The sequence below is a fragment of the Neoarius graeffei genome, chromosome 7 (genome assembly GCF_027579695.1).
Source record: "Neoarius graeffei isolate fNeoGra1 chromosome 7, fNeoGra1.pri, whole genome shotgun sequence".
In the NCBI taxonomy this organism is placed as follows: domain Eukaryota; kingdom Metazoa; phylum Chordata; class Actinopteri; order Siluriformes; family Ariidae; genus Neoarius; species Neoarius graeffei.
Window position 1 is genome coordinate 3,021,645 of NC_083575.1, and position 144,179 is coordinate 3,165,823.

General features: G+C 44.5%; 5 protein-coding genes across 11 annotated transcripts in view; 3 read left to right on the forward strand and 2 right to left on the reverse strand.

The window, feature by feature from the left end:
* rtn1a (reticulon 1a) overlaps positions 1 to 26,423 on the reverse strand; it is a 49,058-nt gene extending 22,635 nt beyond the window's left edge. The window contains exons 1-3 of one of the 2 annotated variants that reach the window (XM_060925137.1): positions 26,192 to 26,423; positions 11,653 to 12,333; positions 10,834 to 11,568 (exon numbers count right to left, since the gene is read on the reverse strand). In XM_060925137.1, coding sequence (XP_060781120.1) covers positions 10,834 to 11,568; positions 11,653 to 12,333; positions 26,192 to 26,363 — 1,588 coding nt within the window. In that variant the 5' untranslated portion in view covers positions 26,364 to 26,423. Of the gene's footprint in view, positions 1 to 8,476; positions 8,680 to 10,833; positions 11,569 to 11,652; positions 12,334 to 26,191 lie in introns of those variants that run through there. The other variant, XM_060925138.1, reaches the window with a different exon arrangement.
* A 13,508-nt stretch (positions 26,424 to 39,931) lies between these two features.
* lrrc9 (leucine rich repeat containing 9) lies at positions 39,932 to 94,518 on the forward strand. Its single transcript, XM_060924566.1, has 31 exons — positions 39,932 to 39,985; positions 48,894 to 49,112; positions 49,592 to 49,732; positions 49,920 to 49,983; positions 52,311 to 52,381; positions 52,604 to 52,786; positions 52,887 to 53,042; positions 53,130 to 53,302; positions 53,391 to 53,522; positions 54,664 to 54,843; positions 56,372 to 56,501; positions 57,252 to 57,387; positions 61,752 to 61,904; positions 62,082 to 62,200; positions 62,408 to 62,620; positions 75,317 to 75,436; positions 75,650 to 75,841; positions 75,952 to 76,080; positions 76,164 to 76,304; positions 76,422 to 76,599; positions 76,765 to 76,985; positions 83,075 to 83,197; positions 84,564 to 84,694; positions 84,774 to 84,882; positions 85,105 to 85,241; positions 87,507 to 87,646; positions 93,418 to 93,632; positions 93,722 to 93,790; positions 93,877 to 93,996; positions 94,135 to 94,421; positions 94,473 to 94,518. The coding sequence occupies exons 1-31, from the start codon at positions 39,932 to 39,934 to the stop codon at positions 94,516 to 94,518; spliced, it is 4,482 nt and encodes a 1,493-aa protein (XP_060780549.1).
* A 619-nt stretch (positions 94,519 to 95,137) lies between these two features.
* mnat1 (MNAT1 component of CDK activating kinase) lies at positions 95,138 to 119,402 on the reverse strand. 2 transcript variants are annotated; one of them, XM_060924567.1, is made up of 8 exons: positions 119,208 to 119,402; positions 113,966 to 114,118; positions 112,897 to 112,970; positions 112,639 to 112,742; positions 112,421 to 112,561; positions 112,046 to 112,177; positions 106,091 to 106,212; positions 95,138 to 95,397 (listed from the first exon to the last, which is right to left on the reverse strand). In XM_060924567.1, exons 1-8 carry the CDS (start codon positions 119,294 to 119,296, stop codon positions 95,280 to 95,282), a joined length of 933 nt encoding a protein of 310 aa, XP_060780550.1. In that variant the 5' UTR covers positions 119,297 to 119,402; the 3' UTR covers positions 95,138 to 95,279. The 2 variants fall into 2 exon arrangements, with proteins under 2 accessions (XP_060780550.1, XP_060780551.1); XM_060924568.1 differs by lacking the exon at positions 113,966 to 114,118.
* A 1,905-nt stretch (positions 119,403 to 121,307) lies between these two features.
* LOC132889026 (homeobox protein SIX4-like) lies at positions 121,308 to 128,823 on the forward strand. 4 transcript variants are annotated; one of them, XM_060925146.1, is made up of 3 exons: positions 121,308 to 122,119; positions 125,692 to 126,314; positions 127,782 to 128,823. In XM_060925146.1, exons 1-3 carry the CDS (start codon positions 121,410 to 121,412, stop codon positions 128,072 to 128,074), a joined length of 1,626 nt encoding a protein of 541 aa, XP_060781129.1. In that variant the 5' UTR covers positions 121,308 to 121,409; the 3' UTR covers positions 128,075 to 128,823. The 4 variants fall into 4 exon arrangements, with proteins under 4 accessions (XP_060781129.1, XP_060781131.1, XP_060781130.1 ...); XM_060925148.1 differs by lacking the exon at positions 127,782 to 128,823 and having other exon boundaries at positions 121,308 to 122,139; positions 125,692 to 125,778; XM_060925147.1 differs by lacking the exons at positions 125,692 to 126,314; positions 127,782 to 128,823 and adding an exon at positions 123,848 to 123,956.
* Positions 128,824 to 131,609: 2,786 nt separating this feature from the next.
* LOC132889035 (homeobox protein SIX1-like) lies at positions 131,610 to 133,069 on the forward strand. 2 transcript variants are annotated; one of them, XM_060925161.1, is made up of 2 exons: positions 131,610 to 132,166; positions 132,838 to 133,069. In XM_060925161.1, the coding sequence occupies exons 1-2, from the start codon at positions 131,610 to 131,612 to the stop codon at positions 133,031 to 133,033; spliced, it is 753 nt and encodes a 250-aa protein (XP_060781144.1). In that variant the 3' UTR covers positions 133,034 to 133,069. The 2 variants fall into 2 exon arrangements, with proteins under 2 accessions (XP_060781144.1, XP_060781145.1); XM_060925162.1 differs by having other exon boundaries at positions 132,883 to 133,069.
* The last annotated feature ends 11,110 nt before the right edge of the window (positions 133,070 to 144,179 follow it).

A 144,179-nucleotide genomic window follows, 5' to 3' on the forward strand; every position in this document is an offset into this window, starting at 1 on the left:
GGTTTGACTTGGGAGACATTGAAAGTTGGGTGAATACGGCGCATGGTAATGGGCAGAGACAGTTTTACAGAGCAGGGATTAATTACCTTGGAGACGGGGAAAGGTCCTATGAACCTGGGAGCCATTTTACGGGAGACCATCTTGAGGGGTGAGTGGAGTGTATTACTCGCTGCCCCACCCGATAGATGGGAGCTGCCAAGTGATGTTTGTCGGCTTGTTCTTTAAACATCTTGACAGAACGTAGGAGCTTTTTCCTGGTCAATGCCCATGTTCTCCTGTAGCAGCGCACAAACATCTGGGCAGAGGGCATGGTGACTACTTCTTGAATGGGGAAGAGTGGTGGCTGGTAACCCAGAGAGGACTGGAAGGGGGAAAGACCTGTAGCAGAGGTGGGTAAGGAGTTGTGAGCGTACTCTATCCAAGGAAGGGTCTTGCTCCAGGAGGCAGCATCCTTGGACACCATGCACCTGAGAGCCACTTCCAGCTCCTGGTTGGCCTGTTCCATCTGTCCATTGGTCTGAGGGTGAAAACCTGAAGACAGACTGCGAGAAGCACCAATGAGTTTACAGAAAGCCTTCCAGAATTTGGCAGAGAACTGGGGTCCACAGTCTGATACGATGTCTGAGGGGAGTCCGTGTAGATGGAAAACATGGAGTATCAGCAATTCAGTGGTCATCTTGGCAGTGGGAAGCTTGGGCAGAGGGATAAAATGAACAGCTTTAGAAAAACGGTTGACAACAGTGAGGATACAAGTATTGCCACCTGAATTGGGGAGTCCTGTGATGAAATCCAGGGCTATGTGTGACCAGGGCCGGTGGGGAACAGGAAGGGGTCTCAGCAGGCCGGCAGAGGGTCTGTTGCCAGTCTTGTTCCTGGCGTAGATGTCGCAAGCTGCCACAAACCTCTGGACATCCTCCTTGATTGATGGCCACCAAAAACATTGTTGGATGAGTGCCAGAGTCCGAGCTGCTCCTGGGTGGCACGCCATTCTGGAGCCATGACTCCACTGCAACACCTGTGCCCGCACAAACAGGAACAAAAAGATGGTTAGGAGGTGCATTACTGGGCCCTGGGTCCTGCTCATGGGCCTTCTGGACCAGGATTTTCACCTCTAACAGAGCAGCCCCCACCAGGCACCGTGGAGATGCCTGGAATGGGGATCTGGAATGGATCTGGAATGGGGAGTATAGGTGCTGACGTGAACCTTCGTTTGAGCTTGGCAAACGCCTTCTCAGCCCCTTCCTCCCAGCTGAAAGGGACCTTGGTGGAAATTAGAGTCATGAGGGGCCCAGCCACCATACTAAAGTTCCTGATGAATCGCCTGTAGAAATTTGCAAACCCAAGAAACCGCTGGAGTTCTCGCCGAGAGGACGGGGTAGGCCAGTCAGCAACTGCCTTGAGTTTCAGGGGGTCCATCTGAATCTGTGCGGGGGAGATAATGAAAGCTTTCTTGTTTTTGGCAGCCAATTTTGATTTAGTTTTAGTCTTAGTCTTTTGGATGAAATGCTTATTAGTTTTAGTCACATTTTAGTCAATTCCATCCTTGATAGTTTTGGTCTAGTTTTAGTTGACGAAAACTAAAAGGATTTTAGTCCAGTTTTAGTCATTCATTTTAGTCAAAAAAATAATTACTTTAAAACATTAAATTAGGCCAATACAGAGATAGGAAATTGTAATCGAGGTTGACAGGTTGTGCATAACATACTGTCTACATAAACGCTGTCTAGTGTGCATGCTCTCTACATAAACGCTGTCTAGTGTGCATGCTCTCTACATAAACGCTGTCTGGTGTGCATGCTCTCTACATAAACGCTGTCTGGTGTGCATGCTCTCTACATAAACGCTGTCTAGTGCACATGCTTTCTACATAAACGCTATCTAGTGCAGACATTCCAAGTCTCCCGGAAGTTCTGGGAGTCTCCCGCATATTGATAGTGGCTCCCTGATGCCCGCAAATTGGATAATATCTCCCGGAATCTAGAGCAAGCGAGCAAGAGCGTGCACGCGAAACATTAATGTCTGCATCGCGCATATGACGGAGTGCGCGAGGGAGCGTGAGAGAGACTGCGTGTGTGCCTATTCATGTAGCGCATGCTAGACAAAGAGCATCCTGATTGGTTTACAGACATCCAAACTCATTTCAGGGAGGTGTCGTGACACCCCCCCACCCCCCCACCCCCCGATGGGGAAAAAAGTCATGCGTCACGACACCTCTCTGAAATGAATTTCTGCAGGTTGGGATGTCTGCTAGTGTGTATACTCCATTGTTCACAGACTCGTGTTTCTGCCTCCATTTAACATGTCGCAATGTGCTGACAGAGCATACACGTCATGATGAACACACAACTAGAAGATGACCACGCTGTCCGTTAATGTAAATATGATGGCTAAACATGCTGCTAACGTTAGAGTAGCCAGGTATGCTGCTGCTCATTTAGACATATTAAGGCACAGCAACAGGTCTGAAAAGCTACATTTCCCCCCATATGTTTCACAGTAATTCAAATATGGGTCAATATATGACAAAGCATTCAGTTGCTGTCCCACCAAAAATCCCTGCAGGATAAGTTTTACTCATGACATGTTAATTGAATTTAAGTTAGCTTAACCAAGCCAACTTTAGCATGAAGCTAGCGGTCCCATTCATTTTCGCCAGGTCATGGTGTTTTGGAAAACTTCATAGGAAATTCATTACAGACCAATTGTTGAGTGACATTAACCAAAGCTAGCAAACGTATACATGATCTGTTAACAGGACTTCTTGTAACGTTAACTTACCGTCGCAGAAATAGCAGCATGGTGAGCCTTTAGATGCCTCTTGAGGTCGGTCATATTCTTGCCACGTAGTTTATAGCCACAGCGTGTACCTCTGTCTCCCACTACAAGGTATTCCGTTTTATTTTCTGCTGGATTATGTGTAAAGTATGTCCATAAATCATCACGTCTTTTCTGCCCACCAAGCCCTTGTGCTGGCGTTGCCAATGGTCCATGAACTGTGTGGCTGCCCCGGTGTGCACTGTGCCCGGACATGCCTGGTGGTGGGCGTGGCCAAACAAGGACAGGATGCAGGTGCATTGCTGATATTTTCAGCATTTGGCAGACAGGTTGCACGCGCCGTTGGAGGAAATGCAATGCATTTTGATAGTCCTATAGCCAACCCACTAACATTTTTGTCTCGGCTCGTCAACGAAAACAACAGATACGTCTCATCATATTTTCGTGATCAAAGAGTTATGTTTAGCTAGTCACTGTCTCGTTTTAGTCATGAACAAAAGGTGCGTTAATCATTTCGTCGTCGTCAGCATTAACGAAAACACTGAATGAAACCCAGAAAGGCGACAGAACTTCTATGGAACTCATTTCTCGGCCTTAACAAAGAGTTTATTTTCCAGGAGTCGCTGAAGGACCTGCCTGACGTGGATGCGGTGTTCATAAGGGGAGCAGGGAAAAAAATCTATATATCGTCCAGATAAACAAAAATATTAAGGTAGTCCCTCAGGACATCATTAACGAGGGCCTGGAAAACCGCGGGAGCATTAGTCAGGCCGAACGGAACCACAAGATATTCATAGTGGCCCGTGGGGGTGTTGAACACCATCTTTCATTCGTCCCCTTCCCTGATCCTCACGAGGTGGTAAGCAATACACAGGTCTAGCTTGGTGAAAATCTGGGCTCCCTGGAGTAACTCAAATGCCGTAGACATGAGAGGTATGGGGTAACGGTTCTTGATGGTGATGTCATTTAGCCTACGGTAATCAACGCAAGGACGCAAGGATTTGTCCTTCTCCACAAAAAATAATCCTTCCCCTGCAGGAGAAGAGGAGGGATGAATAATTCCAGCTGCTAAGGACTCGATGCATTTATTCATGGCTTGCCTTTCAGAAGGAGAGAGAGAGAGAGAGTAAAGTCACCCCTTAGGTGGTGCAGTCCCAGGGAGAAGGTCAATTCCACAGTCATAGGGCCTATGGTTTTAAGTCATTATACTTGGGAGGCATGTTAGAGAGGTCAGGATATTCACCAGTGGTGGGCTGGAGCAGCTCGGTGTGAGGGAGGGCAGATCTCAGGCATGACGATAAACAGAATTGACTCCATCCTAAAATGTTGTTGTTAGTTCAGCTGACATGGGAGTTATGTAGTGTTAGCCAGGGCAGACCAAGAACTATGGGCACAGGGCGATTACTCATGACAAAAAACTGGATGGATTCAGAGTGGTTGCCAGAAATTCTTAAGGTGACTGGGGCTGTTCTATGGGTGATAGTGGTCAGACCAGTACCGTTAAGGGTCAGGACAGTGAGGGATGGGTTCAGAGCCAGTAGTGGAATCCCCAGGCACTTGGTGGTGGTCGAGCAGATCAGGTTTCTGTCAGCCCCTGAATCAGTGAGTGCCTGGAGGTCGTGGGGCTGATTGCCATGGATAATGACTACTGGGAGTAGCGGTCGATCAGTAGGGGGCTGATTTTGGACATTGCCCCTAAACTCACTGGTGGGCTCTTCCTTTTAAAGGGCAAGGTTGGCAGAAATGCCCTAGCCATCCGCAATAAAAACATGCCCTCATATCCCGATGGCATTGTCATTCCTCAGGTGAGATGCGGACTTGGTCTACCTGTATTGGCTCAGCAGAAGGAATGGGAGGCTGAGGGGGAACAAGACTAGTCCGAGTTCTCTCTTTCACCCGCTGTCTGATCCGGGAGTCAATACAACTGGCGAGGTCCATGAGACTGGGGAGATCAGGTGGCAGTTCTCGTGAGGCCAGCTCATCCTTGATGGAGTCTGACAGCCCGTTCAAAAATGCATCAAACAAGGCACTCATTCCAGCCACAAGATGCCGCCAAAGAGCAAAACTCAATCACATAGTCAAAAGCGGACCGGGCACCCTGCCGCAGCCCCATGATTTCTCTTGCTGCCTCTCTGCCAGACAGAGAGCGATCAAAGGTTCGCCTCATCTCCTCTGTGAAATCCTTGAAGCTGGTGCAGCATGGTGCATTGGCATCCCACATAGCTGTTCCCCACTCCCTAGCTTTGCCAGTGAGGAGAGTGATGGTGTAGGCCACTCAGGAACGCTCTGTAGGGAAGGCCAGTGGTTGAAGCTCAAGGGTTAGTGAGCATTGAGATAAAAATGATCTGCAGGTACCTGGTTCTCCATGGTATGGCTGTGGAGCAGGAAGTCTCGGCTCTCTGGAGAAGGCTGGAGCAGGAGCTGGAGGAGCGGTAGGTGAGGGGGGTTGTGTAGGAGCAGACGTTACTTGAAGCTGTTGTAGCTGAGTGGCAAGAAGATTGAGAGTGTCAGAGATTGCGGCAAGGTTTTGATTCACCTGTTGGATGTCCTGTTGGTGGATCCCAAGGAGAGCTCCCTGTTTCTGCACCGCTGCTCTTAGCTGGGCGAAATCTGCTGGGTCCATGTTGGCCAGATTGTGCTGTCAGGAGTGGTGAGCTGAGGTGAAATGAGGACCCAAGAGCAGACTCAGAAAACAGGCAGTGTAAAGAGAAAACTTCTTTAATGAAGTAGATGGCAGAAAGGCAAAAGGTACTGTAGGGCTCAGGCAAAAATCGGTAGTCAAAAAACAGGCCAGGAGGTCAAAAACACAGAGGAGCAGGTAGACACGATCAGGGACAAAAAACAGGACAGAAAAATCTTCACAAAAACTGATGAACACAGGGACAAGGGAAATCCAGGCAGAGGTAGCAAAAGACACAATTCAAAAGAACAGGCAGGCAAAAACAGGGACAAAAAACTGGACAGAAAAACTTGACAAAAAACCAAGGAGAAATTCAGGCAGGGGGAATCAAGAAGACACAATACCAATGAGCTGTAGCGAGGCGAGGAAAGTCTACAAAAGACATTCTGGCAAATGGAGTAGCTCCAAACAGTTCTTAAAAAGCCCTGGCTGATGGGAGAGGAGTGGTAGCAGGTGTAAGAGCGCTGCTTCAGGAAACGGCCTTCAGCAAATGGCCTTCAGCAAGGCAGGACTGAATTCCTGTCCTGGATCCGGCCTGGAGCCAGCATGGAAGTCCCACAATCTAAGGCATGGATGGACTGGACTGGACTGTGACAGCCTTGTCCCTGTACGGAAGAAGCCACATCCTAGTGGCCTCAAAGATTACAGGCCCGTGGCACTGACGTCACACATCATGAAGACCCTAGAGAGAGACATCCTGGAGCAACTCCGGCCTATGGTCTAACCACTTCTTGACCCCCTTCAGTTCGCCTACCAGCCCCATCTTGGAGTAAAGGACGCAATCATCTACCTGGTCAACCAAGTCTACGGCCACCTGGACAAGCCAGCCAGCACTGTGAGGATCATGTTTTTTGATTTCTCCAGTGCTTTTGACACCATCCAGCTGGCTCTGGTGGGTGAGAAGTTGACAGCGATGCAGGTGGATGCCCCACTGGTGTCCTGGATTGTGGATTATTTGACTGGTAGACTACAGTACGTGTGCTTGCAGTGCTGTGTGTCGGACAGAGTGATCAGCAACACTGGGGCTCTGCAAGGGACTGTCCTTTCTCCTTTCCTTTTCACTCTCTACACCACTGATTTCAGCTACTACACTGAGACCTGCTACCTCCAGAAATTTTCTGATGACTCTGCAGTGGTTGGACGTATTACTGGTGGTGATGAGAGTGAGTACAGGACGGTGGTGGACAACTTTGTCATGTGGAGTAGGAACAACCACCTACAGCTCAATGTGTCGAAGACGAAAGAACTGGTGGCTGATCTGAAGAGCATCAGGGCTCCGGTGAGCTCTGTTAACATCCAAGGGGTCAGTGTGGAAATGGTGGAGGAATATAAGTACCTGGACAATAAATTGGACTGGCCCAAAAACGTGGACACGGCATATAGAAAGGGCCAGAGCCGTCTCTATTTTCTGAGACGGCTGAGGTCCTTCAACATTTGCCGAACGATGCTGCGGATGTTCTATGAGTCTGTGGTGGCCAGTGCCATCCTATACACTGTTGTCTGCTGGGACAGCGGCTTGAGGGTGAAGGACACTAACAGACTCAGTAAGATCATCAGGAAGGCCGGCCATGCTATAGGCGAGGAATTGGACTCTCTGACAGTGGTGTTGGAGAAGAGGACACTGTCCAAAATAAAGACAATCTTGGACTGTCCTTCCTGCCCTCTACATGAGGAGCTGATCAGCCACAGGAGCACGTTCAGTAAATGGCTGATTCTTCCATGCTGCACAACTGAGAGACCCAGGAAATCATTCCTACTTGTTGCAGTCAAGCTGGACAATGCCACTGTATAACTGTGAAACACTGTCTTACCATGTATACTTAACTCGGGTGCAATATATGTATGAATCATGTATATAGAATCACTTCCTTTTGCTTTTATTTGAACTTTATTTTATTTTTATTCTTTTTTTAGACGATTTCATCTTCTATTTTCAGACATGTTTACATCTTCTCTGATTCAGGAGCTTTGTAGCAAATTTGAATTTCCCTCCGGGGATTAATAAAGTGATTCTGATAACACAGCATCGCTCACCTCCATACACACCCCTAACACAGTGTAGCTTATCTCCATACACACCCCAAACACAGCGTCGCTCACCTCCAAGAAGACCCCAAACACAGCGTCGTTCACCTCCAAACACACCCCTAACACAGCGTCGCTCACCTCCTAACACACCCCTAACACAGCGTCGCTCACCTCCTAACACACCCCTAACACAGCGTCGCTCACCTCCTAACACACCCCTAACACAGCGTCGCTCACCTCCTAACACACCCCTAACACAGCGTCGCTCACCTCCTAACACACCCCTAACACAGCGTCGCTCACCTCCTAACACACCCCTAACACAGCGTCGCTCACCTCCTAACACACCCCTAACACAGCGTCGCTCACCTCCAAACACACCCCTAACACAGCGTCGCTCACCTCCTAACACACCCCTAACACAGCGTCGCTCACCTCCTAACACACCCCTAACACAGCGTCGCTCACCTCCTAACACACCCCTAACACAGCGTCGCTCACCTCCTAACACACCCCTAACACAGCGTCGCTCACCTCCTAACACACCCCTAACACAGCGTCGCTCACCTCCTAACACACCCCTAACACAGTGTCGCTCACCTCCAAACACACCCCACATGCAGCGTCGCTTGCCTCCAAACACACCCCACATGCAGCGTGGCTCGCCTCCAAACACACCCCACACAGCTTCTCTCACCTCCAAACACACCCCACACGCAGCATTGCTCGCCTCCAAACACACCCCACACAGCTTCTCTCACCTCCAAACACACCCCACACGCAGCGTGGCTTGCCTCCAAACACACCCCACACGCAGCATCGCTCGCCTCCATACACACCCCTAACACAAACACGGCATCGCTCACTGATAAATTCACAAACTCAATGTACAAAAAAGGCTAATGAAGTTTTCCATCACAGCAGTATGGTGCTGAATGTAGCATAAAAGTACTCATACATCATAGCATATAGCTAACACACACGCAGCAGTACCGTGGCCTTTCCAGCTGCTCCATGGACACTCCTTTTTCCCACAATCCATGTTTACTGCTTTCCTCTCTCTTGTTCCTGATTTCTTTTTCTTTGTGTTTTCTCACCGTGTCTGATGCTGAACAGCATGAATAGGCAGAAAGAGTGAACAGAGGGAGGGGTGGAGGAGAGAGAAAGAGGGAGGGAGGGAGGATGGGAGGAGAATCGAATGCGATATGCTACTGACTGTGGAGTGACGATCAGGGGCTTCAGCAAATAGACAGAAAGGGAAAGAGACAGACAGAAGTGGGAGCAATCACATGCTGAACACTGCACTTAAAGTTGCACCTCTTCTGAACCTTATTTTCCATTTTGTGAAATATTTTTTTCAAAAATATGAAAGATATTAATAACAAATTGAACCATATTCATAAAAATAAATGAATGTAAATGTTTATAAATGAAATGTACTGAGAATAAAGAGCTTCATCCTGAGGAGCTCAGTGGTGCGGCTTTATCACCTCAACCCAACCCAACTCATAATGGTTTGATGTGGTAGAGGAACGCCGATACTTTTTCACAGAGTATGGTGTTTTGTTATATTTGCTCGCTCTGTGTGTGTGTGTGTGTGTGTGTGTGTGTGTGTGTGTGTGTGTGGTATGCTACATTAACCATCTAATGACAGTACAATGTTAAATAAATGGACATTTCTGTTGTAATTTAATAAATGTAATTTAGCTTAAATAAAATTCTGTTTATCACATCCCATCTAAATCATCTTTAGAATCTGTCACTGTTGATCTCAGCATCCTTCCCTCCTCCCTACACCCTCTCGCCACAGCAACAGCCAATCACGCCACACGATATCAGCCTCAGCCCCCACCCTTACTGCATCACCATGGCAACTGCAGGACCTGTGTGTGTGTGTGTGTGTGAGAGAGAGAGATGCAGGCAAGAATCTCCAGAATCCTCCTGAAACTGTTATAAAATATGAATAATATAAACCATAATTTTATTATTTTATGATGATAGTGTGTGTGTGTGTGTGTGTGTGTGTGTGTGTGTGTGTGTGAGAGAGAGAGAGAGAGAGAGTGTGAGATGGAGAGAGAGAATTCTCCACACAGTCTTATATATTGCATATTATGTTAGAAAGCAGAACCTAATTATTTCATGATGATGGATCGTGTGTGTGTGTGTATGTGTTATTGCCCTCTGCAGGCAAAAATGGCAGCAAAGAGACAGCAACCTCCTTTTTTTGCATTCTAGAATTTTCTGTTTGTGTGCACCTTGCCCCAGTTTACAATGAGCTTACATAAAATCACGGTTTACAGCATTAGTGCTTTCATATACCAGCATCTTACCTGAAAAAGCTTCTCTCTCACACACACACACACACAGTTCTGAGAAAGTTGACTGTCATCTCGTTAATTTTCCAATATGCAAATATTATGCATTTAAAAAAAAAAATATATATATATATATAGCCGCTTTATCCTTCTACAGGGTCACAGGCAAGCTGGAGCCCATCCCAGCTGACTACGGGTGAAAGGCGGGGTACACCCTGGACAAGTCGCCAGGTCATCACAGGGCTGACACATAGACACAGACAACCATTCACACTCACATTCACACCTACGCTCAATTTAGAGTCACCAGTTAACCTAACCTGCATGTCTTTGGACTGTGGGGGAAACCGGAGCACCCGGAGGAAACCCACGCGGACACGGGGAGAACATGCAAACTCCGCACAGAAAGGCCCTCGCCGGCCCCGGGGCTCGAACCCAGGACCTTCTTGCTGTGAGGCGACAGCGCTAACCACTACACCACCGTGCCGCCCATATATATATATATATATATATATATATATATATATATATATATATATACTATGTGCTGATTTTTATGTAATGGGAGTATTTTGTGTAATTCCTCCTAAACCCACAGGTCAGCAGTACAGACAAAACAAATCAAATATCACGATATATAGATATGATGTCCTCATGTCCATAAAAGCAACTGACCAATGAGCACCTTCTCCTTTAAACTAACTCCACTTCTAACTGCAAAGGGTAACATGTTAACGTAAGCACCATCGTGTCCCATTTGGATCACAAATACTTCTTTAAAGCCTATACAAACTCCACCCACCTATGTTAAAGCTAAAACTAACTCCATCCGTGTCTGAAATCTTAAACTAACTCCGCCCACATTGGTTCAAGCATAAATAACTCCACCCATATCTGTTAAAGCCTAAGCTAACCCCACCCACATCCGTTAAAACCTAAATGAACTACACTTTCATTTGTTAAAGCTGAAACTAGCCCCGCCCACCAATGCTTCACTCCTCTCCTATTTTTGACTGCAAAACTCTATTTCCTTACCCTTCTGTTTATTGAAATTGCGCAGGAAGAGCAGCAGCTCCACCTCTTTAGCATTCCCTTTTTCTTCAGCACGAGTCACCGTGCTTTTATTCCCTCCATCCTCCAGAGGCCGCTGTTCAAAAGACACCATGATTTCAGGCTTGGCTTCAGTGAACATTTGCTCTTCCTGTTGTTGTGGCTGAGGTTTTATTTCCTCTCTCAGTGCTGCACTGGGCTTTTCCTTTTTTTCTTCCTTTACTTTCTGTTCTTTCTCTTTCAGAGGTGGTGACGGAGCGCTGCTCACAGGTGGAGGTGATCTCAGAGGGGAGCTGGGTTTTAGGGTGTACTTCACTACCTGCTCCCTCTTCGGGCTCTCCTCAGAAGCCGACTCGATGAGCAGTTCGCTGTCTAGCTCCGCCTCCCTTTCCTCTCGCAGCAGGCTGTAAAGCGGAGGGTTGCCTTGTTGCACAGTTTCCCCCTTCATGTTCACGGAAACCTTGAATGAATTGTTAGATCTTCCCTTGTTGCCTTGATTCATCTCCACGCCTGATGCTATCGGTTCAAACAGGTTGCCAGGTCTGTCTTTAGTGCTGAACTGCTTTTCACGTTTTGGGGATTCAGGCTCGATTTCGGAGTCTCCGGATTCTCCAGTGTCACAGGGTTTTGTAGGGCCCTTGGTGTCCTGGTAGAGGGCACTGTTGTTCACACACTTCATCCCTACAGGCTGGAACAAGATGTCTGAGGGTGACTCTCTTGCTGCGAGGAGACAGAAACAGTGTGAGAAACAGGACGTTTATGAGGGAAGGTGTGTGCTGCGTGATGTAAGTGGGTGTGGTTTACCTGTAGGGGAGTGGTTAGGGGAATGATTGACAGATGAAGCAGCGCTGTCATCCTCTGGTTCGGACAGTGTTACTGTGGGAACACCTTCTTTCCCCAAACTCAGCACGCTTTCCCTTTCAGACACACCACCTCTTGCTTGCTCGGTTGCTAGGATACAGGAATCTGTTGTTACTGTGATCTTCACTGGACTGGCAGGGCATGGTCTGTTCTCCAGTAACTCATCGTCTGATTGATCCTCCACATACGGGAAGGTGTTTCCCAAGTCTCCCTTCACTGCCAGGTTTTCAGGATTCTTCTCCAGGAAGCTGCCCAAATTGAACACCTCCTTCTCCATCTTCACCTTCAAATCCATGGATCCATCATCATCATCCATGTGGTTCCTTGTTGGCTGCTTTTTTGACCCAGTGTTACTCTGGTTACCAAGGTCACAAAGGTTGTCACTTATATCCATGTAGTTATAGGACTCGCTTTTTTGGGTGTGGAGGTCACAGGAGTCACCAGGGGTCATCCCAATTCCAGAGTCGCTCCCCAGAGGAGCGAGAGGAGAACGATCATCCTGGGAGGAGAAGAGAGGAATGCTGGTGTTGAATGGGTTTGAGGAGGAGAAGTTGGAGGAGAGGAGGGAGGTGTAGAGGTCACTCTGCTCAAAGGAAGAGTTCAGGAACGGATCAGGCACAGAGTCTGAGAGAGAGAGAAAGAGAGAGAGAGAGAGAGAGAGTGAGTATCAATGTGTATATCAGTATCAGAGCAGATACAAGGCTGTGTTTCAACATGTGCCTGTCTACTTCCCCTAGTTCCCTCATGAAAGATGGGATGTGAGCAGATTTAAAAAAGCACACATCACTCTTATAAAACTAGCATCCTGCTTTTTTTTAATCAAGGGTCACTCGTGCACCACAACGCAACCTTTAAAACGTAATAAACACATCACACTTTCACTTTTTTTTTAACCCTTTGGTGACTGACCCCTTGAAAATCGTTCCTCCAGGAACGATGACGTTTCAGTTGTCAAGACAACGGAAAAACTAAAACTAAAGTTACAACGTTTATCAACAAAACAAGTTACAACAAAATCTTTCTGTTTTGTATTTTAGTTTTTCCGTTGTCTTGACAACTGAAACGTCATCGTTCCTGGAGGAACGATTTTCAAGGGGTCAGTCACCAAAGGGTTTTAAACCAGTGAATGCATCCAGAATGAATACATCAGTATGGTTGCTTTAATAATTTGGTTTCCAGAATAAATTAGAAGTAAATTAACGATTACTTTAATGACACTCTTCCAGAGATTTATGAACAAATTAATCCATTACACAATTACAGAAGAGCAATCGATCATTATAATGGATGATTTTTGAGGAACTAACTCAACACAAATGTCTGCTCATCGAACACACTTCCCTCCAGATGATAGTAGAAAGAAGCTCTTCATAGAACCGTGAAGAACTGGAGATGCACAGGAAAAGCAGAAATGGGTACACAAATCCCACCCACTCCCAGCCAGGCCCCGCCCACTCAGCAGCATTTATCCTCAGTCCTCAGTGAACTGTTGTGTAACCATGCAGCACTTCTTCATTCCCACAGTCTGAGAGACAGCGTGGGCCACCTGCTATAAATAGACACCTATCCTGTGTGTGTGTGTGTGTGTCAGAGGAAAAGGACTTAAAACTCCAACTCGTGTAGAAACACTGTGGTATTCTGCCAGATTGTTTCTGTCTTACGTCTAGCCAACACACACACACACACACACACACACACACACACACACACAGATAGAGTGATGATTATTTCTAATCTCAGGTGATGTTAATTCCATTAATGTTTATGTATACAGCACTTCTAACTGGACACTTTGTCACAGTGTGTCAGTTCTGCGCGCTGTGGTGCGTGTACCTGAAAGCGCACCTCCTGCGTGCGCGCCGCTAACAAGGCGCACCTGAACTCTATTAGAGAACTAAGGGTTGGCCTATTTAAGGACTGCGCTGATGCTAAGACATTGCAAAGTATTACACTATGGTCAGTGCGCATTACCGAGCCTTTTTTCCCGCGTTTGTGGTTTTCTTGGCTTCTTGACTCCTATTCCTGTTTCTAGTTCTCATTCTCGTTTTGCCTCCGACATCCTGTTCACGCCTCGACCGACCCTTTGCCTGTTTTCTTGTTTATGGCCTTGCCTGCCGAATTGGACCGTTTGCTGTTGTGTGTTTTTCATGCACTTTACGTATAGATCGCACTTTATTCAAATAAACGCTTCTGCACTTATATCCGCCTCTCTTGCACACTTGACACAGTGCAGCGGTACAGACCGATTTTGATCCGAATGAGTCAGAGATGACAGTGATGAGGGGGGGAAAAAAAATTCCTGAGAGAACATGAAAAAGAAAATTCTCGATAGGAACCAAATGGTGGGTCGGTCTGGAGCAAAATGCCAGAGCTGATTTTGGTCACAGACCAGCTGTGGGTTGAATGCAGTGTAAGAGTCCTGGGATGAGCAACAGGAGAGTGTTTCTGATTCCAGCAGCAGCTGTTTGACACACATCTACAGAATCCAGGTGAAATTAAGACTCAGGAACAGGTGAGGGGGAAGCCATGGCCAGATGGTTAGAGAAACAGCTTTGGGACCAAAAGGTCACTGGTTTGATTCCCTGAACCAGCAGGACTGGCTCAAGTGCCCTTGAACAAGGCACCTAACCCTCAACTGCTTCGACAAGAGTGGTGGTGTACCTGGTGTCTGATTAGCCAGAGAAAAACTGATGTGATTATCAATTTGGGCAAAAACCTGGCCGTAACTAACTAATTAACAAACAGGTGAGAGTTGAACATGAACTTTCCATGATAACACTGATTGACCGTGTTTGGGTTCGAGTGTGCTTTTTATTTCTGACTCATCTGTTCCTAACTGTGGACTCTTCATGTAATATATACTAGTAAGGCAAGGCAAGTTTATTTATATAGCACATTTCATACACAGTGGCAGTTCAATGTGCTTTACAGAAGTAAAAGCAAAACAGTAAACAATAGAGAATAAAATAAATGGGGAAGAAGAGAGAAAATAAGAATTAAACAATAGTAGAAATAAAATGAAGTAAAAGTTCAGTAAAAAAAACCCCAGCAGAATAAAAGAATAAAAGTTAAGTAAAGTTTAAAACATGCAGAGACTGTAAAAGTTAAGTAAAGTTTAAAACGTAAAGATGACAATATTAATCAGTTAGCAGAAAGCATCTGAGAACAGCTTGGTCTTTAGTCTAGATTTGAAGCTGCCAACAGCAGGAGCATTTTTAATGTCCTCTGGCAGTTGGTTCCATAGCTGTACTGCATAGTAGCTAAAAGCTGCTTCACCACACTTTGTTTTAACAACAGGTTTTACCAGTAAATTTTGCTGCTGCGATCTGGTAGATCTGATTGGGTTAGGCCGCTGCAACATATCAGAGAGGGAATTGGGCCCTGTACCATTTAGACATTTGTACACCAGCAGCAATGCTTTAAAGTGCTGATGACACGAACATGACTCTATGCAATTTCTTAAATAAACTATACAACATGGCAAACATGTTAGATTTCTGTTATAATTACGTGAAAAGAAGCTGTTGTTACGCAAATATCCAACTTTTAATTGCACAGCGCAAGAAAACTGGGTCCGTGGCTCGTGGCCATGTTGTGACGTCAGCGGAAGAACACACTGCGGTTCACTGGCTGTTCTACTCTGGTTCTACTCAATGGAAATGGCGCATGAAAACCCCGGTGAACTCTCTAGTGCTAGCTCTTCCTCTTCTGAGAGTCTAGAATTGTGTTGATCTCTTCCGAATAGAATCTATGATAGTCTACCCTCTTTACCCTTTGCCTCTCGTTGCTAGGCGGCAGTTACATGAAAGCCGCAAGCTTTCACAAGCAAATACATGACTGATATCATGCCGACTTTATGATTACATTTATGATTATCATGTAGAATCTATAGCTCTACGTACCTTTATCTTATGTCATTTCACAACACATGTTCTGACAGGAGGACTGTCTTTGGATCCGGCATAGCTACTAGTAGACCCCCTCCGGAATACTGGCAGTGTTGCCAGATTGGGAGGTTTCCCGCCCAGTTGGGCAGTTTCAAGTGCATTTTGGTGGGTTTTGAACATATTTTGGGCTGGAAAACGTCAGCAGTATCTGTTGCCAGCCCAAAATATGTTCAAAACCCACCAAAAAGCACTTGAAACCGCCCAACTGGGCGGGAAACCTCCCAATCTGGCAACACTGTGTAGGCACTGCTGATGGTAGTAACACACGTTTGTGCTGAACTGAACACCCAAGAGATTCTTTTAAGCTGGGAAGGGTGTCAAAACAATCCAAATCGAAGTGTTCAGAGCACAGGACAGATGTTGGTGAGGGCTCCCACTTGTCACGAGTGCACCTGACTTGCTTCACCCACTTCGCATGCAGCTCGGGATCTCTGGGAAACCTGAATAAACTTACCCCATCCTTGTGGGTTTTGGAGCAAAAGCCGGCAACACAACGCAAAGGCATAATAACTATATATATAATAATGTCTAATAAAAATACTAATAATGATAAACTGAACACCTGTCGCATCAACAACAAACTGGTAAGTTAGGAGGAAGGTTCTTTCGCTGACGTCATATAGCTCCTCCTCCTCCTTCGTCTCCTGGGTGCTGCAGCCCCGTCAAATTTGCCCAAATAGCCGCGTTTATCATCATAACTTGTAAAATAGGCGCCTTCGTGAATTAATATATGGATCATCGGGAATTACTTTTTATGTTATAAAACATCGCCAAAGATGTCAAAAACGTGTCATCAGCACTTTAAAGTCAATTCTGTAGCTTACTGGAAGCCAGTGAAGGGACCTTAGAATTGGAGTAATGTGCTCTGTTCTTTTTGTTCATGTGAGAACCTTCGCCGCTGCATTTTGAATCACCTGAAGTCGTTTGATGGTCTTTTTTGGCAGGCCTGTGAAAAGGCCATTGCAGTAATCAACCCTACTAGAGATGAAGGCATGTATAAGTTTTTCCAGATCATTTTTTGACATAAGTCCTCTTAGTTTGGAAATGTTTTTTAGGTGATAAAATGCCGATTTAGTGATTGCTTTCATGTGACTGTCAAAGTTTAGCTCGCTGTCAATGAAAACACCAAGATTTTTAACCATATCTTTTGTTTTAATCCCCTTTGTGTCAAGAATAGTGGTAATCCTGAGTCTTTCATCTTTTTTCCCAAATAGAATTACTTCTGTTTTATCTGAGTTCAGCTGAAGAAAATTTTGTGACATCCAGTTGTTGATTTGGTCGATACACTGGTAGAGACATTCAAGGGGGGCATAATCATTAGGTGATAGAGCAAAATAAATTTGGGTGTCATCTGCATAGCAGTGATATAAAATTGAGTTGTTCCTGATAATTTGTCCAAGTGGGAGCATATAAAGGTTGAATAGTAATGGTCCAAGGATCGACCCCTGGGGGACACCACAGGTCAAGGGCATTGACGTTGAGGTACAATTTCCCATGGTAACAAAGAAGCTTCTAAGTATGATTTTAACCAATTGATAACTTTACCAGTCAACCCAACCCAGTGTTCAAGTCGATATAGCAGTATGTTGTGATCAATAGTATCAAAAGCTGCACTGAGGTCCAGTAACACCAGGACCGATGTTTTGCCTGCATCAGTATTAAGACGTATGTCATTTATAACTTTAATCAGTGCTGTTTCAGTGCTATGATTGGCACAAAATCCTGACTGAAAGTTATCAAAACAGCTGTTTGATATCAAGAAAGCAGTTAATTGATTGAAGACAATTTTTTCAAGGATTTTCCCGATGAATGGTAGATTTGATATTGGCCTGTAGTTGTTTAATACTGAAGCATCCAGATTATTCTTTTTAAGTAGGGGCTTTACAACGGCTTTTTTCAGGGACACAGGAACAATGCCAGTCTCTAGAGATGTATTTATGATCTGAAGCACATCTGTAATTATGAGGTGAAGAACAGACTTAAAAAGTTGGTGGGCAGAATGTACAATTCAGATGTTGAAGAACTGAGATTTTGTACAGTTTTTTTCAAGAGTCTCGTAATCAATCAAACAAAATTCTGACATTGTGTTGAAATTGTCTGTCTGTGTCACTGGTGATTGCAGCTTTTCAGTTATTTGCAACTGAGATATATTATGAGCAATATTCTACCGTATTTTATCAATTTTACCTTTGAAGAAAGATGCAAACTCATTGCATTTATTAACTGAGAGAAGTTCAGGTGCTAATTGTGGTGGGGGATTAGTTAGCTTCTCTACTGTTGAAAATAGCACACGGGCATTGTTCATATTCCTGTTGATGATGTTAGAGAAGAAAGACTGTCTTGCTTTACGAATTTCATAATTATATTTACAAAGCATCTCTTTATGGATTTGATAATGGATGTGAAGTTTAGATTTGCGTCATTTTCTTTCAGTCTTTCTACATTCTCTCTTTAGCAGTTTAACAGCTGGGCATTGCTTCCATGGTGCTTTCTGCTTGTCATTGACTCTTATGATTTTGAATGGAGCAATATCATCCATAATTTGGGTCATATTTAAATAAAAAATTTCCAGTAAATCATCTACAGAGTCTGACATTTTAGTTGAGATCCAAGAGAGAGCTTGCTCAAAGAGAACACGTGTTGTCATTTATGACTCTCCTGCCTATAGTCGTTGAGCTATTCTGAATGTGAGGAGACATAGAAACATCAGAGAAAACACAGAAATGATCAGATAAGGCCAGGTCAACAACAGTAGTAGAAACAGTAAGACCCTTTGTGATGACGAGGTCAAGGGTATGACCACGAGAGTGGGTCGGCCCCTGTACATGTTGTACTAGGTTGAAGTTGTCAACAAGTGCAAGTAGTTCTCTGGCATAAGTGTTTGCAGGATTATCTACATGCAAGTTAAAATCCCCAGATATAATAAGACAGTCAAACTCTAAGCAAATGACTGACAACAGTTCACCAAATTCTTCCAGAAAAGCTTTGGCTGAATGTCTCGGAGGCTTGTAAATAGTTAATAACAATATGTTAGGAGAGCATGTAACAAGTGCACATAAGTGTTCAAAGGATGTAAAATCACCAAGTGAGGATTGTTTACATTGAAAAGAGGCTTTGAATATATTTGCGATCCCTCCACCTTTCCCCTGTCGGGTAGCACTCATGAAATTAAAATTTGGGGGAGTTGCTTCAATAAGGGTGGTAGCACTATTTGCTTGATCCAGCCATGTTTCAGTTAGAAGCAAAAAATCAAGATTATGTTTGCAAATAAGATCATTAATTAAAAAATGACTTGTTTGAAAGTGATCTAACGTTCAGAAGAGCTAGCTTTACAGAAAGTCTAGAAGTAATATCCGCTTGGGCACTCTGATGTTGTTTTGAAACAGGAAGGAGACTAGACTGGTTTACCCCCTGGGTTAAATATGCTCTATGTTTTCTATTTCTTATCAACACAGGAATAGAGAATGGCATAGGCATACTGGGTCCCAGCTTGTTTTCAAAACTACACCCAATGCAGGGACCCCCAGCACATCATACAAGACTGTATGTTCCATGAGGTTGGGAGGGGGAAGAATTGGAGATGTCATGTATTTTTTTAGATGGTAAAAAAGATTGGTAGCCAGCTGAAAGTCCTGGGCGAACACAATTCAGTCTGTTGGTTGATTTTCGATGAACTGGGTACACTGCTTGTCGCGAATGATTTGGGCTGGAAAAAGAGAGTGCAGCCATTGGCAGCAGTCTTTGCATACTTTTAGGGAAATCCATGCAGGGGGGAGACGGAGATGGTACAACAAAGTCAGAAGAGCGAGACTGAGATTGGGACTTTGGTGAGGTCTTTGTGAATGTCTCCATGACTCTCTGTGGTGACTGTCTCCCTGACAGTCTCTGTGATACTTGCATGGGGTCAAGATGTGGATGATGCAGCCTTGGCATGATTGTCTTTGGTCAGGTCCTCAATCTGGATGGAATCGCAGGATGGAATCGCATGCTCACATTCTCCATGTGATTGTTGATGTCCTTGGCAGTCTGCCCCAGATGGTTCTTGGCAGTCTGCCCCAGATGGCTGTGTGTCCTTGGTGAAGCATCTATGCTGTACTTGCATGGATGATTGTTTTGACTTTGCAGAGGTATTGTTGGTATTTGTAACTGGGTCAGTCTGCGATATCTTATCAGCAGTTTTGCTCAATGTTGGCTGAGAGAAAAATGCATGTTGGAGAGAGAGGCTGTAGTGATCAGCTAAAACTTTGGTCCCAATCTGTCTGAGTTCAGCGCTATTTGGCTTGAAGAATTCTCTGCGATTCCAGAAAAGGTTAAAATTGTCTATGAAGTTCATACCAAATAACAAACAAGTTTTTCCAAGCCAGGTGTTAAGACTGAAGAGTCTAGTAAATGCAAAGCTTCCCCTTGCAGGGAGTGGGCCACTGATAAAAGATTGTATTCCAGTCTTATAGAGATCAGAAAAAAGTTTTCTGAAATCATCTTGGACAAACAGCTGTTCTCTGAAAACATCATTTGCTCCCACATGCACAACAGTACGTTTGATAGTTTTATGCTCGGACATGAGTTTCAAAATGCTGTCTTTGGTGTCAGAGATGGATGCATTTGGAAGGCAGCAAATAATCATCCCATGTCCTTTTAAATGTCTTACAGTGGAATCACCAAGAACAAGGGTTGTGGGATCGGGTGGTGTTACGAGCTGCTTTTTGCCTCTTCCCACAGCTCTTCAGTTGTGGTGCGATCTCTTTCTATGATGTGCTTGTCCGCCTGAAAATTCCGCTTCCATATCCCTGAGGCATTCAAATTTGTTCTGAAGCCTTATGGGCTGTGGATTTTCCATAGGATTGTAAATCCTATTGTAGTTTGTAGACCTGGCTCTATTTCTAATAGCATGGCTGTGGAGCATGGATTGCATAGTATTAGAACGAACTGGTGTTGAGGTAATTACTCTTCTGTTTTTATTTTTGGGCCTGCCACCCATCGTGTGCCAGTTTTCTGTACTCACATTTTGCCCTGTTAGATCGATGAATTCATCCACTCGATCTGCAATGCCATCGGCCTGTCGGGGTGCAATCTCTGCATTCTCAGCCACTGTTTCTGTACTCCTTTTGTGAGATATCGCTCTTAATTCGTCCGTCTTTGGCAGGGCATCAATCTTTGATTCCAGGATAGAAATCCTCTGTTCTAGTTCTGTGCATTTTCTGCAGGATCTCCTGGATTTTTTGCCCCCTGGCATTTTGTTTTAAAAGCTAACTTATCTTATAAAGATGAAAAATTAAATGAAGAAATAGTGGAAATTAAGTGAGAAAGTAAAGTAAAATAAAGCTCAAGCAGGAGCAAAGCAAAGAAGCATCCTACTCACTTGAGTAGGCGGAGCAAAAAAAGTTTAGTATATGAGGGCTTCACAAGCAGTTTGTGACCCCATGGGGAGATTATTAATTTCCCATCAGCCTTGAACACCCAACATTTGTTTCATTCCAGATGAAAGATAGCACAAAAGATACCACTTCTTCCTTTCCATACCAAGTACTGAAACCTTCAGTGTCATTTATATTATATTATATGCCTTTATGCTCGATAGCGACAAACACAGTAAAACAAACAGTTGACAGTTTGTAAAGCTTTGAGTTTGAATCTGTCTGTTATGGCACTTTGCATGTGGTCTTTCTTAGTCTTCCTTTCTTTTGATGTCAATGTTATGACAGATGTTGAAGGTAAGGGTTCTCCACTTGCTGCAATCATTAACCCTAGAACTCCATTCTGCCATCGCCTCCCTCCGCTTGAGAGCACTCTTACAAGTGTCTTTGTAATGAAGTACCAACTTTTCTTGTCCATCAGTCAACTCACTATATGGTAAGGCCTTGGCTGGTCTATCATCGTCTATACAGCAAACATGCCCCATCCAACGGAGACAATTTCTTACCAATTTGATCTCTGTCTTCTGCATTAGCTTTTTCTAGGATTTCCTCGTTCATGACAAAATGATCCCATTTGATTTGCAGTATGGACCTTATGTGACATTGCTGAATGGTTCTTAAAGCGAGACAACCTTTTGATTTCATAAAATCGGTGAAATTTAGTTCCCTCTGTAATGTGGTCATTGTGATATATGGTTATTTCTGTAATATCTCACAAAATATCAGGCCATTCTGTGGCTGGGAAGTTATTTAATTTGAGGGGATTAAAGCCAATAATGTGCATGAAATCGCTCGCTTCGCACAGTCAAGCATCAGAGGAAGTCTGTGTGCACGTGTGCAGGTTTACCTTCTTCTTTTGGGTTTTATGGCAGCTGGCATCCACAGTGTTGCATTACTGCCATCTACAGGTTTCCCTTTGAGCGTGCACTGACAGTTCCATCATTCTGTTGCTAAATGAACAGCTGATCACACCGAGGTGCTCGCTGAGCACCCATATTTATTAGTTTGGTCCTGCATTTCCTTTCCTTCATACATAACATAACATCTTTTCTTTTTGCTTTCCGTTACTGTAGTCAGTCTTTCACATTTCATTCACACACTCACGTCCTCCATTTTTCTCTCCTGTTTCAAATTTGTATCCCACAATGCCTTGCGCGAATGGGGAAAGCCCACCACATGATGCATGATGTAGTGTCTTGAATTGGGTCATGGTGAAGCAGGAAAAAATAATGGAGAATTTAGGGTCACGTGGATCTAAATTCATTAATTGTTCTATTTTTTAAAAAAAAACCTAATAAAATTTGAAGCATGTGATTCGAATTCAGTAGCTTTTGGTCCACTAAAGAAAAATAATTGGGTGTCAGGAAAATTCTTTTGATGACCTACACTTGAAAAATCTGAAAGGCAGTACAGCTTTAACTGCTTCACATGTTTTTGGTGAAGTGTCCATGTTCCGTTGCCATTACAAAAGAAGAGGGTAACAGACTGGTCCCAGATTGTTTTATTTAAAAACTACAAGTAATAAAATGATTTTTTAAACTGAAGCATTGAAAAAAATACAAGAAAAAATGCACAGCTAAAAACACAGGTTCAAATGTGTTCCAGGTTCAGATCAAATACATTCTTTTTTTTCCCCTCAGATCCTACAGCTTTTGTGCTCAGTACCGATACTGAGTATCGAATCGATGCGGTCTCTTTTCCAGATGTATAATTTAAGACTTGGAAATCCATATCCAGGACATTTTTTTCATATTTCCACTTTCATTTTCTTGAATTTTGTTCTTCCACAGAGTCACTGGATGTTGTTGAAGAAGCAGATGTGACTTGATGGACAGAGAACTTTGTCCAGTTTTATTGCTGAGCTCCGACACCATTGACTATATTTTCCATGACAACAAGGGAGCGGCCATCTTTGTTTGCTATATTTTGGAACTTCTGGTGTGATGGCTGATCCACTGATTCAGAATCAGACCACAGCAATAATACACATACAATATAATATGCTCAGTTAGAGGGCGTCACAATAACTGGAAGGAGTCTTTCACTTGAACAGAAGTGTTATGAACACAGCACTAATAGATTGGAGTGTTCTGGGCACCGTACAACTTACATCCACCACTTTCTAAAGAAGAGGACCTGTTGTAAATGCTAAATTTAAATCATCCATCCAAACATCACCCATACGTCTGCTCTTACCATTTTGTAGAGGGGAGACCAACACCAGAAGATTCTGACCCAGAGAAATGGCTTGGTTATGAGGCTCTGGTGAAGCGGACACGTCGGGTGCTTGTGAGGCCGTCAGGTAAGACTAATACTTGAAGTTAAGAGCTCGCAGGTTGGCTAGCTAACATTAAATGGCTTGTTTGTTTAGTTAGCAGAGTTGCTTTACAATCAGTGTCCACAACTTCAGACTTTGTTGATGAGCTAGCTTTTAAGTTAATGTCGTAGTCTGACCCGACAGCTTCACAAACGTCTGACGTGTCCGCTTCACCACTTTGGAAGGTGATGGATATGAGCCCACAACACTCTCATCGTTGTGTTGAGTTTGTAAGACATCTGTTCAAGCAAAATACTCCTCTCGTTCCAATTAATGTTACCCCCCCAAACTGAGCATATGATACTGTGGTCTTCATCTGAATTGTGGATCAGCTGCCCCTCTGGAAGTCCAACACAAAGGAGGGGGACACAAACTCTTGAAACTGGGAGCAGAGACTGATTGTTGGCGCGCCCGCGTCTAAGACACACTGTTTCGAATAATGAACGCATTGTCGAGAGGGGCAGGGGCCAATATGGACGCGAGCATTTTATACCCTATTTGGAACGTTTCGTGGCGTATTACAGACCCTCCAGGATTTCGCGATGTTGCGATTTGCAACTTCAACGCAAACTCAACCAGTCCCCGCGAATTCAGGGCGGTGTTGCAATTATATCCAATCACCGCAACTTTCCCGCAAATTTGACCAATCGTTGGCGTCGTCTTGAGGTGACAAACTACCTTCCGCCTTACTTCCAGTGTTGCCAGATTGGGCAGTTTCAAGTGCATTTTGGCGGGTTTTGAACATATTTTGGGCTGGAAAATGTCAGCAGTATCTGGCAACGCTGCTTACTTCCATGTATACGTTCAAGAGAAGCAGCATGTGCGAGTCAGTGTTTATGTAGGCTTAAATTCTGTTACTGAAAGTGTTTTGTTTACAGTGAAGGACTGTGTGCACGTTACATTATTTTTTACTTAATACAAGAAATTAATGGATGCCAACATTTTTGCCAAAATGGTATTTTATTTTCCATTGTTTAGGCAGCTTCAGCATCATACTGTGAGATTCTGTTCCAATTGTTTTTTTTTTCTTCTATGAAGCCTGAGCCATTTATTTTATTAGTTTATAATTATTGTTTAATTTAGTCTTCAGGAGAGACTGCCTGCACACAGTACTAGTATTAATAGTTTTTTTTCTTACATGAAAGCTGAGGCATTTATTTTATATTTTAAGGTAACTTCATGTTGTGCTGTGAGGTTCTCTGCACTTTAACTTTTGAACCAACAGGTGCATTTGGATAAGTAAAGCCTATTTTTCTGCATTTTTGTAGTCCTGGTAATCTTTTATATTGGTAAAGTTGTTTATAGGACCATTTCTTAGTGTCTTTGTTTTTTTAATCAATAGTTTTTCAGTAATAACTTAATATTTAACATATCGCTCAATTTTAATCACAAAAAGAGAAAATCGCAACAATTTCTCACAACTTTCACTTCCTCCCGCAATGTAATCGTAACAAAAACCTAAAAAACACCGCAACTTTCATCGCAATTTTTTGGAAAACCCCCGTAACATCAGACATTTTAGCCTGCAACAATCACAAAAAAGGCCCGCGGAATCCTGGGGGGACTGGTATTACTTGACTTCATGGTCTCAATATCGAAAATCTTGCTCAAATATGCAACTTCCAACATAATTATCTGGATATTCAACAGATTTCAGCATCGGATGAATTTGTTTTGACCGCTGGCATATTGAATATACGTTGGATCCATTCGTGTATTTACGCCGCCCTGTTTGTAGCATCCCAAGCGAGTAAAACCTGATCCAAGTCTTTCGCTAGGTGGTGTCTTACGGTCTATGTACGAATATTCGAAAGAGACAAGAAAACATGGAAAAAAAGAAAAATACATCTATTTTGTCATTCTTCGGCAGAAAGAGAGTACATTCACCTGAAAAAAATGATACCCAAGGTAATTAGTCATACTAGATTTACAACAACTACTGCAACATCAACTACTACAACAGCAACCACTACTACTGCCACTACCACTGGTGACGACTACTACTACTACTATAGACCTACACCAAACTGAAAACAAGTTAATAAAATAAATTATAATTTATAAGGAGGAGATAATATAGATGTGATATATAGTGGCCTGTGGTTGAATTCCAAAATATTGCCACTGATTAAGCAATATCTCAATATATTTGGTTGAAGCATTGATTTTTGTCATCTACATTGCTTCATATGGCTTCTAATACCAAAAAAAAAAAAAAAACAGAATTGAGAAGAAAAAAACAGCCCCTGGGCTGCCCCAGCTGTTCATTGGGCTCGCTTTGCTCACTAGGTTTGCTTCAACTGAAGGATAATCACTGGGCCCCCCATTGTAGAAATGGGCCCCTGTTTTTTCCCAGGAGGGGCCCCCCTTGACCTGCAAAACAATCTGAGTCTCTGTGGGTGTGGAGGAATATGGTGAAGAGGAAAAGCAGAGTGTCAGGACCAGTGTGAACACGCTTCATTTACAAGTGGCTTTGAATGCGGATATATAACATTTCTGAACTTTCCTCCTTTGTCATTGTTCTGTGATTTGTACAATAAATAACCGAAATAAAACACAACAGGAGACTGAGGTCCTGCATCGCAAATGAGCTCACACACCTAAGAGGTGTGTGTGTGTGAGAGAGAGAGAGAAGTTTACAAGTTCTGCTCTTCTGTCGGAATAAATCAGTCACGTGATCATGAGGTTATAACGCGTTTATAAGCTTTCCGAGACCTTTCCTAGACGTTTATAAAGCAGTAAACTGACACAAGTCCACACACTTTTTACACACAGTTTTTGACGTGATGTAAACCATGTATTACCTGAGGAGGCAGTTTCCATAGCAACGCCGGTTCCTCCACGCGCCTCATCACCCGGACAGCTCGGTTTCAGTTCCTTCATCTTTTCCTCCTCTTCCTCCTCCTCGCGCATCCGACCGACACATGATCCGGGCCGCTCGCGCTCCTCACCGTACGGTTCACCGGTGTCGGACATCTCTCTCTCTCTCTCTCTCTCTCTCTCTCTCTCTCTCTCAGATCGGGTCGGAAATGTGAGACAGCGCGAGCAGCGTCTTTAAATCACAAATAAATATCCTAGATCTCACACAGGGGGTTGATTCATCTGACCGGAAGTGTTCGAGGTTTCCGCCGCGCTCAACACTGAAGCGCCGACTGAGGCTGGATGCGTGTGTTTGGTTCGGAGTGTGACGTCAGTGTGTATGTGTGTGTGTGTGTGTGTGTGTGTGTGCGCCAGTGCAGTAGTCAGCTCTCAGCATTCTCAGCTGTGATTTAAAATGAAGTGTTCAATCAGAACATGTTGACAGGTGATAAAGTGCACAGGAGGAAGCCAGAAATTCCTCATGACATTAATCAACCTCTTTGATCCCAACACAGTTTTATCCCATCACCGCTTTTTTCTGTGTCAGTGTGATTGGTGTAACGATAAAAGACGTCACAGACTCTGGCTGGAGTCTCATCACATCGCTCCTGTGGAGGACGGCCCCATGTGGACAGTTGAAAGTCATACCTGGAGGACGCTCTGGACTCTTACAGTAATGCTTTTATGGCTGAGGACTACAGTTGACTTGTTAACTTTAGGACTGCAGTTGTCATGAACAGTTTTGCACTCAAGTTTCCATCAGTGAAGAGTTTATAACATCAACGAAACTGACTTCATGTTAAAACTGTTAATGTTATAGTCATGTTGTCTGTTGTTGCCCAAATGAGGATGGGTTCCCTTTTGAGTCTGGTTCCTCTCGAGGTTTCTTCCTCATGTCGTCTGAGGGAGTTTTTCCTTGCCACCGTTGCCACAGGCTTCATCATTGGGGATAGTTTAGGGATAAAATTAGCTCATGTTTAAGTTGTTCAAGTTCTGTAAAGCTGCTTTGCGACAATGTTTATTGTTAAAAGCGCTTGTGGCAGTGGGGGCGTGGCCAAGCAGCAGTCTGTGAATGGAGGGCGGGGTCGGGGAAGGTAAGTGGCTAAGCTGTCAATTAATGTGTGTGTGTGTGTGTGTGTGTGTGTTACAGGGATGGAGCATAAAAGGAGAGAGAGAGCAGAGAAAAGGGAGCTCTCTCCCCGACCACAACACAGGTGTGTGTGTGTGTGTGTGTGTGTGTGTGTGTGTGTGTGTGTGTGTGTGTGAGTGAAAGCAGGAAAGCTGAAAAGCTGAATAAAGTGCTTTGCTTTAAACTTGAACTATCGCCTGCCATGCTTCTGTGCTCCACCCACATCAGGAAGTGCTACAGTGGTGCCGAAACCCGGGAGCACAGAAAGGAACCACCCCATGGAGTCCCCGCCACTCGAAGAGCTCATCCTTGCCCTCGCTACCACCCAGCAGAACCAGCATCAAGCGCTGATCACCCTCCGAAAGGAGCAGGAGCAATGCTTTGAAGCCTTAATGCTGGCCCAGCAGGAAGCTCGCCAGGCGTTCCGGCACCTGCAGGGGCGTCGACCACCGCTGCTGCCACCCTCACGAAGATGGGACCGCAGGACGATCCGGAAGTGTTCCTAGCTCTCTTCGAGCAAGCAGCCGAGGCTTGGGGGTGGCCGCAGGAGCAGCACGCGGCGTGCCTCCTCCCACTACTGACTGGCTAGGTGCAGCTCGCAGCACAGCAGCTCCCTGCTGACAGCCGGCTGGTCTACGCAGACCTAAGGAAAGCCGTTCTCCAGCGGCTCGGCCGCTCCCCGGAGCAACATCACCAGCGCTTCCGGACGCTGGCATTGGAGGAGTTCGGCCGGCCGTTTGCATTTGGCCAGCAACTCCGGGATGCCTGCCGGTGGTGGCTGAGGGTGGAAGACCGCGATGCCAATGAGATCGTCGATCTGGTGGCACTGGAGCAGTTTGTCTCTTGACTTCCGGAAGGAATGGCGGAATGGGTCCAGTGTCATCACCTGGTGTCACTGGAGCGAGCCATTGAGCTGGCGGAGGACCATCTGGAGGCGGCTCTGACGGCAGGCAGACGAGGCATCTCCCCTCACTTCTCTCTCTCTTTTCTCCCCGTCTCTCATCCCCCTCTCCACCCTGTTCTCCTGCCACGGAGGCGGCGGCTGGCTCCTCCCCAGCCGGCCAGTCGCACCCGTGTCCTCCCCTCTCCCTCTCCTGTGTCTATGTTGTCTCCCCCTCAGGTGAGTGACACCCATAACACCAGTGCAGAGGGAAAGCCCGGGCCGGTGTGCTGGCGTGGTGGGGAATCGGCACATCTCCAGGGTCAGAGCTCCGCAAGGGAGGTGGATGCTGTAATCCAAATCCCCAATGCGCCAGAAACCGCCCCCGATCGGGCTGGAGCGTATTGCATACCGGTGAGTATTCAAGGGGATACGTATCACGCTTTGGTGGATTCCGGTTGTAATCAGACCTCAATTCACCAACGCCTGGTGCAAGGTGAGGCATTGGGGGGAGCACAAGTGGTGAAAGTGTTGTGTGTGCACAGGGATGTTCACCATTACCCTCTAGTGTCTGTCTATATTCTATTCCAGGGCCAAAAGCATAGAGTAAAGGCAGCGGTTAGTCCTCGTCTCACCTACTCATTGATTTTGGGTACTGATTGGCCAGGGTTTGAAAAACTAATGGAATATTTAACACGTAGTGGGTCCTGTACTAGTAGGTTACGGGAAGATCCCGGTGTGGCATTGGCTGGAGAAGCTGTCACAGAGCCGTCTATGTCAACACCGCGTTAGAGCGTGGAGCAGCCCGCTCCTCCTCCCTCTCTCGGGGATTCCCTTGGTGATTTCCCATTAGAGCAGTCGTGAGATGAGACTCTGCAGCATGCATTTGACCAAGTGAGAGTAATCAATGGTCAAACTCTTCAGCAAAGCACGGCACCGAGCTTCCCATATTTTGCTATTATGAAAGATAGATTGTACCGAGTGATGCAGGACACTCAAACTAATGAACGAGTAACCCAGTTGTTAATCCCAAAGAGCCATAGGGAACTCGTATTCCATGCAGCTTACTTTAATCCCATGGCTGGACACTTGGGGCAAGATAAAACACTAGCCCGAATAATGGCCCGATTCTATTGGCCAGGGATTCGCGGGGCTGTCCGTTGGTGGTGTGCGGCATGCTGCAAATGCCAATTAATAAATCCCGTGGCCACACCAAAAGTGCCTTTACACCCTCTTCCTCTAATCAAGACCCCGTTTGAGTGAATTGGGATGGATCTCGTCGGGCCATTAGATCGGTCAGCACGGGGATATCACTTTATTTTAGTTCTAGTGGACTATGCAACATGATATCCGGAAGCAGTGCCTCTCCACAACATCTCAGCACGCAGTATTGCGGAAGCGCTCTTCCGCTTTATCTCCCGGGTCGGGATTCCGAAAGAAATCCTGACAGACCAAGGCACTACGTTAATGTCACACACACTGCGCGAACTGTATGGGTTACTGGGGATTAAGTCTATCCGCGCCAGTGTCTATCACCCACAAATGGATGGCTTAGTAGAGCTATTTAACCAAACACTCAAAAACATAATCTGTAAATTCGTAAGTGAAGATGCGCGTAATTGGGATAAGTGGCTTGAGCCCCTGTTATTCACAGTACGAGAGGTCCCGCAAGTCTCCATGGGGTTTTCTCCCTTTCAATTATAATATGGGCGTAAGCCGCGTGGCATTCTGGACGTGCTATGGGAAAATTGGGAGGAGGGACCTTCACCGAGTAAAAATGAAATCCAGTACGTTCTTGACCTGCGTGCAAAACTCCACACCCTCACGCACCTAACCCAGGAGAATTTGCAGCAGGCAAAAGAACATCAAAGCCGGCTGTATGACAGGGGCATGCGCCTTAGAGAGTTCACGCTGGGAGACAAAGTGCTCGTATTATTGCCCATGTCGAGCTCTAAATTAGTCGCCAAGTGGCAAGGGCTATTGAGGTCACACGGCGAGTCGGGGACGTTGACTATGAGGTGAAGCGAACGGATGGGGTGGGGCACTGCAAATCTACCACCTCAACCTTTTAATACGCTGGAATGAGGGGGTCCCCATGGTGTTGGCATCGGTAGTCCCAGAGAAGGCAGAGCTGGGGCCAGAGGTAAAAAAGATAACATCTCCGCCCATTCCAGTCCCTTGTGGAGACCACCTCTCACCAGCCCAACTCACGGAGGTAGCCAAGTTGCAGAAGGAATTTTCCGACATGTTCTCGCCCCTTTCTGGTCGTACCCACCTCATAGAACACCACATCGAAACGACCCCGGGGGTGGTAGTGCATAGCCGCCTTTACCGATTGCCCAAACACAAGAAAAAGGTGGTTCGGGATGAACTCAAGGCCATGCTCGAAATGGGCATAATCGAGGAGTCCCACAGTGACTGGAGCAGCCCAGTGGTCCTGGTTCCCAAGACTGACAGGTCAGTCTGGTTCTGTGTGGACTATAGAAAGGTCAACGTGGTGTCTAAATTTGACGCATACCCAATGCCTCGCATTGATGAGTTGCTTGATCGGTTAGGCGCTGCTCACTTTTATTCAACACTGGATCTAACAAAGGGATATTGGCAGATCCCCTTGACTCCTCTATCCCGAGAAAAAAATGGCCTTTTCCACACCGTTTGGATTACATTAATTTGTCATGCTCCCTTTTGGGTTGTTTGGGGTGCCCGCTATGTTCCAGTGGCTTATGGACAGGGTCCTCCGCCCTCACGCTGCCTACACGGCTGCCTATCTAGATTACATTATAATTTACAGTAATGATTGGCCACAGCACCTGGAACACCTGAGGGCTGTTCTAAAGTCGCTGAGGCGAGTGGGCCTCACAGCTAACCCAAAAAAGTGTGTGATTGGGCAGGTGGAAGTACAGTATCTCGGGTTCCACTTGGGCCATGGGCAAGTGCGTCCCCAAATTAACAAAACCGCAGCGATTGCGGCCTGCCCAAGGCCTAAGACCAAAAAGGAGGTGAGATGGTTCTTGGGGCTGGCCAGCTATTATTGTAGGTTTATACCTAATTATTCGGACGTCACCAGCCCGCGAACCGATCTCACTAAAAAGGGGGCTCCAGATCCGGTTCAGTGGACGGAGCAGTGCCAACAGGCCTTCTCTGAGGTAAAAGCTGCACTGTGTGGGGGGGCCACTTTTACACTCCCCTGACTTCTCTCTCCCCTTTATTTTGCAGACTGATGCATCGGACTGAGCTGGGGGCTGTTTTGTCCCAGGAGGTGGAGGACGAGGAGCGCCCCGTGCTGTACATCAGCCGGAAACTCTCGATGCGTGAAAGTAGGTCCAGCACAATTGAGAAGGAGTGTCTCGCCATCAAGTGGGCAGTCCTAGCCCTTCGATACTACCTGCTGGGGCACCCTTTCACTCTCTGTTTGGACCACGCGCCCCTCCAGTGGCTCCACCGCATGAAGGATGCCAATGCATGGATCACCCGTTGGTATCTCGCCCTCCAGCCATTTAAGTTCGAGATGATCCACAGGCCGGGGGCACAGATGGTGGTGGTGGACTTCCTGTCCTGTCGGGGGGGAGTCAGCTTCAGGCCGGACGGCTCCCCGGCCTGAGTCGGGCGGTGGGGGTATGTGGCAGTGAGGGCGTGGCCAAGCAGCGGTCTGTGAATGGAGGGCGGGGTCGGGGAAGGTAAGTGGCTAAGTCATTCCACCTGCTGTCAATTAATGTGTGTGTGTGTGTTTGTTTGTTACAGGGATGGAGCATAAAAGGAGAGAGCGAGCAGAGAAAAGGGAGCTCTCTCCCCAACCACAACACATGTGTGAGTGAGTGAGTGAGTGTGTGAGTGAGTGAAAGCAGGAAAGCTGAAAAGCTGAATAAAGTGCTTTGCTTTAAACTTGAACTCTCGCCTGCTGTGCTTCTGTGCTCCACCCACATCAGGAAGTGCTACAGTGCTATACAAATAAACTTGACTTGACTCTCACAAACTTTCACAGACTCTGACAATCACAGACTCTGACAGACACTGACAGACAATCACAGACTGTCATGCTCCGCCCTGGACATCCACTCCGGAGATTACGGATCTCTCACGCCAACGCCAATCCGGATCCGGGACAGGAATTCCTTCTCCCCTGAACTTACTTCCTGGTTTTCACTACTGCTTATTTAAAGGCCATTCTCAGACTTTGTTTTTGCCAGAACGTCTCGTTTGCTTATCTAGCCGTTTCTGTGCCTTTCTTGCTCCTCATGGGTTTTCTCTCTAGCTATTTTCTCTTGTCCATGGTTTTTGCACTAGTGTTTTTATGGTTCTTGTTTTTTTGTGCTAAGGGTTATTTCTGGTTCATGGTTTCTTGCACAAAGGGTCTTTTTCTTATTTATGTTTTTTTTGTGCTAGTGTTTTTGTCTTTGCCTGTCTCATGTTTTTGTCAAGTTGGTTGTTCTCATTTTGCCCTGACTATTTTTGCTATTTGTTTTTCATCCTGTTTGTTTATCTTTTGCCACACCCTTTCTTCCCTGTATTAAATCATCCTATTTATTGGATTACTGTCTGTGTTTGGTTTTTGGATCCTAACTTCACCATACCTCCACCAGACCTAACACAGACTCTGACAGACGTTTTCAGACTCTGACAGACATTCACAGACTTTCACATACTCCCCACTCTGACAGCCATTCACAGACTATGACAGACTTTCACTGACTCTCAGAGTCTCACAGACATTCACAGACTCTGACAGACATTCAGAGAACTTGATAGACCCTTACAGACCCTGTCAGACCCTTACAGACCTTGGCAGACCCTTACAGACTTCGACAGACCCTGACAGACCTTGACAGACCCTGATAGACCTAGACAGACCTCAACAGACCCTGACAGATGCTGACTGAGGTCGAAATAATTTGACAGACCCTGACAGACCTCGATAGACTTCGACAGATGCTGACAGACCTTGACAGATCCTGACGGACCTCAACAGACCTCGACAGACCCTGACAGACTTCGATAGAACCTGACAGACCTCAAAAAGTATTTGATAGACCCGGACAGACCTTGACGGACCTCGACAGACCCTGACAGACCTCGATAGACTTCGACAGACCATGATAGACATCGACAGACTTCACCAAACCCTGACAGACTTTGACAGAACCTGACAGACCTCAACAGACCCTGACAGACCTCAACGAATACTGACAGACCTTGACAGACTTCAACAGACCTCAACAGAATTCGCCAGACCCTGACAGACTTCGCCAGACCCTGACAGAACCTGACAGACCTCAACAAACACTGACAGACCTCGATAGACTTCGACAGACCATAACAGACACTGATAGAGCGGTGATAAAGTGCACAGAAGGAAGCCAGAAATTCCTCATTACATTAATAAATCTTTTTCATCCCAACACGGTTTGATCCCATCACCGCTTTTTTCTGTGTCAATGTGATTGGTGTAATGATAAAAAACTCTCATAGACTCTCACAAACTTTCACAGACTCTGACAGATATTGACTGACAATCACAGACTCTGACAGACATTGACAATCACAGACATTCACAGACTCTCACAGACATTCCCAGAATTTCACATACTCCTCACTCTGACAGACATTCACAGACTCTGACAGACATTCTCAGACTCTGACAGACATTCACAGACTTTCACATACTCCTCACTCTGACAGACATTCACAGACTCTGACAGACATTCTCAGACTCTGACAGACATTCACAGACTATGACAGACATTCACAGACTACAACAGCCATTCACAGACTTTCACGGACTTTCACAGACATTCACAGACTCCCCACTTTGACAGCTCTTGAGAGACTTTGACAGAACTTGATAGACCTTCACAGATCTTCACAGACCTTGACAGACTCTGAGAGACCTCAACAGACTCTGACAGACCCAGACAGACCGCAACAGACCCAGACAGACCTCAACAGACCCAGACAGAACTCAACAGACCCTGTTAGAACTTGACAGATTTCAACAGACCCTAACAGACCTCGACAAACTTCGAAAGACCTTGAAAGACATCGCAAACTTTGACAGTCCCTGACAGACCTCAACAGAGCCTGACAGATGCTGACTGAGGTCGAAATAATTTGACAGGCCCTGACAGACCTTGATAGACCTCGACAGTCCTCAAAAGACCCTGAAAGACCTTGACAGATGCTGACAGATGCTGACTTAGGTTGAAATAATTTGACAGACCCTGACAGACCTTGATAGACCTCGACAGATCCTGACGGACCTCGACAGACTTCAACAGACCCTGTCAGACCTCGAGAGATTTTGACAGACCCTCACAGATGTTGACAGACTTCAACAGACTGTGACAGACCTCGACAAACTTCAACAGACATCACAGACTTCGACAGTCCCTGACAGACCTCGACAGACCCTGACAGATACTGACTAACATCGAAATAATTCGACAGACCCTGACAGATGCTGACTGACATCGAAATAATTTGACAGACCCTGAAAGAGGCAACACATCGTCCATGATGTTCAATAGTTTGTCCATAGACCTCTTCTCTGCCACAGTCACCAGATAGTCCAGCTTCATGCTGACCACAGAGCCGGCCTGCCCGATCAGTTTGTCCAGCCTGGATGTGTCCTCCTTGGATGTGCTGCCCCCCCCAACACACCACGGTGTAAAACAGGACACTGGCGACCACAGACTGATAGAACATCCACAGGAAATTTTCCTGCAGATGTGAAAGGACCACAGCCTCCTAAGGAAGTATAGCCTGCTCTGTCCCTTCCTGTATAAGTGATTGGTGTTGCAAGTCCAGTCCAGCTTGCTGTCCAGCCACAGCCCTTGTAGGAATCCACAGCCTCCACCTCGATTCCCTCGATCAGAACTGGTCGTGACCTTGGTCTGGACCTCCCAAAGTCAATGACCAGTTCCTTGGTCTTCGAGGTGTTGAGATGCAGATGGTTCCTGTTGCACCACACAGCAAAGTCCCTCACCAGGCTCCTATACTCCTCCTCTCTGTCGTCACTGATACACCCAATGATGGCTGTGTCATCGGCAAACTTCTGAATGTGACACAGCTCCAAGTTGTAGCAGAAGTCCGCGGTGTACAGGGTGAAGAGAAGAGGGGCCAGCACCGTGCCCTGGGGTGCTCCAGTGCTGCTAATCACAGTGTCAGACGTGATGTCCTTCAGCCTGATGTACTGCGGCCTGTCAGTGAGGTAGCTGGAGATCCAGGTGATCAGGCAGGGGTCCACTCCCATCCTGTTCAGTTTGTCCTGAAGCAATAGGGGCTGGATGGTGTTGAAGGCACTCGAGAAGTCCAAGAAGAGGATCCTCACTGTGCCATTTCCCTTATCCAGATGCGAGTGGGCTCTGTGTAGCAGGTAGAGGATGGCATCTTCCACACCAACACCTGCCCGGTACGCAAACTGCAGACAGTCCTGGGCATGTTGTACCTGGGGTCTGAGGAGGCTGAGGAAGAGCCGCTCCAACGTCTTCATCAGATGTGAAGTGAGTGCCACCAGTCGGAAGTTGTTCAGCTCGCTGGGCCGATTCTTTTCGGGAACTGGAACGATACATGAAGTCTTCCAGAGGGTTGGCACTCTCCCCAGCTGCAGGCTGAGGTTGAAGATGCATTGGAGTGGTTCACCCAGTTCAGCAGCGCAGATCTTCAGTAATCGTGGACACACCTTGTCCGGGCCTGCTGCTTTCCTGGGGTGAAGCTTCCTCAGTTGACCTCTGACCTGGTCTGCAGTAACGCATAGAGGAGTCTGTGTTGAGGTGGGGGAGGAAGGGGAGGAGGGGGCTGCTGTGATAACTGGGGAGAGGTGTGTTGAGGGAAGAAGGAGAGATGGCTGCAGTGAGGGAGAGGGTGGGGGGGACGTGGGCTGGTTGAACCAATTGAAGAAGTCATTCAACTCGTTCGCCCTCTCCACTGTCCTCTCAATGACTCTGGTCTTTGTATTGTGGCCTGTGATGGTTTTCACACCTTCCCAGACCTCCCTCATGCTGTTCTCCTTCAGCTTCTGCTCCATCTTTCTCCTGTAACTGTCCTTAGCTTCCCTCATGCAGTGTTTCACCTCCTGCTGTGCTGCTTTCATCACCTCCCTATCCCTGCTCCTGAAGGCGGCCTTCTTCCTGTTGAGGACAGCTTTTACTTCCTGTGTTACCCATGGCTTGTTATTGGGGGTGAGACCACGTCTGCACAGAAGCTGAGGTAATCTGTCAGACAATGTGGCAGCCCCTCTACAGTGGGGCAAAAAAGTATTTAGTCAGTCACCAATTGTGCAAGTTCTCCCACTTAAAAAGATGAGAGAGGCCTGTAATTTTCATCATAGGTATGCCTCAACTATGAGAGACAGAATGAGAAAAAAAATCCAGAAAATCACATTGTCTGATTTTTAAAGAATTTATTTGCAAATTATGGTGGAAAATAAGTATTTGGTCAATAACAAAAGTTCATCTCAATACTTTGTTATATACCCTTTGTTGGCAATGACAGAGGTCAAACATTTTCTGTAAGTCTTCACAAGATTTTCACACACTGTTGCTGGTATTTTGGCCCATTCCTCCATGCAGATCTCCTCTAGAGCAGTGATGTTTTGGGGCTGTCACTGGGCAACACGGACTTTCAACTCCCTCCAAAGATTTTCTATGGGGTTGAGATCTGGAGACTGGCTAGGCCACTCCAAGACCTTGAAATGCTTCTTACGAAGCCACTCCTTCATTGCCCGGGCGGTGTGTTTGGGATCATTGTCATGCTGAAAGACCCAGCCATGTTTCATCTTCAATGCCCTTGCTGATGGAAGGAGGTTTTCACTCAAAATCTCACGATACATGGCCCCATTCATTCTTTCCTTTACACGGATCAGTCGTCCTGGTCCCTTTGCAGAAAAACAGCCCCAAAGCATGATGTTTCCACCCCCATGCTTCACAGTAGGTATGGTGTTCTTTGGATGCAACTCAGCATTCTTTCTCCTCCAAACACAAGTTGAGTTTTTACCAAAAAGTTCTATTTTGGTTTCATCTGACCATATGACATTCTCCCAATCCTCTTCTGGATCATCCAAATGCTCTCTAGCAAACTTCAGACGGGCCTGGACATGTATTGGCTTAAGCAGGGGGACACGTCTGGCACTGCAGGATTTGAGTTCCTGGCGGCGTAGTGTGTTACTGGTGGTAGCCTTTGTTACTTTGGTCCCAGCTCTCTGCAGGTCATTCACTAGGTCCCCCCGTGTGGTTCTGGGATTTTTGCTCACCGTTCTTGTGATCATTTTGACCCCACGGGGTGAGATCTTGCATGGAGCCCCAGATCAAGGGAGATTATCAGTGGTCTTTTATGTCTTCCATTTTCTAATAATTGCTCCCACAGTTGATTTCTTCACACCAAGCTGCTTACCTATTGCAGATTCAGTCTTCCCAGCCTGGTGCAGGTCTACAATTTTGTTTCTGGTGTCCTTTGACAGCTCTTTGGTCTTGGCCATAGTGGAGTTTGGAGTGTGACTGTTTGAGGTTGTGGACAGGTGTCTTTTATACTGATAACGAGTTCAAACAGGTGCCATTAATACAGGTAACGAGTGGAGGACAGAGGAGCCTCTTAAAGAAGAAGTTACAGGTCTGTGAGAGCCAGAAATCTTGCTTGTTTGTAGGTGACCAAATACTTATATTACTGAGGAATTTACCAATTAATTCATTAAAAATCCTACAATGTGATTTCCTGGATTCTTTCCCCCCATTCTGTCTCTCATAGTTGAAGTGTACCTATGATGAAAATTACAGGCCTCTCTCATCTTTTTAAGTGGGAGAACTTGCACAATTGGTGGCTGACTAAATACTTTTTTGCCCCACTGTATGTCCTCACAGTGTGGGCTAAGCAGCACATCCCAGTCCATGATGTCATAGCAGTCTCTGAGGGCATCTTCCATTTCAGGGGACCACCTCCTGATGGAGCTCATTGTTGCAGGCTGCCTTTGAACCATGGGGGTGTACTTCGGCTCTAGAAGAACCAGGTTGTGGTCAGACTTCCCTAGTGGGGGGAGGGGTGTGACTCTGTATGCATCCCTCACATTAGCATACAGCAAGTCAATTGTCCTGTTGTTCCTTGTTGGACAATCCACAGCCTGGTAAAAAGCAGCCAAAGTAGAGTCCAAAGTAGTGTGATTAAAGTCCCCAGAAATGATCATAAATGCCTCAGGGTGCTGTGTCTGCAGCCTTGCTGTGACAGAGTGAATCCTCTCACATGCAGCGGCTGCGTCTGCCCTCGGAGGGATGTAAACACAGATGGTGATCACAAGACTCCTCAGCAGATAATATGGCCGCAGGCTAACGGCTAGCAGCTCCAAGTCCGGGCAACATAAAACTGTCTTTATGGAGATATGTCCCGGGTTACACCAGCGGTTGTTAACATAAATGATGAGTCCCCCACCTTTTCTTTTCCCGCATGTGTTAGTGTCTCTGTCAGCTCTCACAGCAGTGAATCCCCGCAGGTCCACATTATCATCCGGTACAAGGTGTGTTAGCCATGTCTCCGTAAAGATAAATAAGCTGCTCTCCTGGTAAATCCGCTGGTTGTTCAGAGCGGAAAGCTCGTCGACTTTATTCAGCAGCGAGTTCACATTCCCCATGATAATGGAGGGAATGGATGGTTTGTAGCGCCGCTGGTTGTCTGCTAGCCTGGCCTTTAGCTTAGCTCCAGCTTTGCAGCCCCTGGGTTTCCTCCTCAGCTCGGCCGGGATGGGGTGTTGTATCCCGGCTCGTCCCATTGTTTTCAGGGCCAGCAGCTCCTCTCTCGAATAAGTGAGAAAACTGGCTCCTGGTTGCATGTTAAAGTTAAATATATCCATGTTATATAGTAAAACACACTATGTCTTCGTAAAAAAAAAGTGGAAAAAAGAGGTTTAAAGAGCTAAAAACTACAGAGCTACTGGAGAGGCAGCCGTCTCCCACAGCGCCCAAACACAATTTTCACAAATTGAATATTGTAGAAAGTATTCAATTTCAAGTTGTGACAAATCAGGTCGCTTCTGCAGTAGTTTGTGAACTTATATTATTATCTGTGGAGTATAAAACGTCGGGTACAAAGCTGACATGAAGCTGAAATAATATTACAAACAATAAAAGGAAGAAGGCTGAAGATGTGACATGAGTGAAATTTACAGTTCTATCAGCCCCCTCTGCTGGCCGAATGTGAGATTACTTTTAAAATTCCAATATGGCGCCGAATTCCAAAATGGCACCGTAGCAACCGAGCCGCAGTTGCGCTTAGCAACCGGTCGAAGTAAACATCTCACAGAGGCAGAAACTCCTGTGTGGGAGCCGAGAGATGCATTTTGGGAACAAGTAAGAAAATATTTATATTTTCAGTCGACTGAGTCACTTATTTAAGTGGAAAAATTTCATATTAAACACCTGCTGTGAGACACTAAACTAACCTGGAGCTAATGATGAATGACTAACTGACCTGTAAAGGAATTTGCATTAACCAGCTGAGTTTAGCCTAGATCTACGGCTCGGTTTAGCTCCTAATACATTTGGATGAAGTATCTATCTATCTATCTATCTATCTATCTATCTATCTATCTATCTATCTATCTATCTATCTATCTACTGTATCTATCTATCTATTTATTTTGTGTGTGTGTGTGTGTGTGAGAGAGAGAGAGAGAGAGAGAACGCCGGTTTTAAGGAAATCATGACTCACAATGAAAAAGTGGGACAGAATGATGAAGAAATTATCAGAGAGCTGGTAAGAGCTAAAAGTTGACATTCTAGAGTTTATTACGTCATAAAATTATGATTTCTTATTTTTGGCCAAGTTATGCATCAGTGAAATTGTAAATTTTCAGGGAAAATGCTTAATTTTAGACAAATGTACTTATTATTATTTTATGATTTTTGTTCCTTAACTAATATTCAGAGGTGGACAAAGAACCCAACTTCATTACTTAAAGGAGATGCGCAGAGCCATGGCCTCACTTTCATTTATAGATGCCTTGAGACCTCAAGAATGGCACAGGAACAGAGGTGGACAGTAACGAAGTACATTTACTTGAGTTCTGTACTTAAGTACACTTTTTGAGTATCTGTACTTTATTCGAGTATTATTTTTTGGGAAACTTATGGCTTTAACTTCACTACATTTGAAAGACAAACATTATACTTTTTACTTCACTACATTTCTATCAAGGTCCTTGTTACTCGTTACTTTGAAGCAGCTTTGAAAGTGAATGTTTTTTCTTTTCTTTTCTTTTCTAAAACGTGATTGGTATTTTCACAGGTGACACTGAGAGCCTATCAGTAATCGCTAGGGTCACGTCACGTCCATAGACTGTATAAAATCAAGTTCATTGATTTCTCAGCAGCATTATTTGAACACGATCAGTTGATGGCAGAATGGAAGGAGGCGGTTCTTCTGGGGAATGTATGCACCCATGACTTTACCTGGAACCCATGTTTCAGTTTTCTCAAAGGATTAAAGATACATTTTGTTTTAAATGTTTGCTTTGTTTGCCGAAAACTAACCTCACAGCCTACAAAAACTCGCCGTCCAACCTGCGGAAGCATATTGAGGTACAACCCCAATTCCAAAAAAGTTGGGACACCGCATAAAACATCAATAAAAACAGAATGTGAAGACTTGCAAATCATGGAAACCCTAGATTTCATTGAAAATAGTACAAAAACAACATATCAAATGTTGAAACTGAGAAATTTTATTGTTTTTTGGAATATGCTCATTTTGAATTTGATGTCAGCAACATGTTTCAGAAAAGTTGAGACGGCAACAAAAGACTGAAAAAAGTTGTGTAATGCTGAAAAAAAAATTGGTTAATTGGCAACAGGTCAGTAACAAGATTTGGTATAAAAAGAGCATCCCAGAGAGGCGGAGTCTCTCAGAAGTAAAGATGGGGAGGGGTTCACCACTCTGTGAAAGACTGTGTGGGCAAACAGTGCAACAATTTCAGAATAACATTCATCAATGTAAAATTACAAAGAATTTGGGGATCACATCATCTACGGTACATAATATCATGAAAAGACTCAGAGAATCTGGAGAAATCTCTTTATGCAAGAGACAAGGCTGAAAACTGACGTTGGATGTCTGTAATCTTCAGGCCCTCAGGAGACACTGCATTAAAAACAGACACGTGTCTGTAGTGGAAATCACTGTATGGGCTCAGGAACACTTCAGAAAACCATCGTCTGTGAAAACACTTCATTACTGCATCCACAAATGCAAGTTAAAACCAGATATAAACAATATCCAGAAACCCCGCCCCCTTCTCTGGGCCCGAGCTCTTTTACGATGGACTGAGGTGAAGTGGAAAATTGTCCCAAGGCCTGACGAATCAAAAGTAGAAATTCTTTTTAGAAATCATGGACATCACGCCCTCCAGACTAAAGAGGAGAGGGACCATCCGGCTTGTTATCAGTGCACAGTTCAAAAGCATGTGATGGTATGAGGGGGAATTAGTGCACATGACATGGGTAGGTTGTATATCTGGGAAGGCGTCATTAATGCTGAATGATATATACACGTTTCAGGGCAATATGCTGCCATCCAGACAAAATCTTTTTCAGTGAAGGCCTTCTTTCCTTCTTTCAGCAAGACAAACTGCTTCCTGACAATGTTAAAACTGCATGGCTTTGTAGGAAAAGAGTCCGGTGCTAAACTGGTCTGCCTGTAGTCTAGACCTGTCTTCCGTTTAAAACATTTGGTGCATTATGAAGCACAAAATATGACAGAGGAGACCCCGAACTGTTGAGCAAATGAAATTGTATATTGGGCAAGAATGGGACAACATTTCTCTTTCAAAACTACAGCAATTGGTCTCCTCAGTTCCCAAACGTTTACAGTGTTGTTAAAAGTAGAGGTGATGCAACACAGTGGTAAACACACCCCTGTCCCAGCTTTTTTGAAACGTGTTGCTGACATCAAATTCAAAATGAGCATATATTTTTCAAAAAACAATAAAATTTCTCAGTTTCAACGTTTGATTTGTTGTCTTTGTACTATTTTTAATGAACTATTGGGTTTCCATGATTTGCAAATTATCGCCTTCTGGTTTTATTTACAGTTTACACAGTATCCCAACTTTTTTGGAATTGGGGTTGTATATAAACATTTTATTCCAAGAGAAAACTTGCAACGAAGTTGTCTGTGCTTTTAGAGCTTGCAATAATGTTGCAATAGCTATGCGGTCTGGTTAGTCAAGTGACTTTCTATGGATTTGCCCGCCAAGTTGCCCTCACCTTGTCCACGGCAAATGATAACACATTGCTAGTTAACTTGGACACTGTTAGCATGTAAAAATGGAGTTACGCGAACATGAATAATGTTAACTTATCTGAAGTCCTTTCAGAAGTATATTTCAGCATAATCTTGCCAAATAAACAGGATGTAGAAATCTTTATTTTCTATTAGCATTAGCTACCCAATATGATTTAGAGTTTGAAAAGAGTTTGCTAGCATGTCAGGTGGAGTTTCACTGACTAGCTAGCTTAACGTTAAACCACCATGATGGTACAGCATGCATTCATTTTGTGAATTCACATTTCTGTCCTTGGTAGCAGCATAAGGTTTTGTAAGCGTTGTGGCAATAATACAACAATGTGTTGACAGAAAATGTACTTTTAATACTTAAGTATTTTTAAAAGCAAGTACTTCAGTACTTTAACTGAAGTAAAAATTTGAATGGACAACTTTCACTTTTATTGGAGTAACATTTGACCAGCGGGATTTGTACTTTGGCTGAAGTAATGAAGTTGGGTACTTTGTCCACCTCTGCACAGGAATAGTTTTAAGCGTTAACAATAAATCTAATAGAGTAATTTTTACGATTAAAGTGATTCATATAGGTAGCGGTCTGAGTGAATGACCTTGACGTCCGTAACGTCACAGCAGGAAGTCTATCGGTCTCATCACCATTTCCGCTATACTAAAACACAGAGGTGACTGCACCTCTGATCCTCCATTTTGAGCTAATTTATCACCATGCCACATAGATGTGTTGCTGGTGGGTGCAGCAACATGACAGAAGGTGGATTTACGTTGCGTTCATGGCCCAAGAATGTTCAAACTGCAAAGATTTGGACACGTTTTGCGAGAAGTTCATGGGCACATTGGGCGCCTATGAAATGGTCTCTCCTCTGCTCTGTACATTTTACTGAGGACTCATACGAGACCTCTGATCTGTTGAAGAGCGTTGGCTAAGCCCATATTGAAAGAGGGTGCAGTACCAATAATTAAAGGAAAAGAAAACAAGAAAAGGAAAGTATTTATCTATTTATTTATTTATTTTAAAAAGGAAAGTGAGTTCAGTTGCACCAGTCCTCCGGGAGTGAGCCGAGGGTTGTTGGTAAAACCCGGGACGGAACGGGACGTGACCTATCACTCGGGCAGTGACCTCCCTGCGGTTATTGCTAAAACCGATGACAGCCCGTTCCATCCCGGGTTTTAGTAATTTCCTGAGCCGAGCAGTAATGGCGGAGTATTCAGTATGGAGAAAATGGAGAATGAGTGGACCAGCCGTCTGATTTCTAAACTTGATATTGCTGCCATCTCGCCTTTACGTGGAAGAAGCAAATGAACGGAGAACTGAATGAACAACTGAAAGTCAGATTGTATCAAAACAATTGGCCACAAGATCGGCCTTCAAGAAGCGCAAACACAGACGGGTAAGCGCAGACTCTCATTTGGATACAAAACAACAAAAACAACACGTTGTTTCCCTGCATTGAGATTAATACATGTAACTTGTATTGTGTATTTAAGTTACCGGTATAAGATTATTTAATTTGCTTCAGAATGTGATTGTCTCAGTTCATCTGATTATTTAATTAGCCTTTTATGTTTTATCAGTGAAAATGCATGCATGTACAGTGGTGCTTGACAGTTTGTGAACCCTTTAGAATTTTCTGTATTTCTGCATAAATATGAACTAAAACATCATCAGATTTTCACACAAGTCCGAAAAGTAGATAAAGAGAACCCAGTTAAACAAATGAGACAAAAATATTATACTTGGTCATTTATTTATTGAGGAAAATGATCCAATATTACATATCTGTAAGTGGCAAAAGTATGTGAACCTTTGCTTTCAGTATCTGGTGTGACCCCCTTGTGCAGCAATAACTGCAACTAAACATTTCTGGTAACTGTTGATCAGTCCTGCACACCGGCTTGGAGGAATTTTAGCCCGTTCCTCCGTACAGAACAGCTTCAACTCTGGGATGTTGGTGGGTTTCCTCACATGAACTGCTCGCTTCAGGTCCTTCCACAACATTTCCATTGGATTAAGGTCAGGACTTTGACTTGGCCATGCCAGAACATTAACTTTACTCTTCTTTAACCACTCTTTGGTAGAACAACTTGTGTGCTTAGGGTCGTTGTCTTGCTGCATGACCCACCTTCTCTTGAGCTTCAGGTCATGGACAGATGTCCTGACATTTTCCATTAGAATTCGCTGGTATAATTCAGAATTCATTGTTCCATCAATGATGGCAAGCCGTCCTGGCCCAGATGCAGCAAAACAGGCCCAAACCATGATACTACCACCACCATGTTTCACAGATGGGATAAGGTTCTTATGCTGGAATGCAGTGTTTTCCTTTCTCCAAACATAATGCTTCTCATTTAAACCAAAAAGTTCTATTTTGGTCTCATCCGTCCACAAAACATTTTTCCAATAGCCTTCTGGCTTGTCCACGTGATCTTTAGCAAACTGCAGACGAGCAGCAATGTTCTTTTTGGAGAGCAGTGGCTTTCTCCTTGTAACCCTGCCATGCACACCATTGTTGTTCAGTGTTCTCCTGATGGTGGACTCATGAACATTAACATTAGCCAATGTGAGAGAGGCCGTCAGTTGCTTAGAAGTTACCCTGGGGTCCTTTGTGACCTCACCGACTATTATACGCCTTGCTCTTGGAGTGATCTTTGTTGGTTGACCACTCCTGGGAGGGTAATAATGGTCTTGAATTTCCTCCATTTGTACACAATCTGTCTGACTGTGGATTGGTGGAGTCCAAACTCTTTAGAGATGGTTTTGTAACCTTTTCCAGCCTGATGAGCATCAACAACGCTTTTTCTGAGGTCCTCGGAAATCTCCTTTGTTCGTGCCATGATACACTTCCACGAACATGTGTTGTGAAGCTCAGACTTTGATAGATCCCTGTTCTTTAAATAAAACAGGGTGCCCACTCACGCCTGATTGTCGTCCCATTGATTGAAAACACCTGACTCTAATTTCACCTTCAAATTAGTAACTGCTAATCCTAGAGGTTCACATACTTTTGCCACTCACAGATATGTAATATTGGATCATTTTCCTCAATAAATAAATGACTAAGTATAATATTTTTGTCTCATTTGTTTAACTGGGTTCTCTTTATCTACTTTTAGGACTTGTGTGAAAATCTGATGATGTTTTAGGTCATATTTATGCAGAAATACAGAAAATTCTAAAGGGTTCACAAACCTTCAAGCACCACTGTACATGTATGTTGCATAAGTTATAACACCCATCCTGTTTTAATGAGAGTCAACCCACAATCAATGAAGTCAAATCAGTCTTAGTTGAGCAAGTGGGTAACGCTATTTCTTACTTTCACCATAAATGTTTATTTATATGACTTTGGTCTATAGCTGTAAAAGGCCTCGGTCTTAAAACCGGTTCCTGCTGTGACGTCATGCACTCAGGGCCGGCTGGCTCAGCGGGGCAGCTCCAATCACAACTTTGCGGTCGATTTTAACTCTCAAAAATATATATATTTTTAATTCCCATTGATGCAGGATACAAGAGTCAAGGATGGAGATACTATCCACTCAGAAATTTATTTTAAAATAAAGGTTCTGCGTATCTGCTTTAAGTCAAAGTACAGATCCTGCTGGTCAAATGTTACTCCGATACAAGTGAAAGTTGTCCAGTCAAATTTTTACTGAAGTTAAAGTACTGAAGTACTTGCTTTTAAAAATACTTAAGTATTAAAAGTACATTTTCTGTCAGTGCGTTGTTGTATTATTGCCACAACGCTTACAAAACCTAATGTCTCTGAAACAACCGACTGGATTTGGGCAATTCCAGCGTTATGGACGTGACACTTGAACTCAAAATGGCAACAAATGACCCAGTGCATGTTTTATCGTCTCCCAGTATTTAAACAGGTGTTGCATATTTTAAGGCTGTACCATACTGGAGAAGTGATAGAACAAGAACAATTCCCATAGTACATGTAGGGCATGCCAGAAAATGCCAATAAAAGATGCGTTATGGATGTGACAGAAAAAGTATCACTTTTCTTGGGTGACTGTACATTTTTATCAAACTCTGTGAAATCGTAAACCTAATGTCGAAATGGAGATATCCATTTGATAGAGGGGTCCAAGGTGAATATTAAAAAATCTTTGTTTAAAATATTTTGTATTTCCTGCAGAGTTTCGGAAGGAAAAGTCAGCGTTATGGATGTGACGAAATTCCGTTATGGATGTGACGCGTCTGAAATAGACATGGCATATGTTTAGAAAATCAGCAATTTAACCACCATAACCCTTTGAAAAACTCTCTAAATATCAGCTAAAACTATCAAAGTTCTTAAATAATATTTAGGATGGCTGTTGTTTTGCTGTTTTGTGGATTTTAGCATACATTTCTGTGGCTTGTGGCAATAATATAGAATTGTACATGATCAAAGTTTATTTTAGCTTGGGGTTTACATTATAAGAAAGAAAGACTGACAGTGACATATTAGGTTGGTTACAAATTGGTTCAGCTTGTTCACATCTGTAAAATACAGGCCTAGGTGAGATCTCTGGGAGTGGTTTTGATGTATTACATGTTGCTTTATTTTTGCATGGTGAGGTTGACATTTACATGGAATTGCCCATTTACTGACTAACTTGTAGAACCTGTAGAATAAAAAGCTGGTAGAATGTTGCAAAATTAAACACAACTGAACTGATAAAGAACCAATTTATTTTTTTTTAAAATTTAATTGTAACCCTCCTCCCCACCCCCACAAAGCAGCATGGTAGTGTTCTGACCCAGCTCTGGCAGTGTGTACACACATGTATGTGTACGTTAATCAGGAGGACGGTGGAATAGCTGTAAATGCAGCTTGCTCAGAAAATAAAAAGGACAATCCAACCTGATTAAAACCCAGATCCGCACCTCGAGCTTAATAACTGCCCAACAGCAACACGGCTTTAAGCAAGACAAAAAAAGTGCAAGACCATCATCTGACATCAAAACAAAAAATTCCAGCAATTTGTTATGACTGACTAGTATAATACTGTCCATCTCACAGGTCTTGTGCGCACGCAAGTGTATGTATTCATGCACATATGAATCTGCCGGTGGAATCATGGTGGGTTAACGTTAAGCTAGCTAGTCAGTGAAGCACCACCTGACATGCTAGCAAACGCTTTTCAAACTCAAATTCATATTGTGTAGCTAACATTACTAGAAAAGAAAGATTTCTACATTTTGTTTATTTGACAAGATTATGCTAAAACATTTCTGAAAGCACTTCAGATAAGTTAACGTTATTCATGTTAGCGTAACTCCGATTTTACATGCTAACTAACAGTGTTCAAGTTAACTAGCTATGTAGCTATGTATTAACGTTAGCCATGGACAAGGCGATGGCAACTTGGTGGGAAAATCCATAGGAAGTCATTTGATTTGATTAACCAGACTGCATAGCTATTGCAACGTTATCGCTAGCACTAAAAGCACAGACAACTTCATTGCAAGCTTTCTCTTGTAATAAAACATTTACAGACCTCAATATGCTTCTGCAGGTCGGACGGTGAGATTTTGTAGGCTATGATGTGCTCCATTTTAGGCAAACAAAGCAAACATTTAAAACAAAACGACTCTTTAATCCTTTCAGAAAACTGAAACATGGGTTCTGGCTATAGAACCATGAGTGCGTGCGTTCCCCAGAAGAACCGCCTCCTTCCGTTCTGTCATCAACTGATCATGTTAAATAATACTGCAGCGAAATCATTGATCTTGATTTTATACAGTCTATGGCCGTGACGTGACCTTAGTGATTACTGAGCGGCTGTCTTAGTGTCACCTGTGAAAAAAACAATCATGTTTTAGAAAAGAAAAAAACATCCACTTTCAAAGCTGCTTCATAGTAACGAGTAATGAGGACCTTGATGGAAATGTAGTGGAGTGAAAAGTACGATATTTGCCTTTCAAATGTAGTGAAGTTAAAGTCATAAGTTGCCAAAAAAATTAATAGTCAAGTAAAGTACAGATACTCAAAGTGTACTTAAGTACAGTATGCAAGTAAACGTACTTCATTACTGTCCAACTCTGTTAATATTAATAGGATGAAAGATTTCATTCTGCATTATATTTATATTTAAAAGGATATAAAATGTGAAAATCTTTTCATTTTTCTAGTACTACTACTACTACTACTACTAATAATAATAATGGTTAAAAGCCTTTTTTTTTACTAAAACCTAAAACAAAAATAATCACTTAAAATTGAGGAACAAGATCAGATAAAGCGTTACAGTTTCTCTTTAAAATTTCTAAAGTAAACGCAGAAAGGTGTTTTTTTTTTTAAATTACATTTCTGTCGATGATATTTCTGTTAATAAAGCTTCTACTGAAGATAATTTGCTCTCCTCGTCCCAGTGTGTGTGTAACGGCGTGTGCTATGAGAAGATTTGTGAGTACGGGAGCGGGCTCGAGGCTCTGGAGGTGTTCTTCTCAGGGTTTCCCCGCATGGTGGGACTCTCTTTGTTCCCCCGGCTGGTTACTCTCACCATCGTGGGGCAGAACGTTCACAAAATCCAGGGACTGGACGATTGCCCGTTGCTCCAGGAGCTCTGGGTGGCAGAGTGTCAGCTCACTGTGAGTTATTCCCTGGAGCACACTGACACTGAAGGATAATTCCTGCTGAAATACAGAGAAACCACAGGGAAGTGTAATGTAATGTCCTGAAGATGTCGGAAAATTTAAAGTTACAGTTTTAACTCTGATTGTTAAAGTGCTGATACTGGAGGCTCCTTCCAGAAATGTGGAAAAAAACCATCTCATTACACTGGAGAAAATTTCACCTTATTATTATTATTATTTCACCTTATTTATTGAAATGTGTTTCTGTGGAGCATCTGCTGTACACATCCCTATGAATGAGTTGTTACAACAGAAATCATCACATATTAGAACAAGAGCATGAATATAAACCTGTAATTTGCAGCTACACAACTGTCAGAGCTGCTGTTATAGAGAATTAATCAACACCCGATGACCAATCACAATCCAGAACTCAGCAAGAGTGAGTGCACTCACACTAACACACAGTTACATCACTGTTTTATGTATTTTAGGAGATCTCGGGTCTGCAGAAGTGTGTGCAGCTGCAGAAACTCTTCCTCTACGATAATAAGATCAGTGAGATGAGTGACCTGGAGTCTCTGATAAACCTGAGGGTCCTCTGGCTCAACAACAACCTCCTCACCGAGATCAAGGTGAGGATGAGAGGAGATGAGACGTTCCGGTTTACCTGATTTAACCCCGCCCCGTGTCACCAAAAAGCATTGTGGATGAGAACAGTGTCAATAAAAAACTGTTGGCATTTATGTAAAACACTGTGTGTGTGTGTGTGTGTGTGTGTGTGTGTGTGTGTGTGTGTGTGTGTGTGTGTGTGTGTAACAGGGCTTGAGCACACTGGAGAACCTGACAGAACTCAACCTCGCTGATAATCTCATTACAACTATCGGTGAGTGTGTGAATATAATAATAATAATAATATTTTGATTGTCCAATTTGTCTTTTCCTCATATGGTCATCCTTTCCTTGTCAACTTTTTTCTTTTTTTTTGCCGTCTGCTGCTCTCTCTGTACTGAAATACAATATAAACATACAACCAAGATTCCAAAAAAGTTGGGACAAAGTACAAATTGTAAATAAAAATGGAATGCAATGATGTGGAATTTTCAAAATTCCATATTTTATTCAGAATAGAACATAGATGACATATCAAATGTTTAAACTGAGAAAATGTATCATTTAAAGAGAAAAATTAGGTGATTTTAAATTTCATGACAACAGCACATCTCGGGCGGCACGGTGGTGTAGTGGTTAGCGCTGTTGCCTCACAGCAAGAAGGTCTGGGTTCGAGCCCCATGGCGGGCGAGGGCCTTTCTGTGTGGAGTTTGCATGTTCTCCCCGTGTCCGCGTGGGTTTCCTCCGGGTGCTCCGGTTTCCCCCACAGTCCAAAGACATGCAGGTTAGGTTAACTGGTGACTCTAACTTGACCGTAGGTGTGAGTGTGAATGGTTGTCTGTGTCTATGTGTCAGCCCTGTGATGACCTGGCGACTTGTCCAGGGTGTACCCCGCCTTTCGCCCAGAGTCAGCTGGGATAGGCTCCAGCTTGCCTGTGACCCTGTAAAACAGGATAAAGCGGCTACAGATAATGAGATGAGACAACACATCTCAAAAAATTTGGGACAAGGCCATGTTTCCCACTGTGAGACATCCCCTTTTCTTTGTAAACGTCTGGGGACTGAGGAGACAAGTTGCTCAAGTTTAGGGATAGGAATGTTAACCCATTCATGTCTAATGTAGGATTCTAGTTGCTCAACTGTCTTAGGTCTTTTTTGTCATATCTTCTGTTTTATGATGCGCCAAATGTTTTCTATGGGTGAAAGATCTGGACTGCAGGCTGGCCAGTTCAGTACCCGGACCCTTCTTCTACGCAGCCATGATGCTGTAATTGATGCAGTATGTGGTTTGGCATTGTCATGTTGGAAAATGCAAGGTCTTCCCTGAAAGAGACGTCGTCTGGATGGGAGCATATGTTGCTCTAGAACCTGGATATACCTTTCAGCATTGATGGTGTCTTTCCAGATGTGTAAGCTGCCCATGCCACACGCACTAATGCAACCCCATACCATCAGAGATGCAGGCTTCTGAACTGAGCGCTGATAACAACTCGGGTCGTCCTTCTCCTCTTTAGTCCGAATGACACGGTGTCCCTGATTTCCATAAAGAACTTCACATTTTGATTCGTCTGACCACAGAACAGTTTTCCACTTTGCCACAGTCCATTTTAAATGAGCCTTGGCCCAGAGAAGACGTCTGCGCTTCTGGATCATGTTTAGATACGGCTTCTTCTTTGAACTATAGAGTTTTAGCTGGCAACGGCGGATGGCACGGTGAATTGTGTTCACAGATAATGTTCTCTGGAAATATTCCTGATCCCATTTTGTGATTTCCAATACAGAAGCATGCCTGTATGTGATGCAGTGCCGTCTAAGGGCCCGAAGATCACGGGCACCCAGTATGGTTTTCCGGCCTTGACCCTTACGCACAGAGATTCTTCCAGATTCTCTGAATCTTTTGATGATATTATGCACTGTAGATGATGATATGTTCAAACTCTTTGCAATTTTACACTGTCGAACTCCTTTCTGATATTGCTCCACTATTTGTCAGCGCAGAATTAGGGGGATTGGTGATCCTCTTCCCATCTTTACTTCTGAGAGCCGCTGCCACTCCAAGATGCTCTTTTTATACCCAGTCATGTTAATGACCTATTGCCAATTGACCTAATGAGTTGCAATTTGGTCCTCCAGCTGTTCCTTTTTTGCACCTTTAACTTTTCCAGCCTCTTATTGCCCCTGTCCCAACTTTTTTGAGATGTGTTGCTGTCATGAAATTTCAAATGAGCCAATATTTGGCATGAAATTTCAAAATGTCTCACTTTCGACATTTGATATGTTGTCTATGTTCTATTGTGAATACAATATCAGTTTTTGAGATTTGTAAATTATTGCATTCCGTTTTTATTTACAATTTGTACTTTGTCCCAACTTTTTTGGAATCGGGGTTGTATTTACCAAACAACACACGACCGAATATACTTTTTTTTTTTGCTGCAGAATTGTGGAGGTTATTGTAATATGATAGCTGGAACTCCCAGATCTAACACGTTTAGAGTAACCGGTGCCACACCCATCACTTCCCCCTCGTCCCAGTTTCACAGTAATAACAGTGCTATTAATTAAAAACAAATTTAATGTGTGTTTATGTTTTTTTTTCAGGAAAAAGTCTCGAGAAAAACAAGAATCTCCAGAGTCTCAATCTGTCAGGAAACAAGATCAGCTCTTTTAAGGTGTGAAATTATGTTTTTATTTTTTTAAATACAGATGAATAAAGTTGTTTGCAGGGGTGTGCATACTTTTTGTCAGTATGGAGCCAGATGGATAAAGTGTCAAATGTCTATAGATTAATGAAGTAAAATAAAAATGGGTAAAGTTTAAAATGTATTAGAGATGAGCTGAGAGTGTGTGTGTGTGTGTGTGTGTGTGTGTGTGTGTGTGTGTGTGTGTGTTAGGAGCTGACCCAGCTGGCGTGTCTGACTGAGCTGAGAGAACTCGGATTGAATGACCCACAGTCGAGTCCAAACCCTGTGTGTGTGCTGTATAATTACTTCACACACGTGTTATATCACATCCCAACGCTACACACACTCGACTCTTACGACGTGTCTGCAAAATACATCAAAGATGCTGCAGAGGTGTGTGTGTGTGTGTGTGTGTGTGTGTCTTCTCTGTAATGAAGATGTTGAATGATTTGAAACAGTGATGTTTTATTGAGTGTGTGTATGTGTGTGTTAGTCCACGGTGATGAAGAAGAGGATGTACTATCACATGCGTGTGCGCTGTGTTCAGAGACAGCTCAATCAGATGAAACACACACTGCAGCAACAGAAGAAGAAGCTACAGCAGCTGCCTAAGGAAAGAATACACACACTCACCTACACACTCAAACATGTGAGGACACACGCACGCACACACACAAATATGTATTTCTGTTGCTACAACATACGCATGATTCTAACCAATCAAATCTTCCTCTAGTTGGAGTGTGAGTCCGAGGCTGCAGGCAGGAGGTTGGCAGGTGTGCAAGAGGAAGTGACAGCAGGGTCAGGTGAACACATGACCTCTGACCTTTCTGAGTATGAGCAGAGCCTGGAGATGAAACTGAAGGCAATCAGAGAACGGATTAAGTTTTGGGAACAAAGATTAGAGGAGTGAGTGTGTGTGTGAGATTGTAGACCAAAAATATATTTGCATTACCTATAAGCGAAGGCCCAGGTGACGTGTATGTATGTATCTCAGAGTGGAGGTACGTTTCCAGCAGGATGTTGCCATGACAACAGACCGGAATGACATATCAATACACTTCCTGATGATGGAACTTGAGACGGTGGGAAACATTCGCTTTGAGGAAGGAAACACCAACCATGCCTGGTACAAACACACACACACACACACAGAAGTGACAGAATGTTTTATGTAACTCTGTTTATATTTTCCCTGGTTAAAGCGAGACGGCTTTTCGATTTCATAAAATCAGTGAAATTTAGTTCCGTCTGAAATGTGGTGATTGTGATATCTGTTTATTTCTGTAATATCTCACAAAATATCAGGCCATTCTGTGGCTGGGAAGTTATTTAATTTGAGGGGATTAAAGCAAATAATGTGCATGAAATCGCTCGCTTGGCGTAGTCAAGCAGACAGAGGAAGTCCGTGTGCGCATGCGCAGGTTTACCTTCTTCTTCTTTTGGGTTTTACGGCAGCTGGCATCCACAGTGTTGCATTACTGCCATCTACAGGTTTCCCTTTGAGCGTGCACTGATAGTTCCATCATTCTGTCGCTAAACGAACAGCTGATCACACCGAGGTGCTCGCTGAGCGCCCATATTTATTAGTTTGGTCCTGCGTTTCCTTTCCTTCGTATAGAACATAACGTCTTTTCTTCTCGCTTTCTTTCCGTTACTGTAGTCGCTCTTTCACATTTCATTCGCACACTCACGCCCTCCATTTTTCTCTCCTGTTTCAAATTTGTATCCCACAATGCCTTGCGTGAACGGGGAAAACCCACCACGTGATGCATGACGTAGTATCTTGTATTGGGTCATGGTGAAGCAGGAAAAAATAGCATAGAATTTCGGGCCATGTGGAGATAAATTCATTAATTGTTCCATTTTTAAAAAACTAATAAACTTGGAAGTCTGTGATTTGAATTCAGTAGCTTTCAGTCACTAAACAAAAGTAATTGGGTGTCGGGAAAATTCTTTTTATGACCTACACTTGAAAAATCTGAAAGGCAGTACAGCTTTAAATAGCAGCCGTGGAAAGCACACACTTGTGTTAATGCAGTCAGTCTTTATAACGTTATTGAGTGAATGTATTTAGTGTCACCCTTTCATTGATACGGTATGATGACGTGCACTGAACTTATGTCCCACTGTATCACCTCGTACCTGATGTTGGTATTGTAGTGTTTTATCTGAATAAACGAGTACAGACCAAGTTCCACACACTGAATCAGGAGTCGTCACAGTTATTCAACTGATGCTCAGTGTGGGTTTGTGTGTGTGTGTGTCAGGTTTAAGCCGTGTTACGACCTGCTGCTCTCTCGCTTCTGTGTTTGGGACTACAAAGCGTACAACATCACCGGCATCAAGATCAACAGAATCGTACGTGTGCATCACCGCATGCTACGTCTGCGCTTTGAGGACAAACTGCACGCTCTGCTGGCAAATAACGAATCCTCGCTTCTCTTACAGTGAGTCAGTGAGGTCCTGAAGAATGCGGTCTCAAATAACAAACCCAAAACGTTGACATGGCTTTGGTATTTCCTGTCGTTAATCTGCCATCATCATATCTCCAGTACATGATGAATAAACAGTAAAGTCTCGTGATTTATTAGAAAACATCACGTCTTTTTAACTGAAATGAGTTTTAAATGTCATCACAGAAGCAGCTACAATGAATGTTATTTATTTATTTACTTTTGTGTATTTATAAATTGATTAATCATTTATTTATTATTATATCATAGTGTAATAAATTCTTAATAACTGAGAGTGAGGTCATAGCTGTTCATGATATATTAATGAAAGTTGAATGAAACCCACATTTTGGCGTCTTGTATTTACAGGAAATGGATATTTGTCTGTGTGTCAAAGGTGAAGATGATTTTTCTGTTTTCTCATTTTTGTCTGATAAAATTATTTTATCTCATTTTCATGATTTACTGCACACCGTATAAGTATTAGAAAATTAGAACTTGAAAGGATAATCACGAACCCAGAACTGAGAGGGATTAGAAAACCAGAACCAGGTCTATGTGAGCGAGGAAAATACAAGGACTAAATAATAATAATAATAATAATAATAATAATAATATAATGAAACCTGTTTGATATTATTGCATCCACCAGGTTGGAATTAATGTGAATGATAAACATTTAAATCTGGATTTATGCACGTATGATGCTTAATTTTTAAAGATGCAGTTTGAAACAAATGTAAACATTTGGCCATGTGTTTCCAGAGAGGATTCTGTGTGAGATTGAGCTCTGTGATCTCCCATTAGCTAATATTTAAATTATATTGTCTGGATTTTTTTTTCGTGGTCTATCAGATATATTCCATTCAGCTAGCATGATACTGAACGAGTCAAAGACGAGTAGCTGAATGGAATATATCTAATAGACCACGACAAAAAATCCAATGTTATTATTATTATTATTATTATACATACATATTCCTTTCAACGCGTCTTTCTCTTTCAAAATTCTCTCAAAATCTTCTGTATTTAACAAAGCAAACCTGGCGGCCATGTTTGTTTACAAATTGTCACAGTCACTCACTAGCGCTGAAGTTTTATGTCTCCGGTGTGTGATGTCATGTTGTCTTGACAACCATGCAATATTGTAAACCATATTCAACGCTCATTATCCATTGGGTAGAGTGATGTAATACACGTCGGATAAGCGATATGCGAACAATATTGCATGTTATCAAGCTAAATGAATGAAACCTGCTCGAAGGGAATAGAACACATGTTTTTATTCCATTGAAAAAGTGTCCTGTATGGATAATAATGTATTATTAGCCTTGTAGCTTCAGAATGAAAGACGCAAACTCTGGACCTCTGTCTCTTTGAGGATCATTTGGAGGAAAGAGGACTTGTGTGCTTTTATTTTACCTGAACCTTACCTGTGTGTGTGTGTGTGTGTGTGTGTGTGTGTGTGTGTGTGTGTGTGTGTGTGTGTGTGTGCGAATGCGTGTGTGCGCACACACTTTAGGATCTCCAAAAGCCGCCTGGAGTATCTGTTTTATGTGTTCGATCCTGAGCAAAGCACAGAGGAAATCCAACAAACCACTGAAATCCTGAACATTCTGGAGAACGGGTTTAAATCAGCAGACAGTTCTAAGGTCCTGAGTGAAAATCTCATTCACTGACTTATTTATATCGTTTCATCATGAACTTCATTATATGCACTGTTTAATCTCCTCCATGTTCATACACTCAACTCCAGAACAATTTCTAGTGCTACCACATCATGTGGAGATCTAGATCAATTCTAGAATCAGAACATCACTAGATGCTGGAGCTCTCAGGAAGAATCTCGAATAATCTAGATAAATCTCGCCAGGATAATCTCTCTCAGAACAATAACTAGAACATTCTAAAATAATCTCTGGAGAATAATCTTTTCAGGCTCACCTACAGAATAAGATGCAGAATAATCTCTCCACAATAATCACGAGAATAATCCAGAGCAAAGTCTCAAGATAAAATCTCCAGAATTTTATAGAATAATCTAGCATAATATCTCCAAAACAATTAAGAATAATCTCCCTAAAATAATTTCCATCATTTCTCTGGAAGAATATCTCGAGAATAAACTCTCTAGTAAAATCTAGAATCTCTTTTAACGTAATCTGGAATTGTCTACAAAATATACTCTATTGAAGATTGTGATAAATTCTTGTATTATTGTGGAAAGCTCTGTATATTAGCTGACACTAATTAATTCAAGAATAATCTCTGGAATATCTGTTGATAATCTATTATACTCTCAAGGGATAATCTAGGTAGTGATATTGTGTAAGTATAATCATGTTGTTTACTCTGTGTGTGTGTGTGTGTGTGTGTGTGTGTGTGTGTGTGTGTGTCTTCAGGCCATGGGTAGAGACTGTGTTGTGCCTCTTTCTAACAGTATCAGCGCGTGTGAGGAGCTGCGTATCAGATTTGTTCAGAGAAAAGCCACTAGCTGGGGAACTGAAAGCACAGAGAACCCTCTGCCCTTCAAACAGGGTCTGCATCTGATTATCTAGAACACATTATCTAGAACAGTTGTTCTCACATCTATATTTTGTTGTTTTGTGTTTTTGTAGTCAATTATTTATCGAGAGCAGCAGTTCTAGGGTTCGGGTTTTTATAGACAGGCTAGTTTTTATCTCTCTCTTGTCATGGCAATTTCCGTCCATCTGTCCGTCCATCCCGGGAAGGGTGCTCACCTTCTGACATCAACTCCTCTCACAATTTTTGGAGGAATTTCACAAAACTTGGCAGGATTCTTTGTTATATGTCGGTAATACGCATATTTTAATTTCATTACATTCGGTCGCATTTTACCAGAGTTACAGCCCTTGATTAACAAAATTATAATTTGACAATTTCATGAAGATGTGCTCGCCTTCTAACATCAACTCCTCTCTCATTTTTTGGAGGAATTTCTCGAAGCTTGGCAAAAGGCCTTGTTATATGACGGTAATACGCATATTGTGATTTAATTTCTTTGTGAAAATTTTACCAGAGTTTTGACCCTTGATTAAATAACTTGTACTTTGATAATTTCATGAGGGTGTACGTTCTTCTGAAATCAACTCCTCTCACAATTTTTGTTAGAATTTCATGTAATTTGGCAAAAAGTTTTCATCCCCCGCTGGCTGAAAGGCCCGAAGGGGGATTATGTCGTGGCGATGTCCGTCTGTCCCAGGAAGGGTACTCACCTTCTGAAATCAACTCCTCTCACAATTTTTGGAGTGATTTCACAAAACTTGACAGGATTCTTTGTTATTTGTCTGTAATACGCATATTGTAATTTCGTTAAATTCAGTCGTATTTTCCCAGAGTCATGGCTGAGTTGTCAGTGGGGGATATCGTGCTCTCGGAGCACTCTTGTCTGGTTCTTGAGGTTTGGATTAAAACCTGGTCAATTCAAGTGACCAGCTCATAATTATAAGAACTCAAAAATCAGTCTAATAACTTTAAATAAATAATGATGGGATATGATTACCACCAAAATCACAGATCCCCTGGTGCTGGTTTTCACTGACCCCATGACTGCAAGTTAACAATCATCTTTATCAACAAATAATTTTATAGTGCAACGTTCTTCATTCTATACAGTGGTATACAAAAGTTTGGGCACCCCTGGTTACTGTGAACAGTTAAGCAAGTTGAAGATGAAATGATCTCCAAAAGGCATAAAGTTAAAGATGACTCATTCCCTTTATATTTTAAGCAAAAACAATTTTTTATTTTCATCTTTTACATTTTCAAAATGACAAAAAAGGAAAAGGGCCCAAAGCAAAAGTTTGGGCACCCTGCATGGTTAGTACCAAGTAACACCCCCTTTGGCAAGTATCACAGCTTGTAAACACTTTTTGTAGCCAGCTAATAATCTTTCAGTTCTTACCTGGGGGATTTTCACACATTCGTCCTTGCAAAAGGCTTCCAGTTCTTCAAGTTTCCTGGGCTGTCTTGCATGCGCTGCTCTTTTGAGCTCTATCCACAGATTTTCAATGATGTTTAGGTCAGGGGACTGTGAGGGCCCGGGCAAAACCTTCAGCTTTTGCCTCTTGAGGTATTCCATTGTAGATTTTGAGGTGTGTTTTGAATCATCGTCTTATTGTAGGACCCGCCCTCTTTTTAACTTCAACTTTTTTACAGATGGTGTGATGCTTGCTTCCAGAATTTGCTGGTATTTATTTGAATCTATGCTTCCCTCGACCAGTGAAATGTGCCCTGTGCCACTGGCTGCAACACAACCCCAAAGCATGATGGATCCACACCCATGCTTCAGAGTTGGAGAGGTGTTCTTTTCCTGGAATTTGGCACCCTTTTTTCTCCAAACATACCTTTGCACATTGTGGCCAAAAAGTTCCATTTTGATTTCATCAGTCCACAGGACTTGTTTCCAAAATGCATCAGGCTTATTTAGATGTTCATTTGCAAACTTCAGACGCTGAAATTTGTGGCTCGGACGCAGGAAAGGTTTTCTTCTGATGACTCTCCCATGAAGGTCATATTTGTTCAGGTGTCGCTGCATAGTAGAACAGTGCACCACCACTCCAGGCTCTGCTAAATCTTTCTGAAGGTCTTTTGCAGTCAAACGAGTTTTTATTTGCCTTTCTAGCAATCCAACGAGCAGTTCTTTAAGAAAGTTTTCTTCATCTTCCAGACATCACATTGATCTCCACTGTTTCTGTTAACTGCCATTTCTTAATAACATTACGATCTGAGGAAACAGCTACCTGAAAACACTTTGCTATGTTCTTGTAGCCTTCTCCTGCTTTGTGAGCATCAATTATTTTATTATTCAGAATGCGAGGGAGTTGCTTAGAGGAGCCCATGGCTGTTGATTTTAGGGACAAGTTTGAGGAGTCAGAGAATTTATACAGCTTTGAAATCTGCATCATCTGACCTTTTCTAACGAAGAATTTGAACAAGCCACAGCTCAATAAGCTAATTAAGGTCTGGAACCTTGGGAAAAGTTACCTGAGAACTCAAATGTATTGGGGTGCCCAAACTTTCGCATGGTGTTCCTTTTTCTTTTTCACTCTCCAATTGTACAAAACAAAAATAATACACAAATCTTGCAGAAAATGCTGAAAAGAAATGTATCGTCTTTACCTTTATGCCTTTTGGTGATCAGTTCATCTTCTGCTCACTTAACTATTCACAGTAACAGACATTTTCAGTAAGGGTGCCCAAACTTTTGCATGCCACTGTATTTGTCATTCAGTTTATGATTTTATTGCAGATTTATCTTCATCTGTTTATTTAGAGAAATTGTATTTAATCAGCAGTTTAATTTATTTGCTTATGCTTATTTAAATTTGTGGAAATTAGAAAAGGTTGGTCTGCTTTTTTTCTCGAGCAGTGTTTTTCCATATTTGCCTTTTAATCAATCTCCAGGCACGACACTCGCAGCTCCATCTGTGCTTTCTGATTGTTCCTGTTGTCCCTCTGCACCACACAGTTTATAGTTTTCTGCTTCAACAGAACCCTTTGAACCTTGAAGTGTCATAAAGAAGTGTGTAAGGGTTCTTCAAGATGAATCTAGAGCCGATGCTCTACAGACACAGATCGAGCTCAACTGTGGTTCTTAATTACAGGGTTCGTACGGTCATGAAAAACCTGGAAAAGTTTTGGAATTTTAAAATTAAATTTCCAGGCCCTGGAAAAGTTATGGAAAAAAGTATTTTGTTCAGAAGTTTTGGAAAAGTCATGGAAATCTATGTGTTTCATCGATTATCTTTATAAAATTGATGTGCCGTAATAAAATGTAAATCGCCACGAGTTGTCTTGGAAATGTTGTCTAGCGCAGTCTGCGTAGCCTACTGGCTATGCCTGTTGACTGCCACACCCAGTGTTGCCAGATTGGGCGGTTTTCAAATTAGGCAGGTTTTAGTGCCTCCAGGCAGTTTTTGAGCATTTTTTGGGCTGGAAATCATCAGTCACATCTGGCAACCTTGGCCACACCCTCCTCGTAACGTGCGACGTGCTAGTAGTTGTAGCATGCTAGGCGTGGTGCGTCGTGACTATAACGGACGATGTGACAGAATGCCGGGCAAGTGTAACTTCAACAATGCATGGCTTTCAAAAGAAAGCTACCGACAATGGCTGGCAAGGGACGACGACCAAAGGCGTGCCCGGTGCAAGTTTTGTAAGAAAAGTTTCGATGTTTCCAATATGGGCGAAGCGGCACTTGTTAGCCACCTGAAGGGCAAGAAACATCAGGCTGTAGCCTCAGCTACTAACAGCTTAGCAATAGCGGATTTCATGACAGCAGTCTCAACAGAGAGGCCATCCAGCAGTAACACCTCGGTTTCTTCAGCAACAAAGCAAACAACGATCAGCTCTGATTCAAAAAACGAAGTCCTGAAGGCCGAAATACTGTGGGCCTTGCATATGTGATGTGAAGGGGCATGAGGTACAGTACTGTAGTTGTCTATGTGTGTGTGAAGAAAGGGGGCAACAGTGTTGTGAATGGTGACGTGAAATAGGTATGTGTATGATGTGATTGTGCATGAGGGGGGCTGCTATGTAAACTAGTGTTGGGGGCTGTGCTATAAATGCGATGAGCAGTGATGAACCAGCGATGGTCATGGAAATTCAGTAAAAGGTTTTGGAAAAGTCATGGAAAAAAACTGGTGAAAAAGTGTAAGAACCCTGTAATTATTTATTAGATATTCGTTAAAGCTTGTGTGCAGTTGAGAGTTAACTGTGTTTGGTGTCCACACAGCTCTCTGGACTCGTATCTGGAGTGGAAGGAAGCACTGAACTGAAGATGATGTTGCAGTGCTTATTAGAGAGGAATAAAGATTTATTCTGCTGAGATACAGCACTGTGGAACATCTCTCATTGCGGTGTGTGTATGTGTGTGTCAGGTCAGCTGATCATCTCTAAAGCATTCCTGGGTCACAGCGTGCCGCTGAGAGCTGGAGTGCCGCTGGACGCAGCGTTTTATCCCAAAGCTCACTCAGTGTACCACAAAGCCAGCACTAAGCAACACACCACCAAACGGGGCAACACAGGTGTGTGTGTGTGTGTGTGTGTGAGAGAGAGAGAGAGAGAGAGAGAGAGACGTATTGTGTATAGCTGTGTGAGAAATTCTTGTATATTGTCAGAATATGAGTGAAAATTGATGAAATGTTTAGTTTTAAATTAAAAATGTTTAAAATCAAGGTTTTTGTCGTGTGTGTGTGTTTCAGAAGGAGTGTGTTCCTCTGAGCTGCAGGGATACTGTGACTGCAGTAAGAGACAAACTTGGTGGTACGTTTTTGACCACGAACTCGTCCTGCCTGAGTATCTCGTCGATTTTGAGTATATCACACAGGTGACGTGCACTTAAAATAAATAAACTAATGATTTCTTAAAGTTTTCTCAAGGAAGACGTCATTAAGCATGATCACACAACACTGAGAAAATCTAAATTGGCTGCTGGATTGGCTGTGGCTGCAACCACAGGTGTAATTAACATGCTGTACTACTATATGTGATTGTTTAATAAAACCTCAATAAAAAGAATGAACCCCATGTTTAGGACGGATCCCAGTCGTCCTGCTTGAGTACCCCAGGCTCTCTCAATGTCCCTGTTGCTCCTGACAATGTCACACCGGTGTGTAACGATGAGCAGGCCCTGGACGAGCAGGTTTTGTCTCTTGAACCCGTCCCAAAGCCACGACCCAAACTGCTTACCCTGGACGAGAGAAGTGTCCTGACAGCGGCTCGAGCGAACATCCTCAGCCAGATCACTGTGAGGGTCAAAACCCTGAAACACTCCACGTTCTACACGCTCACATTTCACACGACTTTCTCAGTGTTACTGCATCGCATCACAATAATCATCAAATATAGTATGGCACCTTTCAGTGCATTGTGAGAGATATTTTGGGTGTTTTATTGATTCCTGATTAAATAAAATCTCAGTATTTATGTCAAGATATAACCAGTAGAACCCAGTGAGACATGCACAGTGTATTAGAAACAATAATGTAGGTCTGTGATAATAATAATCATAATAATTTATTACATTTATATAGCGCTATAAATGTACACTCATTAGCACGTTACAATTTAAAAAATGCAAACAACAATTATACATCATGTCTAAAATCACTACAGAATAAAAATACATTTTTAAAAAGTCATTAATTTTTAATAAACAAGTCAGAATCCAGGGCGGCACGGTGGTGTAGTGGTTAGCGCTGTCGCCTCACAGTGAGAAGGTTCTGGTTTCGAGCCCAGCGGCCGGCGAGGGCCTTTCTGTGTGGCGTTTGCATGTTCTCCCCGTGTCCGCGTGGGTTTCCTCCGGGTGCTCCGGTTTCCCCCACAGTCCAAAGACATGCAGGTTAGGATAATTGGTGGCTCTAAATTGACCGTAGGTGTGAATGTGAGTGTGAATGGTTGTGTGTCAGCCCTGAGATGATCTGGTGACTTGTCCAGGGTGTACCCCGCCTCTCACCCATAGTCAGCTGGGATAGGCTCCAGCTCGTTTGTGACCCTGCACAGGATAAGCGGCTACAGATGATGGATTGATAGAAGTCATAATCTAAGAAGCATAAGGAGTTTAAGGTAGTTTAACTACCGAGGGAGTTTACATCGATTCTGCTTGTCGCTGTTTACATCCCTCCCACCACTAACACCAACATTAGAAGCGAGGCACTCAATGAGCTCTACCAGGCCATCAGTGAATAACAGACAGCGCACCCAGACGGATTCCTCATCACAGCAGGTAACTTCAGTCATGCAGATTTAAAGGTTTTACTGCCCAAATTACATCAACATGTGGACTTTCCAACAAGAGGTGACAACTTACTGGACTTGGTGTACACAATTCACAAAGGAGCTTACAAGACCTCCCCCCTCCCCCACCTGGGTCTCTCTGATCACATCACCATCATGCTGAGACCTGCATATAGACCCAGAGTGAGAGCCATCAGACCAACACAAAAGGAGGTACGTGTGTGGCCAGAGGGGGCCTCCTATGCTTTGAAAGACTGCTTTAGCACTACACACTGGGACATTTTCAAAGAAGCAGCCACTTACAATGACCACATAGACTTATGGCCCTTTTCCACTACCCTTTTTCAGCTCGCTTCAGCTCACTTCAGCCCGACACGGCTTGCGTTTCGACTACCAAAAACCAGCACGACTCAGCTCGTTTCAGCCCTGCTTAGCCCCTAAAACTCGCACCGTTTTGGAGTGGGGCTGAAGCGAGCCAAGCCGTGCCGAGTGAGGCTAGGGGCGTGAGCAGACACTCCCCTGTGCACTGATTGGTGAGGAGGAGTGTCCTCACATGCCCACACACGCCCCGCGAGCGCGCTGGGATCTGTAAACACCGCAAACCCGGAAGGAGAATAATTACGAATTACGAGAATTTCTGAAGCCTTATGCGCCTCGCCTCATCTATACGCTCTTGCCAGTATCTGTCCGCGTTGTCGGTGACAACAAGCCACAGCACCAAGACCAGCAACACTAACGACTCCATGTCCTCCATATTTATTGTTTACTATTCGGGTCGTGAGACTACCGCTTAAAAGATCACTGATGTCACTGTTTGCGCTGCTTAACGACATCACCTGACGTCCACCCACTTTCGCTAACTCCACCCAATGTGTCCACCCACTTCCAGCCAGCACGGTTCAGCGCGGTTGTAGTCGAAATGCAACTCCAACAGCCCCGCTCAGCCCGACTCAGCACGGCACGGCTCAGCCCGACTCAGCCGCGTTTGTAGTGGAAAAGCGGCATAAGAGGGATACACAGAGGCCATCACAGCATACATCGCTAAATGCATTGATGATGTCACTCACTGCAAAACAATCACTGTTTGTGCTAACCAGAATCCTTGGCTGACAGGAGAGGTTCACAGGCTCCTGCGGGCTTGGGATGCAGCCTTTAGGGCTGGTGACACTGCAAGTCTAGCAACAGCCAGAGCCAACCTGTTCCACGGCATCAGGGAGGCAAAACATCAGTAGAGCAAGAAAATATCTGGACACTTCAGCAACATCAGAGATGCAGAATCTCTCTGGCGTGGCATTCAAACCCTCACAAACTACAAACCCCCACCACGGACCTGTGAGAGGGACATCACATTGCTAAACTGCCTAAATGACTTCTTTGGATGCTTTGAAACACAAAACAACACACCAGCACAGAAGACCACTCCTCCCCTGGATGAGCAGGCTGTATGTCTGGCTCTAGCCAGCATGGAGAGGACCCTCTCCAGGATCAACCCACATAAGGCAGCTGGACCAGACAACATACCTGGTTGTGTTTTGAAGGACTGTGCCATGGAGCTCAAGGATGTCCTTGCTGACATCTTTAACATCTCCCTGAACCAAGCTGTTGTCCCCACATGTTTGAAAGCTGCAACCATAATACCAGTGCCAAAGAAGCCCCTCCCATCCAGCTATAATGACTATCGCCCCGTAGCACTGACTTCCATCATCATGAAGTGCTTTGAGTGACTGGTCATGCAGAACATCAAGTCCATCCTCCCTCTTTCTCATGACCCGTTCCAGTTTGCATATAGGTCAAACAGGTCCATAGAGGACGGTATCTCCGCTGCTCTACACCCAGCCCTCACTCACCTGGACTCAAAGAACACCAATGTGCGAATGCTGTTCTTGGATTACAGTTCAGCATTTAACACAATCATTTCCCAGCAGCTAATACAAAAACTTGGACATTTGGGACTCAACACCTCTCTTTGTAACTGGGTGCTGGACTTTCTTACAGGGAGGCCACAGAACGTTCGGGTCAGCAGTAACACCTCCAGGACCATCATTCTGAACACAGGGGCCCCACAAGGGTGTGTGCTCAGCCCGTTGCTCTTCACCCTGCTGACCCATGACTGTGTACCAATCTACAGCACCAACCACATCATCAAGTTTGTGGATGACATGACTGTGGTGGGCCTCATCACTAACAATGATGAAGCCAACTACAGGAATGAGGTGAGCCAACTGGTCCAGTGGAGTAAAGACAACAACCTCTTCCTGAACGTGGGGAAGACCAAAGAGATTGTGGTCGACTTCAGAAGAGGTCACTCACAGCATCCCCCTCTGACCATCGACGGTGCTGCAGTGGAGAGGGTGAGCAGCACCAAATTCCTAGGAGTGCACATCACTGAGGACCTCTCCTGGTCCAACAACACCGCATCGCTGGCCAAGAAGGCTCAAACTCGCCTCTACTTCCTCCGCAAACTGAGGAGTGCACGAGTCCCACCCCCCATCATGTGTTCTTTCTACAGGGGCACCATTGAGAGTGTCTTCACTGGCTGCATCACTGTGTGGTACGGAGGCTGCAATGCCTCCTGCTGGAAGACTCTGCAACGCATAGTGAACATGGCCAGCAAGATCATTGGTACCCCTCAGCCCTCCCTTACAGACATCTATCACTCCCGTCTCACCTGCAGAGCCATCAGCATCGCTGGTGACACCTCCCACCCTTCACACTCACTCTTCAGCCTCCTGCCCTCAGAGAAAAGGTACCAGAGCCTCCGGGCCCGCTCCACAAGACTACTGAATAGTTTCATCCACCAGGCTGTCAGGCTGCTGAACTCTGTCCACTACCTACCCCCTGCCCCTGGACTGTAACACATTCATTCACACAAGAAAACTCTCTCTGATCCGTTTGCACATCACACTACAATCATTTGCATTACTGTTGTATCTGCTGCTATTGCTCATTTGCACTACTGTTCATATTCATCTCATAAACTGCTCTTCTAAGAACCTCCTCCATTACAGATATTGTACTGTATTTGCACTACTGCTATTTTGTACATTGTTTGATTTTAGAGTGTATTTTTACCTACATAATCTATATTTTATAAATATTTATATTTATTTTTTTCATGGTCCCGTTTCCATCAAATCCTGTGCTCTGATTGGCTGGCGAGCGGGTCCGTATCCTACGGCACGGACCCTGGTTACAGACCCTGGTTACGGACCTCTGGCAACTCGCTCGTTCGCAACAACAACAAACATAGTAGCAATTTTTGTCAACATTTATCTTTTTTTATAAGATTTATTTATAAAATTTTTATCAAAAATCTTGTAAATTTTTGCCAGCATTTCTCAGCATAATAGCATTAATTTTACATCATGGATAGCGATAATGACAGTCTTCAGAGCAAAAGCGAGTTTTACTACCCTGAGGAAGAAGAAATAAAAGAAAACATTTCAGGAGAAAGCTAAAAACCTCTAACTGTTGCTAACGCCGAGCAAAAACATGGCTGAATCTTGAATGACTCAATTTTGTATAAATAGGGGACTACATAGACGGCAGAATGTAATTTTTTTCCTGCCATGGAAGTGCACTTGTATACCGAGGAGGAAGCAATTTGCATTACAGCCGTGCATGAGGATTCAAAATGGCGTCTCGGCTCGGTTTTCCCTTTCGGGCACTCTCGTTTTCTGTTAGAATTTGGTAAAGAAAAAAATATATATATTATTTACCAGCTTAAGGTCGGTCCGTATGGTGAAATACCGTGACCTCGGCCTTGAATACTGACCTCGGCCCAGAGGGCCTCGCTCAGTACTTTCAAGACCTCGGTCATGGTATTTCACCATACGGATCTCCCAGCTGGTAAATAACATGTATATATTATATTATATTGTTTTTCTTAATATAAATATTTTTTATTTGATTTTACAAGTAAGGTGAGAGAGAAACGGCATTTCAATTCTCCTATATGTCCTGGATATAAAGTGAATTGACAATAAAAAATCTTTGAATAAGCTGATTTCAATAAGAAGAGTTTGAATTGTTTCTTGAAATTGTTAATGTTTACACGTGACTGACTGACTTAAGTTCTTTCAGCAAGGTGTTCTGTAACCCGGGACCTGTGTAGGTGAGTGTTCTTCCGCCAAATGAACTTCTCTTGATACTTGGAACCACCAAATCATTGTTGTTGTCTGCTCGAGTTCTCTTAAGGGGCTTCTTCGTTATAAGTTCTTCAAGGTATGGTGGAGAAAGGCCATGATCAACAAGAGTAACCACGACAGAGGCTTTAAAGGTTTTCCGTTTCCGGTTGAGAGAACTGTGGCAGTGGGGGCGTGGTCAAGCGTCGGTCTGTGACCAGAGGGTGGAGTCAGGGAAGGTAAATGGCAGAATCAATGCACCTGATGTCAATTAACCTGTGTTTGTGTGTCTTCCCCAGTGACCGCGCCCTATATAAGGAGGGAGAGAGAGGAGGAAGGGAGCTCTCTCCTCAGCCAGACAAATGATGTGTATGTGCATGTCTGAATGTCTGGGAGAGTGTGTACACTGAAAAGTGCTACAATAAAGAGAATTTGTAAACTCCGTACTGGCCTGCCGTACTTCTGTGCTCCACCCACCCGCTCAAAGTTCTACAGTGGTGCCGAAACCCAGGGTCCCGGAGCACAAAGTACAACAGCCCCATGGAGTCCTACCCTTTCGCAGACCTGGTCCACGCCCTCGCCACGGCCCAACAGAGCCAGCACCAGGCGCTGGTCGCCCTCTGAAAGGAGCAAGAGCAAAGGTTCGAGGCCCTGGTGCTGGCGCAACAGGAAGATTGTCAGGCATTCGGGCACCTCCTCGTGTCGGCGGGGTCCACCACCTCCACCACCGTGGGCCTTCCCTACCTCACCCTAACGAAGATGGGCCCGCACAACGACCCCGAGGCCTTCCTTGCGCTATTCGAACAAGCAGCAGAGGCCTGGGGCTGGCTGGTGGAACAGCACGCGGCGCACCTCCTCCCCCTGCTAATGAGCGAGGCGCAGATGGCCGTGCTACAGCTCCCCGCCGACAGCTGGCTGGTCTACACGGACCTGCACCAGGCCGTCCTCCAGCGTGTGGGGTGCACTCCAGAGCAACATTGACAGCGCTTCCGCGCTCTGCGCCTAGAGGAGGTTGGCCGCCCGTTCGCGTTTGGCCAGCAACTCTGGGACGCCTGCCAGCGGTGGCTGAGGGCTGACAATCGCGACCCCGAGGGAATCGTCGATCTGGTGGCGCTGGAGCAGTTCATCGCACAACTTCCCAAAGGGACCGTGGAGTGGGCCCAGTGCCATTGCCCGGCGTCGCTGGATCAGGCCATCGAGTTGGCGGAGGATCATTTGGCAGCTGTTCCCACAGCAGGATCACAGATCCCCTCTTCGCTTCTCTCCTCTCTCTCTCTCTCTCTTCCCCCCCTTCTGTGTCTCGTCCTCGCCCCGTTCCCCCACCATGGAGGCGGGGTCCAGTTCCCTCACAGCCGGCCCGCCGCACCCGCGGTGCCCTCCTGTTTCCCGCTTCCGTGTCTGTCTCTTCCCCCCCTCAGGTGATTGAGCCCCAGAGCGGCGGTGCAGAGAGAGAGCCCGGGCCAGTTGCTGGTGCTGCGGGGAGCCGGGGCACCTCCAGCATCAGTGCTCAGTAATGGAGGTGGGCGCGGTGTTCCGGCTCCCCGAAGCGCCAGGAACTGCCCTTGATCGGGCCGGAGTGTATTGCATACTGGTGAGTGTCCAAGGGGATACGTATCAGGCTTTGGTGGACTCCGGCTGTAATCAGACCTCAATCCACCAAAGCCTGGTGCAAGACGAGGCATTGGGGGGAGCACAATTGGTGAAGGTGTTATGTGTGCACAGGGATGTTCACAACTACCCTTTAGTGTTGGTCCACATTCTATTTCGGGGGGAGAAATTTAGTGTAAAGGCGGCAGTTAATCCTCGCCTTACCCACTCGATAATTTTGGGGACTGATTGGCCAGGATTTCGGGAGTTAATGACTCATTTAGTGAAGAGTGGGTCCTGCCGTAGTTCAGCAGAGGGAGGTCCCGGTGTGGCATTGGTGGGAGTAGCTGTCACAGAGCCGTCTACGTCATCTCCGCATCAGAGTGAGGAGCAGCAGGCTCCTCCTCCCTCTCTCGGGGAATCCCTCGTGGATTTCCCGTTAGAGCAGTTGCGAGACGAGACTCTGCGGCATGCGTTTGACCAAGTGAGAGTAATTGATGGTCAAATGCTCCAGCCAACCGCCACCCCGTCCTTCCCCTATTTCTCCATTATGAAAGATAGATTATTCCGAATGATGCAGGACACTCAGACGAAGGAGATGGTCTCACAACTTTTGATCCCAAAGAGCCGCCGGAAATTGGTATTCCAGGCGGCTCACTTTAATCCCATGGCTGGACACTTGGGACAGGATAAGACACTAGCCCGAATAATGGCCCGGTTCTATTGGCCAGGGATTCGTGGCGATGTCTGTAGGTGGTGTACGGCATGCCGCGAATGCCAGTTAGTAAATCTAGCGGCCATTCCAAAAGCGCCTTTGCGCCCTCTACCATTAATCGAGACCTCGTTCGAAAGAATTGGGATGGATCTCATCGGGCCATTAGATCGGTCAACATGAGGGTATCGCTTTATATTAGTTCTGGTGGACTATGCAACACGATACCCGGAAGCAGTGCCTCTTCGCAATATCTCAACACGCAGTATTGCGGAAGCGCTCTTCCACGTCATCTCCCAAGTCGGAATCCCGAAAGAGATTCTGACTGATCAAGGCACTTCGTTTATGTCATGCACACTGCATGAACTGTATGGGTTACTGGGAATTAAGCTGATCCACACCAGCGTTTATCACCCACAAACAGATGGTTTAGTCGAATGGTTCAATCGCACCCTTAAGAATATAATCAAAAAGTTTGTATGCGAGGACACACGGAATTGGGATAAGTGGCTCGAGCTTGTGTTATTCGCAGTGCGAGAGGTCCCACAAGCCTCCACGGGGTTCTCCCCGTTCGAATTATTATATGGGCATAAGCCGCGTGGCATCCCTCAACCCTATGCCCACCTCTTTGGTCAAGATTTGCCTGCCAGTTCTCTGTCCCCTGCTGGTTAAGATAATAAACTTGTCCCTTTCAACTGAATTAGTCCCTCAGGCTCTCAAAACAGCAGCTATCACTCCTGTCTTGAAAAAACCTGGAGCAGCTATTGATGATTTTAAAAATTATCGCCCCATTTCCAATCTTCCCTTCATTGCAAAAGTCCTTGAGCGTATTGTTGCCAATCAGCTCCAAGAGCATTTAACTCAATATAATCTTTGGGAGAAGTTTCAGTCTGGGTTTAGGGCCATGCACAGCACCGAGACTGCCCTGGTCAAGGTTGTCAATGATTTGCTGTTAGCTGCTGACACTGGCCATGTCAGTATACTTGTTCTCCTCGACCTTACAGCAGCTTTTGACACTGTATGTCACAATCTTTTATTGAGCTGCTTAGAAACTCTGCTTGGTATCACTGGTTCTTCTTTAGCCTGGTTTAAATCTTATCTTACCATGAGAGAACAGTTTGTGTCAATTGGAGAATTTAGATCCCCGAAATCACCCCTCCTTCATGGTGTCCCTCAGGGCTCTGTCTTGGGACCCTTATTATTTGTAATATACATCCTTCCTCTTGGCCACATAATACAGCATTATGGGCTTAACTTTCACTGTTATGCAGATGACACCCAAATTTATATTCATACCAAACCCTCTCACTCACTCCCTCCGTCTAATCTCGTAAACTGTCTAAATGCTGTTAACAACTGGATGGTGCAGAATTTTCTTAAATTAAATCAAGACAAAACAGAAGCCATCCTCATTTCCACCCCTTCTATCTTGAAAAAACTGGAGCACTCACAGCTATCTATTCCTGGTTATTTCACTTCCACTACTGTTGAATTAAGAAATTTGGGTGTTATTCTGGACTCTACTCTCTCTTTTGATTCACACATTAAAAGTATCACTAAAACAGCTTTTTTTCACCTGAAAAGTCTCTCCAAACTCCGTCCCTCCTTGACTTCATCTGCAGCTGAAACACTTATACAGGCTTTTGTCACCTCAAGACTGGACTACTGCAATGCCCTGCTCGATGGCATCCCAGCCAAGCGACTAAATAGGCTGCAATATGTCCAAAACTCAGCTGCTAGGGTACTCACTCACACCAGGCCCTGGGATCATATCACGCCTGTTTTATACAACCTGCACTGGCTCCCAGTTAAATACCGCATTCAGTACAAAATTATTTTATTTGTTTACAAATCCCTACATAACCTGGCCCCTCCCTATTTATCAAATCTCCTAACTCCATATCAGTTACCTTTAAATCTTCGCTCTACAGATGCCCACCTATTAGCAGTCCCTTACTCTTGGCTCTGCTCTATGGGTGACAGAGCTTTCAGTGTAAATGGCCCAAAGCTGTGGAATGCCCTGCCACTAGCGTTACGCCAATGCTCAACACTGTCCTCTTTTAAAAAACAGCTAAAAACACATCTCTTTAGCTTGGCTTTTTCTCTTTGATTTTTAATAACGTTGTTATTGTTATTATTGATTTCTTATTATTTTATTATTGTTATTTTATTGTTCTGCTTTTATTGTTTGTTTTCTACTGTTCAGTGTCCTTGGGTACCTTGAAAGGCGCTTATAAATAAAATGTATTATTATTATTATTATTATTATCCTAGATGTACTGCGGGAAAATTGGGAGGAGGGACCTTCACCGAGCAAAAATGAAATCCAATACGTTATTGATCTGCGCGCAAAACTCCACACACTCACACACCTAACCCAGGAGAATTTGCGGCAGGCCCAAGAATGGCAAATCCACCTGTACAACAGGGGTACGCGCCTTAGGGAGTTCGCACAAGGAGATAAAGTACTCGTACTGTTGCCCACATCGAGCTCCAAATTGATCGCCAAGTGGCAAGGACCCTTTGAGGTCACACGGCGAGTCGGGGATGTCGACTATGAGGTGAGGTGAACGGGTAGAGGTGGGGCGCTACAGATTTACCACTTCAATCTACTCAAACTCTGGAACGAGGAGGTCCCCGTGGCGTTGGTCTCGTTGGTTCCGGAGAAGGCGGAGCTGGGGCCAGAGGTTCAAAAGGGAACATTGGCATCGCGTACCTCTCCGGTCCCCTGTGTAGACCACCTCTCCCCGACCCAACTCACGGAGGTTGCCCAGTTGCAGACCGAATTTTCGGACGTGTTCTCGCCCCTGCCTGGCCGCACCTGCCTCATAGAACACCACATTGAGACGCCCCCAGGGGTGGTAGTGCGCAGCCGCCCTTACAGGCTACCCGAACACAAAAAAAAGGTGGTTCGGGAAGAACTCGAGGCCATGCTCGAAATGGGCATCGTCGAGGAGTCCCACAGTGACTGGAGCAGCCTGGTGGTCTTGGTTCCCAAGGCTGACGGGTCGGTCAGGTTCTGTGTGGACTATAGAAAAGTCAATGCGGTGTCTAAATTTGATGCATACCCAATGCCTCGTATTGACAAATTGCTGGATCAACTAGGCACGGCTCGCTTTTATTCGACACTGGATTTAACAAAGGGTTATTGGCAGATCCCCTTGACTCCACTATCCCGAGAAAAAACGGCCTTTTCCACACCGTTTGGCTTACACCAATTCGTCACACTTCCTTTTGGGCTGTTTGGGGCGCCTGCTACGTTACAGCGGCTTATGGACAGGGTCCTCCGCCCCCACGCCACCTATGCGGCTGCATACATGGACGACATAGTAATGATTGGCCGCGGCATCTACAACACCTGAGGGCCGTCCTTGGGTCGCTGAGGTGAGCGGGTGTCACAGCCAACCCGAAGAAGTGTGCGATTGGGTGGGTGGAAGTACAGTATCTGGGGTTCCACTTGGGCAATGGGCAGGTGCGTCCCCAAATTAACAAGACAGCAGTGATTGCGGCCTGCCCGAGGCCCAAGACCAAAAAAGGGGTGAGACAGTTCCTGGGGCTGGCTGGCTACTATCGTAAGTTTATACCTAATTATTTGGACGTCACCAGCCCGCTGACTGATCTCACTAAAAAGGGGGCACCAGATCCAGTCCAGTGGACGGAGCAATGCCAGCGGGCTTTCTCTGAGGTGAAGGCTGCACTGTGTGGGGGGTCACTTTTACACTCCCCTGACTTTTCTCTCCCCTTTATGTTGCAGACGGACGCATCAGACAGAGGGCTGGGGGCTGTTTTGTCCCAGGAGGGGGAGGATCGCCCCGTGTTGTACATCAGCAGGAAGCTGTCAGTGCGTGAGGGGCACTACACCACAATAGAGAAGGAGTGCCTTGCCATCAAGTGGGTGGTCCTCGCCCTCCGCTACTACCTGCTGGGACGCCCTTTCACCCTCTGTTCGGACCACACGCCCCTCCAGTGGCTCCACCGCATGAAGGATGCCAACGCGCGGATCACCCATTGGTATCTGGCACTCCAGCCCTTTAACTTCAAGGTGATCCACAGGCCGGGGGCGCAGATGGTCGTGGTGGACTTCCTCTCCCATCCGGGGGGGGGGAGTCGGCTGCAGGCCGGACAGCTGCCCGGCCTGAGTCGGGCGGTGGGGGTATGTGGCAGCGGGGGCGTGGTCAAGCATCGGTCTGTGAACGGAGGGCGGAGTCAGGGAAGGTAAGTGGCAGAATTACTGCACCTGATGTCAATTAACCTGTGTTTGTGTGTCTTCCCCAGTGACCGCGCCCTATATAAGGAGGGAGAGGGAGGAGGAAGGAAGCTCTCTCCCCAGCCAGACAAACGATGTGTATGTGCGTGTCTGAATGTCTGGGAGAGTGTGTACACTGAAAAGTGCTACAATAAAGAGAATTTGTAAACTCCGTACTGGCCTGCTGTGCTTCTGTGCTCCACCCACCCGCTCAAAGTTCTACAAGAACGCTGTGCACATTCTGGCTGCCGCTTCTCACTGGAGCTTTTTATTTTATTTTATTTTCCCATTTTTTTTTTTTTTTGCATGTGTGTGTGTGTGTGTGTGTTTGTGTAGTTTTGCGTTTGTTTTTTGAGTGTTTTGTCTGCCGGTTGTGGTGTAGTTCCGGACCCAGTTTTGGGTGTCAGTTCCCTTCAGGCCTTGGTCCACCGTGGGTGATGCCTGTGCTCCTTGCTGTGGACTGCAGTGAGCTTGTTGCTCTTTTAACATCCGGGTTGTCCAGAGCTCTGTGTGGCGGTGCTTCTGTGCTTGGCGCGATGTTCTGAGCAGTGTTGCCTGGCGGCATTGCAGCGGCTGTGCAGGCGGTTTGGGACTTATCTTTGTACGTGTTTTGGTGGGACTGTGGCAGCTACACCATTGGAATGACATCCTGACCTTTTGGTGGACTTTTTTTTTCATTTTCCTAATTGTAAAGCAAACTTAGGTATGAGAAAGGCGCTGTATAAATTCAATTATTATTATTATTATTATTATTATTATTAAAGGGGAAAATCAAAGTAGCTTATGAATAGTTAGATTTCATCCGAACCCACGTTTAATAAATTTAAAAAATTATCTGCTTATGAATTTTAAAACAATGCAAACGTGTACTCTATAAATCATATGTACAACTCTGGTTAGAAGCTGACATTTTGTTTCGCCATCAGCTTGTGGATAATACATTCCACACTTTACAGCTATTATTCCAACACAAGATTAGGGTAAACAGGTAGTGAGGCGAGTCTGGACAATCACTAACGTGGTTGTGATGTGTGTAAGGTGCTGAATCTTCACGGGAACAGTCTGAGCAAGATGAAGGAGATTTCCCGTCTCATGGCGCTGCGGCAGCTGACCATCAGTTTTAACGCTCTCACACACCTGGACGACCTTTCACACCTGGTGAGATTTTCACCTGGAGCTGACACTCCGTCTCGCATTCACACGCAGTCGTTACTCCAGGCCCAAATGCTTGTGTTCAAACAGTGTTAATGTCCATCTGTATGACTCTGTGTCTGAGGTGGTGAGTGTGTTCATGAACTCCATCCTGAACCCCGTCCTTTTCACTGGGACAGAAGTTTAAAGTGAGTATGTACATGTTTTCCATCCCGTCAGCCAAATCTGGAGTGTGTGGATGCCAGTTTTAACCAGATCATAACTCTGGAAGGCATTCGAGGACTTCCCCGTCTCAGAGAGTTGGATCTGCGCTGGAACCAGCTGAGCCAAGTCCAAGAGGACACGAGCGTCCTGTGCAAACACACACCTTCTCTGCAGCGCCTCGATACCAGACACAACCCGTGGAGTCAGGTGAGCAGGACTCGTGTTCAGTGTGTGTGTGAGAAGGTGAAACTTTGACAATCAAAAGTACCTGTATTGTATATACAATTCAGTATGTGTGTGTCTGTCAGGGTGAGCAGGGTGAGTCCGTGCGCATGGTGGTGTTGGGCCAGTTGAAGACTCTCACACACTTGGATGGAGTGTTGGTGACAGAGGAGGAGATGTCATCAGCCACGACACACAAGAACTCCACCTCCAAGATCAACTTGGTGTGTGTGTGTACATGACACTCTAGACAAATCACTATGTTCCAATCCCATCTGCAATTGTGTGTGTGTGTGTGTGTGTATAGACGCTGCTGCTCTCTCACTCCCGGACCGATGTTGATCATCCGCGCTGCCTGAGTCTCCTCAATGTGGCCCAGCTCCTCACACACCTCAAACCGTCACCATGGAAACCCACCACTAACCTCGAACCTGGGTGGAGTGCCAAGGTATTCACACACACACACACACACACACACACACACACACACACACACATGCACACTTCCAGTTCAGCGTGTAGACTATGAGTGTGACTTTGTGGTACTGTGTGTGTGTGTGTTCAGATCACAGCGGTGAATCTGGACGGTCAGCGTCTGTCCCACATCAGTAATCTGGAGCAGTTGGTGAATCTGCGCTGGGCCTCGTTTAATAACAACCAGCTCACAAACATCGAGGGGCTGCAGAACTGCCCCCTACTGGAGGAGCTGTCACTGAACCACAACTACATCTGGACACTGGAGGGTACACACACACACACACATCCGGATCTCCTTGCTTCTCTCTTTCTCTCTCTCTCTCCCTCTATCCTTCACTTCCTTATTTCTCTTCTCAGTCTTTCTCACCATCCCTTTTCCTCTTGTTTCCATGTGAACACTTCTCAAGCTAACATCAGCGTGTGTTGTGCAGGTGTGTCTCAGCTCCACCGGCTGGCGCGACTCAGCATTAACAGTAATCAGCTGCGGTGTTTGGACGCCTCTGTGTTGGACTGCCTGACGAATCTTCATTTCCTGTCTGCTGAAGACAACTGCATTTCTTCCCTACAGGGGGTTCAAAGGTCACATTTCCTGTTTGAGCTTTATGTCAGCAACAACCACATCAGCACCTTGCGAGACATCCATCACCTCAAGGTTGGACTCTCTCTTTCTCTCACTCACTCACTCACTCACTCACTCACTCCCTCACACACACACACACACACACACACACACACACACACACACACTCTTACAAGGGTACTTCAGAAAGTTCTCAGCCTCACCCGGAAAATGTCACAGGAGGAAGATTGTTCTTGCATTAATTTTCAACACTGTCTCCTTTAACTTCACTGCACTCAGTCCACCAATGTTCAAGCTTCTCCATCCCTTCATGGAAGAAGGTCACATCTTGAGCTTCCAGATCCTCCTCAACAGCATGGATGACTTCATCACCACTCTGAAAATGGTGACCATGTGAGTGGGGTTTCAGTTTAGGAAACAGAAGTTAGACGGTGCCAGGTCGGGTGAGTAAGGTGCACGGGGCAACAGTTCAAAGCCACATTTGGCTGCTTCTGCCCCGCCCCTGTGCTGTGTGAACAGGCATATTGTCCTGGAGCAACATCATGCCAGCTCGAAGCTTTCTTTCCTCACCTGTCTTCTTTGATTATTCTTTCAGTTGTCACAATTCTGATGTAGGTCGTCCCCATTAATGGTTTGACCCTTTTGCAAGAATTCAGCCCTGAACACTCCCTCAGGGTCCCAAAACACAGAAACCATCACCTTGCCAACAGACGCCACTTGCTTGAACTTTTTGGGAGGCGGAGAACCGGTGTGTTTCCATTGTTTCTTTGATTCAGGAGCAAAGTTATGAACCCGTGTCTCATCCTGGGTCACAAATCTCAGGAATTTGGCTGGATCAGCCTGAAAACGGGCCAAAAGCGTCCTCGAAATTTCCAGTCTGTTCAACTTTTGATCTGGTGTCAATATGCGGGCATCCTTCTTACAGACAGTTTGCTCATCCCCAAGATGTCAGTCAAAACAGCGTGAACTGAGCCAACACTGATGTCCATGGTTTCCACTATGTGCTGGACAGTCAAACATCTATCACTCATGACCATGCGGTGAGTGGCGTCCACTTTGATCGTCTGTGGTCGCTGATTTTGGGCATCCCGACCATGGGTCATCTTCAGTGCTGTCAGTGCCCCGTTTGAAATCAGTAACCCACTTCCTTATGGTTGAATAGCAAGGGGAGTCCTCACCAAGTGTGTTGACCGTGGATCTCCTTGGGGGTCATTTCCTTTTTATTCAGACACTTGGTCACAGCTCTGGCTTCTTTCTTGTCCATTTTTCGGTTTCCCTCTCACCTACTGATTTTCAAAGGCATCACTTTCAAAGAAATGACGACATACATTTGACTTTTTGTGGACAGTGATATAAGGATTTATATTATACAGTTATGCCCCAAAATGGGAGTTACGCCCCTTGTTTCTGAGTGAGGCCGAGAACTTTCTGAAGTACCCTTGTACTTGTTGATGATCTCGATGTTGATGATATCAACAATAAGAAGTTTTAATTGATATAGCACCTTTCACCAACCCAAGAACACTTTCCAAAGTAATGGCACGACAGATAAAGTTGATGAAGGTGAGGATGCTGATGACCGTGCTGATGATGGTGATGTTGATGTAGATCAGGGGTTCTCAACCTTTTCTGCTTTAAGGCCCACCTATTCATACTTGTACCGAGTCAGGGCCCATTAAAAAAGATCCCCAATTATTTCAACTCATCTATTCTATTAAAATCTAATAATCTATTGTAAAGTGTATTCATGGGATGTGACATCACTCCCTGTTACAGATGGGAGCCCAGGAATTAAATAAGAGTAAGAAAACCCATCTGTTTTTAATTGTAGGTGTTGTATTTAAAACTGTATGGATGTGCCAGAAGCCGAACCCATGCATGCAGGTCATTCTCAGTCAAAAGGGATTAATGATCCAAAAGTGGAGTCTGGCCCATTAACACAAGAACTTACTGCTATGTTTGTGTTCAGCAAACAAGCAAGTTATTAAAACCAAGAAGTGGATATAGAACCTACTCAATGGGATTAGGTCCTTGCACGCAAACAAAGAAGGATTTTTTTTTCTACGAGTTGGAAAATGATCCATCTGTTGAGTTCCCCGACATTTCAGACGACCTGGTGCTGCAGACATCATTCTACACGGACACACAGATGGAAACCTGGAAGAGCAAGGAGGAGAACAACTTTTCATATGTGTCTGGGTTAATGATCTGGGGATCAGGACACTACAAGATACAACCCCGATTCCAAAAAAGTTGGGACAAAGTACAAATTGTAAATAAAAACAGAATGCAATAATTTACAAATCTCAAAAACTGATATTGTATTCACAATAGAACATAGACAACATATCAAATGTCGAAAGTGAGACATTTTGAAATTTCATGCCAAATATTGGCTCATTTGAAATTTCATGACAGCAACACATCTCAAAAAAGTTGGGACAGGGGCAATAAGAGGCTGGAAAAGTTAAAGGTACAAAAAAGGAACAGCTGGAGGACCAAATTGCAACTCATTAGGTCAATTGGCAATAGGTCATTAACATGACTGGGTATAAAAAGAGCATCTTGGAGTGGCAGCGGCTCTCAGAAGTAAAGATGGGAAGAGGATCACCAATCCCCCTAATTCTGCGCCGACAAATAGTGGAGCAATATCAGAAAGGAGTTCGACAGTGTAAAATTGCAAAGAGTTTGAACATATCATCATCTACAGTGCATAATATCATCAAAAGATTCAGAGAATCTGGAAGAATCTCTGTGCGTAAGGGTCAAGGCCGGAAAACCATACTGAGTGCCCGTGATCTTTGGGCCCTTAGACGGCACTGCATCACATACAGGCATGCTTCTGTATTGGAAATCACAAAATGGGCTCAGGAATATTTCCAGAGAACATTATCTGTGAACACAATTCACCGTGCCATCCGCCGTTGCCAGCTAAAACTCTATAGTTCAAAGAAGAAGCCGTATCTAAACACGATCCAGAAGCGCAGACGTCTTCTCTGGGCCAAGGCTCATTTAAAATGGACTGTGGCAAAGTGGAAAACTGTTCTGTGGTCAGACGAATCAAAATTTGGAGTTCTTTATGGAAATCAGGGACGCCGTGTCATTCGGACTAAAGAGGAGAAGGACAACCCGAGTTGTTATCAGCGCTCAGTTCAGAAGCCTGCATCTCTGATGGTATGGGGTTGCATTAGTGCGTGTGGCATGGGCAGCTTCCACATCTGGAAAGACACCATCAATGCTGAAAGGTATATCCAGGTTCTAGAGCAACATATGCTCCCATCCAGACGACGTCTCTTTCAGGGAAGACCTTGCATTTTCCAACATGACAATGCCAAACCACATACTGCATCAATTACAGCATCATGGCTGCGTAGAAGAAGGGTCCGGGTACTGAACTGGCCAGCCTGCAGTCCAGATCTTTCACCCATAGAAAACATTTGACGCATCATAAAACGGAAGATACGACAAAAAAGACCTAAGACAGTTGAGCAACTAGAATCCTACATTAGACAAGAATGGGTTAACATTCGTATCCCTAAACTTGAGCAACTTGTCTCCTCAGTCCCCAGACGTTTACAGACTGTTGTAAAGAGAAAAGGGGATGTCTCACAGTGGGAAACATGGCCTTGTCCCAACTTTTTTGAGATGTGTTGTTGTCATGAAATTTAAAATCACCTAATTTTTCTCTTTAAATGATACATTCTCTCAGTTTAAACATTTGATATGTCATCTATGTTCTATTCTGAATAAAATATGGAATTTTGAAACTTCCACATCATTGCATTCTGTTTTAATTTACAATTTGTACTTTGTCCCAACTTTTTTGGAATCGGGGTTGTAGACGGCGGGAGACGGATCTAAGTGCAGGAAGAGTGTTTATTAGCAGGCGTGATGTTTACAAAACAGAAAACAGAACCACAAAGCAAAGTTTTTAAACAGCGTTATAAGCACGGCTAGGAACAAACGTGACCGTGATAATGATAATACTTTGCAAATCCTCTGTGAAAACAGCGTCTGTAGCTGTGCGTGCTGATTGCACTCAAATCAATATCAGGTGTTTCCCATAACGACTGGGTCCCAAGAGCACACACAACACACTCCATGAGCGAGTGCGGCTGCTCGAGCTGCGCCAGACTCAAACGTACAAAGGTGTGACAGTTAAGTGTTCACCTGCTGTGTGACCACAACTTTTAGCTCACGTGTACAGTGGGGCAAAAAAGTATTTAGTCAGTCACCAATTGTGCAAGTTCTCTCACTTAAAAAGATGAGAGAGGCCTGTAATTTTCATCATAGGTACACTTCAACTATGAGAGACAGAATGAGAAAAAAAAATCCAGAAAATCACATTTGTCTGATTTTTAAAGAATTTATTTGCAAATTATGGTGGAAAATAAGTATTTGGTCAATAACAAAAGTTCATCTCAGTACTTTGTTATATACCCTTTGTTGGCAATGACAGAGGTCAAACATTTTCTGTAAGTCTTCACAAGGTTTTCACACACTGTTGCTGGTATTTTGGCCCATTCCTCCATGCAGATCTCCTCTAGAGCAGTGATGTTTTGGGGCTGTCGCTGGGCAACACGGACTTTCAACTCCCTCCAAAGAATTTCTATGGGGTTGAGATCTGGAGACTGGCTAGGCCACTCCAGGACCTTGAAATGCTTCTTACGAAGCCACTCCTTCATTGCCTGGGCGGTGTGTTTGGGATCATTGTCATGCTGAAAGACCCAGCCACGTTTCATCTTCAATGCCCTTGCTGATGGAAGGAGGTTTTCACTCAAAATCTCACGATACATGGCCCCATTCATTCTTTCCTTTACACGGATCAGTCGTCCTGGTCCCTTTGCAGAAAAACAGCCCCAAAGCATGATGTTTCCACCCCCATGCTTCACAGTAGGTATGGTGTTCTTTGGATGCAGCTCCTCCAAACACGACAAGTTGAGTTTTTACCAAAAAGTTCTATTTTGGTTTCATCTGACCATATGACATTCTCCCAATCCTCTTCTGGATCATCCAAATGCTCTCTAGCAAACTTCAGACGGGCCTGGACATGTACTGGCTTAAGCAGGGGGACACGTCTGCCACTGCAGGATTTGAGTCCCTGGCGGCGTAGTGCGTTACTGATGGTAGCCTTTGTTACTTTGGTCCCAGCTCTCTGCAGGTCATTCACTAGGTCCCCCCGTGTGGTTCTGGGATTTTTGCTCACCGTTCTTGTGATCATTTTGACCCCACGGGGTGAGATCTTTCGTGGAGCCCCAGATCGAGGGAGATTATCAGTGGTCTTGTATGTTTTCCATTTTCTAATAATTGCTCCCACAGTTGATTTCTTCACCCCAAGCTGCTTACCTATTGCAGATTCAGTCTTCCCAGCCTGGTGCAGGTCTACAATTTTGTTTCTGGTGTCCTTTGACAGCTCTTTGGTCTTGGCCATAGTGGAGTTTGGAGTGTGACTGTTTGAGGTTGTGGACAGGTGTCTTTTATACTGATAACGAGTTCAAACAGGTGCCATTAATACAGGTAACGAGTGGAGGACAGAGGAGCCTCTTAAAGAAGAAGCTACAGGTCTGTGAGAGCCAGAAATCTTGCTTGTTTGTAGGTGACCAAATACTTATTTTACCGAGGAATTTACCAATTAATTCATTAAAAATCCTACAATGTGATTTCCTGGATTCTTTCCCCCCATTCTGTCTCTCATAGTTGAAGTGTACCTATGATGAAAATTACAGGCCTCTCTCATCTTTTTAAGTGGGAGAACTTGCACAATTGGTGGCTGACTAAATACTTTTTTGCCCCACTGTATATCGCCACCAAACCACCTTATTTTCATTGATAACCCATCGCAAAGCATTGCGAGCTATAGTGTGACTGTAGCTCAAAGAGGCAGGTGTGATGTTGGATGCGACCCAGCAGTTGTACCTGACTACAAGTAAAAATTAGCTTTGACTTGAAAAAAAAATTCGTGGCTCACTAGATGGTGCTTCGTGGCCCAGTGGTTGAGAAACACTAATTTATAGTTGTTGATGATGACAGTGATGACAGTGTTAATGACATCGTTGATGATAACGCCAATGACCATGTTGTTGAAGGTGATGACGCAGATGACAATGATAATGTTGATGAGCATGCTGAATATGATGATGATGATGATGTGTCTCCTGTAGACTCTGAGTAACCTGATTATTCTGGATCTGTATGGCAACCCATTAACAAGGACACTGGACAATTATCGGGCTAATGTCATCTTTCACCTGCCGTCTCTGAAAGCACTGGATGGGACTGCTGTGGTGACACACACACACACACACACACACACACACAGTCTCAATAATGGAAGTTTATAGCAACCGGTTTAGCACCTTTATTATTGTGTATTTATGAGTAGCATGCTGTGTGAGCACAATCGCTATCAGGCGCGTTAAAATGTAAATAACTTTTCTAGAATTTCACCAAAACTCATTGAATTTTCAGCATTGTAAGAGAACTCCCTAAAGTATTATTCAGCAAAACCCCAGAATGATAGTGCACATCTAGAATTTTAAACAGAATTTTAGTTCTTAAAATTTAACATAATTATGGACGTCACGCGTAACATTTACACCCGTGAAAAATCACTTTGAATGCTGTTTTGAAAGTTTTGATCAAATATTCTCTATAATAAAAAATCGCTTAAATATTATAAACACACAGTCTTTTAATGTATCAAAAAATAATTTTGATAAAGCAAGGAAATTCGGAAGAAAATTTGTTTTTTCTTTTGCTTGTTGTGCGCGTCACGCTACCAAAATCTAACCCCTTCACGAACAATTCCAACTTTCATGGACTTGTAGCGCGAATAAACCTTTCAAAAAAATATACAATACTTCTCACCCAGTAAATTAGAATCCTGGTGATTTATATCCTCGTAGCTTCAGTAGATCTAGAGATTTAGTCGATTTAGTAAATCCCAAACGCTGTGAAACACGCCAGCCAGCTATGGTGAGAAGTGCTGCTGTAGTTGAGAAACTCTCATTTCTCCCGCTTCCAACTAACTCCGTGACCCAGACCAAAATAACAATGTCACGGTCATCACTTAAGGATGATTTATACCAAGTTTCACGGAAAAATACAGCGAAATAAATTTGCTAGAAGCATTTTTCAAAATCCCAAACATTATGAAACATTTCTTGTAGGGTTTCAGGTTACAGATTTCGAGAATAGAGAAATTGCGTCGCAAAAGTTTGCCACTAAACTGGCGAAAATACTCCATCCTAGTGAGTTTCACAACCGAACTAGGCTACGTGACAGTCCGTGACCACCCAGGAATGTTCTAGAAGGTACGCTTCTAGGCACGTGCGATCGAGAAAGACGCCACATGAAGGTAGTAAAGGTAGTATTTTCACTGTCTTATGACGTTTTTGCTTGTTTTAGCACGATAAACAATGCATTATGGGTAATCATTAAAATGCTGATTTCAAGGTTAAAATGGGTAAAAACAACTAATTTATATAGATATTGTAAAAATTGTGCCTAATAGTTATTTCAGTACATAAAATCAAAACCTGAATTTTTTATTTTTTCCCTATGTTACACCATTGTGCATCTATAGCATGCTACTCATCATTCATTTTGTAAGGTATTAGTGCAGACTGTGTGTGTGTTTTCTGTACACAGGAGGTATCAGAGCATGAGAATGCGAAGGACCTTTTTGGAGGCAGGCTAACAGCAGACACGTTGACTGAGAAACTTGGTCAGTGTAACTACAGAGAGATGGAGGAGCTGGAGCTCCCGGGCTGCTCTGTCAGGTACACACCATAACCTTCACGCAGTATGAGAAGTCCTCATGTGGTCATGTGATACTAACTCTCCGCCCCTTCGTATCAGGATGGTGGATTTGGCTCCTGCTGAGCTCTTTATGAATTTGCGCAGTGTGAATCTGGAGCGGAACAACCTCACCTCCTTCAGTGGCCTCGTCTACCTGCCCAACATCAAGGTGTGTGTTTCACATGACGAGTGTAAGGGAAATGGAGTTATTCTTACCACCACAAAGTTGATTACTTTCCTATAGCAGCATGCTCCCAAGTGTTTTATTCGTCTCATACCACAGCAGTTTACCAACATTTAAAATATTTATATATTTGTTGTTACATTTCATGTCGTATGTTGCAGGACTGTGACGTGTGTGTGTGTGTGTGTATCCCCGTCCTGTATGTAGGTGTTGTATCTCAACTACAACCACATCGAGTCAATTCTGCCACTTCAGAAAGTACACACTCACCTGAGCAGCAGACAGCAGCTCTATCAGAAAGTTCACTCCAGCGGCTATGGACAACAGAGCAGCAAGAGCAGCAGGTACACACACACACACACACACACACACACACACCATTTGCATTATTCCAATTCTTCAAAATGACCTGCATTTCCTCTCATGTCCACTAGATGGCAGAAATAGGCTTATCAATAGTATATTAAATCTTATACAGTTCATTCATGTATATCATGTTTTTGTTTTTTTAAGATATTTGAGATATAATTTTACATTTTACTTCTCTGTATGTATAAACCCCATTTCCAGGAAAGTTGGGATATTTTCAAAATGCAATAAATTCAAAAATCTGTGATTGGTTAATTCACGTGAACCTTTATTTAACTGACAAAAGTCCAAAGAAAAGATTTTCAGTAGTTTGACTGAACAACTTAATTGTATTTTGCAAATATAAACAAAGTTAGAATTTGATTTCTGCAACACACTCCAAAAAAAAAGTTGGGACAGAGGCATTATTACCGTTATGTTACATCACTTTTCCATTAAAAACACGTTTTAATCGTATAGGATCTGAGGATACTAATTGTTGTTGCAGTTTTGCAAATGGAATTTATGTCCATTTTTGCTTGATATAAAAGTTCAGCTGCTCTACAGTCCATGGTCTCCGTTGTCTGATTCTCCTCTTCATGATGCGCCGTACATTCTCAATAGGAGACAGATCTGGACTTGCAGCAGGCCAGTCAAGTACACGCACTCTGTGACTACGAAGCCACACTGTTGTAGCCCATGCAGAATGAGGCATGGCATTGTCCTGCTCAAATAAGCATGGACTTCCCGGGACGAGACGTCGCCTTGATGAATATGTCTCTCTAAAATCCCAATATATCAACGGTACCTGCACACACATGCACCTCCCCCATGCCATGGGCACTCACCCCCCACCCCACATACCATCACAGATGCTGCTTTTACACCTTTCTCTGATAACAAACTGGATGGTCATGTTCACCTTTGGCACTGAGAACTTGACGTCCGGTTTTCCTGAAAATGAGCTGAAATGTGACTCATCTGACCACAGCACACGTTTCCACTGTCTTTAAGTCCATCTGAGATGAGTTCTGGCCCAGAGAAATCAGTGGTGTTTCTGTGTAGAATTGATGAATGGCTTCCTCCTCGTGTAATGCAGTTTCAGGTTGTATTTCCGGATGCAGCGGTGGACTGTGTTAATTGAGAACGGTTTTCTGAAGTCCTCCCAAGCCCATGTGGCTATAGTTGTCACATTAGCATGACGGTTTCTCAGACAGTTTCTGACCTCGCCCTTTACACACTGAGATGTCTCCAAATTCCCTGAATCCATCCATCCATCTATTATCTGTCGCCACTTATCCTGTTCTACAGGGTCGCAGGCGAGCTGGAGCCTATCCCAGCTGACTACGGGTGAAAGGCGGGGTTCACCCTGGACAAGTCGCCAGGTCATCACAGGGCTGACACATAGACACAGACAACCATTCACACTCACATTCACACCTACGCTCAATTTAGAGTCACCAGTTAACCTAACCTGCATGTCTTTGGACTGTGGGGGAAACCGGAGCACCCGGAGGAAACCCACGCGGACACGGGGAGAACATGCAAACTCCGCACAGAAAGGCCCTCGCCGGCCCCGGGGCTCGAACCCAGGACCTTCTTGCTGTGAGGCGACAGTGCTAACCACTACACCACCGTGCTGCCCCCGAATTCCCTGAATCTTTTCACAATATTATTATGGACTGTAGATTCTGAAAGACCTAAAATCTTGCATTGAGAAATGTTCTTTTTGAATCAACTAACAATTCTCTCAGGAATTTTGGCACAAAGCAGTGAGCCACGCCCATCCTTACTCACACAGACTGAGCCTTTGGTGTTGCTCCTTTTCAACCCAATCATGTGACCAGTTAACCTGCTGACTGTGGAATCTTCTAGAATGGTGTTATCTGAATATCCTGTAAACTTTCACTCTTATTTTGTCTCTGTCCCGACTTTTTTTGAGTGTGTTCCAGGCATCAAATTCTAACTTCGTTTATATTTACAAAATGCACTTAAGTTAGTCAGTAAAACTATTAAATCTTGTCTTTGGACTTTTGTCAGATAAATACAGCTTCACATGAATTAATCAATCACAGATTTTTGTTTATTTCATTTTGGAAAATTTCCCAACTTTTCTGGAAATGGGGTTTGGATGATCAATTTTTTTTTCTGTGTACTTGTTTCTTTTTTCCAATATTGCAAAACTGTTGTTTTGTTTTTTAACTGCACTGAAAGTGTTTGCGTGTGCGCGCGTGTTATATTTTCTCTGTCTCTCGTGTCAGTAAGGAGTGTGTGAATGTGGAGAGTCTGGAGCCTCTCATGTGCAGCTTGGAGGTTCTCCATCTCGGCTATAATGGCATCTCAAACCTGAGGGATGTGCAGCTGAGCCGCCTGAGTGGCCTGAGAGCTCTGTTCCTACAGGGTGAAAACACTACACAGCACTCCACTGCATAACACAGCACTACACAACATAACACAGCACTACACTACATAACACAGCACTACACAACATAACAGAGCACTACACAACATAACACAGCACTCCACTACATAACACAGCACTACACAACATAACACAGCACTCCACTACTGTAAAATCTGAGCAGGTGGGTGGAGCACAGAAGCACGGCAGGCCAGAAATGAGTTCTTATAAAACTCTATTTTCTCGCTTTTCAGCGTTCAACATTCACTCTCCCAGCCACACGCACGCACACCAGTGTTCGGGTTGGGGGAGAGCTCCCTTTCTCTGCTCTCCCTCTCCTCTTATAGGGCGCGGTCACTGGGGAAGACACACAAACACAGGATAATTCCCATCAGGTGCAGTGATTCTACCACTTACCTTCCCTGACTCCACCCTCCATTCACAGACCGCCGCTTGACCACGCCCCTGCTGCCACAACTACATAACACAACACTACACAGCACTACACTACTGTAGCGATTTGAGCGGGTGGGTGGAGCACAGAAGTACAGCAGGCCAGAACTGAGTTTCCAAAAACTCTTTATTTTGCACTTTTCAGTGACATTCACACTCTCCCAGCCACACACGCATGCACACACACAAGGCGTCTGGCTGGGGGGAGAGCTCTCTTCCTCTTCTCTCTCTCTCCTTATATAGGGCGCGGTCACTGGGGAAGACACACAAACACAGGTTAACTGACATCAGGTGCAGTGATTCTGCCACTTACCTTCCCTGACTCCGCCCTCCGTTCACAGACCGACGCTTGACCACGCCCCTGCTGCCACATACCCCCACCGCCTGACTCAGGCTGGGCAGCCGACTCCCCCCCCCGACGGGAAAGGAAGTCCGCCACAACCATCTGCGCCCCCGGCCTGTGGACCACCTTGAAGTTACAGGGCTGGAGTGCCAGATACCAACAGGTGATCCACGCGTTGGCATCCTTCAAGCGGTGGAGCCACTGGAGGGGCATGTGGTCCGAACAGAGGGTGAAAGGGCATCCCAGCAGGTAGTAGCGGAGGGCGAGGACCGCCCACTTGATGGCCAGGCACTCCTTTTCTAAAGATTTTTTTGGGGGGGCTTTTTTCACCTTTATTATTGGATAGGACAGTGTAGAGACAGGAAATGAGCAGGAGAGAGATGGGGAGGGATCGGGAAATGACCTCGGGTTGGAATCAAACCCAGGTCCCCGGATTTATGGTATGGCGCCTTATCCACCTGAGCCACGACGCCCCCAGGCACTCCTTTTCTATCGTGCTGTAGCGCCCCTCATGCACCAACAGCTTCCTGCTGATGTACAGCACTGGGCGATCCTCCCCCTCCACCTCTTGGAACAGAACAGCCCCCAGCCCTCTCTCCAACACGTCCGTCTGCAACATAAAGGGGAGAGAAAAGTCAGGGGAGTGTAACAATGGCCCCCCACACAGTGCACCCTTTACCTCAGAGAAAGCCCGCTGGCATTGCTCCGTCCACTGGACTGGATCTGGTGCCCCCTTTTTAGTGAGATCAGTCAGCGGGCTGGTGACATCCGAATAATTAGGTATGAACCTACGATAGTAGCCAGCCAGCCCCAGGAACTGTCTCACCCCCTTTTTGGTCTTGGGCCTCGGGCAAGCCGCAATTGCTGCTGTCTTATTAATTTGGGGACGCACCTGCCCATTGCCCAAGTGGAAGCCCAGGGTGGCGTACTTCCACCCACCCAATCGCACACTTCTTCAGATTGGCTGTGAGACCCGCTCGCCTCAGTGACCCAAGGACGGCCCTTAGGTGTTGCAGATGCCGCGGCCAGTCATTACTATAGATTATAATATCGTCTAATTATGCGGCTGCATAGGTGGCGTGGGGGTGGAGGACCCTGTCCATAAGCCCCGGAACATAGCGGGTGCCCCAAACAGCCCAAAAGGAATTGTGACAAATTGGTGTAAGCCAAACGGTGTGGAAAAGGCAGTTTTCTCTCGGGATAATGGAGTCAAGGGGATCTGCCAATAACCCTTTGTCAAATCCAGTGTCGAATAAAAATGAGCCGTGCCTAGTCGATCCAGCAACTCGTCAATACGAGGCATTGGGTACGCATCAAATTTAGACACCACATTGACTTTTTTATAGTCCACACAGAACTGGACCGACCCGTCGGCCTTGGGAACCAAGACCACCGGGCTGCTCCAGTCACTGTGGGACTCCTCAACGATGCCCATGTCGAGCATGGCCTCGAGTTCTTCCCGAACCACCTTTTTCTTGTGTTCGGGCAGCCTGTAAGGGCGGCTGCACACTACCACCCCCGGGGGCGTCTCAATGTGGTGTTCTATGAGGCGGGTGTGGCTGGGCAGGGGCGAGAACACGTCCGAAAATTCGGTCTGCAACTGGGCAACCTCCGCGAGTTGGGTCGGGGAGAGGTGGCCTCCACAGGGGACTGGAGAGGTACGCGATGTCAATGTTCCCCTTTGAACCTCCGGCCCCAGCTCCGCCTTCTCCGGAACCAACGACACCAACGCCACGGGGACCTCCTCGTTCCAAAGTTTGAGCAGATTGAGGTGGTAAATCTGTAGCACCCCACCCCTGTCCGTTCGCCTCACCTCATAGTTGACATCCCTGACTTGCCATGTGACCTCAAAGGGTCCTTGCCACTTGGCGATCAATTTGGAGCTCGACTTGGGCAACAGCATGAGTACTTTATCTCTCTGTGCGAACTCCCTAAGGCGTGTACCACTGTCGTACAGGTGGATTTGCCATTCTTGGGCCTGCCGCAAATTCTCCTGGGTTAAGTCTGTGAGTGTGTGGAGTTTTGCGCACAGGTCAATAATGTATTGAATTTCATTTTTGCTCGTTGAAGGTCCCTCCTCCCAATTTTCCCATAGTACATATAGTATGCCACGCAGCTTACGCCCATATAATAATTCGAATGGGGAGAACCCCGTGGAGGCTTGTGGGACCTCTCGCACTGCGAATAACAGGGGTTCGAGCCACTTATCCCAATTGCGTGTGTCCTCACATACAAACTTTTTAATTATGTTCTTGAGGGTGCGATTGAACTGTTCGACTAAACCATCCGTTTGTGGGTGATAAACGCTAGTGCGGATCGGCTTAATTCCTAGTAACCCATACAGTTCGCGCAGTGTGCATGACATAAACGTAGTGCCTTGATCAGTCAGAATCTCTTTGGGGATTCCAACTCGGGAGATGACGCGGAAGAGTGCTTCCGCAATACTACGTGCTGAGATATTGCGAAGAGGCACTGCTTCCAGGTATCGCGTTGCATAGTCCACCAGAACTAATATAAAGCGGTACCCTCATGTTGACCGATCTAATGGCCCGATGAGATCCATCCCAATTCTTTTGAACGGGGTCTTGATTAATGGCAGAGGGCGCAAAGGCGCTTTTGGAATGGCCACTGGATTTACTAACTGGCATTCGCGGCACGCCGTACACCACCTACGGACATCGCCGCAAATCCCTGGCCAATAGAACTGGGTCATTATTCAGGCTAGTGTCTTATCCTGCCCCAAGTGTCCAGCCATGGGATTAAAGTGAGCCGCCTGGAATACCAATTCCCGGCGGCTCTTTGGGATTAAAAGTTTTGTGATCGGCTCCTTAGTCTGAGTGTCCTGCGTCACTCGGTATAATCTATCTCTCATAATGGAAAAATAGGGGAAGGACGGGGTGGCATTTGGCTGGAGCGTTTGACCATCGATTACTCTCACTTGGTCAAACACATGTCGCAGAGTCTCGTCTCGCGACTGCTCTAACGGGAAATCCACGAGGGATTCCCCGAGAGAGGGAGGCAGAGCCTGCTGCTCCTCACTCTGATGCGGTGATGACGTAGACAGCTCTGTGACAGCTGCTCCCGCCAATGCCACACCAGGACCTCCCCCTGCTGAACTATGGCAGGACCCACTCTTCACTAAATGAGTCATTAATTCCCGAAATCCTGGCCAATCAGTCCCTAAAATTATTGAGTGGGTAAGGCGAGGATTAACCGCCGCCTTCACACTAAATTTTTCCCCCCGAAAAAGAATGTGGACCGACACTAAAGGGTAGTTGTGAACATCCCCGTGCACACACAACACCTTCACCAATTGTGCTCCCCCCAATGCCTCGTCTTGCACCAGACTTTGGTGGATTGAGGTCTGATTACAGCCAGAGTCCACCAAAGCCTGATACGTATCCACTTGGATACTCACCAGTATGCAATACGCTCTGGCCCGCTCGAAGGCGGTCTCTGCTGCGTCAGGGATCCGGACCACCACGCCGACCTCCATTACCGAGCACTGATGTTGGAGGTGCCCCGGCTCCCCGCAGCGCCAGCAAACCGGCCCGGGCTCTCTTTCTGCACCGGTGTTCTGGGGCTCACTCACCTGAGGGGGGGGGAGAGACAGACACGGAAGTGGGAAACGGGAGGGCACCGTGGGTGCGGCGGGCCGGCTGGGGTGGAGCCGGCCCCCGCCTCCTCGGTGGGGGAACGGGGCGAGGATGAGGAATAGAAGGGGAAGGGGAGAGAGAGAGAGGAGAGGGGAGAAGAGGAGGCATGCTGTCCTGCCGTCGGAACAGCCGCCAAATGGTCCTCCGCTAGCTCGATGCCCTGATCCAGCGACGCCGGGCGATGGCACTGGACCCACTCCATGGTCCCTTCGGGAAGTCGGGCGATGAACTGCTCCAGTACCACCAGATCAACGATTCCCTCGGCGTTGCAGTTGTCAGCCCTCAGCCACCATCGGCAGGCATCCTGGAGTTGCTGGCCAAATGCGAACGGCCAGCCGACCTCCTCTAGGCGCAGAACACGGAAGCGCTGTCGTTGTTGTTCTGGGGTGCACCCCACACGCTGGAGGACGGCCCGGCGCAGGTCTGCGTAGACCAGCCAGTTGTCGGCAGGGAGCTGTAGCATGGCCAGCTGCGCCTCGCCCATTAGCAGGGGGAGGAGGCAGGCCACGCGCTGTTCCACCAGCCAGCCCCAGGCCTCTGCTGCTTGCTCAAAGAGCATGAGGAAGGCCTCGGGGTCGTCGTGCGGGCCCATCTTCTTCGTTAGGGTGAGGTGGGGAGGGCCTGCGGCGGTGGAGGTGGTGGACCCCGGTGATGCGGGGAGGTGCCGGAACGCTTGACGACCTTCCTGCTGCGCCAGCACCAGGGCCTCAAACCTTTCTTTGCTCCTACTCCTTCCAGAGGGCGACCAGGGCCTGGTGCTGGTTCTGTTGGGCCATGGTGAGGGCATGGATCAGGTCCGAGAAGGGGGAGGACTCCATGGGGCTGTTCTCCTCTGTGCTCCAAATCCTGGGTTTCGGCACCACTGTAGCGATTCGAGCAAGTGGGTGGAGCACAGAAGTACGGCAGGCCAGAACTGAGTTTCCAAAAACTCTTTATTTTGCACTTTCCAGTGACATTCACACTCTCCCAGCCACACACGCATGCACACACACAAGGCGTCTGGCTGGGGGGAGAGCTCTCTTCCTCTGCTCTCTCTCTCCTTATATAGGGCGCGGTCACTGGGGAAGACACACAAACACAGGTTAACTGACATCAGGTGCAGTGATTCTGCCACTTACCTTCCCTGATTCCGCCCTCCGTTCACAGACCGACGCTTGACCACGCCCCCGCTGCCACAACTACATAACACAGCACTCCCCTACATAACACCTTTTTTTTTTAAATAAAACATGCTGCTTTAAAGTCTGTTAGTGAATGTCAGCATTATTCAGTTATGAATGTGTTTAATTATTAAGTGTGAGTATGTGTGTGTGTGTAAGGTAATGAGATAGTGCAGGTGGAGGGTTTGGATGGGCTTAGTCTCCTGTGTGAGTTGGTGTTGGATCAGAACCGAGTGAAGATGCTCAGTGAGACATGGTTCAGCTCACATACACACCTGATCGAGCTGAGTCTGAATGACAACCGCCTGCGCAGCCTCACACACCTGCAGCTCACATGCCTGCAACGTCTGCACCTCAACAACAACAAGCTGCAGGTCTCACTCACACACACACCACCTACATTGTGTCTGTGTAAATTTCTTTCTCGACACATCCCTGTATTATGTGTGTGTGTGTGTTGTAGGATATCACGGAGTTGGATAAACTGGAGGTTCTTCCATCACTTATAGAACTGTCTGTGGTGGGCAATCCGGTAAAAAACACACACACACACACACACACACACACAGCATTTCAGTCCTGTGTGTCACACTACACTGTGTGTGTGTGTGTGTGTAGGTGGCACGGCGTTCCCTCCACAGACCGTCTGTGGTTCTGCGTCTCCCCCAGCTGCAGGTTCTCGATGGCATCATGGTCACACTGGAGGAACGAACACGAGCAGAGTTACTGTGTACTGAGGTACACACACACACACACACACACGTCGGAAGATCAAGGTCATGACAAAAAGTATTGATTTATTTATTCATTAATTAATCCATCCCACTATGATTTTTCTTCAGATTGTGTGTGTTGTGGGTGGGGTTCTTATTGCAGGACACGCCCTCCTGTGTGGACATGGTGTTTCCTGTCGTAAAGTGTCGTGCTCCACCTGCCCGAAACTCCACCCTGGGTATCAGCTCGCATCACATGCTGAATCACGAGAGCTTCATCAGCGCCCATGCTGAGGATACACACTGGAAACACACGGACAGGAAGCAGAGACTGGAAGCGACACACACACGCAGCGCTCACAGTCACACACTCAGAGGAGCACTGAGTCTCACAGGACTGCTGCAGTACGACCACCGAGCGTATACAATACACACAGAGTCTGAGAGCAGGTACACACACACACACAGCTCCTGTCATAATAATGCTTATCTGTTTCACAGGTATCCCAGTGGAACCAAATATCCCCCCTATAACACTGATGTGTGAGCTGCTCCTGTGTGTGTGTGTTTTACAGTTTCATAAAAATATAAATGTGTAAAAAATGGATTACTGCATGGGCTTATTTCTGTCTCTGTGTGTGTGTTAGTGCAAATAATACCCAAGTAATTAGAGGTGTGTATGTGAGTGAGTAAGCCACGCCCTCTTCACTGGCACTGTGAGTAATAAGACAGGGACAGGTTGGTGCTGGAGGTGAAGGTGGACGGCAAAGATGGCAACAAACAGGTCAGGACTCACACACACACACACACACACATCTTGCTATCCTTCTGAGGACCTCCCATTGTGATGATTATTCCTGCAGATAATTAAGACTCTGCTACACCGAAATCTAACGTCAGCTCCAGGAATCTGTTCCTCTTTTCTTATTTCAATTTTAGGGGTGTTTTTTTCCCAGTTTGCCCTTGTGGGGGATTGGGTCATGTCCCCCTGCACCATCAAAACTGTCCAATATTCGGCTTAAACCAAGATATAAAAAAAACACACACACCCAGAGCAAGCAAAATGACAATGGCAAAATAACTAAAATAACCAGAAGGATATTTATTATTTAAACCAAATCCACTCTCAGAAAATGTTTAGAAAAATATCTGTACATGTTCAAAACTAAATGCACAACAATGTTTATTCTGCAGTGAACAAAAATATTACAGGCAGAAAGCCAGAGTTTCTCTCTGTCCCGGGTTAACAGTGAAAAATATTGGTGTTTAACTGTATGAGATATCACACACACACACACACACACACGGTTATGTGCAGGGGAAGAGACTGCTGAAGGCGTCCTGCACAGCTCGGTGACACGCCAGGACTGATGTATAGCCGCCCGCTAAATCCTGCTGAGTCGCCGCTCTTACATGATTCAGATAACTGAGGAGAGAGAGACAGAGAGCGAGAGAGAGACAGACAGACAGGGAGAGAGAGAGAGAGACGAATGAATCATTACACTCAGGAATAAGCGTTCTATTAACAAGCATAACATTTATTACAACCCTTCATAACACGACTGCAGTGATGTGCTGGCCAAACTGTAACCATGGTTACAGACTTACTGCACTGAGAGAGAGGAAAAAAAAAACCCACAGAGACAGAGATATCACAACTTCTCCACTTTTTTATGCACTAATTCAATAAATCACACAACAGGTGGATAAAACACTGTGTGTTTATTGTTTGAAACAAAGAATGGGTCACTGCTTGGAGAAGGTTAGCGCACATACGCACTTGCCTTCAATACTCAATCCCTTGTTTACACAAACACTCCATCAGGAGCAGTGTGGGGAGATTTAAACCCCTCCACGCTACACACACACACACACACACACACACACACACACACACAGTGACAGGCTATTCTGTTGATAGGCTATAATAAGTTTTTTTTTTGTGTGTGTGTGTGTGTGTGTGTGTGTGTGTGTATGTGTAAGTGCTCAGAGATGTGCAGTGAGGCTCTCGCTCTCTTACACACACACACACACACACACACACACACACACCCTCATGAGGATGTCTCAACTCATTTCCACAAACACGTTAACATCATCGTGTGAAAATAAAGTGACAGTTGTTTAGTTTTTACAACGAGGCATTTGACATTTTCAGCATTTTATCTTCTGCAGTATACAGTTTTTGGGGGAATAAAACTCAGATGACATTGCTGGACTGTTCGATGGTAATTTAAAGGAAAAGAAAGCCCATGGTCAAAATACAGTTATGAAGATAGTTTATATCATAATCTAACGATTCATGTGAATAATTGAAAATAAGGAGCTCATGCAACTAAGATACAGTGGTGCTTGAAAGTTTGTGAACCCTTTAGAATTTTCTACATTTCTGCATAAATATGACCTAAAACATCATCAGATTTTCACACAAGTCCTAAAAGTAGATAAAGAGAACCCAGTTAAACAAATGAGACAAAAATATTATACTTGGTCATTTATTTATTGAGGAAAATGATCCAATATTACATATCTGTGAGTGGCAAAAGTATGTGAACCTCTAGGATTAGCAGTTAATTTGAAGGTGAAATTAGAGTCAGGTATTTTCAATCAATGGGATGACAATCAGGTGTGAGTGGGCACCCTGTTTTATTTAAAGAACAGGGATCTATCAAAGTCTGATCTTCACAACACATGTTTGTGGAAGTGTATCATGCCACGAACAAAGGAGATTTCTGAGGACCTCAGAAAAAGCGTTGTTGATGCTCATCAGGCTGGAAAAGGTTACAAAACCATCTCTAAAGAGTTTGGACTCCACCAATCCACAGTCAGACAGATTGTGTACAAATGGAGGAAATTCAAGACCATTGTTACCCTCCCCAGGAGTGGTCGACCAACAAAGATCACTCCAAGAGCAAGGCGTGTAATAGTTGGCGAGGTCACAAAGGACCCCAGGGGAACTTCTAAGCAACTGAAGGCCTCTCTCACATTGGCTAATGTTAATGTTCATGAGTCCACCATCAGGAGAACACTGAACAACAATGGTGTGCATGGCAGGGTTGCAAGGAGAAAGCCACTGCTCTCCAAAAAGAACATTGCTGCTCATCTGCAGTTTGCTAAAGATCACATGGACAAGCCAGAAGACTATTGGTAAAATGTTTTGGGAACGGATGAGACCAAAATAGAACTTTTTGGTTTAAATGATAAGCGTTATGTTTGGAGAAAGAAAAACACTGCATTCCAGCATAAGAACCTTATCCCATCTGTGAAACATGGTGGTGGTAGTATCATGGTTTGGGCCTGTTTTGCTGCATCTGGGCCAGGACGGCTTGCCATCATTGATGGAACAATGAATTCTGAATTATACCAGCGAATTCTAAAGGAAAATGTCAGGACATCTGTCCATGAACTGAATCTCAAGAGAAGGTGAGTCATGCAGCAAGACAACGACCCTAAGCACACAAGTCGTTCTACCAAAGAATGGTTAAAGAAGAATAAAGTTAATGTTTTGGAATGGCCAAGTCAAAGTCCTGACCTTAATCCAATGGAAATGTTGTGGAAGGACCTGAAGTGAGCAGTTCATGTGAGGAAACCCACCAACATCCCAGAGTTGAAGCTGTTCTGTACGGAGGAACGGGCTAAAATTCCTCCAAGCCGGTGTGCAGGACTGATCAACAGTTACCGCAAACGTTTAGTTGCAGTTATTGCTGCACAAGGGGGTCACACCAGATACTGAAAGCAAAGGGTCACATACTTTTGCCACTCACAGATATGTAATATTGGATCATTTTCCTCAATAAATAAATGACCAAGTATAATATTTTTGTCTCATTTGTTTAACTGGGTTCTCTTTATCTACTTTTAGGACTTGTGTGAAAATCTGATGATGTTTTAGGTCATATTTATGCAGAAATATAGAAAATTCTAAAGGGTTCACAAACTTTCAAGCACCACTGTATCCATCTCCAAAAGTTCGTTTCTATGCAGAATGGATGATTTCATGGAGGCCGCCATTGAAAATATTTTAACGAATTAGAAAAATCCCCCCAATTGTTTCCGGCAGTGCTCTGATGTCATTTGAGTGCAAGACACGGAAGCTCCGCATAGCGAGTAAGACTTGAAGCTGGCTGGAGATTATTTCATTAAAAGTTTACATGAAAAAAAATGAAATTCCATTTCTTTAACAAAAAAGTGGAGGGGGAAAGATAATACTGATGTTGCTGATAAACAGCGAGGGAAGAGTGAACAGCTGATCATCTCCTTTGTGACTGAATGCAGGGAGGTAACTTTTCATATTTATATCCCTGGTACAAGTGGTGCTGCCATGACGTCTCATTCTGCGGACTGTAACCTCGCTAGACAACCTACAAACAGATCTGCATACAATCTGACTGACCGAAATCTGTTGAAGAGGCAAGTGCATGAGTTTTTACACGTTCCTGGCAGCATAAGCATTCATTAGCACGCTTAGCATGCTCTCGATTCATTCATGAAAAGCTTCAAGACGTCACCAGGCTAGCCTACCGTAATTACCGTGGTAGACAATCCAACCCCCACGGCAACACAGAAAGAGGGTAAACAAAACACTGAGGATAGGATCGTGTTTGTTTGCCCTCTTTCTGCGTTGCCGCAGGGGTTGGATTGTCTACCACGGTAATTACGGTAGGCTAGCCTGGTGACGTCTTGATGAAGTTTTCTTATGAATGAGTCGAGAGCGTAGCGGTAGGAAGCTGAGGGTGGATACAGGATAGACTACTATACAGGATTTATGTTAACACTGCAGCCACCCGCTACAAAGGATGCAACAATGGCAGAAGTGAAAAATCTCACCTGCATCAATTCCCAAAGGACAAAAAGGTAAGAAGGTAATGGATAAATGCCATTTGCCGCACAGGGACAGACCTCTTACGGGCTGACGGATCCTTCAGGTGCAAAAATGGCACATTCGTAGCTCATGTGCTCGGAACATTTTGAAGAAAATTGTTTCACTCAAACAACTCGGATGCACTGGCTTTAGGAATACTGTACATGCCAGAACTGAATCCAGATGCGGTTCCTACAATCTTCGGCCAAAAAGCGGACAAGACAAACGAAACAACACGGTCAGTAGTCCGCAAAAGAGAAGTTCAAAGGGTAAGAAAACACTTCTTATGGTTTCCCTAAGTTTTTATTAAGCGTGACGTGTTATTTTGAGTTTCTTTGGGTATAAATGTAACAACTGCTAATGCAGCAAAGCAGCTTGATGTTTGTTGGGTGTCTTGCTTTGATTCAGTGTTTGTCAAAAAAGCCTCGGTAATGACGAACTAAAACAACTCTATAAATATTGTTCACTTGTGTGGAACTAATTGATATAGTAATGCTTGTTTATCACGATCATTATTCTTGTCATTGTCCGAAATACTCGAGGAAATCAGTGAAGAAATGTCGCTGTGGTCCATTTTATTGAATACAGCCATGTACTGTAAGTGACGTCACACTTTAAGGAAACCGTTTGGAAAGCAGCTCGGGTGTTTCCGGAAACATTTCCGCCTTTTTCCGTACAAGTGTGGTGATAACGCATAGTTTCAGTCTCGTTTCATAGATAAAGAGTTCGGGTTTGTCCGTAAGTCAGGGTTGCATCTCATTAATACACTATTTCAGATGTATAGTGGGGGGGAGGGGGGAATTGTCACCTTATGGCCCTTTTCCACTACCCTTTTTCAGCTCGCTTCAGCTCACTTCAACCCAACACGGCTCGCGTTTCGACTACCTCAGAGCAGCACGACTCAGCTCGCTTCAGCCTGACTCAGCACCCAAAACTCGTACGGTTTTGGAGTAGGGCTGAAGTGAGCCCAACCGAGCTGAGTGAGGCTAGGGGCGTGAGCAGACACTCCCCTGTGCACTGATTGGTGAGGAGGAGTGTCCTCATATGCCCACACACGCCCCGCGAGCACGCTGGGATCTGTAAACCCGGAAGAAGAAGAATTACGACATGAGGCGAGGTGCATAATCTATACGCGCTTGCCAGTATCTGTTGGCGTTGTCGGTGACAACAAGCCACAGCACCAAGACCAGCAACACTAACGACTCCATGTCCTCCATATTTATTGTTTACTATCCGGGTCGTGAGACTGCCGCTTAAAAGGTCACTGATGTCACTGTTTGCGCCGCTTAACGACATCACGTGACGTCCACCCACTTTCGCTAACTCCACCCAATGTGTCCACCCACTTCCAGCCAGCACGGTTCAGCGCGGTTGTAGTCGAAATGTAACCCCAACAGCCCCGCTCAGCTCGACTCAGCCCAACTCAGCACCGCACGGCTCAGCCCGACTCAGCCGCGTTGGTAGTGGAAAAGCACCATTAGTAGCCCTTTGGCTTTGCCCCTTCAGTACTGAAGTATACACTCAGCCTTGCGCCCAAATGACGTCACGCATCGCCCTTCCAACAGGCAACATGGCAGCCTCCTGGTGGCATTAGAGCAGCGATACAAAAACACTCACAACTTTCTTATAAATGGTCAAAAATGCATCAGGGATGAGAATTTTCCGCTGATTGGCGGATTTCCGACTTTTTCAGACCAAAATAATCGTTTTTGAGATCGATGTAAATCCGTTGAGAATTTTTTTTTTTTTTTTTGGGGGGGGGGGGGTGTTTAATTAACGATCTGTGGTCACCTTATAACGCAGACATCCCAAGTCTCCCGGAAGTTCTGGGAGTCTCCTGCATATTGATAGAAGCGAGCAAGAGCGTGTGCGCAACATTAAGGTCTGCATCATGCATCTTAGAATGTGCACGCGCGAGGGAGACTGTGTGCAGTGTTGCCAGATACTGCTGACGTTTTCCAGCCCAAAATATGTTCAAAACCCGCCAAAATGCACTTAAAACCACCCAATCTGGCAACACTGCCTGTGTGCCTGTTCATGTAGCGCATGCCAGACAAAGAGCATCTTGATTGGGTTACTCAGCAAAATAAGCCAATCAGCTTTCAGTGTGGGCGGGCTTTTATCTCTTTTCTCGAGGACCGGAGTTTTCAGTTGTATTGAGTCAGTGTGGCCTACAGGATCAGCATGGCAGAGAGAGAGCGCGCCCCAAAAAATATATATCAATTACACGTCATATATAAGTGTGTATCTTTTATAAATGGGGTTAGCTTATCTAATGTAGCATGTTGGGGAGAATCATAGCATCATATCTATATTTCTGATGAAATTTTAAGTATGATAGCATGTATAACTCTCCGACTTATTGCTCATTTCATGGGGGGAATTGCTGGCATGTGCCGCGCGGGAGCGTCTGCCCACATTTTTTTAGGCCGAGATGAACTTATAGTTTTTGATTTAAAAAAAATTTCCAATATGTAATGCCCATTGTACATGCCTGTTCTTTAACTCAAAATCACCATCTCGATCTTCAGATTGACCGTATGGTATCTGTATTACATCACACAACATCCTGTCCAGATAAAACCTCGTTAGTACACACAGCAGTTGAAAGGGAAGTGATGAGTGATGTTGAATGTTGCCTGCTTAATATGCAAGACCTCCTGCTACCATGAGAACATCAGAAGAAAGCTTAAGAGAATTATATGACGGAACTTTTTTCTGGTTTGCACTTCATTGTAAAGGATTAGAGTATTCAAAGACATGAATAGCTAAAATGCAGAAATATAATACTGTAGAGCTCGTTTATATTAAAAGGTGCATTGATTTTTTTGAAATCATCAAATGTGAATTGATTAAAAACAAGTCTCTTGTACCATATTAATCATTTTCACCTGGGAGTCCACCAAGAAGGGGAATTTAGTCTCATCTCACACTGTAAAAAAAAGAATAGTTGAGAATACTTGAAATTTCAAGGCAACAGTCTGCATTAAGAATTTTATGTTTTGCCAACGATGTGCCCATGATAATCCAAACTATGATAAAACTGTTATCTTTATTAAGAATTCTTAATTAAGTCAATTTTCAATTCCTCATTCTGCCAACATAGATTTCTCTTTTTGCTGCTCAGTGGCATTCACAGTAGTACAAAAAGGCAATTGAGGTTATCAGACTTTTGGGGGGGGCTTTTTTCACCTTTATTTGGATAGGACAGTGTAGAGACAGGAAATGAGCGGGAGAGAGGGACGGGGAGGGATCGGGAAATGACCTCGGGTCGGAATCGAACCCGGGTCCCCGGGTTTATGGTATGGTGCCTTATCCACCTGAGCCACGACGCCATACCCATGATGTGGGTTTTAAAAACTTTATTTCAATATTGAAGTTTTGTAATTGTGTAGAACAGTGAAAAAAGGCATGTATAGTTTAATGATAAGTTGTCGTGGCTCAGGTGGATAAGGCGCCATACCATAAATCCGGGGACCTGGGTTCGGTTCTGACCCGAGGTCATTTCCTGATCCCTCCCCGTCTCTCCCGCTCATTTCCTGTCTCTACGCTGTCCTATCCAAATAGAGGTGAAAAAAGCCCCAAAAAAATCTAAAAAAAAAAAAGTCTGATAACCTCAATTGCCTTTTTGCACTACTGTGAATGCCACTGTTCAGCAAAAAGAGAAATCTATGTTGGCAGAATGAGGAATTGAAAATTGACTTAATTAAGAATTCTTAATAAAGATAACAGTTTTATCATAGTTTGGATTATCATGGGCACATCGTTGGCAAAACATAAAATTCTTAATGCAGACTGTTGCCTTGAAATTTCAAGTATTCTCAACTATTTTTTTTTACAGTGCATCTCATTATCTCTAGCCGCTTTATCCTTCTACAGGGTCGCAGGCGAGCTGGATCCTATCCCAGCTGACTACGGGCGAAAGGCGGGGTTCACCCTGGACAAGTCGCCAGGTCATCACAGGGCTGACACATAGACACAGACAACCATTCACACTCACATTCACACCTACGCTCAATTTAGAGTCACCAGTTAACCTAACCTGCATGTCTTTGGACTGTGGGGGAAACCGGAGCACCCGGAGGAAACCCACGCGGACACGGGGAGAACATGCAAACTCCGCACAGAAAGGCCCTCGCCGGCCCCGGGGCTCGAACCCGGACCTTCTTGCTGTGAGGCGACAGTGCTAACCACTACACCACCGTGCCGCCAAATAAATTGCAAATTTTTGCTGATAAAATTAATGGTTTTGGGGTAAAAAAAAAAAAAAAAATAGCCAAAAATCATTAGCCCCCCGGGCCCCGCCCCAGTTTTTTCAGACTTTTAAAATATTTTCATTCTCATCCCTGCATGCATGAAACTTTTCTTATGGCCTCTCAATATTACAAGCTACCAACCCGTGCATGTATTTACTTTGCATTTTCTATTCCTTTAAAGCTCCACAGGTAGTGCAGGGGCGTGTCCTGCAGGGGGAGACACACTCCGCCAGCGCGCGCACAGCCTCTCGGTCTGATTCAGTGTCTGATTAAGCGTCACCGAGTAATTCTTCATTGATGACGTTTCTGACTTGTCTCGATTTAATCATCTTTACTCCCTGATAAACGATCTTCCTGATCTTAAAACCGACAGTAATCACATCTACAACTCATTTATTTTCATGTAATCAGTCATTCCAGAAGGAGGAGTGTTGACTCTGGGCCATCTCCCTCCATTCAGCGTCAGAGCTGCTGTAATTACGCAAGAACACATGTTTATCTTCTACATTTATTTTACAAAAATCAGAATTTTTTTCCACAGTGGAGCATTAATATTCGGAAACGTTTAAATATTCAACTTTGTGTTATTACAAAGCACATTACTTTCGGAAATCTGACAGCTTTAATTCTACAGGCATCACACACACACACACACACACGAATGACAGAAACTATTTGCAAGTCAAACACTGCTTTTAGCTCATCTGCATATCCAAATTTACAATCAGACTGAGATTAGCACAGACACGACTCTCAACACCAGAGTACAGAAACAGACCCCGACACTCCGGAACCTTCTGAAGAACCGATGCAGTGTTTGTTAAGCAGTCCTGGATTCCCACAGTCACTGAATTCAGTAGTGTGTGTACACATTGGGTTCCAGCACATGGAGAGGATTAGATTTACTCCTTTTATTTTAGGTCAGTGAAGACAGCAGGAGTTTAATCCAAGATTCAGACTGAGATTCGTCACTGGAGTCTGAACGAGAACAAAAGATGTGGATTTTTAAAAATCTTTTTCAGTGATTCAGTCGTTTGTGTGCGAATGACTTTGTGATGGAGGGATTTCTGACTTTATAGCTCTGGCCCAGTGTGAACGCCTCACTGTTCACTGAGCAGCAGCGTCAGCTTTGGATTCGGGGGAAAATAGAACAGCTAGAAATGATTTTGAGCAGGTTATGGATAAAATTTCCCAAATAAAAAGTCAAACACTGAAGCGACTCATTAGTGCCACTGATCTCGAGTTTACTGGGCGTCGAACTGATAACAGACTGTGACGAAGTAAACACACCATGGGTTCATTAATAAACCAAATGATGTGTTTATCAGCTTAGGCACTGAAACTACATTTATTTATAACACACTGCTCACACACACAGTACATAGGTGTGTGTGTGTGTGTGTGTGTGTGGTAGACAGGCAGGATTTATGGCGTCAGAGTCTCGGTGGGAAGAAAGAAGGAAAAACAGTGGAGGAGAGAAAGACAACAATGTGTGTTGTCTCTCTCTCTCTCTCTCTCACACACACGCGCGCGACATGCTGTCGATCATACTGCATATATGAGACTGGGTGAGAGAGAGAGAGAGAGAGAGAGAGAAATATTCCACTTTCTAATTCTGAAATCTATATTTTTCTGTTTGTATTTCTCGAGTCTCCATTTTCTTTTCTCCTCCTCATCCCTGGACCTAAAACAGGAAGTTGTTCATCTTCCACATCAGCTGAGACAGGAAGTCAGAAAGTCAGGCTTTTGACCAGGTTAGTCAGAGAGAGAGAAAAGGAAGGAAAACCCAAAGTATTCTGAGCGTGATGCTCATGGATGTTTCTGAGCTTCATAATACACTGCAAAACCACACACACACACACACACACACACACACACACACACACACACACACACACACACACACACAACCCCACACAGCTGTCTTTAATAAAGCGCCCTGCCCAACCTTTATTTATAGAGGTATTGAACCAAGTGTGTGTGTGTGTGTGTCAGTGAGAGAGTCCCAAAACACACTCAAGTCCAACATAAATCACCACCGAGTCTGCTGTCAAACTGACCAACACACACACTGTCAGCTCAATCCCTAACCAAGACAAACAGCACTTCGAAAATATCCTGTGTGTGTGTGTGTGTGTGTGTGTGTGTGTGTGTGTGTGTGTAAAAAAACTCCATGGGGTCACACACACACAGTTCAAAAGAGTCGATCCATACATGAAAAGAATGAGAAAGAAAAGAGAAGAGGATCCACCCTGTTTGCTCTCCGCACCACATCAGAGGGGCTGAAGAGGGCACGGCCGTGTGTGTGTGTGCGCGCCCGTACACATGCACATATGTCTGGTCATGACCAAACTGTAAGCTGAACTGAAGCATGAAACTGCAAATGTGACAGAACTGTCAGTACACATCCTGTGTGCCCAGAGTGCATCATGGGAAATGTGGTCTATTTGTTTGATGAAGAACCAATCATTTATCTCTGTCTGTCTCACTTGCAACAGCGCGAGAGAGAGAGAGAGAGAGAGAGAGAGAGAGAGAAACTGTAATGGTGGCTCCGACTTCAGTTGGTCTTATCCATGTCCTTATTCTCTCATTTAATCTACAGCAGTTTATTACACTGTAATAATCATGTAATTACACTCTGTTCCAGGTTCATTACCACCACTGTCCTGACTCAAGTTATTTATAATTCATTCATTCAGATTCGGAATCAAATCAGGGTGAGATCTGGTCACTGATGATTCATCACAGGCCGATTCGGGACGGAAATCAAATCACGTCGATATCTGAGATTTCATAATTCACCGATTCAGAATCAAATCTTGCTGAAATTTGAGAATCTGTAATGATTCAGCACCCAAACCAATTCGCAGCTAATTCTGAGACGTGATCATCAGAATCAAATGAAAATCATAGTGAGGTCAAAGGGTTACACCGTTATTGACACCGCTGTTTATATTCATGATGATGTGGATGATTGGGATCAGGATTGGGATCGTACTCACCCCAGTCTGGCCAGCTGCTCCAGGTCCGGCACCGCAGGGCCGTAGGTTTGGATCTGGAGAGGGTGATACCGATACAAAACCTCCTCCATATGAGCAACTGGAGCCAGAGACACCGTCTGACCCTGACACACACACAGTGAGGACAGAATTAGTTTTGAAGTATATTTGTTTTAAAAATGTTATGTGCGACCCTGTAGAACAAGGACAAAGCGGCTACAGATAATGAGATGAGATGTTACTTTGTACAATCACAGCGATGATCCCGGACTGAAAGACAGCGAGAATGGGAGAGAAAGACAGACAGACAGACAGACAGAAATAAAGAATGAGACAGGGACAGAGAGAGAGTGCATTCCTGAACAAGGGCACCTTGAAAGCATTACCACACACACTATATCTACACGTGTGTGTGTATACACACACACACACACACACACACACACACACACACACACACAGTGTATGTGTGTATATATATGATATAAAAATGTCTGTCTGCCTGTTATATGCCTAAGGCGACAGACACCCCACACACACACACACACTATTCTAAGATATTGTAAAGGAGCCCAGACCCGTGTTCACTCTGGAGTAGGCGAGGCTCCCTAGCAGGCAGTAGTTGTGCACTTGATAGTCATTTCAATAGAGGGTGTAATGTAAACCTGTATTTTTGACTCTGTGTGCGCGTGTGTGTCCTAACTTTATGGTAATGTGGTTTACTTTGAGCGAAACAGTGTTAGTCACTTATAAAGTCATCAGCTTTGACGTTAACAAAGGTTACACACACACACACACACACACACACACACACCATCTAAAAATGTATATCTGCTTCTAACATCCCAGTGCAGCAGTTCAACATCAACAGTCTACCTGAACAAGCCTGTGTGTGTGTGTGTGTGTGTGTGTGTGTGTGTGTGTGTGTGTGTGTGTGTGTGTGTGTGTGTTATACTGCAGTATTTTTAAATGGCAGCTGATTCCTTCATTCTGTGAAATTGTCTTTTGAACAGTCAGTAATGTTCTGTCGAGAAGGCCCCGTCCCCACACTAGTTCCTTGTCCGCAGAAAGTATCAACTCTGGGGCAGAAGGTACACTCCACTCTGCTTCCAGAAATCTCTTGAATTTTTCACAAGGTGTGGGACACACACACACACACACACACACACACACACACACACAGTAAATCTGACCATGCAAATCCTCAGGCTGCGTGAAGGTCAACTAATTTAAATGCTCTATAAGACATTCATGCATAAACACCATACACACACACATACAGACACATAATTAGCTTAACTGTACAATACTCATTTCACACACACACACACACACACACACACACACACACACACACACACACACACACACACTCTAAAAAATGACACCATGTCTGAACTTAAACAATTGAGGTAACAATTTGCATCGGTCTTTTTAAGTATTCCCAACAAAGCAATTATTCAGTTCTGCTGACTCTTTTTTTAAAGTATGCTAAACTTAATTTCAGTTGACTTCTAAAAGCTTAGGTAGGTTGCACAAACTTAATTTTCCAAGTGCCAACTCAATTTGTTAACAAATTACTTAACAAATTTGAAAAATCTTAACAAATTGAGTTGGCACTTGGAAAATTAAGTTTGTGCAACCTACCTAAGCTTTTAGAAGTCAACTGAAATTAAGTTTAGCATACTTTAAAAAAAGAGTCAGCGGAACTGAATAATTGCTTTGTTGGGAATACTTAAAAAGACCGATGCAAATTGTTACCTCAATTGTTTAAGTTCAGACATGGTGTCATTTTTTAGAGTGCACCCATATTCACAGGTGTACAAATTAATGTTCACTTGTTTCTGCAGATCAAACAAAAAAAGGTCCATGACAAACACAGAAGCACAAACGAGCGTGTGTGTGTGAAAATAAACCTCACAATGAGCTCAAGATTTGTGGTCAGCAATTGCATTCAATAAACACAACACAGATGACTGCATTGTGTGTGTGTGTGTGTGTGTGTGTGTGTGTGTGTGTGTGTGTGTGTGTGTGTGTGTGTGTGTGAGAGAGCAAGAAAGAAAACCAGCAGAACAAGTCTTAGGGATACCCAAACCCTTCCTGTGTGTGTGTGTGATTAAGATGTAATCGGTGAGCTTTTATGATTTCAGTGAAAGAGTAAAACGGAAAAGTACTGCTGTAAATTATTAACATCATTAAGCTTCAAACTTCACATTCTAACTTATAAAACCTTTTAAGATTGTCCAACTAAAACTTTCAGATTCTACAACATTCTACATTTAAGTTCTAGAACAAGCACTCTCAAATTTTAACTTCACTAACACTGGAGATGATTAGTTTACCTGCGGATTAAGATTCTACCTTAAATTATGATGTTTAGAAACGCTGGAACTTTTTAAAATGAAAATTCCAGAAACATCTAACATTTTAAAGTTCCTAAAACATTCTAGTAGTTCTGACCTTTTTGTAGTCGCAGGAACATCCTTAAAACCTCAAGTATATAGAAGTGTTTTTCAGAACGAGGTCACTCAAATGTTAAAGCTCCACAAAACTCTCAGTCCTGAGACTTGAGAAGATTCTACCCTTTATTCTCGGATGTGAAAGCTTGTACCTATAATTCCACACTAATCCAGACTAAAGAGCTTCATCAAAATTATGAAACATTCTAAAATTGTCGGATTATGAAAGACTGCACCAGATTCTAGAAGGTCGAATTTCCTACTAATGTGCAGGTTCACAAGAATCTAACGATTGAGGCTTAAAAATATTGGGTCTTTTTTCTGATAAAGTTTAAACTAAAGGTGGTTCTAATGGACATGTTCTTAAAACATTAAGTACACAGAACATTCAAACTTAATTTAAAAAAAATTCTAACCTCCATTCTAAGTCCTGAAAGCTTATATGTTTAACCTGATTCTAAATCCAGATTTAATAAATATTAAGATACTGTGGAAAAGACAAACTTAATAAAAATTCTCAAACAAATTTATAAAAAGCCTCCTAATAACTTCCTACTAATTAACTATTTAAATTTTCAAAATAAAAATAAATTGGATTCTAACTTTATACATAGCAATTATAGATAATTTTAACTGAAGTAATGAATGTTCTAAAATATTTAAACTAAAATCTTCAGGTTGTATTTCAGTGTTGTTCAACAAAAAGTTCTAACAAAAGGTTATTTCTCAAGGATTAAAATTCTAATTAAAACAAATATTCTAGAACTTAAGATAATTTTACAAGATTCTAACTTTCTTGAGATTCTAACCATTAAAGGAACAGTCCACTGTACTTCCATAATGAAATATGCTCTTATCTGAATTGAGACGAGCTGCTCCGTACCTCTCCGAGCTTTGCGCGACCTCCCAGTCAGTCAGACGCAGTCAGACGCGCTGTCACTCCTGTTAGCAATGTAGCTAGGCTCAGTATGGCCAATGGTATTTTTTGGGGCTGTAGTTAGATGCGACCAAACTCTTCCACGTTTTTCCTGTTTACATAGGTTTATATGACCAGTGATATGAAACAAGTTCAGTTACACAAATTGAAACGTAGCGATTTTCTATGCTATGGAAAGTCCGCACTATAATGACAGGCGTACTAACACCTTCTGCGCGCTTCGGCAGCGCATTGATACCTTCACTCCTCTTCGGGCACGGCCAGGCGGGCGAATGCCCTGGTCCGTCTGCCCTGTCTAAAAAAATGGTACAACTCGAGCCCCATGGTAAAATTTGGACTTTGTCATTTTTCCGCATGAGGCCCATGGTAAAACCACACTTCCAGGAGGGGCTGCCGTCTGCCTCCCAAGCCGGCCGAGAGCGCTCCTCGTCGGGCACGGCCAGGCGGGCGAATGCCCTGGTCCGTCCGCCCTGTCTAAAAAAAATGGTACAACTCTGAGTGAAGGTATCAATGCGCTGTCGAAGCACGCAGAAGGTGTTAGTACGCCTGTCATTATAGTGCGGACTTTCCATAGCATAGAAAATCGCTACGTTTCAATTTGTGTAACTGAACTTGTTTCATATCACTGCTCATATAAACCTATGTAAACAGGAAAAACGCAGAAGAGTTTGGTCGCATCTAACTACAGCCCCAAAAAATACCATTGGCCATACTGAGCCTAGCTACATTGCTAACAGGAGTGACAGCGCGTCTGACTGACTGGGAGGTCGCGCAAAGCTCGGAGAGGTACGGAGCAGCTCGTCTCAATTCAGATAAGAGCATATTTCATTATGGAAGTACGGTGGACTGTTCCTTTAAGTTCTTGAAACACGGAACTTTACTATGGCTCCAGAATACAGATTTAGACACAAAGATACTAAGGAAGAATCAAACTTCATTAAAATTGTAAAATATTAAAATGGAACATTTGGATTATTTACAATTGTAACTTTAACAAGATTCTAAAAGATGTAGCTTTACTAATGTTCAATAAATTACAATGACTTTGGAAGTAACTTAATATAAAGACACTATAGCTTTAAGTGTGGCTTCAATAGAAATGTTTAAAATCTTAAAGTTGTTTGAATTAAGCTAAAACACTTCTCTGTCAAGTTCTTACTAAATCTTTCTCTGTAAAGTTCTAACTATAACTGTTCTATGTAAAGTCCATCCATCCATCCATCCATCCATCCATCCATCCATCCATCCATCCATCCATTATCTGTAAGCACTTATCCTGTGCAGGGTCGCGGGTGAGCTGGAGCCTATCCCAGCTGATGATGGGCGAGAGGCGACTCACTGGACTGCGGGGGAAACCGGAGCACCCGGAGGAATCCCACGCAGACACAGGGAGAACATGCAAACTCCGCACAGAAAGGATCCCATCGGCCACTGGGCTCGAACCCAGAACCTTCTTGCTGTGAGGTGACAGTGCGAACCAGTACACCACCGTGCCGCCTGTTCTCTGCAAAGTTCTAACTAAATTTTTTCTGTAAAGTTATAATTCTGTTATGGAAAACTAACTACAAAAGTCATTTAAGATTTTAACTGAAATAATATTCGAGAACTTTAAGGAGATTAAATATGATTTGAACTTCATTCTTGCACTTTTTCCCAGAATGTTATCAGTATAAGTTCTTGAGCAAGTGTACTCAAGTAAAAATCTTGGCGGTCCACTTACCAAATGTCCACAGATGACACATTAACAGCTTCCACACGTCCCAGGAAGTACAAGATAACACTGATGGACAAACATACTGAATGATTTCATCTCGTTTTCCGCCTGGTCGGCGTCACTGACTCAGACGCTTTTCGACTTCAGAATCAGAGTTTGCCTGTGTTTGCTCCAGACCCGGGCAGTCTGGCTGAAGCCTCTGTTCCTCGTTCTTTCTCCGTCATCGTTTTAATCCTCCTTCTGTTTGTATTCCGATATGATGATTTTACCAGGTTTATTCTTGTGGTTTGTACCGCCATGTTCTGTGGGTAGTTTTGTTTAACATTTGCACGCTTGGTCTTGTAAAGTCGCCTGACGTTGCCACTCTTCATAATACAATCACAAGTTAAGCACATCAGTGTTGCGCTTCTCGCAGGGAGAACAGCAGCGTGTTTTTAATATTACATTCTTCTTGGGGGGGAGGGGGGACGGTTTTCACTTTCACACTCTGGCTTTGTTTTTCGTGGTGCTGAGCAATTTTACACGATGAACGTGATATTAGCCTGCTATTGCCGAGTAGCAAAATGTCTTTGAACTCGCACAACCGGATTGTGAAAAGAGGGTTTTTTGTACTTGGTCTGAAATAAAATGTCTTTATGTCCGGTCAGGGAGTACCACGGTCCTACAGCATTCTAACCAGAATATTTTAGTTAAAATATTAACGTCTTATAATCATGAAATGTTGTGATCTTACAGCACTGTAATAAGTTTTTAAATGGTACTGTATACGGTTTTCCCCATTAATAGCTGAGTCCCAGGAAAGGGCTTTGTGTGTGTGTGTGTGTGTGTGTGTGTGTACACATACTCACCATCGGTATGCCTGTAGAGAAGATGGCAGCAGGTTTGACGTTTTGTTTCTGTTTCTCGATCTGATTCTCCAGCTGAGCCGCTCGCTCTTTATGCTGAGCCAAGAGGAGAGAAGCAGGCAAATGGGAGCTCTCCTACACACACACACACACACACACACACACACACACACACACACACACACCATATTGTAAAGCTCAGACATAAATAAAACAGCTCATAATGGTCTATATTCACACATTTTGAGATTAAAATATTGAGAGGTGGGGTATAAGAGGGCGTGGCCTCAGGAAATGACAGGAAGTCCCATTAGATGTAAAAACAGTGAGTGAGTGTGACATCACTGCAGCTGTGTGTGTGTGTGTGTGTGTGTGTACCAGCTCATCGAGCAGGGCCTGTTTATTTTTCCTCTTGGTGTATAAGTGCCTCTGCTCTTCCTGCAGGTTCTCCAGCCTCTTCAGCTCCAGCTCCTGCTGCTCCATTAACAGGAGCTCCTCCAGCTCCTCCTGCTCCCTTGTCTGGGACAGAAAGAGCACTTTAAAATCACCGTAAAATGTGAAGGTTTGGAGTCTTTGACACACACGCACGCACGCACCAGTTTGGCCTTGTTTCTATGGATGATGTCTTTGTTGTCTCTCTGGTACTGCTCCATCATCTGCTTGGTGTTCTCTACATCCAAGTTATTCGTCAGGTTAAACACTGGATGGGCACACACACACAACTTACTGCACAAATATTGAGATATACACTACATCATTACGCCATAAACCCACCATCCTGACCTCATGGTGACATCATAACTCACTCTTTCATTAAAATCAAAGGGTTAAATAAAATAATTTCATCCTCTCACCGATTTCCTCCACCTGCTCCAGATAGTCATTGTACTCTCTCAGACTGGCGAAGTCCACATCACGCTTATTATATCTGTGTGTGAGAGAGAGAGATGAGGAGAGAGAGAGGGGGGTTATGTTATCAATAAAACACTTTGAGGTGTGCTGTTACAGGAAAATAATCAACCACAGGGTGGTGTGCTGCAGCCGCTCATGAATCAGTTATTGTTCCATGCCCTCAAGAGTTTTATTCTTTTTAGATTAGATTAGATTCACTTTATTCATCCCACATCGGGGAAATTCACGTGTTACAGTAGCAAGAAAATGTCAAACAGATAACAAATAAAACTGAAATAAAAATTAGACAAACGAAGGATTAAATACAGAGGGCTATTTGCATTATCTACCGTGAAAAGGTATAGAAAAAAACTGCCTTATTGAGAGGCTCGGAAAAATTGCACACTACAGGTAGACTCTGTATATATATACACACACACACATATACATAAATAATATTTATATACACACACACAACCCCAACAATTTGCCAACAATTCAGGGTTTTTTTATTTATAAAAGAACACCACATCTGTTTATCCATTTATAACTACATTTAATGTCCAAGAAACAAGTGGTCACTGACATTACAGCAGCGATAAACAGTTGTTCCCTCACCAGCGTCTCTTTCTTTCTCTCTCTCGAAGTTAATAAGACAAAAAAAAAAACGCAGCTTGTTCCATCGTGTTACTGAGAAACTGTAGAAAAGTGTAAACTCCTCTGTCCTGAAGACATCAGAAACCTGACCGTTCTAGCTTCACCTCTGACTGTGACACAGCGCTCACACTGGAGACTCCTTACAGGGACGTTACAGACATAAACAAGTCACAGTGAGTCGTTACTATAGAAACCATAATATATCAGAGCGAGTGCATGGATATAAACCTGCACTACTGTCACAGCTGCTGTTATAGAGAACTAATCAACACCTGACGACCAATCAGAGTCCAGAACTCAGCAGCGCCGTGGTGTTACTGTAGTGTATAAAGCATGTTATGAGATATAGAACATCCCCCACACACACACACTCACACTTTGAGCACTTTCTTGCGGATCTCCACCTCTTTGTCCACAGCAGGATCTTCGAAGAGCTGCAGGCGGTAGTTACTCTTCCTGAGCGGAGTGTCACACTGAACACAGTTACCTGAACCTCGCACAAACAACATCTCCACACAGTTCTCACAACTACACACACACACACACACACACACACAATTTAACATACACTATGCATGTTAGATGTACTGTATCATATAAACATTGCCAGTCTCTCATTTCTTCCACTTGTGTGTGTGTGTGTGTGTGTGTGTGTGTGTGCGCATGCGTGCATGTCAGTATGATGCATTGAGAGGTTATTGTGGTCTTACTCAGCAAATACAACTCGCTCCATCGAACTCCGTCTCTCTCTCACACACACAGAGTAAACACATACACATTATAGTATATAATTAACAGATTGTCTGGGCTTCAAATGTATTTTTCTGGGTTTAATTAAGTTACAGGATAATTAAATGACAGTTTTGGCCGTGTTGTTATTTAACTTTGTAACTCATTAGTCATCAGCGTAACTTCAATAAATAACGCAGTGTGTGTAGCGAGATGTGAGACAATTATTTATTTACTCTGCAAGATCGTGTGTGTGTGTGTGTGTGTGTGTGTGTGTGTGAGAGAGAGAGAGAGTTGGCTCATATCCACATGCACATCAACACACTGTAATAACAAATGCCCTGTGTGTGTGTGTGTGTGTGTGTGTGTCTCAGTCAGCACTCCTGCATGCTTCTCTCATTCAGCAGAAAAATAAAAAATAAAAAAATAACACACTCTGTCCTCTCTCAGGACAAAGAGGACGAGGAGGACACAGAGGACAAAACTGGCTCCATCCTGAATCAAACCTCACCCCTACACCCTGCTCATATGCGCTGAGGTCCAAAAGGTTTAAAGAACTAACTTTAAACACTCGAACGGTTTTATGTTAGGCATTTTATTTCCATTCACAGTCCCCTCCAAAAGTATTGGAACAGCAAGGCCAATTCTTTAGTTTTTACTCTACACTGAAACCATTTAGGTTCGAGATCAAAAGATGAAGGCGTTTTCCTTCCCTTCAGTCTCATCTTCAGGAGGTGAAATGCTGCTCGGTTGGGTGAAGTTCTGCTGATTGAAACTTCCCACGTTCCCAGCCCCTGGTGAAGTCCTGTGTTGTGTTGCAGTGTGTTTTGAGTCGTTGTTTTGCTGCATGATGAAGTTTCTCCCAGTTAGACTGGATGTATTTCTCTGTAAATTGACAGACGGAAGAAGGTGTGACTCTCCCTCCACCATGGTTGACCCATGAGCTCCTACGTTCCTTATCATGAGCAGATCCTGAATTTTTCCACACGTTTCCATCACTTTGGTAGAGGTTATTCTTGGTTCCAGAACTTTTGTGTCTCATTTCTGTATTTCTTTGTGAATTCCAATCTGGCTTTCTGTCGATGAGTGGTTTGTATCTGATAACTGTGGTTTCTACATTTCTGCTCTTTAAGTCTTCTTCGAGTGGTGGATTGTGATACCTTCACTCCTGACCTGTGGAGGTTGTTGTTGTTGAGATTGATTGATTGATTGCTTTATTCCGAACAGTAAAGATATAAAAACAAAGAAAAATAAAAATAAAAAATGCAATCATCAAAACATCGTCATAAACAAACAGAATAGCATAGCCACAAGGCAGTAACATAATAATGTTCGGAAAGGATTAGGAAGAAGTAAATAACTTGCCAAATCCTAACCCTCTATACCACCGCTAATCAAACGTCACTTTCCACCATAATAAACTATATATACACAATTCCAAAAAAGTTGGGACAAAGTACAAATTGTAAATAAAAACGGAATGCAATGATGTGGAAGTTTCAAAATTCCATATTTTATTCAGAATAGAACATAGATGACATATCAAATGTTTAAACTGAGAAAATGTATCATTTAAAGAGAAAAATTAGGTGATTTTAAATTTCATGACAACAACACATCTCAAAAAAGTTGGGACAAGGCCATGTTTCCCACTGTGAGACATCCCCTTTTCTCTTTACAACAGTCTGTAAACGTCTGGGGACTGAGGAGACAAGTTGCTCAAGTTTAGGGATAGGAATGTTAACCCATTCTTGTCTAATGTAGGATTCTAGTTGCTCAACTGTCTTAGGTCTTTTTTGTCGTATCTTCCGTTTTATGATGCGCCAAATGTTTTCTATGGGTGAAAGATCTGGACTGCAGGCTGGCCAGTTCAGTACCCGGACCCTTCTTCTACGCAGCCATGATGCTGTAATTGATGCAGTATGTGGTTTGGCATTGTCATGTTGGAAAATGCAAGGTCTTCCCTGAAAGAGACGTCGTCTGGATGGGAGCATATGTTGCTCTAGAACCTGGATATACCTTTCAGCATTGATGGTGTCTTTCCAGATGTGTAAGCTGCCCATGCCACACGCACTAATGCAACCCCATACCATCAGAGATGCAGGCTTCTGAACTGAGCGCTGATAACAACTCGGGTCGTCCTTCTCCTCTTTAGTCCGAATGACACGGCGTCCCTGATTTCCGTAAAGAACTTCAAATTTTGACTCGTCTGACCACAGAACAGTTTTCCACTTTGCCACAGTCCATTTTAAATGAGCCTTGGCCCAGAGAAGACGTCTGCGCTTCTGGATCATGTTTAGATACGGCTTCTTCTTTGAACTATAGAGTTTTAGCTGGCAACAGTGGATGGCACGGTGAATTGTGTTCACAGATAATGTTCTCTGGAAATATTCCTGAGCCCATTTTGTGATTTCCAATACAGAAGCATGCCTGTATGTGATGCAGTGCCGTCTAAGGGCCCGAAGATCACGGGCACCCAGTATGGTTTTCCGGCCTTGACCGTTACGCACAGAGATTCTTCCAGATTCTCTGAATCTTTTGATGATATTATGCACTGTAGATGATGATATGTTCAAACTCTTTGCAATTTTACACTGTCGAACTCCTTTCTGATATTGCTCCACTATTTGTCGGCGCAGAATTAGGGGGATTGGTGATCCTCTTCCCATCTTTACTTCTGAGAGCCGCTGCCACTCCAAGATGCTCTTTTTATACCCAGTCATGTTAATGACCTATTGCCAATTGACCTAATGAGTTGCAATTTGGTCCTCCAGCTGTTCCTTTTTTGTACCTTTAACTTTTCCAGCCTCTTATTGCCCCTGTCCCAACTTTTTTGAGATGTGTTGCTGTCATGAAATTTCAAATGAGCCAATATTTGGCATGAAATTTCAAAATGTCTCACATTCGACATTTGATATGTTGTCTATGTTCTATTGTGAATACAATATCAGTTTTTGAGATTTGTAAATTATTGCATTCTGTTTTTATTTATAATTTGTACTTTGTCCCAACTTTTTAGGAATCGGGGTTGCACAAAAGAAAACAAAATCAACAAAAAAAGAAAACATACCAACATACCAAGACATACCAACATGGTACAATATCAACCAAATCAAATCATATATACAGATACTTATGTTATGCATATATTGTACAGTATACTGACTGGATGGTTTTACAGTTTTCTTCTCTGCTCTCATAATATTAGTCATCACCTGCTGCTCTTTTGCTCAGCCGACCTGTTCACTGTCCGGACATTAATCCACCACTGGTTTCTTTCTTTTTTCAAACTGCTGTATTAACTGTATCCAGTGCTTGTGCAGTGGCTCAGATGAATTTCCCTCTTTTTTCAGATTCAAAATGTCTTGCTCTTCTCCCAGAGACAGCGCTCTGGTTTTCTCTGGTTGTTAAAAGGGTCTATCGTTTTGAACAAATGCAATCTTCATTACATTACAGGCATTTAGCAGATGCTCTTATCCAGAGCGACATACAACATACTCAGAGCAGCCTGGGGAGCAGTTGGGGGTTCGGTGCCTTGCTCAAGGGCACTTCAGCCATTCCTGCTGGGCCAGGGAATCAAACAAAGCTGCTTCTCTAACCATTAGGCCGTGGCTACACAGATGAAACCACAGCAGACATTCAGAGCTATAAATTGTTTAATCAATCAATCTAACAGGACACACCTGGGCAACAAGAAACACCGGTCAGTCCCATGTTCCAGGATTTTTGATCACATGTAAAATGACTGAGTTCAAACAAAAGGTGCCATGTTCGAAGGTGTTGAGCACATCAAGGCAAGACGTAAATATCTCATCTCATCTCATTATCTGTAGCCGCTTTATCCTGTTCTACAGGGTCGCAGGCGAGCTGGAGCCTATCCCAGCTGACTACGGGCGAAAGGCGGGGTACACCCTGGACAAGTCGCCAGGTCATCACAGGGCTGACACATAGACACAGACAACCATTCACACTCACATTCACACCTACGCTCAATTTAGAGTCACCAGTTAACCTAACCTGCATGTCTTTGGACTGTGGGGGAAACCGGAGCACCCGGAGGAAACCCACGCGGACACGGGGAGAACATGCAAACTCCACACAGAAAGGCCCTCGCCGGCCCCGGGGCTCGAACCCGGACCTTCTTGCTGTGAGGCGACAGCGCTAACCACTACACCACCGTGCCGCCCAAACGTAAATATCAGGAAATGAAATTCTGAGGTCTTCAAAAGAATTGGCCTTGCTGTTCCTGTACTGTGTGTGTGTGTGTGTGTGTGTAGATCCTCCCACGGTCAGCACTCCTGCACGTTCATCTCATTCAGCAGAACACACTCGTCTCCTCTCAAGCCACAAGGACACAGAGGACGAAACATCCTGAATCACATCATGCCTTTACACCTGTCCTTATTTTCCCCACATTTGAAAATGAAACGCATTTCACATGTTAATCTCGAAGGAAAGAAATCTCACTCAGAATAAAAACAACACCTAAAACTGTCACTCTCACTGAAAAAGTAATATTTAATTAACGCTGCACTAAAATCAGAAACCTCCATGAAGACCACATTAAAGAATGAAAATTAAATAAATGAATGGCATAAAATATTTAAAAATCAGCATATAGATTAATATCACAATCATTGGATATTTTATCACCTTCACACTGCTCACTCTATACTACAGGTGCACCTGAAGGGCTGCAAAAATATTGGCACCCCATGCCCTGTCCATCATTGAGCAGATATTATTATTATTATTATTACTACAGCACTGCTGCAGGTCATACAGGAGTTTCTCCTCAGAATATAACCTGTCTGTAAATGTGTATAAATACAGAAATAATCAGGAGAGAGTCTGTTTACTGTGTCCCACTGCAGCTGCTCATACTCACAGTGTGTGTCCGCAAACATTCACCATCAGCTTCAGAGACGGGTTTCTGTATTTTGTTGTCTTACATCTCGGGCAGCTCTGGTCGTCCATCTTTTATTTATTTATGATTGTTTTTGGGTTTTTTTATATTTACTTCTGAACCCTAGAGAAGAACTGGATGTCAGCGTATGTCACTGTCTCTCAGAGGCGGGACAGATCCTCAATCACCACGTTTACACTCATATAAGGGCACTAAGTAGGCTGTACCGCTTCCTACACTGTGTAGTGTTCCTCTGCAGGGAGGAGGGATCACATTAGAACGGGCTCTGTGCTGCGGTGTTACAAAAAACGTCTTCCGGAAGGAGAACATCTGTCCACCTGCTCTAAAGTTCCTGCCAAAACATTTACTATTCCGAAAATTCCTTTTTGTTCGAATATAAGGGGATAAATAAATATTCATTGATTTTTATTTCGCTGTGGAATTAATAGCAGCAGTTTGTTACAATTAGATTTAAAAAAAACTCAATTTTGTGTATTTTACTGTGTTTTGACATATCCCTGAAACTACACCTAATATAGCTACTACAAAGTGTACCTTATTTTTTTCATCTCATCTCATTATCTGTAGCCGCTTTATCCTGTTCTACAGGGTCGCAGGCGAGCTGGAGCCTATCCCAGCTGACTACGGGTGAAAGGCGGGGTACACCCTGGACAAGTCGCCAGGTCATCACAGGGCTGACACATAGACACAGACAACCATTCACACTCACATTCACACCTACGCTCAATTTAGAGTCACCAGTTAACCTAACCTGCATGTCTTTGGACTGTGGGGGAAACCGGAGCACCCGGAGGAAACCCACGCGGACACCATGCAAACTCCACACAGAAAGGCCCTCGCTGGCCACGGGGCTCGAACCCGGACCTTCTTGCTGTGAGGCGACAGCGCTAACCACTACACCACCGTGCCGCCCCTGAATTAATTCTGCATGAGTTAATGATGTTAAACTGAAAAGTGCTGTTTATAAAAAACGACACAACACATTTTTATCAGTGTCACTGGCTGGAAATTTATTTCTTTAAAATTATATTTAGACTTAAATCTGAGTGTAAACATTTCACCAATGTGATAAATATTTCTTCACATTTTGCCCAAGGCCCTGTGATGACCTGGCGACTTGTCCAGGGTGTACCCCGCCTTTCGCCCGTAGTCAGCTGGGATAGGCTCCAGCTTGCCTGCGACCCTGTAGAACAGGATAAAGTGGCTAGAGATGATGAGATGCAGATGTGCAGCTTGTGAACAGGCAAGGCAGGCAACTGCTTGGGGCCCCCTGGCCCAGGGGCCCCCCGAGAGTCGGGGCCTGAGGGCTTATGTGTTTTGTTTTTTATTGTTTTTATTGTTCTTTACCATTGTATTTTCACATTTGGAATTTAAAAAAACTTTGGTTTCATACATTTTTCGTTGGTGTCAGATTATTTATAACATATTGGTGATGAACACTGGTCAGAAGGGCCCCCTGGAAATTTTTGCTTGGGGCCACAACAGACTCTAGAATCGCCTCTGATGAAATGAGATGAGATGAGATGAGATTTAGCCCAAGTGAGTTCTGAGACTGGATGCTTTTTGATTGACAGCTCAGATCCGACCTTTGGCCCCGCCCCTTTATGGATGTATCATGTCTTTCCAGAGGAAACACCTGCGCAGGTGAGCCCTCAGGCTGATTTCACTTCATTGATTTCAGGTTTGAACTGAACATGCCGTCTTTACGCAGTGAACATGTTCCAGTCCCCTTTAATGCCAGCTGGTGCGCGGGACGGAACCTGAGGGAGCTGATGGTCCGCTGGTGCTCCTGAGTCGTTTAGAACAGGAGGCGAGTGAGGCGCAACCCAACAGTCACCTGTGCGCAGGTGAGCTCGCAGAAGGGGAGTTGTTCTGAGCGCGAGAACCAGACCTGCGCTGGCCCCGCCTCTACAGTCCCTTCACCAATCAGGTCTCTCCAGAGGAAACACCTGGTGCACCTGAAAGGTAAGGATTTCTTTCGCTCCTCCCCCCTCGTCTGTTTCAGCCTGTCTCGTCTTTGGGAAGGGAACACGCCCCTCCCCCTTCCCGTGATAGGATTCCTCGGAGAGGTAAAGGTAACATTTGGCGAAAGGACACCCGACACCCGGTAACCGGATCCCGAGGCGGAAGAGTGACTGAATGGAGTGAACAAATAACTCCGGCATGTCTTCCTGTGGCCTGAATGTGAGTCAGACCCCGGAGCTCCGCGCTCCGCCCCGGGACGCAAAGGAAGGCGACGAGGACGCGGACGACTCTGAGTATTTTGCGCGCGCGCCCGCCGCTGCCGATATCTCTCCTTCTTCTTCTTCATCATCATCATCATCATCCGTGTCTTCGTTGTGCTTCTCCGCCGAGCAGGTGGCGTGTGTGTGCGAGGCGCTGCAGCAGGCGGGACGGGTGGATCAGCTGGCCCGGTTCCTGCGCGCTCTCGGCGGCGGCGGCTCACACGGGGGCGGTGAGAGTGTCCTCCGCGCGCGCGCTCTCGTCGCCTTCCACCAGGCGCGCTACGGCGAGCTGTACGGGATCCTGCAGGGCCACAGCTTCAGTCCCGGGTGCCACGGCGCGCTGCAGGAGCTCTGGTACAAGGCGCGCTACACGGAGGCGGAGAGGGCACGCGGCCGCCCGCTCGGCGCTGTGGACAAGTACCGCGTGCGCCGGAAGTTCCCGCTGCCCCGCACCATCTGGGACGGAGAGGAGACCGTGTACTGCTTCAAAGCGCGCTCCCGAAACGCGCTCCGGGACGCGTACATGCGCAACCGCTACCCGGCACCGGCGGACAAACGCAACTTGGCAAAAGTAACGGGACTGTCGCTCACTCAGGTCAGCAACTGGTTCAAAAACCGGCGGCAGAGAGACCGGAACCCGTCCAAAAGGTGAGGGGGACTGCCTGCAGGTGAGCTGTGAACAAAATGCAAATGTACAACATGCAAATAAAGATTCTAACAAGTGTCAGGGTTTATTGTGGGTTAAAGGCAAGGCAAAGCAAAGAGGTGGTGGTGGGGGGGAAAGGCCCACCAGACTAAACCCCGTCCTGTACCTTCAGTGTTCATCTTCCACCTGAAAGCAGGAATGACTCGTGAACCTTTCAGTGGAGCTTCAACCTCACTGCTGTCCCTGAAATTCACTTTCCGGTTTAAAGCCACATCACATCAGCAAAGTTTACAGAAATAAAGGTCTAAAAGATACAGCAGCGGCACAGCGATGAGAAGAACCTCCTGAGGTCTGCACGCCTGCTTTCAGGAGTTAACTCGGGGTTTAGGAGATGTTCATTTGCGCTTGATTTCCTTCATGGAGACCAGCAGTGTGGGAACTCTTCCATTTCTGGGTGAATTTAACACACTTGAGTGGCCAAACTTTCAGTTTAGTTTCTTTGGCAGTTTATAAGCTCAGAGATTTTTCTTGAAATAGTGAATATTGAAGAATCTTTAACAGTCAAAGCAGGAAAATATTTTACAGCTCTAAGATGAGTTTCTCTGTGAATCGGCGTGTAACTGTATCACGTTATCGTTGTTGTCCGCATTAATCCATGCATCACCATCACAGTGGTGAGATTTTACATTGGAGTGGAACAGAGTGGAGCAGTGCACACAGCGGGGGTTCAGACGTACTGTAGCTCTCACCCGTGTTTCCCCAAACGCTTTGAAACGCACCACTGACACGAACCACTAAACGCCATGATGTCATCAGGATGGGCTAATATTACAGCTACATCTACTGATACTACAACTAAGCCTAATACCACTACTGAATTTACTGATACTACTAAATCCATTAAATCAAGTCAAAGTCCCTTCCACACCAGGATCTGGTCTCCCCAGGCAGTCTCCTGTCCCAGTACTAACCAGCTCTTTGAGGCGTATTGGTGTGGCGCTGATCTCCGTTTCCGTAGCCTTTGGCCTCTCACCTAGACGGTTAGGGTTACAGTGGGGGGCGGGTCCTCTGGTAACCATGAGAGTTTGACTCCCCACTCGCATCTATTTTGCAGTGTGCCCTGCCAGATGGCAGAAGGTAACATTTTTATGATGGTCTTTATGACTCGACCTCGAGTAGAACTGACTGACGCTACAACTAAACCCACTCATACTACAACTAAACCCACTTATACTACTACTAAACCCACGAGTACTACTAGTAAACCTCCTAATACTTTGCATCATACCAATATTACCACCACCTCTTATGATAACAATTATACTAATAATACTTAACATTTTTGATTTACCTCTGGTAGTAATACTGATTGTACTGTACGAATATTAACACAACACACATTTTTATAAAATACTTTAATACTACTACTGTGACATTTTTATTATTATTAATGGCATTTAACAGACACTCTGATCCAAAGTGACATACAACACACCCAGAGCAGTTGGGGGTTCGGTGCCTTGCTCAAGGGCACTTCAGCCATTCCTGCTGGTCCAGGGAATCAAACTGGTGACCTTTTGGTCCCAAAGCTGCTTCTCTAACCATTAGGCCATGGCATTATTATTATTATTATTATTATTATTATGTAGTAATGACACTAATGTCCACTATTATGGCTCAGCTAATAGTAATCCATCCATCCATTATCTGTAACCTCTTATCCTGCTCAGGGTCGCAGGCGGGCTGGATCCTATCCCAGCTGACTACGGGCGAAAGGCGGGGTTCACCCTGGACAAGTCGCCAGGTCATCACAGGGCTGACACATAGACACAGACAACCATTCACACTCACATTCACACCTACGCTCAATTTAGAGTCACCAGTTAACCTAACCTGCATGTCTTTGGACTGTGGGGGAAACCGGAGCACCCGGAGGAAACCCACGCGGACACGGGGAGAACATGCAAACTCCACACAGAAAGGCCCTCGCCAGCCACGGGGCTCGAACCCGGACCTTCTTGCTGTGAGGCGACAGCGCTAACCACTACATCACCGTGCCGCCTGCTATTAACAATATTAAAATCTATAACACTAATCAGAGTGTAAATAAGTGGAGTTGATGATATTCCTGATGCCTTGATTTGAGTTTACCTGCATGATATATTTTATATGCTTTAGTCATGTATTTGCATGTCAGGTGTGTATGCAGACGGAGCAGCGCGGCACTCACTCAGCACCAGAAATTAAACTGCTTTTATACAATCCTGTCAATCACCAGCAGAAAGCTTTTAATTCACCTTGAGTGTGTGTGTGTGTGTGTTTTGTGTTTTATACATTACTCTGCACTATTTACTTTGCCCTTTAGCCTCAGGGAACAGGAAAACCTCCTCTTCAGCAGTAGACGACCCCCACATTACATAAACACACAGACACCCTGCAGCCAGCATTTATGTCTTCTCCTTTACACGCTTTTCACTTTTGTGAACAAAGCTGATGTGCACCTGGCGGAGGTGACCTCACGCTCGGCCTCTTTCTGACTCACACACACACACACCAATGCAAACATACATAAATACGCACAATAACACTCACAAACGCACAATGCTGATGTCACACTGCTCAAAGTTACTTTTGCGTGAGAATCGCCGTCATCAGAGGTCATTTGGTGACTTTTGGATTTTTTTCTCTCAGATTGATGAATATGAGAAGTGAGTGAGGAAAGCCAAAGGGATTGTGGGATATCGAGTGTAGCTGATTTACAGGAAGAGCTCTTGAGAAGTAAGAATTCTGAGCAACTTTTCTGCAAAGTTGTGAATGTTTGAGATTAATCACACGGTGTAGGGTTCAGTGCTCGGTGAGGGTTTAATCCTGAAACGACACCCATCAGAACTCGGCTACAGACTGAAGTGCTCTTTAGAAGTTACTTGAGAGTTACACACGTGGAGGCGGGGTTTATCTAAAACAGAGGCGTGTTTCCGTTACACTCGATTCTGATCATGAACTGAAGCACATTTCTTCCATGATATTGGCTCGAGCATTAAATCCAGCATCAGTATTCAATACATAAATATGACAATACTTATAAATTAAATGTCCACAAAAGTTGTGGGTTTTTTTTTTATTCCCCCCCCCAATGGAGGACATCAGAGCAGGCGTGGCTTATCAGAGCCATTGTGTTGTCTGGGGAGTGATGCATTGATGGATAAAATTCTAAAAGAAAGTCGAGTTTCTCTGGAAGCTGAACAGATGAGATTATCCTTCACACTGTGGACACAGCGTGCACACACACGGGTTTTATTTTATTAATTCAACAAATTAAATTAGCGTAGCTTTAAACTGCACACAGTGCTGATGCTTTTCTTTGATGTTTGGTTTGCAGAATAAAAACACATGCCCAGAGCAATCGTGTTTTTTCTCTTCTGATCGATGCCCATTCTCCAAAACCTCCCGGTCTTTACTGAGCCCAAAGAGCAGCTCCTCCGCTGTGGCTGGGCAGAGACAGGTGCTGTGAGGACGAGTTACAGATATTTAAAATGCCACCTTTTTGTCTTTTCTCTCTGTGTCTTTTTGTCAGTGAATCAGACGGGAACCACAGCACCGAGGACGAGAGCAGTAAAGGACGCGAGGATCTGTCTCCGTGTCCACTCTCAGGCTCTGCTGACAGGACATCACGCGTATCTCTCTGCTCTCAAACCCCAGAACTCCATCCGACGGAAGACGATAAAAACTTTCTGTTTAACGGGACGTTCCTTCCTTCCTCCTCCAGGTTCCTCTCCTCCACAGGAAGCCTGCTGTTCGGCGGGGTTCCGGCTCTCGCCCTCCAGGGGTACAGACCTGAAACCAGTGGCACTGAAAATGGAGACGGAGCTAGCAATAAAGAAATGGACCGATCAGAAGCGATCAGTTCTCCTGATAGAGACAGAGTGCGTGAGAAAAGGATGGACAGATTAGATGGAGGAGAAGATGGCGTGTTGGCGATCTCTTTCTTCAGAGACACCGAAGCGGAGATGAACAGCAGAGCTTCAGGTTCAAGGTTAGACTACGATCACAGGAAGAAGATCCAGCTCACGGGTTACATTCAGGAAGATGAAGCCACAGCAGGAGGGGGAGGTGAAGAAACCTCACTGATGAGAGACTCTCTAACTCTTCCTCAGATGCAGCTGCCTTCGTCTTCCTCACCTGCTGCTTCAACGCAAGGTGAGAGTTAACGATGGAAGAACACACTGCAGAGTGTGTGCTGATACAGAAATAATCTGGAGAGCACTCCGGAGTCGATTATTTACACAGAACAGCACAATCTGGAGTGTTTTATTCCACTTATCCCACAGCCACGCCCTCAACATCAGTGTTTACTTTATTAATAAACAACATGTTGCATATTTTAGCTGTTTATAGGGAAGGTTTAATGGACTGGAACATCAAAGAGATGAGTGACTTCCTGTTCTCACTGACATTACACTGTAAAAAATGATTTATTATTTTAACTTGGTGCAAGGGCTGCCTTAAAATTGAGTTCACTGAAATTAATATAGTAAGTTCACAACAATTTAACTTACGATGTGAATTTCAATGAACTCAAAATTTTAAGGCAGCCCTTGCACTAGTTTTTAAGTTCTCATCTCATGTCATTATCTCTAGCCGCTTTATCCTGTTCTACAGGGTCGCAGGCGAGCTGGATCCTATCCCAGCTGACTACGGGCGAAAGGCGGGGTTCACCCTGGACAAGTCGCCAGGTCATCACAGGGCTGACACATAGACACAGACAACCATTCACACTCACATTCACACCTACGCTCAATTTAGAGTCACCAGTTAACCTAACCTGCATGTCTTTGGACTGTGGGGGAAACCGGAGCACCCGGAGGAAACCCACGCAGACACGGGGAGAACATGCAAACTCCACACAGAAAGGCCCTCGCCGGCCACGGGGCTCGAACCCGGACCTTCTTGCTGTGAGGCGACAGCGCTAACCACTACACCACCGTGCCGCCCAGTTTTTAAGTTAAAACAACAAATCATTTTTTACAGTGTACAGAGAATATCAGCCGTTCCTCCCCCACTCCTATCTATCTATCTATCTATCTATCTATCTATCTATCTATCTATCTATCTATCTATCTATCTATCTATCTATCTATCTATCCTCCCACCCCCTTTCTGATTGGGAAACATTCTGTTGTAAGGTTCTCAATAGACCCTTCAGGTGTTCCCTCACAGAAGGTCTCCCAAGGAACTCTTTGATTCCCCAGAGAACTCTGTTCTAGTTTTCATCCCTTTCAGACCGAGGAACACTCAACCTGAAGATTCCGTTCCTGTATTCAGATCTTATGATTCTAGCTGAAGAACACGTTTGGGTTCTCGAGTTGGGGACTGTGCAGTGAACCCTCAGGGTTATTATTAGTGGGTTATTGTTATTTGGAACAAGGCACGGACAGTTTTTCTGTCTAAGAGAAAAACAGCTTGCTGTGATTTGCCACAAGGAAGGAGAACTGGAACTTTTAGAACTTTAGAAAACAAAAAAAAAATAACGAAGGCGTGCAGTGTTTAGGGAACATTCAGAACATTCTTGTTTCTGTTTAAAAAAAAAAGTTTAAACGATTCTCTCCTCATCCCCCTCTTTCTTTTTTCTGTTCCTCTTGCACTCTTTCTCTCTCCTCCCCGTAGTGTTGGTGAGTGTGAGTGGCCTGGCTGTGGAACAGGATCGGGGGCGTTTGGTTCCTCTGCAGTCCAGCTCGGTGCTCTTTAACTCGGGGGAATCTTCAGTGTTCTGTTCAGTCAAACAGGAGTGTGAGAGAGATGTGGATTTCTCCTGTGTGCAGAACACACACCTGCGCTACACACACACACTAGTGCACCCTCCACATGGCCAGGTGGAAGTGACGGAGTTCAGGGGTCGTGAGCCTCAGTTGACCTCTGACCTCAGTGAGGACTTCCTGTGTGCTGCAACGGACATGTAGGGAGACGACCTGAAACATTTAGAAACGTGTTAAATATCTTTATTAATGTTAGATTTTATTCTCACTCTGTGTGTGTGTGTGAGAGAGAGAGAGAGAGAGAGAGAGAGAGAGAGAGAGGTGCACACGCGCAAGAGGGTGAATTTATTATATTTCAGAAAATAAATGGCAAAAGCCAAATTGTATAATTTCCACACTTCATTCTGACTTTTTAGGTGAAAGCATCAGAAATCAGACTTGCGCACGTTGCAGAATTCATCCGAGCCAATCATTTTAATCACTGTGTCATCACTAATTTGCATAAAGTCTGAATTGAAGTGCTTTCTGTGAGCAGTGTCGCAGCTCAGTGTTGAGTTTGTATAGGAAGTAAACATCCTGTCGTCTCTGTGTCGCTGAATGTGAGCTTAGTCTTTTACACGTCATACTGTTTTTTCTTTGATAAAATATAAAATCTGCTTTCTGTAAATTTACTCAATCAGCTGATGCTTTTATCCAAATGGACATCCAGGTGGAATTGCTTTCAGAGGTTGGGATTTAAACTCATTTCCTTCTGAATGAACACCACCACGTATATTCCTCCATCACAGCACACTGATCTCACAGCACAGAGTTAATTCCAGGTTGGATCGATAAACACATGACGATGATAAAAATAGAAGTAAATTATAAAAGCTTTTAAAGGGAATTCTCTTTATCTCTCTCTTTATCCTTTATGTACAAACCACAAATTAAATATTTTACATACAGCACTGAAGTTTTTTTTATTTCTTCCCTTTTTTATTTTGAGACATAAGAACAATAAATTATTGAATAAAAATAGTTTTTTCTTGTATTGTTTTTACTGTGTTTTATTATTATTGTAATAATTTATTATTATATTGTTAGCTAATTGACGAGCAGTTTCCTGAATGAAGTTGTTGTTCTCCTCTGGTCAGAAAGACGACCCACTTCATCTGATGGTTCTGATTTTCTTTTCGTTATTTTTATTCATCTTGTTTTCAACACAGAATGATAGAGGAACCTGAGATTAATCAATAAGACACACGGATGATCTCATCTCAACTCATTATCTCTAGCCGCTTTATCCTGTTCTACAGGGTCGCAGGCGAGCTGGAGCCTATCCCAGCTGACTACAGGCGAAAGGCGGGGTACACCCTGGACAAGTCGCCAGGTCATCACAGGGCTGACACATAGACACAGACAACCATTCACACTCACACTCACACCTACGGTCAATTTAGAGTCACCAGTTAACCTAACCTGCATGTCTTTGGACTGTGGGGGAAACCGGAGCACCCGGAGGAAACCCACACGGACACGGGGAGAACATGCAAACTCCACACAGAAAGGCCCTCGCCGGCCCCGGGGCTCGAACCCAGGACCTTCTTGCTGTGAGGCGACAGCGCTAACCACTACACCACCGTGCCGCCCTGCACAGATGATGTGAGTATTTATTTTTAACGTTGCTCCAGAGACTTTCTCCTTCACTTCACTTATTATTATTATTATTATTAAATCAGACCTGTGCTTTTCTTTCTTTTTCCTGAATATAACTGCAGTAGGCCAGGCGTTCTTGCTGGAGCGCTCAGTGACCATGTTTGGTCTGCAGTGGAGGTAAAAAAAAAATGATTCCTGGCAGAAAATATGAGAAGGATGAAGTAGCAGGAGGTGATGAGATACTGATCCTGCACAAGACCCTGGAGGAAAACAATCATTACATTAACGGCATTTAGTAGATGCTCTTACCCAGAGCAGCCTGGGGGGTAGTTAGGGGTTTGGTGCCTTGCTTCAGGGCACTTCGGCCATTCCTGCTGGTCCAGGGAATCGAACCAGTGACCTTCTGGTCCCAAAGCTACTTCTCTAACCTTTCGGCCACGGCTTCACCCCGGGTCCTGATGGGTTCTGCATGCTGATAGTGTGGCACTGGTTCAAGAACTCCGCTCTGCAATTCAAATAAACACAAGGGTATTGGTGAAGGTGAAGGGTCTGATCACTTGAGGGTCCAAACTGCAGAGACCTTGTGTGTGTGTTTTTCAGTACTAAACATACTGAAACACAGAAAGGTATCCATGATATTCAAACTATGGAAAGGATCATTATGATGTCATCAGTCTGATCTAACGTGTGCTTTTTATTCACGCAGCAGGTGCTGTGTTTATGGGACGCATTCATAGTAATTATTGAATGATTTGCTGTATCTGGGTTCTGAACAGTTCGTGTTGGTGTGTGTGTGTTGACTATAGTGTGCACGTGTGTGATGAGTTGGTGTTCTCTCATGGAGCCGAACAGCAGCTTATAAACACGCAACAGCAGGGGATGAGTTCATGAATAAATTAATCCCTCATTAAAAATCTCTATTAACTCTGAGTGAGGCGACACTGGAGCTGGATAAATACTGTGAAGTACATTTAGGGTGTGTATTCAGCACTGTAACACACACACACACAGGATAAACCCAAATTGAAATTTTGGTCCTAGATTTTTGTGTGGGTTTCATTCATTATTTTACAGAGTGAGAAACAGAATTCTATATCATTTTTTTTACAAAATCTATAACAAAATTATTATCGCTAAATTTAGTTAACAGTTTCAAACCACATATGACAAAATAATATAAATTGTACAATAAAATAAAATATTTGAGAATATTCTAACATAAATTCTATAACAAAAATAAAGATGAAGCATCAAGAAACTGTTAGAGAGAGAGAGAGCGCAAGTGTGTGTGTGTGTGTGTGTAAGTAACAGGGGTCTCCGGTTTCAGGTTCCTGGGTTCCGCCCTCGAGTGGAGAAGTGGATCTGCACATTTTCGTTCTGCTCAGTTTAGGACCAAATCGACCACACACACACACACACCCTCGAAGTCCAAAACCAGTTCAAATCAGTGTCCAACGTCACTGCAGGAGAAAATCACTTGTGAGTGCTTGAAGGCTCTAGAATTTCACATCCAGGAAGTTCATTGCTTCCTCTCACAGAAAAAAACCTTCAGTTTTCTGTAAATAGTGTGAACGGAGAAGTTTGGAGAGTTCTGATGTGGGAAGAACGTTTTATTTGGGAGGAGCTTTGATTCTGAGGATCACATCATCCTGAAGGAATTGCTCATGTCTGGAGATTTTTAAAAACGAAATCATTTATCTGGAGCTCTTGTTATTCTTTTCTTTTTCAAAGGAAGAACTATTCTATGTAGAAAAAAAAATCCAGGAACTTTTCTTATTCAAAGCATTGGTTTGGAAAGTTGACTGCTCTTCTCGGAATCATTCTGACCTGCGCCCCACTCCACTGGAAAACCCGAATCCCCCTGAAGGAACTGAGAGAGCTTTGTTCGCATGTTTGGAGAAGCAGCTGCTCTGCTGGGGGAAAGTTGAAAAGTCAAACAGATCCTTCAGCTCTTTTGAGAAGAACAGCTGGAGGTTCTGGGTTTGTGAAGCTCTTCCCCATTTGGAGTCCCTGATCTTCTCAGCATCTCGGAGGACCTTCGGTTTGGGGGATGGTTATTGTACGGTGGCTGGATATCGCTCAGTAGAGTATTATTGCCTCCATGTCGACTTCAAGCTTCAGCTTCACGCAGGAGCAGGTGGTATGTGTGTGTGAGGTCCTTCAGCAGGGTGGAGATCTCGAGCGTCTTGGTCGCTTTCTGTGGTCACTTCCAGCATGCGACCGCCTGCACAAGAACGAGTCAGTGCTCCAGGCCAAAGCAGCGGTGGCTTTCCACCGGGAAGACTTCCGAGAGCTCTACCGGATCCTCGAGAGCCACCAGTTCTCCGCGCAGCACCACGCCGGGCTGCAGCAGCTGTGGCTAAGGGCGCACTACGCTGAGGCCGAGAGGCTGCGGGGGCGTCCGCTTGGTGCCGTGGGCAAGTACCGCGTGCGCCGGAAGTTCCCGCTGCCGCGCACCATCTGGGATGGAGAGGAGACGAGCTACTGTTTCAAGGAAAAGTCGCGCTCCGTGCTGCGGGACTGGTACACACACAGCCCGTATCCGTCCCCGCGCGAGAAGCGGCAGCTGGCTGACGCCACCGGACTGAGCAACACACAGGTCAGCAACTGGTTCAAGAACCGGAGACAGAGAGACCGAGCCGCCGAGGCCAAGCACAGGTGAGCTGGAACCTGGAACACACACACACACACACTGTGGCTGTAACAGAGATTTAATCTTCATTACGTTCTTTTCTCTGTTCCACTGTGGGAGAAAAATAAATGCGAATAAACACAAAATCAGACATGAAAGTCCACGGTGTGTTTCTCTCTCAGTGCGCATGCGTGGCCTCAGTTTACCCACTGCAGTGATTCTCATCTCATCTCATTATCTGTAGCCGCTTTATCCTTCTACAGGGTCGCAGGCGAGCTGGATCCTATCCCAGCTGACTACGGGCGAGAGGCGGGGTACACCCTGGACAAGTCGCCAGGTCATCACAGGGCTGACACATAGACACAGACAACCATTCACACTCACACTCACACCTACGCTCAATTTAGAGTCACCAGTTAACCTAACCTGCATGTCTTTGGACTGTGGGGGAAACCGGAGCACCCGGAGGAAACCCACGCGGACACGGGGAGAACATGCAAACTCCACACAGAAAGGCCCTCGCCGGCCACGGGGCTCGAACCCGGACCTTCTTGCTGTGAGGTGACAGTGATAACCACTACACCACCGTGCCGCCCTGCAGTGATTCTCTACACATCAAATAAATATACACATCAGGGTTTATATTACACTTCATCTTGCTCCGTGTGTGTGTGTGATTTATTCACTTTCCCCACAGACACAGTGAGGATCTCTGCACTAATAAACCACTTCTGCTCTGCAGCTCTGAGGAGGAAGATGAAGAGCTCTCTCCGCTACGATGCCCCGTCCCCAGACCTGCCCCAAGCCCCACCCTTCGGCTGCTTCACCAAGGGAACCCGGACCCACACGGTACTCAGACTTGGTACACGCATGAGCCGCTGCTGAAAACCTGAACACAGAACCGGGACCTTCAATATTATTATTACTATTATTACAGCTTGTGTTACTGCAACACCCCCCCCCCCCCCCCCCCCCCCCCCACACGGTCTGATCCAGTATTTTTGCACTCCAGTTGGATTTTCTAAAACTTATTTTGTCTAAAGCTTTTTTTTTTAATTAAGAAAATAATTGTTCTATTTTTTAAATAATAAACTTCAGAAACATCAGTCTGCTACTTCAACACAGATTGAATGGTTATTTAATTACTTAACAAAAAAAAATTAAATATAAAAAAACAGGCTTTATAATAATAATAATAATAATAATAATAATAATAATAATAATATCTAAAACAAAAAAAAGAGAAAATGCAAATCCAATTATAAATAAATAATTCATTTTATGAAATAAATGATAAAAGTAATTAAATAAAAAAATTAAATGACCAGGTGTTTTAAAATAAACATTATAAATAAATTCTATAAAGAAGTGTTCTAATTAAAGACTCTAAAGTTCTTCATTTTTATTTTTATTTTCTAAACAGTGCTGATTCTAAATCCTCTCTTCTAAATATGTTCTTCTGTATAAAACTTTTTTTTTCCATATGAAGCTGTTCTTGGTGATTTAATTAGAGAAACAAAACGAGCTGAATTTTTTTGAATTTATAAGTCCTGGGTCTGGTTAAAAATTGACTTTAATATACTGTTTTTTTTTTTTAACTTGAATAAACTTCCTGTGTTTATTATGAATTCTAGCTGCAATTGATGGAGTTTATTGTGGAGTTTAAAGCTAGACGGCCTTTTGATTTCATAAAATCGGTGAAATTTAGTTCCGTCTGAAATGTGGTGATTGTGACGTGTTTATTTCTGTAATATCTCACAAAATATCAGGCCATTCTGTGGCTGGGAAGTTATTTAATTTGAGGGGATTAAAGCAAATAATGTGCATGAAATCGCTCGCTTGGCGCAGTCAAGCAGACAGAGGAAGTCCGTGTGCGCATGCGCAGGTTTACCTTCTTCTTCTTCTTTTGGGTTTTACGGCAGCTGGCATCCACAGTGTTGCATTACTGCCATCTACAGGTTTCCCTTTGAGCGTGCACTGACAGTTCCATCATTCTGTCGCTAAACGAACAGCTGATCACACCGAGGTGCTCGCTGAGCGCCCATATTTATTAGTTTGGTCCTGTGTTTCCTTTCCTTCGTATAGAACATAACGTCTTTTCTTCTCGCTTTCTTTCCGTTACTGTAGTCGCTCTTTCATGTTTCATTCGTACACTCGTCCTCCATTTTTCTCTCCTGTTTCAAAGTTGTATCCCACAATGCCTGCATGAACGGAGAAAGCCCACCACGTGATGCATAACATAGTATCTTGCATTGGGTCATGGTGAAGCAGGAAAAAATAGTGGAGAATTTCGGGACATGTTGAGATAAATTCATTAAATTGTTCTATTTGGAAAAAAAAACTAAAAATTGGAAGTCTGTGATTCGAATTCAGTAGCTTTCGGTCACTAAACAAAAATAATTGGGTGTCGGGAAAATTCTTTTTATGACCTACACTTGAAAAATCTGAAAGGCAGTACAGCTTTAAAGGTTAAAAGCTCCATCATTTGAACAGCAGTGTTAATGACTTCATGAATATTTGTGACTGTAAATTTTCTTCGTGTTTATTCACTCAGTGATGTTACTGACAGGTCTGTACTCAGTGCTGCAGATGTGAGTGAGCACGTTTTGTGGATTTATGGTTTATTTGGAGATCATTTTACATGTGGACCTTATTACATGCGACTCACAGCAGGAAGTCCACGTGTGTGACTCTGAGAGTCGGGAACTAAAGCAGTACAGATTATAAACACACACACACACTTCAAATCTTACAGAAATATAAATTAATATAATATAGCAGAGAGAGAGAAGGAATCGAGAAGCAGAGAGAGAGTGTGTGTGTGTGTGTCCCGATCTGGGGGTCAGTGGGATCAGACTGGCTGTCCAGAAGGTTGTGTTTTGTGATAAATGTCATGGTTTTTGTGGAATTAAAAGTGTTGGGTCAAATCATGATTCTGAGGAAGAGGAAAAGTTCGATGTGGAACTCTACAGTTAAAAGTTTTCCCATCCGAGAGGACGAGAAGAAGAACTCTTTGTTTACAGCTAAGAACCCATAATGATCCAAAGAACACTGGAGGAACCCTGTGTCTGTATTAACTGGGTCAGTGCGGAACAAACTCCAAATCATCTCTCTCTCTCCCTCTCTCTCTCTCTCTCTCTGTCTCTCAGCAGAAAGTTCATGATTATTTGGGAAATGAAAGATGAAATGTGAGCTCTTGTTTCTCCACAGCGGAGGGTGGAGAGAAAACCACTGAATCTTAAACAAAAATTCCTGAAGAGAGAGAAAGAGTGTGTTTGTGTGTGAGAGAGAGAGAGAGAAGTAATGCAGGAGTGTGTGTGTTGAGGGATGAATTCAACTTGCACTGGATCTGAATAAAGAGCTTCTGAGTTCTGAACTCTGTGATGAAATGTTACTCTGCTGAACAAACTGCTTATCGACGAACATCATAAAACTGGCCAAACTGCTGATCCAAATCTCTCTTAGAATCTCACTGCATGAGAAATATCCGTTAAACAGAAGGAGCTAAAATGGAGTCGACTTTAAATCACGTGATCAGTTGAGGAATATAATTAGATTGTGCAAATTCTAAAGGTGTAATGTAATCACATCCTGAAGAACTGGTACTGACGAGAGGAAAATGCCCCCTACTGGAGAAAAAAGGTTCTTTCTGTCTGTCTGTCTGTCTGTCTGAGCAAAACTACACAAACTTTGCGAAATAACAAATTCAGTCTGTGGAATATCGTTTGTGATATCTTGGTGAGTTTTCATATTAAGCACACAAGACGGTGGTTTGCAGAACTGAACAAACGTTTACTGAAGAATGGTAAATTCCATCGGCGCGCACAAGTCTCCTGCTCTGATACTCACTTCCTTGTTTACTCGTTAGACTAAAATCATGGGACCACAGTGAACCAATCACATCATTTCTTTAACAGTAGCCTATCAAACCCACTCTATTACATTCCTCCCCTTTAAATTTAAGACCCATCTCATTCATCTCATCATCTCTAGCCGCTTTATCCTGTTCTACAGGGTCGCAGGCAAGCTGGAGCCTATCCCAGCTGACTACAGGCGAAAGGCGGGGTACACCCTGGACAAGTCGCCAGGTCATCACAGGGCTGACACATAGACACAGACAACCATTCACACTCACATTCACACCTACGCTCAATTTAGAGTCACCAGTTAACCTAACCTGCATGTCTTTGGACTGTGGGGGAAACCGGAGCACCTGGAGGAAACCCACGCGGACACGGGGAGAACATGCAAACTCCGCACAGAAAGGCCCTCGCCGGCCACGGGGCTCGAACCTGGACCTTCTTGCTGTGAGGTGACAGTGATAACCACTACACCACTGTGCCGCCCCCAAATTTAAGACCAGTCTTAACTAAAAGAACTCAACTTAAAAGTCCTTCACACAGTAACAGCCACCTTAACATTAATTGTGCTTTTCTCAAGGTTTTTTTTCCCTTTTTTATTTTTTACTCATTTAAACTCATCACAAATCCAATCTCTTGGGAGCACTTTGAAGTCTTTCCAGATTTCTCCGTGGCTGTACCCCTGGAGATACAGCAGTGGTGCTGTCGCCTGCTGGACAGAGGAGGAGTAGCCTTGCAAGGCACCGCTGGGCTTTTCAGATGGACGCCCCTGTCCGTGTCAGGTGGTTTCTCTCCAGTGGTTGATGCTGGGTCAAGCGCTGGTGGAGCGGCTGATGATAGATCTTTATCCTCGAAAGGCATGCATGGCTTTAGTTCCTGGAGTTCTCCTCTTCTCCATAGCATGTGGTCGACATGGACAGAACGTCTCTTGTTCCCCTCCAAGACAAGGTATGCTACAGGCCCCAAGCACTTTATGACTGTAGCAGCAGTCCATTTCTCTTATCCTCCCCTGAAATTTTTCACTCGGACTTGTTCATTCTCCTAAAATTCTCTGAATTTGAGTCTCTCTCTGTCATGATACAGTTTCTGCTTTGCCTGCTGGTGTTCTACAGCTCTTGACAGGTCTGGTCTCAACAGAATGAACTAGGTGCACATCTCTCTTTTTAAGAACATCTCAGGTGGAGAGCGACCTGTGACTGATTGCGGCGTAGCACTATACATGAGCAGAAAGTTTGACAGCCTGTGTTGCAGTGAGATGCTGGGCTGTCCACTTCCGTCAAGGACCTGCTTCACAAGAGCACATTTTTTGAGCTGCACAGACTTCTTGGTGGCTCCATTTGATGCTGGACGATACGCGGAGACCAGCATTTGCTTGATTCCATTTTTGGCCAGAAATTGTTTGAGTTTGGAGGAGATGGATTGGGGTCCATTATCTGGAATGACCTCTTCTGGTAGGCCATATGAGACAGAAAGGTTTCGCAACACCTCAATGGTTCAGTTTGAAGTTGTGGAGATCATGTGAAAAACCTCCAGCCATTTGGAATGACTATCCACTAATAAGAAGTACTGTCTATCTTTCTCAGCCAAGTCTAGATGAATTCTCTGCCAGACTCTGCCAGGCCACTGCCAGGGATGGAGCGGTGCCACTGCAGGTATCTTCTGCACAGCTTGGCACACTGCACAGTTCTGGATCATGTTCTCAATCTCATTGTCCAAATCCAGCCACCAGAGATAGCTATGGGCTAAGGCCTTCATTTCGCAGATGCCTGGGTGTTCATGATGCAGATCTTCCAGAAACTGCTGTCTGTGCATTTTGGGAACGATAACTCTGAGACCCCACAAAGCACACCCCTGGTCTGCCAACAGTCCATGTCTCCTGACAAAGTAAAGTTTCAGACTTTCATCCTTCATGTAGTGAGGCCATCCATTCATTGTCTAGCTCCAGACTTTGCTCAACACTGGATCTCTGCTTGTGCCTACTTTTATATCATGTGCTGATACTGGCAGGTCTTCCACATTAGAGAAGTAGAATATGTTGGACTCCTGTGCTGTTTTATCTGACTCCCCTAAAGGAAGCCTGGACATGGTGTCAGTGTTAAAATTGTCTGACGACTTCCTGTACTCCAGTTCATAACTGTAGGCCATCAGAATCAACGCCCAGCGCTGCATTCGTAAAGCGGCTAATGTGGGCACAGCTGACTTTGGCCCCAGTATAGCCAGCAAAGGCTTGTGATCAGTGATGAGAGTAAATATGCGTCCATATAAGTATTTATGAAATTTTCTCGCTCCATAAATGATGGCCAGCACCTCTTTTTCTATTTGCACATATTTTTTTTCTGCATCAGTTAGAGCGCACGAGGCAAATGCAACTGGATGTTCTTCTCCATTGTCCATAACATGGGAAATGACTGCACCTACCCCGTAAGGGGATGCATCACATGCTAATCTCAACAGCTTCTCTGCATCGTAATGCACCAGGAGGGTGCTGTTCAACAGCATCTCTTTTCCTTTCTTGAAAGACTCATCGCAAGCAGGTGTCTGACTCCACTTTTCCTCCCTTTTCAGCAGCACATGTAATGGCTGCAGCACACTGGACAAATTTTTCAGGAAGTGGCCATAATAGTTTAACAGTCCCAAATATGACCGTAACTCTGAGACATTGGCAGGCTTTGGGGCATTTATGATTGCCTCCACTTTTTGCTGTGTAGGGTGCAGGCCTTCTTGGTCTATCCGATGCCCCAAGTATTCTACACTTGTCTGCAAAAATCTGCATTTGGCCAACTTGGTTCTCAGGCCATAGCGTTCAAGATGGCTCAACACTGCATCTAGTCTTTTCAAGTGTTGGGTTTTTGTGCTGGCTGTGATTAGAATGTCGTCCAGAAAACAAGTCACCCCTTCTTGTCCCTGGAGAATCTGGTCCATCACCGATTGAAAAATCGATGGCGTACTCACACAGCCATAGCTGAGTTGATGATAGCGGTACAGTCCTCTGTGTGTATTTATGGTCAAGTACTCTTCCGAGTCTTTGTCTAATGTCAATTGCTAGTAAGCATGAGCAAGATCTAACTTTGAAAACCATTTTCCTCCAGCTAGGGTTGCAAATAAATCCTCAGTATTAGGCAGAGGGTAAGTCTCTTCTTCCAGTTGGCTGTTTATTGTGACTTTGTAATCGCTGCAGATGCGGATGGACTTATCAGCTTTCAGTACTACCACTATCAGGGCAGCCCATTCACTACGATCCACTTTTGAAACTATCCCTTCGTTTTCCAACCTATCCAGTTCTTTTTCCACAGCATCTTTCAGTGAATAGGGCACAGGGTGAGCTTTGGAAAATACTGGCTGTACCCCAGGGCACATTCGTACTGTTGCTCTGAAATCCTCTATTGCACTGACATTCTCAGAAAACACCACTGAGTGGCGCTGCAGCACTGCTTGTAACTCTGGATCACTGTGACTTGTTTCTTTTTCGACAGTGAAAATGCGTTTCCAGTCCAGCTTAAATTTCTCCAGCCAATTTCGGCCCATCAGAGCTGGCCTATTACTTTTGACTATCATGAGTGGCAGCGTTGCTTTCTGGTCACCATACTGCACTGGTGACCAGTGACTGGTACATAGCCAACAGAGGGATGGTTTCTCCAGATTATGTCTTCAATCTGATGTTGAACTCTTTGATGGGTAAATGTGGGAACTTGCTTTGGTGCAAAACTTCTGATGCGAGGGACACTGCCGCGCCCTTATCCAACTGCATGCTAATGTCCTCATCACCCACTTTCACATTAACTTTAATGCCCCCATCCCCACTGGATGCCATATACACTGTAAAGACTCCTAAAGTTTGTTTGTTTCTTATTTCTACATGCTCTAGCAATGTGTCCAGTTTTGGAGCAGACATCTGCACTCTTGTGATAAATGTCTTTCCCCACAATGGTAGCATTTCTGTTCATTTTCCATTTTTCCTTCATTTTTCTGGTTTAAACTCTCATTTCCGTTTCTAAACTGCCTTTTTCCTTTTTTTTTTTGCAAATGTTGATTTAGAGACTTGATTTACAGCTGCATTCTGTGACTTTCCCAAGATTTCAAGAGAATTCTTTGACGCCATTTCCATTGACAGTGCTATCTCGCATGAACGTGCAAATGTGAGGTCCTTCTCTGTCAGCAATTTTCACTGAATTGACTTAGAGGCCAGACCACTCACTAGGTGATCTCTTAAGGCTTCATTTAAGTGATCTCCATACTCACAATGCTTTGACAATTGTTTTATTGCCACTATATAATCAGTCACTGACTCTCCTTCCTTTTGATTGCGTTTTTGGAAATGAAATCTCTCCGTAATAACCAAGGGCTTCGGCTGGTAATGCGATAGCAATGCTTCTGTGAACTGTTTATATGACGTCGCAGCTGGCGTGTTTGGCACAACCAGGTTCTTCAAAAGTCCATATGCTTCTGGCCCAATGCATGCCAGAAATACACTGACCTTTTTGTCGTTCTTAATTTCGTTTGCCAGTCGCCACAGTTCAAACCTCTCCAGGTATGATGTGAAGTCCTCCCGCGACTCTTTGAACTCTTCCATTCATCGGATTAGCGCCATTTCCTCTCATTTTGCGGTTCAGGAAAAACCAGGCTTTCTTTGCAGCTCTGTGACGTCGGGTCCTCTCACTGCAAACTGGTCATCCTCGTCGTCAATGTGTTAGCTTGGTGAGTTTTCATATTAAGCACACAAGACGGTGGTTTGCAGAACTGAACAAACGTTTACTGAAGAATGGTAAATTACATCGGAACACACAAGTCTCCTGCTCTGATACTCACTTCCTTGTTTACTCGTTAGACTAAAATCATGGGACCACAGTGAACCAATCACATCATTTCTTTCACAGTAGCCTATCAAACCCACTCTATTACATCGTTTACACAGAGTCACCTCACAGCAAGAAAGTTCTGGGTTTGAACCTCACAGCCGGTCCGGGTTCTTTCGGTGTGGAGTTTGTATGTTCTCCTCCTCTCTGTGCAGGTTTCCTCCTGGATCTCCAGTTTCCTCCCACAGTCCAAAGACATGCGGATTCGGTCATCTGGCTCCTCTAAATCCCCCACGGGTGGGAGTGTGATGGTTGTGCGTCTCTGTGTGACCCACCCAGGGTGAACCCTGCCTCTCACCTGAAGTCAGGTGGGATTGACTCCAGCTCACCCCATGACCCTGATGGATGGATGGATGTTTACACAGACAAACAAGACCAAAGTACAGATCAACATCAATTTGTAGTTTATTGAAAACTTGGGGCTGGTTTTCGCTTTCTCACTCGCAGAGTCGAGCTGGTGAACTCTGTTAAATTTCTCCATGTTTCTTTTCAAAATTAAATAAGAAAATCATATTCGACAGTGAACTGAGAAGACGAAGTGACTGGTCCAGACTGGTAGATTCTGCAGTTGTGTCTGATCTCACGCATATGAGGAAAAGAAAGCGAGTAAACACAACACTCTTATCCTCACAAGAGACGAATCTTTATCCACAGAACTGAAGATGTCACGATTAATTAGAAAAAAATCACATTTGATCCCAGTTCCACTCAGGGAAGGAACACGGACCAAAATTCTGCCACAAACCGAACAACACACTGTTCTGCAAGCTACTTAAAAAAATTACTGTTTTTTTTTTTTTTTACAGCGATATGACTAAATAAGGGTGGCACGGTGGTGTAGTGGTTAGCGCTGTCGCCTCACAGCAAGAAGGTCCGGGTTCGAGCCCCGTGGCCGGCGAGGGCCTTTCTGTGCGGAGTTTGCATGTTCTCCCCGTGTCCGCGTGGGTTTCCTCCGGGTGCTCCGGTTTCCTCCACAGTCCAAAGACATGCAGGTTAGGTTAACTGGTGACTCTAAATTGAGCGTAGGTGTGAATGTGAGTGTGAATGGTTGTCTGTGTCTATGTGTCAGCCCTGTGATGACCTGGCGACTTGTCCAGGGTGTACCCCGCCTTTCACCCGTAGTCAGCTGGGATAGGACCCAGCTCGCCTGCGACCCTGTAGAAGGATAAAGCGGCTACAGGTAATGAGATGAGATGAGATGAGATATGACTAAATAATGGTGAACACACACAGATTTGATGTGTGTGTTCTACAGACACACAACCCATGTTTCATGTAAATCTGCCACAAATCACATGCACCTCGTCAGTGACGTCACAAAATTCGCTGTGGGGCTGAAGTCGTTTCCGGAAGTCACGCCCCCTGATACCCCACCTTCTGGCATTGAAAGTGACGTGAATGATAATAAAGTTCTGATGAGTTTAAATATCGGTAAGGATTTGCTTGCCTGATTGATTTGTATTTAAAGTAAAAGATAATTTGTTCTGGAGATATTTAGGATTTTGGGTGGCACGGTGGTGTAGTGGTTAGCGCTGTCGCCTCACAGCAAGAAGGTCCTGGGTCCGGGGCCGGCGAGGGCCTTTCTGTGTGGAGTTTGCATGTTCTCCCCGTGTCCGCGTGGGTTTCCTCCGGGTGCTCTGTTTTCCCCCACAGTCCAAAGACATGCAGGTTAGGTTAACTGGTGACTCTAAATTGAGCGTAGGTGTGAATGTGAGTGTGAATGGTTGTCTGTGTCTATGTGTCAGCCCTGTGATGACCTGGCGACTTGTCCAGGGTGTACCCCGCCTTTCACCCGTAGTCAGCTGGGATAGGATCCAGCTTGCCTGCGACCCTGTAGAACAGGATAAAGCGGCTACAGATGATGAGATATTTAGGATTTTAGTCCTAGATGAGTTTCACAAAAAAAGACGTTTTCTGCCCTCTAGTGGTTGCTCTGTTATTACACTAATCAATCACTAATCCAAACCTTTCCTTTCAGCTCAATCAAGAAAAACAACAATAAGAACACTAATGCTTGATCGGCCTGAGGGGTGTGTGTGTGTGTGTGTGTGTGTGTGTGTGTGATATTGTTGAATTGTGTAGTATACACAGGCATACATGTCAAGTTATATGGTTTTCCCGTATTTTGTACGGGAAAATGCAATTTTTGGGCTAATACGGCCTACACTGATTTTCTTACGGGAAAATTACGTTTTGTATCAGAGATTTTTTTCCGTGACTTCCGGGTTGGATATGGCGTGAGTGGCAAGGCGATGTAGTGGCTCCCTAATCTTTACTTTATATTTTCTTGTTTACCCCATTAATATCTAGTATTATCGTTTACAACAGTAAGTTAAAGCAATTCTTGAAAAAATAGTCCATTTTAATTAAGTCTAAAAGCCTCCTCGTGACAGAAAACCGAATGATAAAGAGACTGCTAATTCGACGACAAGCAAGACTAGCCAAACTTCAAGCATGGAGCTAACCGAGCAGTTTGAAAAGCTCCGCTCTGCGCTTCTTTCAGAACTTACTCAATCTATTCACACGGTCATAAAGAAGGGCCTTGATACAGCTTTATCTCCTCTCAATTCTACGTTGAACCAAGTGAAATCGTTATACGAGTCACATGAGGAGCGGATTGGTGGAATCGAGGCTACTCTTGACCAAAGCAAACAGAGACTTTCTCTCGTCGAAGCTAAACTTGCCACTGTTCAGTCTGAAAACACCTGGCTGAAGGACAAAGTTGACGATCTGGAAAACTGTTCTCGCAAGCTCAATTTAAGAGTGGTTGGCATTCCTGAGAGGGTAGAGGGATCTAACCCAGTCGCTTTCAGGACACATTTCTTCGAAGAACTATTTGGGAAAGATTTTTTCCAGACCCCCCTCATCCTCGCTCGTGCCCATCGGCTCGGACCACTTGCCACATCAGAAGCAAGCGGTAACCAACGCCCATGAGTTTTCATCGTTGCATTCCACAACTATCAAGATAAACAGGGGATTGTTACACACAGACGTCAGCGAGAGATGGCCTTTCGGGGCCACAGGATTTTCCTTCACGAAGATCTCAGCGCTGAACTGGGACACAAGCAAGCGGCTTTTAAGGAGGTGAAGGCTCTACTCTATGCAAAGAAGGTCAAGTTCAGGATGGTGTACCCAGCTCACCTCCGAGTGTCGTTCGACAATAGGGAGTTGTGTTTCGATACTCCCGGAAAGGCGATGAACTTTTACCACGAGCATTGGGGTTCCAGCACCTCTGGTGCATTAGAATCTCTTAACTAAGGTAACGTAACCTAGTGTTAGCCTAAATCGTGAACAGTGTGTGGTGCACTTTGTTTTGAAAGACATTT

Bases quoted from the DNA above. Each gene is read 5' to 3' on its own strand.
- lrrc9 (XM_060924566.1), top strand. From the start codon at position 39,932: ATGACTCACAATGAAAAAGTGGGACAGAATGATGAAGAAATTATCAGA. The intron at 62,621-75,316 runs GTGAGGGTCAAA...GATGTGTGTAAG, and splicing joins ACATCCTCAGCCAGATCACT to GTGCTGAATCTTCACGGGAA. The intron at 76,986-83,074 runs GTTGGACTCTCT...TGTCTCCTGTAG, and splicing joins GAGACATCCATCACCTCAAG to ACTCTGAGTAACCTGATTAT.
- mnat1 (XM_060924567.1), bottom strand. From the start codon at position 119,296: ATGGACGACCAGAGCTGCCCGAGATGTAAGACAACAAAATACAGAAAC. The intron at 112,971-113,965 runs GTGAGTGTGTGT...TCTCACACACAG, and splicing joins CGCAAGAAAGTGCTCAAAGT to ATATAATAAGCGTGATGTGG. The intron at 106,213-112,045 runs GTGAGTATGTGT...TGTGTGTGTCAG, and splicing joins TCTCTACAGGCATACCGATG to GGTCAGACGGTGTCTCTGGC.
- LOC132889026 (XM_060925146.1), top strand. From the start codon at position 121,410: ATGTCTTCCTGTGGCCTGAATGTGAGTCAGACCCCGGAGCTCCGCGCT. The intron at 122,120-125,691 runs GTGAGGGGGACT...TCTTTTTGTCAG, and splicing joins GACCGGAACCCGTCCAAAAG to TGAATCAGACGGGAACCACA. The intron at 126,315-127,781 runs GTGAGAGTTAAC...TCCTCCCCGTAG, and splicing joins ACCTGCTGCTTCAACGCAAG to TGTTGGTGAGTGTGAGTGGC.
- LOC132889035 (XM_060925161.1), top strand. From the start codon at position 131,610: ATGTCGACTTCAAGCTTCAGCTTCACGCAGGAGCAGGTGGTATGTGTG. The intron at 132,167-132,837 runs GTGAGCTGGAAC...CTTTCCCCACAG, and splicing joins GCCGCCGAGGCCAAGCACAG to ACACAGTGAGGATCTCTGCA.